This window comes from Pelmatolapia mariae, linkage group LG4 (assembly GCF_036321145.2).
Source record: "Pelmatolapia mariae isolate MD_Pm_ZW linkage group LG4, Pm_UMD_F_2, whole genome shotgun sequence".
NCBI lineage: Eukaryota > Metazoa > Chordata > Actinopteri > Cichliformes > Cichlidae > Pelmatolapia > Pelmatolapia mariae.
Genome location: NC_086230.1, coordinates 34,331,895 through 34,471,725, shown reverse-complemented (window position 1 = coordinate 34,471,725; position 139,831 = coordinate 34,331,895). Strand labels below are relative to the sequence as shown.

At 44.6% G+C, this 139,831-nt stretch overlaps 10 protein-coding genes and 1 pseudogene across 20 annotated transcripts in view; 5 read left to right on the top strand and 6 right to left on the bottom strand.

The window, feature by feature from the left end:
• Nucleotides 1-32,276: 32,276 nt before the first annotated feature.
• On the bottom strand, nt 32,277-34,156 carry nupr1b (nuclear protein 1b). The gene is made up of 3 exons (XM_063470894.1): nt 33,961-34,156; nt 33,747-33,882; nt 32,277-32,527 (listed from the first exon to the last, which is right to left on the bottom strand). Exons 1-2 carry the CDS (start codon nt 34,055-34,057, stop codon nt 33,755-33,757), a joined length of 225 nt encoding a protein of 74 aa, XP_063326964.1. The 5' UTR covers nt 34,058-34,156; the 3' UTR covers nt 32,277-32,527; nt 33,747-33,754.
• A 7,317-nt stretch (nt 34,157-41,473) lies between these two features.
• Nucleotides 41,474-46,916, top strand: sgf29 (SAGA complex associated factor 29). Its single transcript, XM_063472551.1, has 10 exons — nt 41,474-41,556; nt 41,989-42,062; nt 42,145-42,220; nt 42,296-42,368; nt 42,794-42,858; nt 42,946-43,075; nt 43,438-43,584; nt 43,670-43,705; nt 44,268-44,430; nt 44,954-46,916. Exons 2-10 carry the CDS (start codon nt 41,997-41,999, stop codon nt 45,068-45,070), a joined length of 873 nt encoding a protein of 290 aa, XP_063328621.1. The 5' UTR covers nt 41,474-41,556; nt 41,989-41,996; the 3' UTR covers nt 45,071-46,916.
• A 250-nt stretch (nt 46,917-47,166) lies between these two features.
• Nucleotides 47,167-52,724, top strand: nfatc2ip (nuclear factor of activated T cells 2 interacting protein). 2 transcript variants are annotated; one of them, XM_063470893.1, is made up of 9 exons: nt 47,167-47,365; nt 48,894-48,992; nt 50,227-50,287; nt 50,367-50,484; nt 50,574-50,654; nt 50,741-50,981; nt 51,197-51,341; nt 52,014-52,129; nt 52,211-52,724. In XM_063470893.1, the coding sequence occupies exons 1-9, from the start codon at nt 47,354-47,356 to the stop codon at nt 52,370-52,372; spliced, it is 1,035 nt and encodes a 344-aa protein (XP_063326963.1). In that variant the 5' UTR covers nt 47,167-47,353; the 3' UTR covers nt 52,373-52,724. The 2 variants fall into 2 exon arrangements, with proteins under 2 accessions (XP_063326963.1, XP_063326962.1); XM_063470892.1 differs by lacking the exon at nt 47,167-47,365 and adding an exon at nt 47,615-47,944.
• A 712-nt stretch (nt 52,725-53,436) lies between these two features.
• Nucleotides 53,437-62,212, top strand: spns1 (SPNS lysolipid transporter 1, lysophospholipid). Its single transcript, XM_063472550.1, has 13 exons — nt 53,437-53,662; nt 55,781-55,996; nt 56,196-56,261; nt 57,465-57,601; nt 57,684-57,835; nt 58,266-58,332; nt 58,421-58,563; nt 59,703-59,855; nt 60,100-60,289; nt 60,554-60,619; nt 60,874-60,972; nt 61,122-61,290; nt 61,396-62,212. The coding sequence occupies exons 2-13, from the start codon at nt 55,789-55,791 to the stop codon at nt 61,461-61,463; spliced, it is 1,518 nt and encodes a 505-aa protein (XP_063328620.1). The 5' UTR covers nt 53,437-53,662; nt 55,781-55,788; the 3' UTR covers nt 61,464-62,212.
• Nucleotides 62,213-65,857: 3,645 nt separating this feature from the next.
• On the top strand, nt 65,858-77,575 carry LOC134626593 (uncharacterized). Of its 4 annotated transcripts, XM_063472549.1 has the most exons (14): nt 65,858-66,305; nt 72,276-72,385; nt 72,609-72,642; nt 72,721-72,749; nt 72,939-72,992; nt 74,037-74,109; nt 74,286-74,329; nt 74,420-74,446; nt 75,314-75,353; nt 75,444-75,523; nt 75,611-75,634; nt 75,851-75,973; nt 76,121-76,191; nt 76,265-77,575. In XM_063472549.1, the coding sequence occupies exons 2-14, from the start codon at nt 72,283-72,285 to the stop codon at nt 76,283-76,285; spliced, it is 723 nt and encodes a 240-aa protein (XP_063328619.1). In that variant the 5' UTR covers nt 65,858-66,305; nt 72,276-72,282; the 3' UTR covers nt 76,286-77,575. The 4 variants fall into 4 exon arrangements, with proteins under 4 accessions (XP_063328619.1, XP_063328616.1, XP_063328617.1 ...); XM_063472546.1 differs by having other exon boundaries at nt 72,276-72,376; nt 74,286-74,446; XM_063472547.1 differs by having other exon boundaries at nt 74,286-74,446; nt 75,851-75,901.
• Nucleotides 77,576-77,692: 117 nt separating this feature from the next.
• atxn2l (ataxin 2-like) lies at nt 77,693-86,577 on the bottom strand. Of its 4 annotated transcripts, none has more exons than XM_063472543.1 (23): nt 86,437-86,577; nt 85,936-85,993; nt 85,213-85,269; nt 85,051-85,122; nt 84,562-84,727; nt 84,168-84,286; nt 83,651-83,742; nt 83,274-83,480; nt 82,795-83,102; nt 82,621-82,707; nt 82,332-82,475; nt 82,137-82,214; nt 82,003-82,064; nt 81,454-81,737; nt 81,298-81,367; nt 81,059-81,220; nt 80,908-80,971; nt 80,492-80,652; nt 80,141-80,267; nt 79,210-79,328; nt 78,876-79,058; nt 78,379-78,547; nt 77,693-78,048 (listed from the first exon to the last, which is right to left on the bottom strand). In XM_063472543.1, the coding sequence occupies exons 2-23, from the start codon at nt 85,978-85,980 to the stop codon at nt 77,990-77,992; spliced, it is 2,835 nt and encodes a 944-aa protein (XP_063328613.1). In that variant the 5' UTR covers nt 85,981-85,993; nt 86,437-86,577; the 3' UTR covers nt 77,693-77,989. The 4 variants fall into 4 exon arrangements, with proteins under 4 accessions (XP_063328613.1, XP_063328612.1, XP_063328611.1 ...); XM_063472542.1 differs by lacking the exon at nt 86,437-86,577 and adding an exon at nt 86,305-86,424; XM_063472541.1 differs by lacking the exon at nt 86,437-86,577 and adding an exon at nt 86,076-86,416.
• Nucleotides 86,578-88,186: 1,609 nt separating this feature from the next.
• sh2b1 (SH2B adaptor protein 1) lies at nt 88,187-101,182 on the bottom strand. Of its 4 annotated transcripts, none has more exons than XM_063472539.1 (10): nt 101,003-101,182; nt 96,347-98,400; nt 95,709-95,813; nt 95,104-95,195; nt 94,930-95,012; nt 94,653-94,808; nt 94,101-94,312; nt 93,788-93,962; nt 92,711-92,801; nt 91,556-91,680 (listed from the first exon to the last, which is right to left on the bottom strand). In XM_063472539.1, exons 2-10 carry the CDS (start codon nt 98,027-98,029, stop codon nt 91,659-91,661), a joined length of 2,619 nt encoding a protein of 872 aa, XP_063328609.1. In that variant the 5' UTR covers nt 98,030-98,400; nt 101,003-101,182; the 3' UTR covers nt 91,556-91,658. The 4 variants fall into 4 exon arrangements, with proteins under 4 accessions (XP_063328607.1, XP_063328608.1, XP_063328609.1 ...); XM_063472540.1 differs by having other exon boundaries at nt 95,712-95,813; XM_063472537.1 differs by lacking the exon at nt 92,711-92,801 and having other exon boundaries at nt 88,187-91,680.
• Nucleotides 101,183-102,546: 1,364 nt separating this feature from the next.
• LOC134626590 (heat shock 70 kDa protein 1-like) lies at nt 102,547-105,054 on the bottom strand (annotated as a pseudogene).
• A 1,116-nt stretch (nt 105,055-106,170) lies between these two features.
• On the top strand, nt 106,171-108,664 carry LOC134626588 (heat shock 70 kDa protein 1-like). Its single transcript, XM_063472536.1, has 2 exons — nt 106,171-106,302; nt 106,622-108,664. The coding sequence occupies exon 2, from the start codon at nt 106,645-106,647 to the stop codon at nt 108,565-108,567; it is 1,923 nt and encodes a 640-aa protein (XP_063328606.1). The 5' UTR covers nt 106,171-106,302; nt 106,622-106,644; the 3' UTR covers nt 108,568-108,664.
• Nucleotides 108,665-119,653: 10,989 nt separating this feature from the next.
• LOC134626812 (octapeptide-repeat protein T2-like) lies at nt 119,654-120,199 on the bottom strand. The gene has a single exon (XM_063472734.1). The coding sequence runs from the start codon at nt 120,197-120,199 to the stop codon at nt 119,654-119,656; it is 546 nt and encodes a 181-aa protein (XP_063328804.1).
• A 10,156-nt stretch (nt 120,200-130,355) lies between these two features.
• LOC134626587 (ceramide synthase-like) overlaps nt 130,356-139,831 on the bottom strand; it is an 11,826-nt gene continuing 2,350 nt past the window's right edge. Inside the window, exons 3-6 of the mRNA XM_063472534.1 lie at nt 139,016-139,241; nt 138,007-138,102; nt 134,946-135,055; nt 130,356-133,411 (exon numbers count right to left, since the gene is read on the bottom strand). Coding sequence (XP_063328604.1) covers nt 133,219-133,411; nt 134,946-135,055; nt 138,007-138,102; nt 139,016-139,241 — 625 coding nt within the window. The 3' untranslated portion in view covers nt 130,356-133,218. The remainder of the gene's footprint in view (nt 133,412-134,945; nt 135,056-138,006; nt 138,103-139,015; nt 139,242-139,831) is intronic.

Genomic DNA, 139,831 nt, shown 5'->3' with positions numbered 1-139,831 from the left:
AGCAGTCCTCTCTCTCTGTCAGCCACCTCATTCATTTCCTGTTTTACTTTGATGGCTGGTCGTCTCGTATCTTGTTTTTGAGTTTTACTTCCTCCTCGTTGTCTTGATTGTGTTCAGCTGTTTCTCGTTGCCCTCCTGTGTTCGGTCCCTGTGTATAAATAGTCTCTTTGCCTGCCTGTGCTGGTTCTGGTCACCGTGTTACTCCCTGTGCCCTCGTGTCTCTGCCCTCTTGGATCTTACAGCTGGGTCTTTGGCATTAAAAGTTTGATATTTGTTCCTGAGCTCTGCCTCCTTCGTTCTGCGGCTCGAATTTGGAAACTCTCTCTGTAGTTTTTGACAGATGTTGCTTCAGTCTGTCTGTAAACCTCCCACTGTCTTCCTCTCTGACTCTTGAAGCCTGACTCTGACTTCTGCATTTGTTGCACCAACATGGAGTCAGCACTCCACCCTTTTCTGACTGCAAGCTGTGGCCTCAGATGTGGATGCTGATTCTCATCCCGTCTGCAAACTGCATCAGAGTGTGAGGGTGGATAATCCCTGCAGGACACCCTGCAGTTATGAACACACATTACATTACAGCAGATCAAATAAAAATGTAATAGTTTTAATAATATTATAATAATAATATTGGCGGTTTCAGCCTTAGTTCGTACACTGATGACAGCAGTGAGGTAAACTGAATGTAGTGTGGCTCAGAGACGACCTGACTGAAACCCGATAACAGGTTTGGTAATCCTCTGAGAGCCGAGGCTGGAGAACAGAACACTGTTCAGTTTGTGTCAACATTTAATCGTGCTCCTTACTTTCTGTTTAACGAGCACGTGTTTTTCAGCTTAGCGGTGTTATGTTGAGATTCGTGTCCACAAACTGAAGACTTCTGCTGTTAAATGCACGCGGCGGCGAGGACGACACCGCTGTAAGGAGATACAAACTGCTCGTTTAGGTTTAGATGAAGTGTAGAAACCGTTTGGGGGTAAAATGACAGACATGCAGTTTTTTAAAGCTCAGTTTTCACCAGGCTGAGAAGAGGCCATGTTCACAAACACAGACGGTGTTGTAATGACTAGTTCACCTTCTGCTCTGACACCACCTCAGAGTGAAAGGAGACAGGGGCCTCGTCATTAGCCCAAAATGTTCAACAACTGGCTCCAGTTATCTAACATGCAGCCTGAGCTTGGACCTGCGGCTTGTTTCTTGTTAAGTGATCATAAAGAGAGATGACGACTCGGATGTCCGACAAGACATTTAAGCAGTGGGAGATTTCACAAGCTGTGTAATTGGAAGGAGATCATGCTTGTTTAAGCGTCTCCTCCTTAGAAACTCTGCAGGGCGTCCTTAACGAAGCCGGAGCAGAACCTCGAATCGAACATGCACGCGCCGATCAAAGTGAAGATTTAGGACAGGACGCGTCCTGCACATGATGTTATGGGTGCTTATTGTTCTTAAATATTCCACTTAAACCAGTGGAGCAGACAGGGTAAGAGATTAGGAGCTAACGACCTGCTGCTGGATGCAGTTTGGAGAATGTACCAGTTTTGTTTTTGTGTTGTACTCAGAGATCTGAGGAGAGATTCTGCTGTGTTGCTTGGTTCGGCCCTCAGAGAAGAGCTCCAAATAAAATTAACAGAATAAATTCTCACATCCTCATTTTGTGTGTTCGGCCTGCAGGAAGCTTGAAGCTTGTTTTCAGGCAGAAGTAGTGCAGTCCTATTAGCAACACACAAGACGTAAACAGCAGGGTCACAAAGCTATGCAAGTGTCTGTGATGCTCCTTCAGTTCCCAAAACAAAAAAACACACACAGAGCTCACGAATTTACATGTTAGCTACACCTAACAACCAGCAAAACACCTGTATATGAAAGATGGTCATAATCAACCCAATAGGGCTTTGGAGCGTGATGTCACGGGAGGGGGCGTGGCCAGGATTTTTGGTTGAGGCTCCATGTTTCTGGGCCAAACAAAGCGCTAGCGAAAGAGGAGCGAAAGCACACGGATAACACCAGCTATGGTTCGTACTTGATGTGCGGTCGGTTGTAATGTTCGATCGCACGACCGGCAAGAGAATAAGCTTGAAAATGGTTTATCTTTTCATTCTTTCCCCACCTGGAAGAAACACGAGGGAGCTCATGTAGCGGATGTTACCAAACGAAGGCGTCTAGTCTGGATAGCAGCTGTGAGACGAGCTGATATCCAGTTCTCTTCCATCTCCAAATATCTGTTGGTGTGCTCCTTCTAAATATGTTCACATCACTCTTTATAGCCTATTAGTTTTATTTTCGATGCACTCTGAGGTCATAGCAAATTAGAACAAACATCCTAATGAGTGATTTTGCAGAACTACCTTCTACTTATAGAGTTACTAATTATTTGGCATTATTGCAGCAAACCAGCGTATGAAATGGATGAAACACACCGTGACTGGGTTCCAACGCTACACAAGGGGCACTACAAAATCCCTGCTTCAAACTACATGCTACATACCACCATGCCAATCAGATTACTTCTTCCATGTGAGGGTGAAGAGGTGACCCTTCTGGATAAGATCATGAAGGTTTGCTGCGTTTTGGTGAACAGTGTGGTAGTAAAACCAGGGAAAAAGGAAACTTGCTCTTGTTAAATACTCGTAAAAGTCTTGTGCTGTATATATAGCGGTAATTTTTCAAAAGAAACAGTAAATTAAGTAGTGTTAGTAGTGAGTGATATCATGTAAACGCTGTCATGATTTTGTGTAAACATGGTTCCTTTTGTAAACTATAAACGACATGGATTCTACATTGTAACTGATGTGATTTTTCTATAAAGTGGTTTTAATAAAACAAATTTAAAAAAAGGCAAAAATTAGTTTGTTTCTTTATTCAACTTTTGAACAGTGGTACTCAGTCAGTACATATTCAGTAAATGCAAATTATTTACATGGCAGTGCACTACAGGCATAAATCTAGACCCCTAGATAAAAAAAAAATGATGGGTCATTCCCACGACCCACAGCTTTACTGTGTTCCAGCAGTGTATCCAGTAACGGTGACAACTCCTCCACAGTAGCAGGTGGAATTTTTCTTTTTTGAGGACGGCTCCTTTTACCTGTCACTAAGGATGGTCTGTTTACGTTTTGATCAAGAACCTTTTTCTGGGCAGCTGAAGAGGAGAAGTCCATCTTATGGCCAACCTCTGGCTGTATCTTGGTCATATTACCCAGCAAAACCCAGTATGCAGGTTCATCTGTAACAGTCCTTGTGCCATGGATCTGAACTGTTGCTTCTACATTAAACAGAAGAGCGACTCCGGCCATAAAGTGTGCAGTGGGCGGCTTCAACCTTCCCTGTGATGCTCACAGTGACCCATGGCTGCAATGCTGGTTCATTCAGTCTCTGAGAGTGCAGCACCTGAAACACACACAGACAAAGTTCATTTAAAGACAAGAACTTTAATGAGCCAAGGCCGACACAAACGTGTTTTACCTACTTTCAAAACCATTTATCACAAATGTAACAAAGAACAAAAAATTACATGTTAGCACAAACATGTAATTTCTCATTTTTTTAATGTATCCATCTATAGAACACTGCATGTTATATTCTAAATCTGCCTGTTCTCTTTCAGAAACCTGCCTGAAAAAATGAACCTAAAGTATGTAATGCAAGGATGTAATCACTTTCACGTTCGACTTTAAGTGACAATTATGGACACGTACTATGATAAGGAGATTCTGCAGGTCATTAATCAATGTATTAAACCAAAATAGAATGTATTTTTAGTGACACAAACACGGAAGCAAGATGTATAATTAGAATTATTTATAATAAATATAAATAAATCATTGCAATTTCTTTAACCATAGAGAATGACTAAATCCTTCAGGACAATGTCACATCAGTGCACTGAACTCACTATGTTATCCCTCTAACAGCCTCCACATGTTCTCACTGTAATTTCCCCTCATGAATGAATTTATGCTGCACTAATCTGAATGTTCGGGGGGGAATCAAACACATTTTACTCGCAGTACTCAAGCTGACTTACCTTTGTTTGAATGACAACGTGGAGGTTTAAAAATAGCCAAATCTTGTACCCAGTCCTTGGTGAATTGGATGTGCGCCTCCAGAGATTTATAATTGTGAAACTGGTTCACCTTGTACGCGCTGACTCCACAGACAAGGTACGAAAATATATCAGGCTACGTCAATAGCGGTTGGTCTTCAGGGTTTCTACTCCACTGCCGTATTTCACACGGGTCCACATTTCCAATGCACGCTATGTTTTGCAAGTACCGTCTCTTTGCATCCGGACGAATCTGTCTCTACTTTTTCTTTTAAACTGCTTTTAAGCATGTTTCTAGCAACCGTCCTTCCAACACAGTGTGTTTGATTCGTGGCCCAGATGTATGGCGCCGTGCTCCCACAATGCATTGCAGCGTTACGTCACCTCCAAAGCCTTAGGTTAGACTCCAACAGCACAAACACGGTCCAGAGGTGCAGTTCAGGTGAAGCTAGCAGACAGTTAGCAACTAGAGCCACCTGTGTCACCATCCACCTGTCAGTCACAGAGGCCACGCCCCTAATAATGCAAACTTTAATCCTTAATACAATTTAAAAAGGTGAGTTATAAAAACAGGTGTTATGAAGGGGACATGATCCACAGAGACCAAACAGTTTTTGTATCAGGCTGTAAACATGTTTATTTCTGCTGTAAGGATTTAACATGGGGGTCTATGGGGACTGACTCACAGCTGCCTCTGCTGGACATCAGAGGAACTGCAGGTGTTGGGGCTTCATTTTTCATCCTTAGATGCTAATGTCTGGGCTATAGCGCTTTATTAACGGGGAAAACTAAGGGGGGCATCGGGAAGGTATTTGATTCATGGAGGATCGTTTGGTTTTCTAGATAAAATCTAAATTCTAAATCAGCTATTTTATTCTATTTAATTTATTCTATTCTATTGTTTTTCTTAATTTTTGCTGCTCTTAACTTTGTACTGTCCACTTTCTGCCGTGACCAAGCAAATTTCCCACTTGTGAGACTAATAAAGGTTTATCTTATCTTATCTTCATTCACCTAATTTTCCAGGGAAGAACAGTGAGCTTTGAGATGCTGAGGCATTTCAGCATCAACATTTTAACTTTACTGAATTTAAATTAAGTCAAATTTATTAGGCCGTTCTTGAATGTGCGCTAATCACTTTGTCCCACTGAGGAGATCTCCAGGCATCGTGTAAAATTTCAAAATGTAATGAGGATGTAATTATAAATTAGAAGTCACACATCTGAGACGCCGTCTCCTGGGTTTAAATCTTCCTGTTTTGATTTTCCGGCCCTTCCCACTCTGTCGCGTGTGTTTGCTTCCCGAGTGTCTGTGGCGCTCGGGGCCGCCGGCGTCATGTTTAATTCAGGGGGAGGTGGCGTTTATCAGCCAAAACATTCTCCCACATGAAAGTGAAACCTGGTGCCCGTCCAGTGTTGGATATGCAGTCACAGCAGGATTACTGGTGAGACTTCGGCACAGGGGAGGATCTTAATGAAGACACACAAAACGCCTCTCCCTGCCGCCACTCACTCGTGCCGGTCTCGTTCCCACCCTGGAGTCTGCAGACGCTCTCCCCTCCCCACTTGTTTTTACTCGCCCTGTCACCGTTTCATGTTCTTCTCCGCATTAACAGTCTCAGCCTCGCTGTGCAGAGGCGAGTCGGTGGTCAGAGAGTCCTGTCACCTTATATACGCTCACCTGATGACTGAGTGACAGGTGTGAGGGGAGCTGCAGCTGCACACGTCGCTATGATTGGACCGATTCTGTCACTTTTCACTCCTGGCAGTTTCAAACCAAACTGCACGACAATAATTAAGTTCAGCGTTAATTCAATCATGCACTGGAGTTTTCTGTTAATGATGACGTCATAGATCAGTTGTTTTCACAATACACCCCTTCACCAAGGAGGCCACGTCCCTAATGGTGCAAAGAGTTTTTTGATAGCATCAGAATCTGTGGGGACTACCTGCTGTGAGCGCAGCCAATAACTAAAGAAGGTGGCTCAAAGGGGGTGGGGCTAAAACACAGCTTGTTTCAGACAGGATGAAGTGATGAGCTGCACAGAGACATGAGGATTACTTTGAACTGTGACTCATGCAAAGCTGCTCTGCGAGGTCAGTCTGTGAGACAGTGCTCAGTCACTGTAGGGACAAAAAATCTGAAATTTGGAATAAGCACAAACACACAGGAACCAGCCGCTGCTCCTCCATAACTTCATTAATTACTCATGATTATTTGATTATTATTGCAGGGTTTTCATTATTACTCTGTCTCTGTCTCACAGCTTCCTCTCTTCCTAAACTGAGCATCAGCTCGTGTGCTGCAGAGAGGAGAGACGAGGAAACCTAATATAATTCAGTTGTTCTGCCAAAACAAATCTCTGTTCCTCTCTGGGATTTGAAATCCTCCAGTCACAGAAAATACCACATTATAATTCATAACCAGCTGCATGCAAATCAATACCCAGACCTGATGTTACTGGCTGATGTGAGGAAGCTGCTTTGGCACAGAAAAAGGAGGAAGGAGGGGGAGCAACAACACGTGAGCATAGCATCCATCACAAAGCGACGCGCTGTGGCTCGGCAGAATTAGCTCAGTCTGAGTGCGGGTCCCTGAAGAGACCGCCAACCAATTTTCAGTCAGAAGCAGGAGGCAGCGTGATCCAAGCACACGGATTTGGACATTTGTTTTTTTCGGTTGTGGTTGTTTGGTTGGAGTCAGCGGAGAGGTTGTAATTATTTTAATGAGTTTAACGAACACACGAGAGCTCGCTCGCACACCTCAGAAACAAACACATCGTCATCACACTGAAGCTTGTGTGTCATCGGTCCTGTCTTCCTCACACGGCCCCTCCCAGAGCCTGGTTCTGACGGATGTTTCTTCCTGTTAAATGGAAGTTTTTCCTTCCCACTGTCACCAACTGCTTGGTCATAGAGGCTCATCCTATTGCTGGGGTCTCTCTGTGTTCACATTATAACTGCTGCTGTGATTTGTTGCTATATAAAAAAAAAACTGTACTGAACTTAATTAAAAGCTGAGCGAGGCCAGGCGGTCAGCGTGCATGTGTGCACGACCGTGAGTGTGCAGTCTCTGATCTCATTGTTCTTGGTGGAAATCCGAGCGTCATTTGTGCAACAGCGTTCCAGTAGGAAATTCGGAAAAGTGAGAAAAAGGCAGGGTTTATTTTGCTTTTTAGTGAGGTAGAACTTTCCATGCATCAATAGTGTTGCAGCACAATGCAGCACAATGCAGCGCCTGATCACAAACACGCAATGGCGGTGTTGCACATGACAAGAGTTACAATTTTACTGTGGTTTACATTCACTGCCGCCATCTTGGATTGTTAACTTAGGGTTGGTTGTCTTGCTCCAACTTTCCAAGTAGGAAATCAAACAGGAATGGAGAGCAATTCCTCAACAACAGATCCAGAGATCAGAGCCAATCACCTGTCTCCATGAACGGGAGGCCTTGTGTCACATCCAGAGGAGGCCACAGCACACATGAAACGTGTTGGATGTGCCCACATTACAGAGCTGGACTATAAAACCTCCCTAAAACACACACTTGGGGGGTTTTTGTGACTGCTATATTTTCAGGCTCAGTCGCTCATTTTGGATCAAACTGAATGAAACATTATTTGGGTCATTTAAACTTTGATAGAGGAGGATAATCCAGAGCTTCTCACTGATTGGTGATAAGTTGTCAAGCAGGTGCTCTTAAACGAGCAACTTTAACAGCTCAAATCTATCACTCACTTGCTTCATGTGTATTTAATGTGCAGCACAGTCACGTCATCTGTGTGACGCTGCAGAAGCTTCCAGTTTGTTTTCATCATGTTCGAGATCTGTGACATTAATAATTATCAGAGTTATCTTTGTCCTCTTAAAGTAATTAAGATGAAATTAGCTGGCTGGGCTGAGTATTAGATTTGGGACGTTGCTGGCTTGGTAGCATCCACCCATCTGTTGGAGGGTGGTGCAGCTTCCTTTGATGTTTTAACTGCTGATTTTAATTGGCCTGTTTTGTTTGGGACCAAATGGCGCCACAGCAGATCAGCAGCAGTCGCTCGTGAGGTGCTGCTCAGTCTTGTCTCTTTAAGAACCTCCTTCCCTAAAAGCCTACTTTCCTCTGATTGGCTAACATCCAGAAGCCTGCTGAGGGGCAGTTTGTGCAGCAGAACGACTGAATAAAGAAATCTGGCTGGAACGTACGACAGAAACACGGTGAAGCATGAAGGTCCCGTTTGACCTGCTGTTGGATATTCCCTGTAGAACAAAGCCAGTGGATGACCTTTACAGCACAGCTGTATACAGGAAGGTCCCGTGAATCATTAATGACTGCACGCGTCGCTCTATAGATCAGCCCCGACAAGGAGAACCATCCACGAGGTTCTTTATTCTAAATGCCATTAATGTGGTGAGCAAACTACAGCACACTCACCCAGTACACTATACTGCTGTTTTTATCTTTTAGGCATAAAATCTTATTTTGTGCTTATTTTATATCTTTTTGTGGCAGCATTAGTGTTTATTTGTAGGTACATTTTCCACAGGAACTCTAGTCCCAACTTATTAACTGCAGTTTGTTTAATGCACTGAACATCCATCGGGTCAGCAGAAAACTAAAGGTGGAAGGTTAAAGTTGCATTTTAGCCTCATGCTAAACACGTTCATATCAGATCTCTTTCTTGTTCTTTGGCTTCACTTCTGTTTAAGATTTCCGGCTTGGTGTCAAATGGATTAAAATAAATAAATGGGTGGATATGAACCTGAAGGTAAGGGTAAACCTGTTTGGAAGTTAAGAGGTTAAATCTACCAACGTGTTGCTTTCAGTGCTCCTCAATAACCTCGGAATAAAAAATAAACTTTTGACTAAGTTATAAGTGAACCATTGGAGTTCATGTCTGTGTCCAGGTCAGTGGAAGATTAATGTTGGGATTAATTGAGCCTGACTCAGATAGAAATGTTTAAAGGACACATCATTTAGTGACACATCAGTTTGGCTGAAAGAAAAACCAACCCTGCAGAGGTCGCATGGCTGATGTTACAGTCGATTTTTTCCCTTTTCTGAAACCTGAGGTCGAGGAGCAGGACCACCTCAACAACTCCTTTAACCACCTGCCCACCCAGAACTCACGTCATCAGGTCACGTTAACCACCTCTTACCCATCCCTCTTCTGTCCTTGCTCCAGAAATGGCACAACAGCCGTGACCTCACCAGAGCCAATCAGGATGTCTCCAACCTGTCAGTCCTCATTCCTTATTTATCCCCATCATCCAGAATTCGCTCTGCTCTTTAAGCCTGTAAACTCACATTATTTTGTCATGGTGCTCAATATTAAAATAATATAACATGTAATTTGAATAAAAAAAGTGACAGGGCCTCCGTCATACTTTCATCCATTCTTTGAATAGTGGGTGGTGCCAGTTCTCCACTTAATGTCATTTTAACCATCGCAGAATAACAACAGACGAGCTCCGCTCTGACTTCGAGACAGGAAGAGAAAGGAAATCTGATTCTCCTGGTTTCCTGTTCAGTTCAGGTTTGGTCTCATCGCGTTCGTCTCTTCACTGGATCAGAAGCTTGAAGCAGACCTTAGCAGACCAAAAGTCCAGCAGCTGAAAGTATCAGCATGGACAGGATTAAATATGAGTCCATCGTATTTATACCAAGGTCCTGATGCCACTTTTGTGCTGCATCTCCTTGTTGGTGCTTTTGCAGTACTGCTATCCAAGTCTCGTCAATGAACAGTGAGGTCAAAGGAATAAAGTTCTGCAGAGAGAACAGATGTTCTTCAGGCTAGGCAACCTGTGGAGACTTTCTTCTACTTGCAAACTGATTTCAGCTTAAAGTAGCTGAGGTACCATCACAGCTTCTGGGCTCTTTGTTCAATCGCGTCTAAACTAGACTGTGTCAGTCAGTGACGTCGAACATGAGCCAGATACAGTTTTAGTCCCACAGAATCATTTCCAGAGTCATCGTGTGTGCTTACTTCTGTTCTGTCTTTATTTCACAACGACGTTTCCACCACAGCCAAGTTATTGAGATAAATGTTTTAAATCCTCATAATTCACAGCATGCAACACATGCATGAAGTACTAAACTGCACAAAGAGACCATTTTCACCTTAAATCCAAACAACAGACAAAACTTAAATGGAACCACAGTGATGCCACAGTTTGGTCTCTGGGCTTTATTCAGATTAACATCCAAATAAAATCCCAGAATTTAATCAAACCTGGAACTCAACCTTGTTGCACGGTCTGTTGCTATAGTGACCTCACAGCAGCCATATTATTGGTCAGATGCTCCAAAAGGCTCCAACAGCACAAACACGGTCCAGAGGTCCAGCTCAGGTGAAGCTAGAAGACAGCTAGCAGCTACAGCCGCCTGTGTCACCATCCACCTGTCAGTCAAAGAGGCCACGCCCCTAATAATGCAAACTGTAAACCTTAATACAATTTAAACAGCTGATTCGTCTCGTATGGAGGTCCAAACCAGCTGAATAAGTAAAAAAAAATAAACAACTTATCACTAATCACTTGCTTTAGTATGTTTTCGCTTTTTGTTCATATTTTTGATCTCCCATTTAATATTTTATTTTATTTATAAATATATTAATTTAAATATTTATTTCCCAAATTGTTTCCCTCTTCACACCGTGTCCCGTACTCGTGTATCGAAAGAGAATGTCAATAATGTACGAGTCATTATTAACAAATAATGTAAATTATTACAGAAATAATTAAACAAATTCATACATACAGTTGTATACCAAGGGAACTGTATGAGAGGTCATTTTAACAGTAAATATTTCTGTGAGGAAGCCAAACTATGAATGATTTCACATTTTATTAACTGACTTGTGTGCGCATATATTTCAACATTATTTCCTTCTATCCTCTCTTTTATTTTTTTATGTCTCAATATTAATAATATTGTTACATGTTCAGTCCTCCATAGATCACACATCACCAAAATAACTTGATAACAACATTTAAATCTGATTTAAAATGTGAATTTTTAGCTACATAATCAATAAACAGACCATCTGTGGTTAGTGTTTTATTTTTTTCTCAAACTCAAAAATGAAACATGGCTACTAAATACCTCCAAACTGTAATTAAAGCATTAAAGTGCAATAAAACAGCACAGCGCGTCATGTAAACCTCGCTGCATCAGAGTAAATGTACTTTGCACCACTTGCAGAAACACAGAAATTTGTTGAGAGACGAGAGGATGGAGGGATGCTGTAGAGGAGGCAGAGACTGGAACGGGAATAAAAGCTTCTGAGAAGTGAATAATCCCCCCCCCCCCCCCCCCCCCCCCCAATAAAAGAAGAAGAAGACGCGCAGCAGCATGAAGGCAGAATAAAGAGAGTAAATGTTCGTACCTTTGATGGTGAGTGGAGGAGATTCCTGCACAAACAAGTGGATGTCAGTGCATGAGGGGTCCGCACTAACAGGTGGTGAGAGAGGAGCGAGCAGCCGAGCGGTCGAGAGAGGTAGGAGGGAGGAGAGAGAGAGAGAGAGATCTCCTTCTCATAGATTCGGACTTTTAACTCTTTCTGCCCCCCACCCCACCCCCTCCTCACTGCCTCTGTTTTCAGTGCGATATTTAAGTGTGTTTAATATCCTTTCGCCGGGCTTCACATCCATCTGAAATGTCACCGGCGATGAAGCTCTTCCTTTAATCACACTACACATGTATTAGATTAACTCCCCCTCCCTCCCCTCTTTCTCCCCTTCTTTTTCCTTCCCAGGGCTGCAGATTGCAGGGAGCAGAAAAATGTGCCAACAGCAGCATCTGTCTTTCTCTCTCTGTATAATTTGTGGTTAATGATGCCTAATGATACATTTGTGCATCCAGCACACATATACAATCACACATAGCATTTTTTTCCTCCTCCCTTGCAGGAAAGGGTGTAGAACATGTGGCCTCCTCCTCCCCCCAATCCTTCTCATCCCACCACCTCCTCGGCCCTTTGTTCCTCCTCTTCCTCGCTCCTGTGGTCACACAGATAGGTGTCCCTGGGGTAGAGGAGCCCCTTGTTAAAAAAGAGAGAGAGAGAGAGAATGTGCCACTCTCCATCCTTCCTCCTCCTCCTCTTCTTCTCTCTGCATCTCATCCACCCACACACTCAGTCTTTCTCTCTCCATCCACGCATGCCAAACTGGACAAGGAAACCCTGTGATTATTTCTCACGTTTCATGCACACCTCTCTCCTTCTCCACCTCTGGTCTCAAGTGCAACATAACAGGAAACCCTGCAGTCCACTTCAAGGGTAAAATGAGGACGGGTACCACAGCTGCTCCCGCTGCTGATGTTCTTGGTTCTTGTTTTTAAGAGCCCAGATGGAACAGTTTCCTTTTAAGAGGCGGTAATGAGTACACTGAGTGAAACGACTGAACTCTGTGGGTAGATGGAGATGATGCTCTGGAGACTGGAGGCTGGCAGAGGTTTGAGGAGGTGAGCAGGATGGAGGATTAGGTGGAGAGCGTTGGGGAGTCTGGGCAGGTAGGGCAGTAAAATTATTATTACAACTGCACAAAAGGTAGGGAAAGAACTTTAAATGTACTAACTAACTAATACTAACGACTTCCAAGTTTTATTTATATAGCAGCAAATCAGAACAGCAGTCGCTTCAAGGTGCTTTATACTGTCCTACAGTAATGACAATAATCCAGAAAACCCCGACACTCACATGACCCCCTATGAGGAAGCACTTTGGTGACAGTGGGAAGGAAAAACTCCCTTTTAACAGGAAGAAACCTCCAACAGAACCAGGCTCAGGGAGGGGCGGGGCCATCTGCTGGGGTGAGGTGGAGTCAGCAGTGCTGGTCAGCTTTGATCCAATGAGCAACAGCGTGCGTATGAAGAATTATAAAGTAGACAGGAAGCGCAGACTATGGCTGTGCCATGAAGTGAGTGGCCACGCCCACAAGAACAACATGAATCACACTCCCTTTTAGCCCCACCCCTTTTCTTGAAGCTGTCCTCAGAAAGCTGACACGCTTTTTGCTTAACTCCTGTGTTATGTGTTTATTCACATCTCTGCATTTAATCTTTAGTTATTATTCATCTCTTCCACAGCATGTCTTTGGCCGGCCTTCCTCCCCCCCACCCGCTCGCAGGTTTCTTCCTGTTAAAAGGGAGTTTTTTTCATCCCACTGTCGTCAAGTGCTTGCTCCTAGGGGGTCATATGATTGTTGGGTTTTCTCTGTTTACCTTACATCGTAAAGCACATTGAGGGGACAGTTGTGATTTTGTGTGATTTTATGTATTTTCCTTCAGAGCTACACAAATAATTTTGTGCTGCAAAAGCTGCAACAACAATATCTTTTCTAAAACGCATTCAGGGTTGAGAGCTGCAGGGGTTTTATGATGATGAAATTTAGAAATGTGTGCAGAAAGAAGCTGTTTGCTGAGACAGCAGAGGGTGAACATGTGGTAATTAAAGAGCTTTTGCTTCCTTGTTTACTTTCTCGTCTGTTTCCTGGACTTTGATCCAAAGAAAACTTTGAAAATCCAAAACCTGAAGTAAACGTCTTCTGCTTTTCCTCACTTCCTGTCACACATGTGCTGCTCCTCTTGTGGACGTGGATATTAAACATAAAGTTTTTAATAATGAGCTCCGTGTATGCACAAGACTCCTGCAGACTGGTCTGAACACTCAGTTTGTAACAGGCTTTTTAAGTTGTTTTAATTCTTCATACTGCAAAGTAACAACGGTACAATATGAACCCGAGCGGCCTCTGAAGGTCCCGCCGCAGCACTTTGGTGTTCAGAGTTCATGGTCAGCTCGGTGACCGCGAGGAGCCCAAACCATCGTCGCTCCACCGCCATGCTGCCAGCTGGTCTGAGGTTTCCTCTTCACTTTGTGTGTTACGGACAAACATGTCCACTTCAGCCTCGTCTGTTCCAGAAGTCGTTGTTTTGTTCAGATGCAGATTTGCAAAGTTAAACTTTGGCACCATGTTGAGGAGGTTTCCTCCTGCAGCTGTACTTCTTCAGGCTGTTTCTAACTGTGCTGCCATGAACTTTAACCTTTGACTGAGGCCTGTGGAGTCTCAGATGGAGCTCCTGGGTTTTTGCTTGGGCTGAAGTTGCTGCGACTTCCACTCCTGGGAAGACTGTGTCGCTCTTAACGCTCACACTGATGATGATCAGCCAATCAGGTGCGTTTGATTATTAACACCTGGCTGCTTCTCATCATCTTAATTCTGGTGGAAGGAATGAGAACCTGTAAAAAGCTCTGCGTCCATGTTTTATACATCTGCAGTCTCATGTATGTCGTGTAGTTTTTTAAAGTAGATTTAATGTTGGAAACCTCAGAAGAAAGAAGAGCAGGGCAGGATTAGTTTAGCTTCTTCCAGCAGGTCTGTCCTCTGAACGTCTGCCCTGCAGGACGAAGGATGTCCACTATAAGAGCTGTTAATATTTTATCATCGGGGCCACGTCCAGCCGCCCTCTGACAGACGTGCCTTTAATCAGAAACCTGGTCACACTGTATGATAAACTACCTCACCCTGTTCTACTTTTTCTCCTCTCTTCTTCAGTCATTCTCGTGGCCAACGATGCCGTTAATTATCAATGATAATGATTCAGGTAATTGAAAATGTTAACTGGCCCGCTCGTCTGTGCCGATCTCTGCCTTAGAGACATGTGGTGCTGCTGGATTGTTGTGTATTATGCAGATTGAGTGTTATTAACCCCGATGGCCCTGAAGACATGAGGCAATACCCAGAGTCTGAATTCACTCGGGTTGTGTGTTGTGAAACCGTTGTCATGTGGAGCCTTTATCCTGCTTTGTGTCTTTTCCTCGGCGCTACGGTTCATCTTCTCGCCTGAATCTCACTCAGTTTGTTGGAGATTCAGCTCACGTCTCAGTGACTGCTCAGCAGCATCGACTGTCTTTGAATGCTTCACCCCGTGGGTCCACACTTCAACCCCCCCAGCAGAAGATACTGGCTGAAACTTTGCTCCCTTAGCTCATATCCATCATCCACAGCCACCATGCCCCTGGTAAGCCCCTAAATTAAGGCTCTGTGTGACAGCATTTTTTATTCATGCCTTAATTAATTCGCACTAACGTCTTTGTTGATAATCACCCTGAAGACTTTTAGATTTGTTAAAAAAGCTGAAAGTAAAACTATAAACCTTTTGATTCGGTTTCACCTCTGGGTGAAAACTTCAGTTAGACGTTCCTTACGGTGCCGACAGCATCTGCAGTGATGACAGAAAACAAACGTCCACTGAGATCCTCATCACACCATCAGGGATGTTTGGCTTCTGAACGCGGGGCCACGAGAAAACCCGCAGCAGCTCATCCATGAGGGACGGATCGTCTCAGATGTTCTCGTTGCTGAAGTTCGGTCACTGTTCCTAATGTGTCTTTGTTAGCCTCATACAGCTCTGCAGCCGCCAGCAGGTATCACACCATCTCCAGACTTCACCCTCCAGCCTTTCAGATCAGAGTGAAATGGAGGCGACTGGTTGAACAGGTACTGGTGGTGTGTGTTAAAACAGGAACATTCTCGTAACACTGTTTGTGCTTCATTCAGTGGATTTAGTCAGCTCTGCAGCTGATTCTAAATCAAAACTCTGAACATCACCTGCTCCAGACCAGGTTATATATTCATCATCAGTTACCATGGTGATTTAGCCAGGTAAAAAGTGATCCACTTTCCTACACAGAGAAGAAGTTTGACACAGCTCGTTGTCCGATTAGTCCTCCGGGGGAGGGAGGGCTGCAGAGCCGCTTGCAGCTCAGTTTTTGTTTTTGTCTCTTCTGTGTCGCAGTTTTTGGGGACGGTGACGTTCAGCTTTAACGCCATCTTTAGTTGCCTACACCTCAGATGGGTGGAGGAAGTGCAGTCTCTGGTGTGTATTTCATGTGTTTTGTCCACCCATCGTCCACCCCAGCCTCCTCCCTATGTCGTTCTGAACTGTGAAGCTTCATTCATTCAGAACATTTCCTCTGATTTTTCTGCGTCTCTAACTGACGAAGCAGCTCGGTGGTGTAGGAACATCATTTCTTTGAGCCATTAGTGACAGACTGGTGAAAAACACTTGAATGTCACTGAGTCAGAGGTTCCTTACACTGCATTTCCATTTCAGACTCCATCTGTGTGCTCCTGTGTGCTGAGGAAAAATCATTTTAAAGGCAGTAACCAACACGTTGAACGCTCCCATCATCTGTGAGAGGGGAGATTAAAAGTGCCCAGAAGTGTCCTGTTATTGTTTCATAAAGCTCATAAAGCCTTTGCTGGCACCAGAGCTGATGTACGCTCTGAGAGGATTTTATGTGCCTGCTGCCAAATGTTGCTTTGATTGGGAAGTTTTGGTTGCAGTTTGGTGTCACATGGTGACAGAAAGTGATGCAGTCAGGTTTTATTTGGCACTGTGAGGGTGTGTTTTGACACTCGGTGTGTGTTTTTTTATAGAGCAGAGCTGCTCCAGAGAACAGCTAGTACAAAGGTCTGCTCGTACATCAGCCTTTATTTTAGCAGAAACAGAAACTCACTGATTGAGAATGAATTTCTCCGATGAGCACAGGCTCGGCTTCAGCCGGCTCCTCCGTAGAGTCGAGCTGTACTTCTTACTTTGTCGTTGTTTTTATTCTTTTATCTGATTTTTTTGTGGTCTTTTTGTGTCTTTTGGTTGTCGTCAGTTTAAAGAATAAAAAGCAGCACTGAGCCAGAAAATCATTCGGTGGATTTAAAATGTTTTGCTGCTAAACCACTAGATTTCCTGCAGCTTTGCATTTCATTGTTAATTTAATTAATTTTATGTTTTTTTATATATTTGTATCATCATCAGCTGATAATGTCTCTGATTGGAGTAGGTGACACTCATAGGGATCACTTTGTGTTGATGTAGAGTCACGTGTATCGTCTACTGTGGACTTTGGACCCTAGTGCAAGATTCAGAAAAAGGCCGAGTTAACTCGAAGTCCACGAGGACAAAGCACGAGTCAGGAAACAGTGTGAACAGACGCTGAGACAAGAAGGAAGACGGCGCTATTTAAACATATAATCAGAAACTGTGGACACAACTGGGTAACAAAACACAGGTGAAGATAAAGATGGTGACACAGGCGAGGAAGTCAAACTAAACCAAAACACATAAAAGAGGAAGTGAGATCAACTACACTGACACGAGATGAGGATGAGACGAAACACAGAGGGAAAATTTTTCTCCTGCTGTTTAATCTTTGCTCATTGAAAAGGTCCCGATGAGCTAATGAACCGTTAATTTACCCACTTCAGTGTGTGCTCGTGCTTCAGTTGGAGCTCGCGGCTGTACAGAGATGAGCAGGATCATTTTTAACGCTCCCGAGTGTTTACGTCCTCCGCCTGACCGCGTGCCGGGTCACGAGCCCACGAGCTTTAAACTCTTTGATGAGCGCCCGCTCCCTCCGAGCCTCATTACGTCGCTCGTGTTGAGCTGGATTTCCTGTCGCCGCTGCTTTGCTGCTCTTTGTAGACTCGCCGTGGCCCTCAGAGGGTCTCCGCTGCGGCTGCTGGACAGCATGAATTATCAGATTCCTTTTTTATTATTAGGAGGACTGCATTTCATTACGACGCCTAAAGCTTCTAACAGAGAAACAATGGAGGAAAAGCGCCCTCGTCGTGTTTTATTTATTATCTGCTCACGCAGGGTCGTATCTCCCCGATTCAGTCATGACCTCGTTGATGTCCACGTGCAGATTGATTTCTTTAATAGTCTGCAGAGACTAGGCAACCAATCCCAGTTAAACAGTCGTGTCCAACATCAGCAACCATGTGATTAGATTCAGATTTTCCAATCTTTCCTTCACGTCTCGACGCTTCATTCAGGGATGAATTTACGAGTTTTTAACACCATCGCATGTAAATGAGCTCCATGCCGCGCTCGCACGGGATTCGGTTAGTTGGAGATATAGTGCACGGAGTCGCAGCTGCTGCTTATCACCTTCACTTTGTCGTTTTTTAATATGTTCCCCTGATTCTCGCCCTGTGCTCCGCCTGGATTTAATCAGGTTTTCACAAAGTCGCCACCTCTCAGCTAATGTGGTGATTTAAGCTCGGAAATCATCATTATTAACGACGAGCGAGGCGGCTAACAGCAGTCCTCTCCGCTGCTCGCCTCCATGTGCTGATGTGTAAACACCGTCTGTAACAGCTGAGAGAGCAGCGTACATACTGTACACCTCAGAGTGTCAGTATGATGACAACATCAGCATCTGTTAATGACCTTGTAGTACCATATCACCCTATTAGAGCACTTTGCTCTCACACTGCAGGCTTACTTGTTGTTCCTAGAGTATTTAAAAGTAGAATGGGAGGCAGAGCCTTCAGTTTTCAGGCCCCTCTTCTGTGGAACCAGCTTCCAGTTTGGATTCAGGAGACAGACACTATCTCTACTTTTAAGATTAGGCTTCAAACTTTCCTTTTTGCTAAAGCATATAGTTAGGGCTGGACCAGGTGACCCTGAATCCTCCCTTAGTTATGCTGTAATAGTTGTAGACTGCTGGGGGATTCCCATGATGCATTGAGTGTTTCTTTTTAACTCACTATGTGTTAATAGACCTCTCTGCATTCAATCATTAGTTGTTATTAATCCCTGCTCTCTTCCACAAAATGTCTTTATCCTGTCTTCATCTGCTCAGCTCCAACCAGTCAGGCAGATGGCCCCGCCCCTCCCTGAGCCTGGTTCTGCCGGAGGTTTCTTCCTGTTGTTTTTCCTTCCCACTGTCACCAAGTGCTTGCATGTCAGACATCAGATGGTGCTGTTTGCACAACGCAGCAGGTATAAAATCGTCTTTAATCCTCAGTGAAGCCACATCGGGGTTCGTCTGAGTTCTTACGTGTTTGCATTGGGATGTTTAACACGTGTGCTGTTTAGTCTTTCCCGCTCGCTGCAGTTTATTTGTGCAGATGTGGCGTGTAACTGCCGCGCACTGGAGGCAACCACAGCTGTGAGGGGAGTGGTCTCAGTCCAGTTCCCAGTGACTGTTTATGGTGAAGGGGTGACCCGACCAAAGAACCTTCCTGAAGTCAGATATGCTTTGCATTCTGGGATGCAGGAGGATCCTCCATGTTGTCGACCAAACAAACAAACAAGGCACCTGCTTCCTCCGTCACACGGGTGTAGAGGCCGGCCAGCGACACCTGGAAACCTCTGGAAGAGTGTCTGATATTACAGTCCGATACCAAGCACTAATATTTTTAACTTATAAATGCTTCATGTACGCCATCAAATATCTCCATGTGAAGCCGCTCGCTGTCACTCGCTGCAGCCTAACTGCAGTCAGGGGGAGGAGCTTCTTTCTGATGAGCAACACAGTGAAACTAAAATATCGTTCCCATCGTGGTAGTATCGATTCAACACCAATACTTGTGCTAGTGTCAGTACTGTCAATGTTTGTGTCAACACTCCCCACCCCAAATCTCCCGACGCTTGTAAACTTGAAACAGTACTGCAGAGAAACACCAACAATCATATGAGCACACGCTTGGCGACAGCAGGAAGGAAAAACTCCCTTTTAACCCCATACGCTCAGTCTGTGTGACCTCAGCCCACTGAGTGTTTGCAGTGCTGCATCGTGGTTCACTCGCAGTTAGCTTTGAGCTTTCTTTGTGGACAAGAAACTAAACCACAGAAAAAAGCTGACAAACTCGTCAAAGGATTCAGACCAGAGTAAACGATCTGGAGCTGAGAACGCTTCTCTCTGAAGGCAGGACCAGAACAAACACACGCATGAACATCCTTTGAGTTTAAATTCATCTTCAAACAGTTAAAGTCTAATTTTCTAGCACTGATGACGCCGAGTGTTTGGCACACGAAAAAGAGTTTGTGCGTTTTTTGCGTTTTTATTTTTACAAACCTTCAAGCGGAGCTTTTTTCCTGTAGAGAACAAGCGAAGCATCCTCTCTTGCTCTAATCATCATCATCATCGTTATGCACAAGTCAGCGGGTGTCAGTGTGTGTTTGTGAGCGTTTGATGTTCGGGGATCGTCGTGTTCCACTAAGACCAAAGTCAGCTCATTGCTTTCGTGGGGAGTCGCTGCGCGGTGAACTTAACATTTCATAACATCTTATTATTAGCAGCCATAATGACTTCTGTAAAGACCTGCAGGCTACACTGTGGACGATATTAACTGCAGACTCACATCGACTGCTGCTCCAATCTCAGGGCGGGAACATTTTAGTCAGAATAACCTCTGTTTCCCCTTTATAATGCTTTTCCTTTTCTTTAACAAATATTTATATTACAGTGTCAGATATTCATAACCGAAGTTAAAAATGACGCGACCCAGACGCTCAGGCCTTTGCTGTGGTCATCTGTTACCACTGCAGGCCACGGCGAGATTGTTTAACACATTTTATACAGGAAGACATTTCAAAGCACTTTTTTAAAAAACAGCAAATCATTAAAATGCAAATGAGAAGAATCCGAGGAAAACAAATAGACGTATAAGATACAGAGAAGACGACAAGATTACTGGAAGTAGAAACAGGTTTAAACCTCATTATTTTGAAGCAGCAGTAGCGTGAAAATTAAAAGCTGTGAAGAGAAACTGATTTTACTTTTCAGCAGATGAAACTGAATTGTCATGATCCTGGGTCTTTTGACCCAGCGTTTTGTGTTTTCTATTATTATGATGTATTTTGGTTCTGGTTTTCTATTTCTTTGGTTGTTGGTTCTGTTCTTCCTCAGTTTAGTGTTTAGTCATTTCTGCCTGTGTCAAGTCCGCGTTTCTTAGTCTGTGCCTTTGCATGTGTGAGTTCCTGTTTTATTTTGTAGGTCTGTGTCTCCCGTCAGTGTTTCTAGTTTCACCTCCCCTTGTCTCGTTATGTCCAATTACTCCCAGCCGTGCCTCCCTCCTGTTTCCCTTTCCCTGATTGCCCTGTGTGTATTTAAGCCCTGTGTTTTCTCGTGTGTGTCGCTAGTTCGTCTGCGTATCTCCCTCCGTCGTCCTGTGTGGTTTCCCTATGTTTTCTACGGCTCCCTGCATCTCTGTTTCATGTCTCTAGATTTCAGGTTTGTTTTGCTTAGCTTTTCCCAGTTTAGGTTACTCTTTGGTTTTGCTTTTGTCCACCACGTTCCTGTTTTGTTCGCCCTTCATGTAATAAAGCTCGCTCACTTCTGAAGCAGTCTGCATTTTGGGTCCTTAATAACTCACACACGGCTTGCCCCAGCAACCTGCAGCGTCACCCCATAGCCGGACGTGGGGACTTCAGAATTGCTGGCTGTGGTGAGTGAGGAGGACAATTTTTCTGTTTTGGACGTTGAGACTGTTTATTCGGGGGCTGTGTTTTGTGTGGCAGATACTAATGTGAACAGCTTATCGCCTACTCAGCTGCCTTCAGCTTGTTTAGCTGCCCAGCCTCGCCACCTGTAGCTCAGGCCCCAGCGTCGCGTCGCCGCTACCCGTCGCTCAGGCCCCAGCGTCGCCGCTACCCGTCGCTCAGGCCCCAGCGTCACCGGCCTCACACATTCATTCGATGCAGGGAGAGAATCTCACGATAACCTTAGGTGTCTCTCATGAACTGGCTACTTTAGAGACAGTAACTTCCTTCAGGGCCTCCCCAGAGGCAGGGTATCAGCCCTTAGCTGATTCTGGATCCCTGAAGGCTAAGAAGCCCCCTGAGAACTGCACCGTGTTAGCGCTGCCAAGGCAGAACCAATGCCCTGAGCAGCTTCAATCACCTTCGTGTCTGCCAGAGGACTCCGTGCCTGCTGGCTTTGTGATAGCCTCCGCTGGAGGGTCCGAGGGACCGCTCCGGCCTTCGTCTCCTGTCGTCGCTGGAGGGTCCAAGGGATCCGTCCAGCCTGCAGCGCCACCGTCTCTGGCTTCCACGCCGTCGCCTACAGGGTCTTCATCCTCGTCTGGTCCAGCCTCCGCGTCTTCATCCACGCCTGGTCCAGCCTCCGCGTCTTCATCCACGCCTGGTCCAGCCTCCGCGTCTTCATCCACGCCTGGTCCAGCCTCCGCGTCTTCATCCACGCCTGGTCCAGCCTCCGCGTCTTCATCCACGCCTGGTCCAGCCTCCGCGTCTTCATCCACGCCTGGTCCAGCCTCCGCGTCTTCATCCACGCCTGCAGCGTCAGCTTCGTCTGGTGCCACAGCTGCCACGCTGTCGCCTGGTCCTGCCTCGCCTGGTCCAGCCTCAGCGTCTGCCTCGCCTGGTCCAGCCCCTGCGTCTTCATCCTCGCCTGGTCCAGCCTCTGCGTCTTCATCCTCGCCTGGTCCAGCCCCTGCAGCTCCATCCCCATCCACACCTGCAGCGTCAGCTTCAGCTCCATCTGGTCCTGCCTTGTCTGGTCCTGCCTCGTCTGGTCCTGCGGTTGACTCGCCACTTCTTCGTCCACACCTAGCACGGCCGGCCTTACCTAAACATCACCGGCCACTTTCCAGGCCACTGGTTGGGCGTCATCGCCGTCGTGGGCGGCCTCCTGACCAGCTCGGTCGTCGCTGCCGCCGCTGCCTTCTGCGCAGCCGGCCTCCAGACCAGCTCTGTCGTCTCCTTCGCCTGCATCGCCGCCGCTGCTTTCCGCACGGCCGGCCTCCAGACCAGCTCTGTCGTCTCCTTCGCCTGCATCGCCGCCGCTGCTTTCCGCACGGCCGGCCTCCAGACCAGCTCTGTCACCTGTGCCACCCACCTGGTCAGCCTCCCGATCTTTTGACTTATGAACTTTTGTGCCAGCGACCTCTGGGTCGGCCCCCTGAATTGACCTGCTTTGGACCCCAGTGCTGCCATCCTCCGGGTCGGCCTCCTGAATTATGCGTCGATCACCCCCTGAGCTCCTGTGATCTGTTGGACTTTCTGTTTTGGACCTTTTCACGAGCCCTGTGTGTGTATTATGGGTGTCTTGTTTTGAACTCTTAGTGCTCCTGTTTTATTTTGCTTGCCCAGGCAACCCGTGACATGAATATTAAACTATGTAAATAAATGATCGTAGCTGGGATTAAATGGTTCCAGCAGATATTTAGGAAGCTTTTTTCACAGATGAGGAGAACAGGAAAGCTTCTTCAGCCTGAAAAGTTACAGCCCTGAACAAAACGAGGGCCTTGGATGACCGGCGAGCTCGGATGTGTCCTCCGAAAGTCAATCTACTGTTAACAGCACAGACACTCAAAGTCCTCAGTGATCATCTGCAGAAATGCAGCTCTGCTAAGAACTGCTTGGTTTCCCTCTTATCTGTTCTTTTATTTGTGGTGTTCCCCAAGGATCAGTACTAGTTCTTCCTTAATTTCTGTTGTCACCACAAACAGAACATTCCCATGGGTTTGGGCTCAACCGCCATGCTAAATTGGCCAACCATATTTGGAGAGAGAGCTGTTTGTGTTTGTGCTTCTAACCACACCTCAGCCTGTCTAACCCTTCCAAATATCCTTGGGCAAGACACTAACCCCAAGTTGCTGATGCATCCATCAGAGTGTGACTGTTAGAAAGCACAGAGAAAGAGCAAAGAAAAAAGTTCTTGTGTGAATGAGTAGAAAAGCACTGGATGAGAACCAGTCTGTTTACGTCTGTTTCCCTTCATTCACTTACCTGTTGCGGTGGAGGAGATTCTGTTCCAGCCTGTGTGGTTTTATTCTTGCTTGATGATTTTATAAATGGTTATCTTCCCCCAACCACCACCACACTTCATCGCCTCCTGTAACGCTGCATCTTCGTGTAGCAGCTAGCGTATGCAGCACTGCACACCTCCAATCTAATCCCTGAAAGCAGCTACATCAGGTGTTATAGCAGCGTGTAGGTGGTGCAAACAAAAACAGGTCATAACAATGTTTTTATTTTTGAAATGAAACCTACATATTTGATGAGTGGTTGAGGAATTCATCCCTTCCTTTCTTCCTTCCTCTCCTCTCCTCCATCCCGCCTTTTCCTTTTCATTCCTCATATTCCTTCGTTTGGTGCTTTTTCTTTTTACCTTTTTTCTTCCTTCTTTTTTTTATTCATTTACCTTTCCTTTTCCTTTCTTAGGTTCCTTTACTTCCTCCTTTCTTTTCTTTTACTTTCTTCCCTCCTTTGTTAACCGGCGGCTGCCTCAGACCTTCGTGCTGAATGTGCCGCAGCTGTAACCAACAGGAGATAAACTCTGCAGACAGTTCACGTATGTTACGTGTTTCTTTGTAGCCAAACTGTAACATTAAAGTTCATTTGTGTTCACCTCCCTCTGCCCGCCTGCTCGCGTCCTCTCTCCCGAACACGGTTTCAGTCGTATAACAGGAAGCAGCTTAGTTGATATTTGTTGACCCGCAGGCCGCCGGGAACGAGAAACCAATGTCTGCAGGGCGACCTTTCCCTCGCGCCCGCTGTTCCTTGTAATAAAACCAGCAGCTCACACAGCAGATACCATCAGCAGCAGGAAGTTCGATCTGGGCTGATTTCATTCAACTCTCCGCATCCTCGTCACCGCCTGAGCCTCCATCACGTCTGAAAGCGTGGTTATCTCCGTCAGCCTCGATATGAGACTCGTTATGATGCGAAGACGGACTCCTCGGCGGTCGATGTGTTTTGTTTTCATTTCACTGTATGACAAAGGTTTATAGATTTTTGTGCTTTAGGCCGACCTCTCTGACCTTTAACCACTGTTAACCTGCTGTCCACAAACATGGAGGCCAGATTAGTAACCAGGACTAAAACTTTAGTACTCAGCCTCGACTTAAATGTTCCTGTGTGTCACTATGTGGCAGAAAAGAGGATGAAATTGTAACAAAGCTGGAAGTTTACTTAACAGGCTTTGTACACTCAAACAGATACATTTATATAAACATAATGTAAAAATAATCAGATTTCATCAAAGGAAATTTACTTTAATGGTTATGTTTCAGTTTATATCATGAATATTTTCTTTAATGGTTAAATATTTGATAAACGTTTGTCCCCAATACACAAAACGTGTCCCCACTTTACAGAAACCCCATGAAGTGTCTGATTTGCTTACATACATGCAGAACACGTCGTGCACCGAGTGATGGTCGAGGGCAGACGTGGACGGCGTCCCGACTCATCACAGCTGAGCCCTCAAACGCGCTCTGGTTCCAAAAAAACTTCAGTCGGTCCTCACAAACATGGACATGAAAGCTTACACCCCCACTTACACAATATCATATTACCCACTCATAACAGACGAATGATCTCTGTCTCTTTGGCAATCCTCAGAACCAGTTGCTAGGCAACCAGGGGAGTTTCTAAGAGCACTGGTATCTCCTCTGCAGAGGGGGAGGTGATGGGGGAGGCGTGTGTGTGAGATAGTGGTACAGAAACACTGATCTGGATGTTGAATGGTGAGACTGGTTATGTAAGCGTGTATAAATATTCCTGATCCCTGTTTCCACATCGGAGCCAAATCCTGCAGGTGTACGGGGGATCCGAGCCGTCCTGCTATCCGCTCATCCAGCAGCAGCAGATTTTTCCGGCAGCATCGCTTACAACGGTGGTGGAGCCAAACAGGAAGTCAGGATTAAACAGAAATAGACCGTTTAGTTGGCCCCGTTCGCACCGCACGAACTGATCCTGTCTCACTAAATGCTCGGGATCTGGTTTCCCGGCAGCAGGAGGCCCATGAAGGCTCCGGACTGAAGGTCAGGATCTGCAAACAGGTGAGACCGTTCAGGTGTGCTGCGCGTCAGCCCGTGGACTGAAAAACCCTCAAAATCCATCGGCTGATCAGAGCGGCAGGGTTCACGCTGTGACAGGCAGACGATGCCAAAGTCATGAATAATACAGGAATAAATAATCCATCAAATGCATCAAAAATATAAAACATAAATATACATGTTTGGTTTTGTGAAAATCATAAATAAGACAGCTATAAATAAAAAATTATTAAATTTTAAATTAAATATGAAGGTAAACTCCAAACATGCCAGTTTATGTAAATGAATGAATAAATAGATTTATCTGAATGTTTTTGGTCCCTTTGATGGCATCTTGATGATACGGAGCCATTTATTTGTTCCAGCCTCTTACTGAAGAAGGCCTCCATTAAAAATGAGCAAAGTCAGTTTTCCACGGATGGCGCTAAATACCTAGAAATATAAATCATTTACAGGTATCTTTCCAAGACAGATAAATATTTGGATGAGCATCCTTTAGCCTGCAGGTGTAGATTTGATGAAACGCGTTCTGTTTTCACACTGACACAAATCAGCCTCCAGTCTCTGAAGTTTCCACATCCTGCCCGGCGCCCGGCTAACTCCCGACTCCTTCAGTTGAGACGAGCGAAGCTGCCGCAGAGCTGGATGTTAAATTATAGATCTGACTTGTCGACTTCTTTAAACTTTGGGCCTTCAGTAGAGATCTTTATAAAAGATATATGTCGCCATGGTGACTTGATCCAGAGGTTTCTGAGTTCTGCATTTTGAAGTTTCAACAAGTTACTACTGATGCTAACTAGTTTTGCTAGCTGTTAACAGCCACCTGTAGGTTCCTCTGACATCCATTTTAATGACATCATCTGACCAACAACACAATTAACGTGAGGGTTCCCGATGGTTAGGGACAAATGCAATCGCATGGCAGGATGCTGTAAACGGACCAAACTTCAGTCAGGAGAACAACTGAGATAATCCATCCACAATACCAGGTTAGTCATTAATATACTGCTGCATGGGCTGAGCTGTAGTTACAGCGTAAGGGTTTAACATATACAAACATTAAAACATGTTAAAAACACAACAGCCTTATTAAACACAGAGTAGTTTGGACCCAGGGTTCATACGTCATCACTTAAAGACCAGATACAGTCTAACAAGCTAGCTAGAATTAGCTGATAACAGCACTCCACCTTCTTGGCTAAATATGGCAAAACACTAATGCTGAAGGGTGCCTACATGCTTCAACAGTTTGTGCAGTTTAAAAAACATCTAAAGAGTAATAAAGGGGAACCAATCAGGAAAAAGCAGCAAATTACTCTGTATTGAGTTTTGGGGTCTCTACTGAGTCCAGTTTCAGAGCTGTTAAAGAAGCAAAGGTCAAGCAGTGCACAGCTGGGTTTATGCCACACATGAGATTTGTTGTTGAGATGAGGGAAAGTACAGAGTACCGAACTCCTGTTTTTTCTGGAAAGACGTCAGATATGAAATAATAATGAAAAAGTGTCTCGGCTGTCAGCGAGGCATCTCCGCCGCTGAAGCCCTGACGGCACACATGAAAGTGCCTGTGTTCAATAAACGTCAATAAATAAGCGTCCCGTCTCACGCCGTATCTGCGCTCACACGGAGCGAGGCGGGCGATGAACCAATCACAGCGATAGTTCAGATTCAGCCGCTGTGAGCGGAGGAGAGCTGCTGCAGGTACCCGGCACTTCACTTTAATAAACACACGGCCAGAAACATCTGCACAGCTGCAAACACACAGTCAACCTGCAGGTCACATGACCACGCCCAGCTCATACCTGAAAAGCTTTTTTTAAACTGTCACCTAATCAAACTAATCAAACATTTCTTTATAAAAACAAGCAAACAACAACCCAGCAAACTGCTGCTTCCATCGCTGTCACAGACCTCATCTCGCCATCCAGCCAAGACTTCAGAACAAGACTGATTTGATCCTTTTATTAGTTACAAAAAAATATTAACCCGAAACATTTCCATGAGGAAGAATAAAACAGCTTCGAGAGGGAGACCCAAACAGGTCGAGGTGATGTGGACGGTTTGTATGGGCTCAAAATGTGGTCATAAATATTTTGTACTTGTAAATCAGTTTTGTACTTGTAAATCAGGATTTGTATGTGTAAAAAGAATTTGTGTGTGTGTAAAAAAGATTTGTATGTGTAAAAAAGATTTGTGTGTGGACTTAGCCAAAAAACCCCTGCAAGTTACACGTACGAATTTTGACCCTATTTTTCTTCCTTTCGTCTGATTGGTCAATGTCATGTCAATCACAAATGTAATAATCCAATCAGAGAACAGATGGGTTTGGCTGTCGGAGGGGCGCTTTTTTGAACTGCAGGTCCTTGAAGGGTAATACAGTTTGAAGCTGGAGGATCTCTATATAAATATCTGATAGCAGCTAGGTCCGCTAACTTTCAGCAGCTGTTGAAAGGATAAAGTTGTGGTATGTCAGTGGTTAGAAATACCATCATTACTTTAGGATTAGGATTTTTACATTATTGTATTTTGCACAACTCTGTTGCTTGTGAAGCTCGCACACAAGAATTTCACTCACATGTACTGTACCAGTGTACCTGCACATGTGATGTGACAATAAAAGTGATTTGATTTGATTAGTTTAACACAAAGTCAGGGCTGACCCGGGACCATTGCTGTGAGTCACAGTGCGCAGCATAAAAGTCCTTTCACATCGGACACAGCATGTGCTGCTAATGCTAACTGCTAACTAAAAGCAAAGGATCCAGAATTTGTTGTGCTGGCTGCTGGGCTCTGTGGGTTTTTGCAGCAGCTCTACCTGTACTAGATGCACCTGCTCCTTGTCGTTTCTGTCTCTGACTTTATGTCCTCTACAAGAATTTCGTTTTTTTTTTGCTAGTTCTTCAAATGTTCAATAAAAACATGTATGCTAATTCATAACGAAGAAAGCTTTGTAATGAAGACTGTCATTTCCAAAACACTGCCCGCCCCCCCGCTGTTGAAAAGGCTGTGGAAGTCCCTGTATTAAGCACGTAGACCTGTGACACAAAAATCACCAAACTCAGACGACCACAGACTGTTTTCCTTCGTGGTGATGAAGGAAAACGCTGGGTTGGCATGTAAAAGGGCATTTATTCCCTTCAAGGACCTGCAGTTCAAAAAAAGCGTCCCTCCGACAGCCAAACCCATCTGTCCTCTGATTGGATTATTACATTTGTGATTGACATGACATTGACCAATCAGACGAAAGGAAGAAAAATAGGGTTAAAATTCGTACGTGTAACTTGCAGGGTTTTTTTGGCTAAGTCCACACACAAATCTTTTTTACACACACACAAATTCTTTTTACACATACAAATCCTGATTTACAAGTACAAAACTGATTTACAAGTACAAAATATTTATGACCACATTTTGAGCCCATAGGTTTGTTCTGGACTCCTGTGTTAGCTGACTCAACAAAACTTAAACCCCAGTTGGTGATAACAGGGATCACAATGGCGAGCATAGATATGCCCACATCGCTCTCCTGCCCAGGTCCTCAGGCTATTTCTTCTGGAGTACTGAGGGGTTCCCAAGCCAGCTGAGACATACTCTCAGGTCTGCCCAGAACGTCCTGAATCACCTCCACGGGCTCCTTTCCATGTGGAGAAGCAGCGACTCCACACCGAGCTCCTCCTGAATGACTGGGCTCTTTACCCCCGTGTGCTTCTTTCTGAACAGTTTCATTAGTTAAAACAAAAACCCAAGAACACGATCAAATGTTAATGCAGGACATGGATGATGTCATATTTGCCTATGTCCATCATTTATATACAGTTTGTGTGCTATTAAGAATGAGAAGCTGAAGGTTGCTATGCTAATTCCTAATGAAGTGTAGAAACCTGTGGGATGATTTTTACTCCACATAAAAACCCAAAAGGTTGTTGGAGCATCTTTGATTGTGGGGACGTCTGAGTGTTGAGTGCGGTTTCATCACCTGCTGCTGCTCACAGCTCTGCAGCTTGTCCTGAACTTCAGTGTGAGCTCTGCAGAATCTGTGTTACGTAACGCCGCGCTGTTGCATAAGCTCGCATCTAAAACTGCAGCACAATAAACTTCAGTGTGATCAGACAACTTTTCTCTGAGTCCTGCTCAAAGTCTGTGCTCACAGAACAACAGGGCCAGAGTCCAAGTGAAGCCAGGCAACACATCACAGCAACTGGCAGCACGTCACTGTGGTCTGTAAAGTCCTCACACACTTCACACACTCATACCAGACTCTCAATGGCTGAGAGATGCTGCCCCCTGCTGGAGGATCCATGCTCTCCACACACACACACACACACACACACACACAGTCAGGTATTCATATCTTAGTGGGGACATCTAATTGACATAATGCTTTGCGTAGTGTTGGGATTAAATAATTTGCAGTGCCTCAATAATGCTATGCTTTTTATTAATAATAAGTGTTATAAAGTTATATAGTGTAGTATTAAGTGGACACAGAGACCACCCATCTCCCATGCTACAGTTAGCAAACTGCTTGCTAAGTTTCGTGAAACTGGTTCAGTGTTGGATTTGCCAAAATGTGGACGCAAGAAAACTGTCACTAATGAAGAAACATCAGTGGCTGTCCTAGCTTCATTCAGCAAGAGCCCACAGCGTAGCACTCGCCGCATGTCACTGGAGAGTGGCATTAGTCGAACATCCCTTCGGCGGATATTAGCTACTCACAAATGGCACCCTTCCAAACTCCAGCTACTGCAGCATCTCAACGAGGATGACCCAGATCGGCGCACAGAATTTGCAGAATGGGCAAAACAAAAATTGGAACAGGACCCTCAGTTCACGCAGAAGATTTTGTTCAGTGATGAGGCAAACTTTTATGTGAATGGTGAAGTTAACAAACAAAACCACCGCTATTGGTCTGACACTAACCCACATTGGATGGATCCCTCCAAGACTGTTGGAACAACAAAAGTGATGGTTTGGTGTGGTATATGGGGTACAATGATAGTGGGTCCATTCTTCATCAATGGAAACCTCAAGGCCACTGGATATTTGAAATTGCTACATGATGATGTGTTTCCCCCTTTATGCACTGAAGCTGGCACGTTCCCTGAGTTTTTCCAGCAAGATGGTGCACCACCACATTATGGGTGCCAGGTCCGAGCATTCCTAGATGAACAGATTCCTGGAAAGTGGATTGGTCGTCGTGGGCCAGTTGAATGGCCCCCAAGGTCTCCCGATCTGACCCCGTTAGACTTTTATCTTTGGGGTCTGAAGGCAATTGTCTGTGGTGTGAAGATACGAGATGTGCAGCACCTGAAACTACGGATACTGGATGCCTGTGCTGGCATTTCTCCTGCGGTGTTGCTATCAGTGTGTGAAGAGTGGGAGAAGAGGGTTGCATTGACAATCCAACACAATGGGCAGCACATTGAACACATTTTATAAGTGGTCAGAAACTTGTAAATAACTCATGAAAGAATAAAGTTATGTTGAAACCAAGCACACCATTGTTTTTCTTGTGACATTACCAATAAGTTTGATGTGTCACATGGCCCTCTTCCTATTGAAAAAACTAAAGTTGTATCCAAGATGGCCGACTTCTAAATGGCCACCATGGTCACCACCCATCTTGAGGAGTTTGCCCCCTCACATATACTAATGTGCCACAAACAGGACTTTAATATCACCAACCATTCCCATGTTATTACGGTGTATCCATATAAATGGCCCACCCTGTAGATAAGAGGGGACCATCTCTAGAGGAAAGTTACTGAGACACTGTTGTTTAGACTAGAATGAGAGAGCTTCTGTAATAAAACTGTTAAGCGCGCGTCACCATTTTGAGATCCGCGGCAGCGTGTCATGCAGGACGCATCTCCCTTCTAGAAGTAATGTGAAAGAGAAATAAGTGTTAAATGGTCTACTGAGCAGTGTTGTCTTCCATCGGATGCCTCTGAGGAATCAAAAGAACTCGGTGAAGTGTTGATATTTACAGTAGCCCCTTACTCTAACCATAACTAACTGTAACCCTGTGTGAGTGCTGCTGGTGAAGTTACATCGCTGCTGCACGTTCTCTGTGTTTCCATCTTCGTGGCGTCACAATCACTTTGTTTCATCACTTTGCAGATGAGATTGACCTTTAACCTGCACATTTTCACCTCTTCACCTGCATTCAAACAGCTCTGCCTGAGGAAGTGCAGCTGGTGTTAGCTGTACCAGACGCCATTCACAAAAACAGGAGTTTTACCTCATAAACTGAGCTGTCTGCTTCTGCTGTGATTGGTTAGCTTTAAAACCTTCATTGCTTCAAATGACGGCCCACCAACTCCAGCGGTTATATTTAGAACATTTTCACCTGTTTACCCGTCATAAGAGATATCCTCCCGATCCCTTAGCAGCACTCAGCAGCAGTGCATCACTCCTGTGATCTGAAAGCTTTAATTCCTGTTTTTGTCAGTGGAGTCTGGTGCTTTGTTTCAACAAGCTGTCAGAGTGTGCTTCACATTTAGAACATCCACAAAAGCTCAGACGTTGGTGTTTAAACACATTAGTGTGGCTCTGAACTTTCCAGGCTCTCTTTCCTGGCACCTCACTACATCCATCTTTTATATACAGGCTGTGTTTTTTCACTGAGGCCTAAAAGGAAGAAACAATGAACACTCTCATTTCAGTTTAAGAAGTCTTTAATCGTAAAAACAAGTTTTAAAAAACATCCTTAAGAATGAGCCATTTGCCGCCACCGCAGTCTCGGTGCGCGGTCGCGGTCCAAGCGGGGACCCAGGGGCACGCCGCCTCAGGTGAGAGCTCTCCAACACCTGCGGGCCCATCGGAGCTCAGACGCTCCTGCCATCTGCACGTGTCGTTCTGTCGCCAAGGACGCCATGGTCGGTTTCCGGGATGAGCCGTCCGAGATTCCCTGAAGTGGAAAAGAAAAATATAAAATAATTAATTAAAATAAATAAACACGAGGAGTTCAAGCATCTATTTACCAACAGCAGCACCACGTGTTAAAAATCTGTTTAAAAAAAGCTTAAAATCCAAAATTAAACTTTTCCATAATGTTTTTCTTCATCTACAGTTTCATTACGTGATCTGTCAGCTACATCTACGAGTTTATCCTGTACGATTAAATCATAATAAAGCTTAAAAATGATGTAAGAACTGTATCGTTTCTAACTGACTTGCAGTACCTGCACAGGCCACCAGGAGGACACGTAAGAAGAAAAGAGATGAGGAGGAGGACAAGGGAGAACATGAAGAAGACGAACAGGGATGTGGAAAAGAAGGAGAGGAAGAGAGAGGAGCAGGAGGAGGAGATAAGAAGGAGGAGGATTGTAAAAGTGTACAAACTTCTACTGGAAATCTGCCCATTCAAACTATGAACCTGGTGATGACGTGGAGGAGGCGAGGGGCAGGAGTTAATAAACAGTTTTGTTCTGAGGGAATTCGTATTCTACAGGAAATATATTACATATATTATACATATATTATAGCTAAAACAACAGCTATGCTGTCTTTTCACACATGACGTCACTGCTCCTCAACCTTAACTGTAACAAGAACAGCTGGCTTTAAATTCAGCTGTTAATTAACAGTCAATTATTGTTAATAACTGTGGAGCAAGCGCAGTTTAGGAAAAGGCCTGATGTGGTTCAGTATGCTGTGTTCCAAACATTCGTTTAAAAATCGACGGTTTCGGATTCAGACCGATCCTCGAGCAAAGAAACCGAGAACATGGATTCAAACTGGACCTCCTACACAGGAAACACGCTGTCAAAAAATCGGCGCAGGACTCGATATAAAAAAGAAACTTTGGACCCTTTTCTGAGGGCTGTAAAGTCAAAGTGTGGCTGCAAAAACTGCTGCGGTAGAGGCTTAAATTCAGAGAATCGTAAAGGAAGTTCTGCACGCGGCGCGTCTGGCGTCACATTTGCCCAGTTCCAGCGTTCCAAACAGCCACAGACCAGACAGCGTTCAGAAATCTGCCCGTTCTGAAGTGTTTATGGCCTCTGTCAGTGCAAACGGACTCGTGTGAGTCAGACGCCTTAGCTCTGACTGAAACAGCATTCCTGCTTTACTTCGGCTCACAGTTACTGACACACAAACACGGTTTTCCAGGGTTTTCCTGGGTTTACCTCAATATTCACTCCTTGGCTTTCTTCTCGCTGTTCTGGAGCTTCTCCACGATCTTGCGCTCATGTCCTGCGGGGTTGTGTCTGTTGGTGTTGTCGCTGGCCTCCTTCTTTGTCCTGCCCTTCCGAGCCGAACCTTCTGCAACAGAAAAACTAAAGCAGTGAGTTTCCCGGGCCCGGAACACGAACCGGACCGAACCAGGACAGGTTAGCTCACCTGCGTATTTATCCGTCAGGTTATAGTACTCGTACTCGTCGTAGTACTCGTCCTCAAACTTGGTGGGCTTCATGTTTTTCACGTCGACGTGACTCATGTTTGTTTTTCCACAAGTTTGTCAGCGATCTTTGCGTCTGCGCAGTAAGCCTCAGTGTTCGCAGGTTTGTCTGTTTTTCGTCTTTCTGTGTTTGTTTATATATGAGAAGCATGCACCTCCTCCTCCTTCTCCTCCTCCTGACTCCTCCTGCAGGGCTCCTCATCCTCTGCACTAATGTTGCATCAGCCACGGAGCTGCAGCCTCTGGATAACAAGATTAAGAACACACTCTTTGTGTCAAATACACAACTTTTTGTCTCATATTTCTACATTTTATTTATTTAAAGTCACATTCAATATTTCTTCTCATAGTTTTAAACCTTTGTTTACACAGTTATTAGCTCTCGTTGGTTTTTACAGCTAATTTTCACTTATTTGACTGTATACTCTTGTTTTGGTACTTTTTATATACCCACCAAGGTATCCTAACTTTCCTTAACCTGTCCTGTTTTTGACCATGAAGCTTGTGTTATCTTCCTCACATGCTGACACTCAGGTGTGCAGTGAATACCTGACACCTGTGTACGTGGTCTCTGGTCCTGTGACTCACTGTGAGACCCGACCTTGGTTCCCGCAGATGATCCCGGGTCTGTTTTCTTTGGTTATCAGCAGCTGCTGTGGTCACATGACCCTGACCTGGTTCATGGTGTTTATCTAAAGCTGCTCCACCTGCGCTGCAGGCTGTGACAGCAGATCAGAGTCGTCCTGCAGAAACGTTTCCATTAATGTGACCCAGACTCATCTCCAGAAGCTTCACTGTGACTTTTGGAGCCTGGCTCTTCGGTTTGTTTCCTCTCATCACTCAGAGGTCCTTTCAGACACGATCGTAACCGTTTCCACTTTTGTTTTTCATATCAGTTTAAATACTTACTTTATTGGAAAAACGTGCAGCTAAAACCGAAGACGCTGCTGAAGGATCCAAAGCAGCATGAAAGGACCGCTGCAGTTACTTATATTAGTTAGTTAGTTAGTTATATTAGCTTTGTTTCGGTGTTTCGGAGTTATCTGTGTGGAACAAACTTTGGACTGAGCGTCTCAGAGGAACAAACAGAAGAACGAGCGCTTTGTTCTCTGCTGCTCTCTGCTCGTGTTTGACATTCAGGACATTTTTACATTTGGGCTGTAAAACGCTTCAGCTCAGCACAGGTGTCGCTTTCTGTCAAAGAGAAGCCAAAGCTGTTTCAGGTGGTTTGTGCTGTAAACAGCAGCAGGAGGAGTCAAGAGGAGGCAGGAGGAGTCAGGAGGAGGCAGGAGGAGTCAAGAGGAGTCAAGAGGAGGCTTCTCAGACTCCTCGTGAGCGACGTGACTGAGCCGGCTGCAGAGGAGGATGTGAGACTGCAGGAATGTTTTCCTGAGTCATGGCATGTTGTAAACATGACCTCCTGTCACACATGCACACACACACAGACACACACAAACACACAGACACACACAGACAGACAGACACACACACAGACACACACAAACACACAGACACACACACAGACACACACACACAGACACACACAAACACACAGACACACACACACAGACAGACACACACACACAGACACACACAAACACACAGACACACACAGACAGACACACACAAACACACAGACACACACACAGACACACACAGACACACACACACAGACACACACAGACACACTTTTAAATTTTGAATTGACTTTTCTGCTTTTTAGATTTAAACTCATCACACGTGTGTTTGTTCGTCATTTGTAAGTTTTATTTTTTATGTTATAAATTTATTTAAATCTTTTCTGAAGTCGAATCTTTCCGATGATGATTTTGTGTTTTTAGCAGCAAACTGTGGACGATCACGTCTTCGTGCTGCAGACTCAGTGAAACATGACGTTTTGACGTTTGCTCGTCGGTGTGATGTCAGACGTCGAGCTGAAATCTCGTTATTCTGGTGAATCGGGGAAACTTCTGTTTCTGTACTTTCTCTCCTCACGTTTGACTGTTTATCTCACAGTTTGAAATATTTCATGAATAACTGACTTTTTTTATGAAATCAACCTTTTATCGTGTTTATGTCGCAGCTCTAAGTCACGGCTGCATGTTTGCACGTTTTAAACCGAGTGTGTAATCTGCAGGATCTGAGCTCAGGATGTTTTCTTTGCTGCAGACGTGTGCGCAGTCACATGTGCGAGGCGTGTCGCGCTGCCAGAGAACACACAGGTCACAGATATCAGCTGATATCAGCAGGTAAACATTAACCGCAGCTGGAACCTCGCTCAGGTGTTTTCATCTTCATGAATCCTTTTACTGCACGTTACACGCACTAACACAGCTGTAAACATTTCCTTTTAAATCTCCTGAAATTGTTTCATTTATCGATCAAAGTCCCTAAAAATCAGTAAGAAAAGCAGGAAATCTTCACCTGAGAGGCCGAGGTCACTGATGGTTGGACATGTTGAGGGGTGTTTGGGGTGTACGTGCGTCCTCTCGTGCACTGGAGTCATTTTGGTTTTTGTGAGTTTTAGTTTTTTTACAGCTGGCCTCCATCACGGTGCTGCTTCTTTGAACCAGTGTTTCCAGTTTTTATCCGTCTCAAACCAGCACAGCCACCTCTGATTTACTAAAGTCAGGGCCCAAAGTTTGTGCTGACGGGTTAAATATGAAAAAACACTGATGAAAAATGTACAGTGCAAAGGACGAACAGTGATGATTTCTAAATGCTTTATAATAGAATTCCATGTATGTAAAATAAAGCATGCAGAATCATTTTAACATGAAATGATTGAACAGTTTTAATTCACTCTCATACAGTTAATGTGAACATAAGCAGGACTGATGACATCAGTCACCGCCTCATTAATCTGAACAGTGTTGGTCAAATGACTTGAAAATAGTAATCAGTTACTTATTACTGATTACTTCTCCAAGAAAGTAATCCCATTACTTTACTGTTTACTTATTTTCAAAAGTAATTAGTTACTTTTAACAACATGATACACAACCTGAATTCGTAATAACGCAACAGACGTTTCAGCCCAATTCTACTTTTTCTGCATATTCCATCATATAAAATGTAACCAAATGAAAAAGTCTCTTTTTAAAACTTGTTTTATTTGTTTTAATTTTTACGCACAATGAATTAATCATACATTAAATTATACCTATCAGTCTTTGACTTTAACATTTAAACCTATTTTCTGCATATTCCAGCAGATAAAATAAAATCATGTTTTGTGTTTACACTCTTTCAAATAGATGCGAGTCAAACACAGCAGAAAATAAATAAAATCACGTCTGACAGGTGAGTCACAGGGTAACTCCTCTATGGGGTGAACTGCCATCACTGAACTTAATAAGAACTGTTTTTTGATTTGATTCATCTCGTCTAATTACCAAATATGTGTCTGTCAGGTTTAAACAGGTGTGGTTGCCAAACGTATTTTTCAGTAAAGCAAATTTACCTACAGGTGTAAATAAAGTAACCTTGTCCACAAAAATGAAGAAAAAACATTTTTATGCAACTTTCATGCCGGATTGAACAAATATGACAGGTTGTACCACAGAAACAAAAATCTTGTATTTTCCAAAGAGAAACAAAAACTGGAGTTTCCAGAAGAACGTCCAATTATAAATGAGCAGACGTGCTCTACATACCTGTCAATGTTAGACCTTCTGTCCTGGAGGAGTTTCATAATTCAGGTTAAATTAAACAAAGAGACAAAACATGAAGACATTTAACAAAGTCTCAGTTATCACTGTAAATATAAATATATAATGTGTTTGATGTATGAAGCTAAAATTTCACCGTGCACATTATAACCGCTCAGACTTTGGACCGTAACATTTTTGTTCAAACTGAAGACGGTCAAGAAGAAATGGAGCGACCCCGAATATTTTCACCTCGGTGCTTCCTGTCTCTTCCTCTTTTGTCACTTCCCACATGTGTAGTTATTGCTGCTCACTTCCTGTTTTATTTTGGTAATCTCTCCTGGCCTTGATTCTTATCGCCTGTGTCTCCCTGTGTGCAGGATTCAGGCGTTTCATTGTCCTGACTGGAAACTTGTTTTACAGACAGTTGAGAAATGATCCACAAAGAGCAGAAAGAACTCCACATCCAAAATACACCAAATATACAAAATCATGACACGTAATCCTGCAGTAAAAAATCACTACTGTGTGTAAAAACCACTAAAACGGTGCAGGGATGGCTCAGATGGCACATAAAAGGATTTAAAGAGGTTTTTGGTGCTGTTACTCATGCGGTAGATTCCACAGCAGCTCGGGCTTGTTGCTCTGCCTGCTGCTCGTAAACAGTATTTAGTTTGGTTCCAACATTTCCAGCGATGAAGGAAGATATTCTAACTGATTCAAAAAAAATTAAAAAAGTCATTTCTCTTCTATCAGAAAAAGCACAGGCGTCGTGGCTCCTCCTGACCTCTGCTTTCACATCAGTGTCCAGCTCTAAACCATCATCAGCGACGGCCCAAAGTGGTCCTGTTGTTCCCTCCAGTATCTGAGCGCGTGATGTTGGACTGCAGTCCAGGGTGAGACTCTCTGAAGTCAGAGGACTAATGATGGCCGAGTCCTCTGTGAGTTTAAGGATGTGCCTGTTCGCATGCTTGGACAGTTTGGACTTCTTATTTTACAGCTTAAATAAAGGTTTGCTTGTGGTTTCCATCAGCACACACAGCACAGCTCTGCCTGAGCCTGACTCTGGACTTGATATTTGCTGTTCATGGGCGTCACTTTGGTTATCTGTCAGGTGTGTGCTGACCTTCTGACTGCTTCAGGGATCAATAAATAAAACCAATAACATCTGGATTGCAGGTAGAGAGTCGCTGTGTTTATCTGCGGCGCTTTTCCTTTGAGTGTCTCCTGGACGTCGCTGCTCTGACCTCAGAGTGACGCGTCACCTCGCCACAGATGGTAATGATTAACTGTCAGGATGTTTACCTGCAGAGTCGTGTCAGTGTCTGACGACACCAGCAGCACACGCTCGAGAATAGGCTCCTCCTCCTCTCACCTGAGAGATAACCACCCATTTCTTCTAACAGAAAAACAACAGTCAGCAGGATTTTATTTTGAAAGGGCTGCTATCAGACAGCAGGTTTAGCGAAGACCTGACACGAGGAAATCAGGTTTCCTGTTTCAGTCTAGTGATGGGGTTTCCGGCTCTTTTTAGAGAACCAGCTCTTTCGGCTCCCAACCGGCTCTTCAGGTTGTTTTGTTGCTTTAATTAATTTATTATTAATAACGATATAAAATTATGCACAAAAGGAATTACTAATGTAAAAAAAAAACGTGGTTTTATTTATATATGTTTATATATAAGTATATGCGGTGGCCCCTAGAGACAAAGCACGTACAAACTCCAAAACACATTTCTAGCGTTAACTGAACTTCCAAAACAGAGCTACCTAGATCACTTAAATTACACAATTGAAAGCATATGTGTATTGTTTGTGTATTTATACACAAGCACTCATATATATTCAAATATTTTTTTTAAAAAAATGTTCATTTACCTGTTACTACCACACACCAAATCCGGTCGTTGGTACTTGCTGGCTTGCGTAGCCACTAGGTAAGGAAAGCTCAACACTGCCCCCTAGCATCCTGGAGCACTTCTGTTGTGTTCGTACGTGCTTTGTCTCTAGGGGCCACCGTAAATATACTTTTATTTATTCACTCCACATAAAATGTAATAAATAAATCATATAATACAAAAACCAACTATTTACATTTCAACTTTTAACTATTTAAATTTTCAGCTTTTTCCTTTTAAACAAATTTAAAGTGAAACAACACAAAACACTGCAAACCACAACACAATTAAAGATAAATTAAAATATGAAAACAAAAAGAAGATGCATAATCTCTGTCATATGGGCCTGCATGAATAAACTTTCTGAATCCTTTATCATCTGCAACTGAAAATAGTTGTGGATGATTACTATACCTTTCTAATGTGACGTTGTCCCTGGCTCTCTTTCTCTCTCTCTCCCTCCCGCTCTGTTCCTGTGCTACTGCGAGTGTAACTACCGCCCCTCCCCCCTCTGCCCAGCGCAAAGCACAAGGCTCGCGTGCGGAAAAAAGTGCGAGAGAGAGGGTGAGAGAAAGAAAGAAAAAACTCAGCTCCCAATAAGGAGCCGGCTCGCGTCGTTCACTTCAAAGAGTCGGCTCTAAGAGCCGTTTCGTTCGCGACCGACACATCACTATTCAGAAGTGGTGAAGACTCTGTCCTCAGCCTGGAACAAGTTTATTCCTCTTTCATGCAGCTGATATCAAAGAACCAATCAGAGGCCTTCATCTGCTCGCACACTGAAATCTTAATGAACTGTATTTATGATCGATCAGTGATCGATGTGAGGACCTCACATGCTCCTGTGAAACATTCACTGCTGCAATCAGAGTTTAATGAAGCTTCAGACCCAGAAACACCGATCAGCGATCAATCACTGCATCTGTCCATCACTGTAATCGATCGCAGTGATAGAGACAAACCCGAGGAAACTAAGAGCGTTGATGCTTTTAATGGAGGCTGCAGAACGTGAATGTGTGCATTTATCAAACACGTGGATCACATGGATCACACGTCCACCAGAAAACTGAATCTGATCTTTATCTTCAGTTTATGGCTGAATCTTTAAAGCCCTGGACTCCATCTTTATCATGAGACTGGAAACGATGACTGACAGGTCCGAATGACTTTTCCCCTGTTTGTCGTCCACAGTGACTCACATTCCTCAGTCCAGGGGTTAAAATCGAGGCTCTGCTCTTCATTTACTCGTAGCCATGGTGAATCCTGGTATCGGGCTGGTCTGTTTTTAAAAAAATGCAGGTTTTTTTAACATGAAGGTGATCTGTGGAAGGTTTATCCCTCCTCTCGCCCTGTGACGGCAGGGACAGACTCCAGATTCAGATTACTCAGTAAAAAAACATAAATCAAAATACAGGGTCAAGCTAGGAGAGAAGAAACTGGAATTTGTGACATTATAGTTGCAAGTTCACAAAAACACACACACACATTTTCTGTTTAATATTTCTTAAATATTTCTTTCTTGTAAATTTCCATTTTTAAACTCGCTCTGTCTCCTTCTTCTTACCCCAGCCTATATCTTGACAAAGGATCACAAATTTCCTCCAAGGAAACACTAGATTACCACAGAGGCAACTGTAAACAGCACAGGTAACAGGAAAGAGACAAAATGTTTGTACACAAAAAAATAACAGCAAAGAGCTGGAAAAATCTTTAAAAACCACAAAATAACTGCACACAAATAAATTACAGATAAATAATGAATGGCTACAAAGGGGTATAATAAAGTCACAAATGTACAACAAAAAGAAATACAATTTTTAAAGTAAAATGTTTACGTTTTTTAAGCGCCCCGTGTCTGCAGTACCACACTCCGCCCAGTTGGTGGCAGTGTGTTCACCGAAACTGCTGCACACGATTAGCACCAAAGAAGAAGAACAGAAGGCCAGTACCTGCGGTTCGTGAGTTGAGCGCAAATAATAGAAGAAAGCAGCTCGGTAAGGAGGTTTGGGAGCTGGTTTTGAGGGAAATGTGACGCTTATTCCGATCATTGATCTATCTGAGTTGAATATATATCGCTAATGTTTTTCTTTAATCCGATTTTTGGCGTTACGAACCATTTCCGAGCCGTTTTTGACTGTAGCGAACTTTACACCAAACTCCGTTCAGAAATCTTTTATTTAAGATATGCCGTGTTTTCCAGGCAACACCCAACACACATAGAGCATGACTTCAGTTATGTTACATACGAGTATTGATTCGGAACTTTATATCCAGTATGTTATGACCGCGGTGATCGAAATGTTCAGACTATTTGTGCTTTGTGAAGTGTTCACCGTCATTAAAACCGCCTTAAAGTAGAGGTTTTTTAAATGAGGTTTTATATGTTGTAACTAAGCGCTGCTGTTTGATGCTCCACATCCTCACAGGTTAAATCATGTCCGCTGACCCCAAGATTGCGGAGCTGCTCACTGAGCTCCACCAGCTCATCAAACAGACACAGGTCAGTATTGATCCGCTTCCTTTGTGATTGATCAGGTCAAGCTTTGATCACATCCTAATTACCTGCACTCGGCCTGCTTCAGGAGGAGAGGTCACGCAGTGAACACAACCTGCTCAACATCCAGAAAACACATGAGAGGATGCAGACTGAGAACAAGAGTGAGTGTCAGCAGCTTTGAGCACATGTGCTGAATTTGTCGTGTGGTCCTAAACGTGGACGTGTGTCTCCTGCAGCTTCTCCGTACTACCGCACCAAGCTGAGGGGGCTCTACACCACGGCCAAGGCAGACGCTGAGGCGGAGTGCAGGTGAGAGGCCACTGAGTATGACCTTTAACCCTTAAAGATCATGGTGATGTCACTTATATGTTATACAGGAGACTTCCAGTCTCAAGCTTGATACTGTTTTGTTTAAATAAAGGTTATAAAAATGAAAAAATAAAGGGGGACAGATGCATGAACACCATGACTGAAGCACAATAAGCAGTAATTTCCTCTGAGTACAGACTGAGACTCTGTGTCTGTGCTGTTGGAGCCTTTTTAATGACATCATGTGACCAGTAATATGGCTGCTGTGAGGTCACTGCACGAACAGGCGGTCCAACAACCTGAGCTCCGGTTTCCGTTCATGTTGCGTTTCTAGCCTGTTCATTTTTACTAAGAGTGTGAGGATCATCAGAGGGTGAAAATCATCTTTTTCTTCTTCTTTTGTGTCTTTTCCTTCCGCCTCTCAGCATTCTGCGTCACGCCCTCGATAAGATCGCAGAAATCAAGTCTTTGCTGGAGGAGCGGCGGATAGGTGCGTGTCCGGTATTCGGCCTCTCGCATCTGCAGCTGGACTTCCTGTTTCATGTGACACAAAACTCACCTGTCTGTCTGTCTGCAGCTGCAAAGATGGCGGGCGTTTACAGCGACAGTGACCCTCCCAGGAAGACGATGAGGCGTGGCGTCCTCATGACGCTCCTCCAGCAGTCGGCCATGACACTTCCTCTGTGGATCGGGAAGCCGGGGGAGAGGTAGGTGGTACTGCCCCAACGCCGGTGGCCAATATTAGGCTCTAGTGACGTCCCCACAACGCCATGGAAACACCTCAGATGGTGTTAAAGAGCAGCTTTGCGTCCCCGCCCAGGCTTCCTGTGAGGTCACGTCTTTATTTCAGGCTTTTTATGCGTTTCTTTCACCATCACGTTAAACGGTGGTGGTGAGGCATCTTATCTTTAAAAACGAGGATGTCACATTTATGTGCCGAGTGTCTCTTCTGTTCCCGCCATGAGCAGCGAGCTGCACCGGCTATTGTCGGTAGCTTGTACCCGATGCTCAGGTGTGCTCCGGTTGACTTTCTGATGTAGCATCCTCTCTGTGACTCCTCCCTCTCCAGCCCTCCTCCTCTGTGCGGGGCGACCCCTGCGAGCAGCGACTACGTGGCCAAACAGGGAGACAAGGTGGCGGCGAGGGTGAAGAGCGTGGAGGGCGATGAGCAGTGGATCCTGGCTGAGGTGGTCAGCTACAACCATTCCACCAACAAGTAAGAACATGTGACCGTTTGTGGCGACGCCTGCGTGGTGTAATGCGATCATCAGTCTCTGACGCCTCCTCTGCTCCCCCTGCAGGTACGAAGTGGACGACATCGACGAGGAGGGCAAAGAGTGAGTTCTCCTTCGTTATGTTCTCTGACAGGAACAACATGAGCGAGGCCGGAGTACGACTCCCAGCTTTAGCGAGAAGCAAGCGTTTGTAGGATTTTAAATCTGCTCTGGTTCTTCGTCTCTTCTCAGTGTTTTCCTTCTCCTGCTTTTCTTTATTTGTTCTTTTTCTTCTCAAATGTTTTTCTCCACCTTTTCCTCTTCGTCTTTCTTCTTAGAGTCGTTCTCGTGCTGCAGATTTTCGTCCCTTCGCCTGTTTTTCGTGGAAATTTCCTCCATTTTCAGTTTCCATCGTTATTCAGATCAGTGTACAGACGTTAAAATCAGAGGCTGGTTTATATGGGACGGTTTAAACCTGATTGCCACGCCTCTGACTCATTAATGAATGCAGTGATTGTGGGCGGGGCTCGTATGTTTCAGCGCGCGAAACGTGTGTTGATCTTGTCACAGAGGAGTAAACTGTGCCGGGCTCTGTGGGAGAATCTCAGCAGCTTGTTCTCTAAAAGTGACAAATCTGCCCCTCCTCCTTCTTCTTGTTCTTCTTCTGTGTTTTCTGTGCGAGCAGGCGGCACATGCTGAGCAGACGGCGGATCATCCCTCTGCCGCAGTGGAAAGCCAACCCGGAGACGGACCCCGAGGCGCTGTTCAGTAAGGACCAGCTGGTGCTGGCCCTTTACCCTCAGACCACCTGCTTCTACCGAGCGCTGATCCACACGCCGCCGCACAGGGTGAGGCTCGCCGCTTACGGTTTTATTTTGACAGGCGCGTCTGTGACGGGTCAGCCTCGGCTCAGGGAACACCGATTAATAAGTCTTTTCATGTTTTATCCTCTATGAGTTTATTCTGTGTAACTTTTATTCCAGATTCATTATAGCTTCTGCATAGACTGTAGATAAAAGATGCACGTGGCCACTGTCACGTCATCCTCTGGTTTCGAAACATTCGTGTTTTTGTTACTGTGACGTTGGTTTTTGGCGTCGGAAGTGACAGCGCGCCGACTTAGAGCCAAAGCTGATCAGCAGCTTGCCGCGCTCTCACCCTGGAGGAGGGTGGGGGCCAAAAACCACTGGGTGATGTCACAGACACTCCTTCCATCTTCTCTGTACAGTCTGTGGGGATTGACTCATTATAGGAGCCTCTAGTGGACATCAGAGGAACTGCAGCTGCTTCAGCCGCAGAGGCTGAGAGCTGTTAATAAAGTGTGTGTGTGTGTGTGTGTGTGTGTGTGTGTGTGTGTGTGTGTGCGCGCAGCCTCAGGACGATTACTCGGTGCTGTTTGAGGACACGTCGTACCCTGACGGTTACTCACCGCCGCTCAACGTGGCCCAGCGCTACGTGGTCGCCTGCAAAGAGAACAAGAAGAAGTGAGCGGCGGCGGGACTAAACGTCCATGTTTATAAGAACACGTGTTCCTCAGTCTGATGCTGGTATCCCTGGGACTGATGTTGTTTCCTGTCAGCTCTCATCAGAGTGGGATTTGTATTGATCAGCTGATCAGATGGACAGATGTTGAACAGCAGGAAGCAGAAAAAAAATTTTTTTTTAATTTATTTTCAGGAAGAAAAAAAAACTATCATTCATGTTTTATTCAAACTGTTTTTTTTACGTGTTCGTGTTTGTTGTTGTTTAAAAAAAACTGTGCACAGGTTTGTGTCCACGTCTCTTCTCTTTGTGTGAAACTGAACATGACTCCAAAGTACAGACGCACAGGAAGTCAGTGACCGAAACACACGACTCTCGTTTGAAACTAAAAGCTGTGACATGTGGAAACGTCTAAAATGGCTTTTATTCATTTATTTAGTGCAGGAAGAATGAAAAACCTCTGAGATATACTTAATGAACAGTGATCTGCACGAGGCGCAGAGGCAGGGTACAGGTCCTGGGGTCATGCTTGGACTTCCAGCTGTGTTTACTTGAAGGTTAAAAGAAAACCAGGTGCTTCAGTCAGATTAATACACGACAATCAATAGAATCAGAATATTCGTCCCCAAGTAAAGTGGGTTACAGTTGCTCCAGGACAGTAACAGACTGAACTAGTTAAACCATACAATATGTTAAGAGTTTACAAATTTAACAGACAGATGAAATAAAGCTTTATTAGTCCCACACGTGAGAAATTTTTTTGGTCACTGCCAAAAATATTGTGGCCAAGTCCAAGTTTAAGAGCAGCAAAAGTTCAGAAAAACATAATAGAATAAGATCAAATAGAATAACGTACTATACAACAAGAATAAAATGCTTTGTCATAGTAGGAAAAATTGCACATCAGGGAGACAGTTACAGTTGTGTGTGTCTGCACATGTGTGGTCATCTGCAGAGACCGTGTTGAGTCTGACAGCAGCTGGAAGGAAAGACATGTGAAATCTCCGTCCCACATCGTGGGTGCAGCAGCTGAAGGAGCTGCTCAGGGTGTAACTATTGCAGTGTGTACTGTGCATTAATTGTACAGGGAGATGGCCACAGGCAGGAATGACTTCCTGTGTCATTCAGTGGTGCATTATGGGTAATCTCAGTCTCTCACTGAACGTGCTCCTGTGGCTAACCAGCACGTCATGGAGTGGGTGGGAGGTAATATCCAGCATTGTCTTTGTCTTAGACAGCACCAGCCTCTCCGACACCACCCTAAGGAAGTCCAGCTCCGTCCCCACAGCATTACTGGCCTTGAGGATCAGTTTATTCAGTCTGTTGGGGTCTGCGACCCCTAACCTGCTGCCCCAGCATGCAGCAGCATAGAGGATAGCACTGACCATAACATAAAAAATCCTGAGAATTGTCAGATGTTAAATGACCTCAGCCGCTTCAGAAAATAGAGCCAACTCTGGCCCTTCCTGTAAAGTGCAGTGGTGTTTTTAACCCAGTCCAGTGTAGTGTGTATATGTACTCGGAGGTATTTATAGTCCTCCACATGAAGAAAGTTCTTTTAATGTGCTCCTGGCAGCATGAAGAGCCCACGCATGTGCTCCTCTCTTTATTTATTTTAATGAAGCATCTCAAACATCATCACACACAAACTGTCAGTGTGCAGTTTGGAGCAGGCAGACGACAATCTCCAGCTTTGTTTTCATTCACACTGATCTCAAGAAAGTAGTGTTTCCATTTCTATATTACCAGATATTAATGAGATTTTGTTGTATTTGTTATTTTTGTAATATTAAAATATTATATGAATTTCTCTTAAATTTACAGCTTGTTTTATAAGTTTGTCCATTTTTAAATGAAGTGTTTTTAATTCTTGTAAATTCACCTGTTTGTTTTTTCCACATAAATTCCATGCTCTAAAAAGTACTTTAACTTGATCTTGTTCTTATAATTTTGGGAATTTTTCTTATAATTCTTCAATTTTCACCATTTTTTCCTCAAAAATATATTTTTGCTAGTTTTTTTTCCTTGTAAACTGGACACTTGTTTTTCTCTGCAAAATGCAGATTTTTCTTTAAGTTTTTTCTCCGATATTCCAAATAACCTTGAAAATACTGAAACTGGTCCCTTAGTTTTTCCTTCAGTGTGTCTGATATCAGTTGTTGTTAGTTTGCATCTACAAGTTTTTACAGTTACGGATCCACTAGAGTCCTTGAAGGCAGCACTGCCGCTACTGAGGCAGAATATCCCACAGTCCGTGAATGTGGCGGCGCCCCGCGGAAAGAAATAAACATGGCGGAAGCGGTGAGTGTGTGACAGAAATGCTGGTCCTTTTTTATTTATTAAACGTTACTGAAATCATGAATGTTGTGTTTAATTAGAGGGTTAGGGGCCTCCTGATTAGACCTACAGGAAGACGGAGGTGAGCAGCTTTGGCGGAAAGTCAGTTTATATCGACTAACTGTGCGTTAGCGGGACGTTAGCTAACGTTAATCAGAGCGCTTCAAAATAAAAGCCCGGTGTACTTTCGCTTTCTTGTTTCTGTCGATGGCGTTAAGACAACAGAAAAACTGCGCCGAGGATCGCTGAAAGCTTTTCACGAGGTTAAACTACAACCCAGCTCTGCTTTTAAACAAATTTAATCACTTTTAAACTTCTTGTTGATGTTTGGTTTGATTTGGGGTCAGTTACGCAAAACAACAGACGGTGCACGAAACAGGGGGAAGTACCAGTACAGGCAGGTGGAGAGCAGCGAGAGGGAGAAGAAGCTTTAAACGTGGTTTGAAGACGGAGGAGGCCGAGCTGAAGATGCTGGACAGCAGGGACAGGATCAGAAACGAGTCCATCAGAGGGACAGCTCAAAGCAGTGTTGCCAACTCCTCAGTAAGGAAAATCGCTATTGGCTGTCCTAAAAGTCGCTAGAAGTCGCTAAATGACGTCATCGCCTAATTTGCATAATTGGTCATGCTAGTGTAATTGTAACCTATGTTGTTGGAGAGAGAAATAACATCGTGGAAGAGACATAAAGTGAGTAAAAAACGTCCTAAATGCATTTAGAGTTTATTTAGAACTACAAATTAAATTTATTTTAGCAATTATTGTTTTTTAATGTCACAATTCCAACCCTGCTCCTTTACCCGGGCTTGGACCGGCAAAAGTGACCCGAAATAGGCACTCTGGTGGAGTTACTGTGTGTGTGTTTATAAGTAGTTTTAAACCTTGTGATCCACAAAACAGCATAAGAGTAAAAGAAGAACTGACTGCGTTACAGTCAGTGCGGGAGCAGCGGCTTCGCTCGTGCGCGATTCATTTGCAGTTTGGACGCATAGGTGTGAACGTCTCCTGCCCTGATAGCAGCTGGGGGAGGACTATCCTCCGCCCGTGAGCGCTTTGGAACGGGTGAGGTGCCCACGGCAGCACCGCTGCTTGTTGAGAGTAAGAGCGATACGCGCTTTCACGTCAAAAAGTCGTCATAAATAAGTCTCCAATAACACCAGAAAAAGTCGCCAGATTTGTCACTGAGCACTGAAGTTAAACTTTAAATAAAGCTCTTTTTACTAACGGTGTTTTGGGGTTTTTTAGCTTTAGTTAACTGTAGTAACGTTGGTTCAAGTGGTTCTAGCCATCCATCTTCTTCGTCTTATCCGGGGCCGGGTCGCGGGGGCAGCAGCCTAAGCAGAGAAGCCTGGACTTCCCTCTCCCCAGCCACCTTCTCCAGTCCTGTGCTGCCTTACGATATAAAAGTGTTCCTAATATTTGCCCCCTGGTGTCTGTTGAAGGCGTCTCGTGCTGGACGTTTCTCTTACAGAGCAACTTCTGTCTCTGTTCTCAGGTTCACAGCAGCGACGCTCAGCTCCCAAAGCCACCGCCAAAACGCCGACGCATCCTCGACCCGTCAGCCATTGTCCCCGTGCCCATCTACTCCAACAAGGTAAGGAGCCAATAAGAGCCATGGAAGCTTGTTTGGATTAAAGTGAGCCGGACAACATGGACCAAGAATCATATCACTGTTTTGTTAATTTTCTCGAGTATCTCTCAGCTTCAGCCGTCAGACTTCAGAGGAGCTGGATTCTGTCAGGAGAAACTCAGTAAAATACATTGTGTGGGGTGATATGGTACTACAAGGTCATTAAGATAAGATGGGGCCTGATTATTTAAGACCTTGTATGTGAGGAGCAGGATTTTGAATTCTGGATTTAACAGGAAGCCAATGAAGGGAAGCCAATACAGGAGAAATCTGCTCTCTCTTTCTAGTCCCTGTCAGGACTCTTGCTGCAGCATTTTGGATTAACTGAAGGCTTTTCAGGGAGTTTTTAGGACTTCCTGATAATAATGAATTACAGTCGTCCAGCCTGGAAGTAATAAATGCATGAACTAGTTTTTCAGCGTCACTCTGAGACAGGATATTTCTAACTTTAGAGATGTTGCACAAATGGAAGAAAGCAGTCTTACATATTTGTTTAATATGTGCGTTGAAGGACATGTCCTGGTCAAAAATGACTCCAGCGTTCCTCACAGTGTTACTGGAGGCCAAGGTAATGCCATCCAGAGTAAGAATCTGGTTAGATACCATATTTCTAAGATTTTCAGGGCCGAGTACAATAACCTCAGTTTGATCTGAATTAAGGAGCAGAAAGTTAGCGGCCATCCAGGTCTTTATGTCTTTAAGACATTCCTGCAGTTTAACTCATTGGTGTGTGTTACCTGGCTTCATGGACAGATAGAGCTGCGTATCATCAGCATAGCAGTGTAAATGTATGCTATGTCTTCTAATGATACTGCCTAAGGGAAGCATGTATAATGTAAACAGAATTGGTCCTAGCACTGAACCCTGTGGAACTCCATAATTAACCTCAGTGTGTGAAGAGGACTCTCCATTTACATGCACATATTAGAGTCTATTAGATAGATACTTTAACCTATCAGCTGTTCTTGTGATTTTCCTCTGTAAGTCAAATTGAATTGAAAAACATGTAAAAAAAAAACAAAAAGAAATTGTATATATATAAATGACATGTCATGCATTCCTCACACGTTAAGCTGTGATTCACTGTAGAGCAGTGCTGTCTCCCTTCAGTGGGAGGGGCTTAAATACATCTCCATGCAACATCAACCTGTATCATATGAACTAGATTGTCCTGATCCGGTGTGTTTTGTGTCTGCAGGTGAAGAGCAGTCTGCAGCTGAAGCCGACGGCGGCGCTGCTCACCGAAAAGACTGACACAGGTAACAGCTGACGCGGTTTTATCCACACTCAGAGCAGCGGGTGATTTTCTGGCTTTAACCACTTCCTGTCTCTGAGCAGATGACGACGCAGACGACAGTTTGTTGTTGGAGTTTTCATCTCGAAGCGAGCCGGCGCAATTCGTCACCCTCAGCGACTCCGAAGATGAACACGTGCAGAAGAAGGCGGAGCAGCGGCCGTGAGTCAGAACCCGGATCGTGCCCGAGCTTCCGAACTTTAAACCGAGTTTAGTTTGAATTCGTTGCTGTGCCTCTTGCTTTATTTCAGAGACGCCGTGCGCTGTCCGTCCCCTCCTCCTCCAGAGAGTCCCGTACAGAAACAGTCCAGGGCGATGAAACAGAAGCTCAGGTGAGTCCGCGTGTGTGCTTCCTGTTTCGTTCTCCAGACACATCCGCTAAAAATCAAAGCTGGCTTTGTTTTTGTTCCCGCCTCAGTGAGATCGACCAGAAGCTCCGGGCGGTGAGCTCCCTCCTCTCTCCAGAGCCTCAGGGTGGCCGGTCGAGACGGCGCCGAGGTCCTCCCATGTCACATTCTGAGTACGTGCGAGTGGACGACGATGACGACGATGACGTCATCATCATGAGCCCGGAGCCGGAGTCAGAGAGCTCCTCAGCGCGAGAGATCCCGCTTAAGATCCGCTGCAGGACTGAGATCCACAAGATCCCGGTGCTGTCGGTACGTACAGGTAACAGCAGCGCAGGTTAATAAAAGGCCACTGTGCAGCGTTTCAGCAGGTGTGTTAAGCTCCGCCTCCACAGCAGTCAGAGTCACATTGATTGAAAAGTACTGACCAGACACCCAACCCAGAGGATTATGGGCCCCCTTTAACTTAATGTATGTTTAAGCATCCTGTCAGTTATTGATTGATTGATTGATTGATTGATTTTTAGTCGACGCCTTTAAGCGATGTGGTGACGCAGCTGTCTGTCATCCTAAACGTCCCGCCTCCTCGCCTCCTGCTGCTGAGGGAGGAAGAGGAGCTGCCGACGAGCGCCACCATCAGCGAGCTCGGCCTCGGCATCGCCGACATTATAGGTGAGTCCCAAACACAAAGAGGCCTCGTTTTCAGTTTCTCCTCCGTATGGCGTCACCGTGAATTTTAAACAAACGCTCAACAACATCCGAGGTCGATTCCACGGGTTCAACTGGTAGTTGTTGTATTTGCTGTTCACTGAAACTCTGAACGTGAGGTCCAGAGAGATGCTGGTGAAGGTGAGGGAGGTCATCATCAGGCTGAAGGACCAAAACAAACCAGTCAAACTTTACGAGAGACCAAATCACCAATCAGACCCGTTCTGAAACAGAGCGAATGCACCGAGCAGCTCAGCAACAGTAAAAGACCAGAAAACATTTAAAGTGCACAATGACAAAAAAACTGCTTCAGAAGTCTAACCGCCTCCATGTTTCATCAGTGAGACAATAACAGCTCCCACTGTCCTGAAGCTTCATAATCGTGGCTGCTTTTTGGGTTATGATTGGCTTTATGGTATGCAGCTCTGTGTTAATAAAGATTAACTGGCTCACTGTGTTGAGCAGGGGACTCTTATGTTGAAAGGGTTCTGCCCAGCACCGTTTCCTGTGTGTGTCCAGAGGGTGAACTCAGGGGGCTGATATCAGACAAAGAAGGATTATTTTGAACTGTGATTCATGTAAAGCTGCTCTGATGGAGTCCCAGAGTGCAAAATGTTTTCTTCTTTGTGTGTTCAGAGTGTGTGGTCATGGCGGCGGAGGATAGAAGCCAGTCAGACGGCGATGGCAGCATCATCACTGTGAGGCTGCAGAGCAAAGACAGAGACTCTTCTCAGGAGTTCTCTCTGCACAGAGTTCGTACCTCCTCCTTCCTTGTTTCTCACAGCAGGGCGTTAACGCCGATGATGTAATGACGCCGTCTTTTTGTTCCTCAGGAGGCGCCGCTGAGGTCCATCTTCTTCCAGTACGTGTCCAAGATGTCTAACAAGGATCAGAAGAAAGTGCGCTTCCATTTCGACGGCTCCAAAGTGATGGGCAGCCAGACGCCGGCGCAGCTCGACATGGAGGACGGTGACATCATCGAAGTCTGGGTCTGAGTCGTCCACTTCAGCTCTTATTTAAGCGTCACTGCGATCATTTCAGAGGTCACTTTATTCTCAGGTGCTGATGATGGGACACGGACAAAATGACAGCAAAATCCAAGTGCACGAATCAGGTCTTTAACCTTTCTGTGTCCACACTGAAGCCGCTTCCTGTTTTTGTTTTTGAGTATTATTTTTATGAAAATCAAATAAAAGCAAAACAAGCTGACCTCACATCATTTCCATGAGTGAGGTCATGATGAAAAACCTCCACCTGTAAAGGGCAAGAACATGGCCGCCCTGGAGGCTCAATGTGAATGTGGAAGAGTACTGTAAATAAAAGATGGACACAGATGGTCCTGAAAGATGAAGTTTACAGTGTTTGATGAAATGTGAACACTTGGCTTTTTTGGACATGTGATGATGTCGGTGACCGTGTAGGAACAAACGATTCCGGTCACAGACTCACTGGCCTACAGTCACTGGCACCGTGGCAACCACCGGTCACTAAGGAAAAAAGTGTATCCCCCAACTGGTCGGCAAAAACCTCGTGATTGCTTCAGTTGCTAGCATGTTGCTGCGGTTCACCCTTTAAAGTAAAAGTTGTGTCAGAAAATGGCCAATTTATGAGAATTTCTTTATTTTCTTTCACAAAAGAGAACGAAAAGCCAAGTTTAGCAAAAGCTTTTTTATGTTAATGTTATTTAAATCACCATTTTATTATTAAAAGTGTAATTTCTTTTAAAGGGACATTTTGGGCAGAAAAAAGCTCAATTTTATTATTATTATTTAAATTCACTATTTAAGAAATGTTTGGTTTTTTTAGAAATAAAGTTACCAAAAACAAATCCTAATTTAAAACATAAAAGCGGACGTAAGCAGCCGCCACCCAGTTTTACTGTTAAAAAAATAGTGTTTCTATCAGCGGGTGGAGGAGGACCCACTCTGCGTCACTTCACGGTTGGAGATAAATCCACGGAACGTTACTGAAGCACTATCAGCTTCACCCACTCACATCACGGCTGATCGCTGATTCTGTCACGTGACTTTCGGTAAGCGGGTCATGGCGTCATGTGAGCGGAAGTGGCCGTCAGAGGTGTCATGGCGCCGGGAAAGAAGCGTCTGTCCTGGAGCGTCGGGCTTTAAACGCTTCGTTGGCGTTAACGTCTCTAACCCGGCGCACGGCTCGTGTTTCTGTTTGACGGCGTCAGGATGGAGTCTGTCACGAGCTCTTAGCTTTGTGAGAGGAAGTGAAGATTTGGAGCAGAGAAGAAGAAGAAGCGCCAGCCTGACTCATCCTCACAGGTAAACAACAACAGCGGGCCCACAGACCTGCTCTGCAGAGGTCCATTTAAAAAACAGTGAATTTAGGGTGGCTTTGATTTTCCTTATCGGAGATAATTAGATTTTACTGCTCCTGACTCGTTTATCAGCGCTGACCGCTCGGTGATTTGCTTAAAGATGTCTTCAAGAACTTATCATTTAATCTCCGCTAAAACAAAACGCGTTTAAAAATGTAATCAAATGTTAACCGAATTTATCAGCAGAAGTTTAAAATGTGCTCTGAAAAATCCCCGCTGATAAAAAAGTAACATAAAAGTTTGCTCTAAAGAAAAATCCAAAAAACTAATTTTTTTGCATGTGCTTTGGTGTTCGGGCTTTGCTGCGCTGCTTGGCTGTACCTACATTTCCTAACTCTGTAATAAAAGAGCCGAATTTACCGCAGCACGCATTAAAAGGTATTAAACCACATTTCAGGTCAATATAATTAACTGTTATTATCTTTGATGGCAGAACAAACACAGCTGTGATGATTACGAATCGAGTTTAAAGACCTTTAATCTTCTTTCAGCCTTTTAAAAGTAAAGTTCCTAATTGGGAACATGTTAAATGGAGATCGGAGCACAATTTTAACACAGTTTAAACATTAATATTGAATTTATGTCAAGATTCCTGAGAACGTGTTAAAGCTGAATGACGTTTATTAGCAAAATAGAAAAAGTGTGAGACATTTGAATGGAGTTTGGTGCTGTGCTCTCTCTCCTTTAACCTCGTCAGCTGCTGCCTTGTTTAAACAGCCTTTTGTTTACTTGTGCACGAGTGCAGAGCAACAGCAGCGCCCTGGTATTGACAAGGATCCAATCATCCACTGATCAATAAGATGAGATTGCAAAGGGGCAAAGGGTCACCTGGACGTGTCTTATCTTTATTGGAGTCACTTAACAGGAGCATTTCCTTCTGTATGAAAGCAAAACATCAGCCTGAATCAAATATGAGCTCATTTAAGAGCAGTAAGGATGGACGAATGGTGCTGAACAGAGTCCAGGGTGGTGGTTGGTGCTCAGTAGCTGGACTGTTTCAGTTTATTTGCATGTAATCATAGTCATAAAGCCAGCATTCAATGATGTCTAAGTGCCTTTATTTGAGCAGAGGGAGAGATGAACCACCTCAGTCGCACTTTTAATTCAATAAAGTCAAAACAAAAAGAAAGAAAAGAGCGGCAGAGCGTTTGATGTTCACTGCGTCAGCAGATTGTCCTCGTGTAGAGCGTCACATGGCCGTGGTTTCACTCGGTCAGCTTCTCCTTTCTCCGCTTCTTCCTCTTCTCCTGCCTTTATCCTCAGAGCTCCTGCAGAGCTTTCTGCTGCCAGAGGAGGTTTGCAAGTACCGCGTCATGTGTTCACCCGGAAGTTTCAAGAGTCCCACCAGTAGATAAACTGGATTTTCCAGCCACTTTTCAACGTTCACCTCCTCTTGCGTGTGGAAACATGAACACCACCATTTACACAAACGTCATATGGAACTGAAAAACAACAACGTCTCAAAAAGAAACCGCTGAAATCAGTCAGCCAGCTGTTTCACCTCTGCTTCTTTGAAGACGCGTTTGCACTTTTAGGCTTCATACACATATTAACTGTATTCATGTAGTTCTTCTCTGTAAGCAGTATAACTGCCAAAGAAGGAAGAACATCGCGTTCGACGAGCTGTTCATGGAAAGCAAACATTTCACACTCGCTGTTGCGTGACTCTGTGTTGTCACTTCCTGCTGTCTGCTGCAGGTGAGCGATGTTTCGATATCAGTTTGGATCCGTTTGCAAACTTGTCAAACTTGTCAGTTTTCTTACATTACGTCTCCCCAAACTGCTAAAGAATCCTCCCAACAAATTCCCAAATGCATATCCGTAACCGCTGATAGGTCAGGTTAAGCCACGCCTCATGTAATTCTGTTCAGACCTTTTTGAGTCATACTGCTAACAGACAGGATATTAAGTCGGCAATCCTGCTAACAAACGGACTGAACCGCTCATAGAAGGAGGATTTAGTGAACCGTCCGTCTGGCAGAGGACCCAGAACGGGGCCCTGTGGTCCCCCGCGGGTCAGTGCGACGGATCAGTGAGTAATAACTATCTGATCTCTCTCCAGCGGCGGCCATGTCTCGAGGCGAGCCGACGTCGGACTCTGCTCCGTTCTTCTCCTCTGACAGCGAGGCGGAAGGTCCGGAGGATCAGGGCACCGCGACGGCCAATCAGCAGCCAGATGAGTCGCCCAGCGGGGTGTCCAGAGGCCGGGCGTTGGTGATCGTCTTCGTCCTCTGCTACATCAACCTGCTCAACTACATGGACAGGTTCACCGTGGCAGGTACGCTGCTGCCGGGGAAGTTTGTTCACATTCACGTGTTTGACACAAACGGGCGACAATAACGAAGCGATGCATGCAAAGATTCACGTGTTGGTCCAACGCAGGCATGGAAGTTATTTCTGTAACACCTGCTTCTGATGCCAGAGGTGCAGGTGAGTGAAATATGAGTGAAGTAAATGACGTTTGTTTTGTCCACCAGGTGTTCTCCCTGACATAGAGCACTACTTTGGGATCAACGACACAGAGTCTGGCTTACTTCAAACAGGTAAGAAGGAGAACTCCACTACCTCATCATGTAGCAGGGCTTTTGTTTCATGAAAAGAAAGTTTTCTTTCCATTTTCAGCACAAATGTTGCTGCAGACAAACACGATGAGCTGCTAATAGTTATGGTCACGTGCTACTTCACTGACCGTCAGACTAAAGAATTTGTGCACGTTGTAGTGATGGGGTTTCCGGCTCTTTTTAGAGAACCGGCTCTTTTGGCTCCCAACCGGCTCTTCAGGTTGTTTTGTTGCTTTAATTAATTTATTATCAACAACAATATAAAATTATGCACAAAAGCAATTACTAATGTAAAAAAAACGTGGTTTTATTTATATATGTTTATATATACTTCCTGGCTTGTGTAGCCACTAGGTAACAACAGCTCAACACTGCCCCCTAGCATCCTGGAGCACTGCTGTTGTGTTCGTACGTGTTTTGTCTCTACGGGCCACCGTAAATATACTTTTATTTATTCACTCCACATAAAATGTAATAAATAAATCATATAATACAAAAACCAGCTATTTACATTTCAACTTTTCACTATTTAAATTTTCAGCTTTTAAATTTTCAGCTTTTAAAGTGAAACAACACAAAGCACTGCAAACCACAACACAATTAAATATAAATTAAAATATGAAAACAAAAAGAAGATGCATATTCTCTGTCATGTGGGCCTGCATGAATAAACTTTCTGAATCCTTTATCATCTGTGACGTTCTAATGTCACGTTGTTGTCCCTGGCTCTCTCTCTCTCTCTCTCCCTCCTGCTCTGTTCCTGTGCTACTGCGAGTGTAACTACCGCCCCTCCCCCCTCTGCTCAGCACAAGCACAAGGCTCGCGTGCGGAGTGAAGCGGAAAAAAGTGCGAGAGAGAGGGTGAGAGAAGGAAAAAGAAAAAAAAAAAACCACGGTTCCCAATAAGGAGCCGGCTCGCGTCGTTCGCTCTAAGAGCCGATTCGTTCGCGACCGACACATGACTAGCACGTTGGTAGAAGTGGTCTTCATGTTGGAACCATAAACTAACCTAAATACAAACCTTCTCGAGTGTACCTGTGCTGTAGGACAGGGTTTTTTCTGTCTCACAGTTACTGGTAAATACTGACTGCAGTCACATGACCACAGGTGTTCTTTGGTCACATTTTCAGGTGTTTCACTTCCTGACTCCAGCTCTCAGAATGCTCACTTTTGCGCTTCCTTCCAGTTTTTATCTGCAGCTACATGTTCCTGGCTCCTGTGTTTGGTTACCTGGGCGACAGGTACAACAGGAAGTACATCATGAGCGGCGGCATAACGTTCTGGTCGCTGGTGACGCTCGCCAGCTCCTACACGCCCAAAGAGGTGAGAGAAATGTTTGAACTCAGGAGGAAAACTTTTGTGAAGGTTTAAATGTCCCACAAACACGCATGTTCTCCTGCCGCAGCACTTCTGGGCGCTGCTGCTGACTCGAGGCCTGGTCGGAGTCGGCGAGGCCAGCTACTCCACCATCGCCCCGACCATCATCGCCGACCTCTACGTGAAGGGCAAGAGGACCAACATGCTCTCCATCTTTTATTTTGCCATCCCTGTCGGCAGGTAGCTGCAGACGTGTGAACTTTAACTTTCACTCGACATTTTAGCGATCATCCAGAAAGTAAAAACTCAAAATTATAACTAAATTATCTAAATTAAATATTTATATTATTGGTGTTTATTAAATCACACCTGAAAAATCCATGAATCATTCCATATCATTAAACTTCCCTCGCAGTCTTTCTTAGTACATTTATTATTATTAATCATTATTATTGATATTATTAAATATTCAGTTTTCAGTGTTCTGTTTGTATCGTTCAACAATTTTTGCTTTAAAAATGACTAAAAATAAAAAATATTCCGTTATGTGGTTAGCATGAATGAACATTGTGTCTTTATAATTTTGTCTCCCTGCTGAGGAGCTGGGACTTTTCATTGTCACACAGGAAGTGTGAATAGCTGACCTCTCTTTGTCTCCTCCTCCCGTCAGCGGTCTCGGATACATCGTCGGCTCGCAGGTCAGCAGCAGGGCGAAGGACTGGCACTGGGCGCTGCGGGTGAGCCAGACAAACATCTGCTGCAGCTGTGTGGTCTCCAGCTGTTTCCTCCAGCTGATGAGCGTTTGCGTTGTCCTTCCTCCTTCAGGTGACTCCGGGTTTGGGGCTGATCGCCGTGCTGCTGCTGCTGTTTGCGGTGAAGGAGCCGAAACGAGGAGCCGTCGAGGCCCGACCCGAGAATCACCTGCACCAGACCAGCTGGCTCGCCGACCTGCGTGACCTCAGCAAGAAGTAGGTCACCGCTATTCTCAGAAGACGCTCTGGCCTCAGTTATTACAGCTTATTTCTAGGCTCAGAATATAAAGTTGCGTTTGACAGAATCTCCATCAGTGATCACATCATCTCCATCCATCAGTCAGAAACATGCATACATACTGCAGTGAGCTGCTCTCTAACGCATACACACAAACTGCAGGCTCTGAATATCCCGACAACGACTCGGCGCGAAGCTGCGGTCTCGTCCTGATGGGAGGGGAAGGTTCTGGTCTGCTGTTCATGGGCTAAACAAGGACACAGCCAGCTCATTTCAGTAACGACCGACTCAAACTACCAAACGCAAATGACCGGGTCAAAATTAGCAAATGCGATGAGGGCGTGAGTAATTGTGTAATTGCAGGTTTTAAATATGCGGTTCCCTCTGAACACAGCATGGCAGCTCAGGCCAAGGGAAGACAGCTGAGTCGTGTTTCTGATAGGAGGGTGAAGTCTTCGGTTAGAGGGTGGAGGAGCTGCTCTCTGGTTAATCTGACGGGTCGGCTTATAAACCTGAAGTCTGAGCAGCTTTTAGGTTCCCATCAGATCTCGACCCTGTGAACAGACACCTGTGGGCAACATCCACGATTACTTCCAGTGACGCCTGAACAACATGATCCTACATTTCTTCATGGCGTGTAACGGACTGAATACTGAGATTCTAAAACAAAACAGTGATATCTGATGTTGTGTGTGCGCGCTGCTGAGGAAAAGCACACAGATGCTGTTGTGCTCTCTGCAGTCTGTTTTATGGACCGATCTGTGCAAACTCACTGGGTTTAATAATGGGACTCTGCTCCCTCTGATGGGCCGCGTCCAGCTTGGTTCTGGTTTCGTCACAGTACTGTAATACTGGGATATGTGGGACTCTAAACTCTGAGGATGAGGACTCAGTGAAGGGTTAGAGGGCAGAGGAAGAGCTTTGCTGTCACGTTCACAGTTCTCAGACATCCACACGCCACAAAGGTCAGAAAACCATGTTTGTATGATTCATTTAAATACTCTCCCCAGCTGAGCCCACGCCGTTCTGTCACGGCGTCTCTTTGGTAAAGCCATACCATAGTTTTTAATCTTTAATGCTTTGACGTTCAGCTGGTTTCCATCTCTCTCCTCCGCAGCTGCAGCTTCATGTTGTCCACGTTAGGCTTCACGGCCGTGGCGTTTGTGACGGGCTCTCTGGCTCTCTGGGCGCCAACGTTCCTCTTCAGGGCGGCCGTCTTCAACGGGGAGAGGGCTCCCTGCATGGAGGCTCATTGCGAGTCCTCAGACAGGTAAACATGACTCTACACCTGAGGTGCAGGGCGGGCGGTTACTCGTTAAATTCGACCTCGATGGAGGAATGCAGCATCCTGATGGTTTGGGTTTTGCGGTGGCTGTAGCTCAGGTGGCAGAGCAGGTCAGCCACTAATCAGAAGGTCGGTGGTTCGAATGTAGTGTAAAGCGCTTTGGGGTCCTTAGGGACTGAGTAAAGCGCTATACAAATGCAGGCCATTACCATTTTTTTTTCTCCCCAAGTCTGATTTTTGGGGCCATCACCTGTGTCACCGGCGTGCTGGGTGTGGCCAGCGGCGTGCAGGTGAGCCGGCAGCTGAGGAAGAAGACGGCCCGAGCCGACCCGCTGGTCTGTGCCGCCGGTCTGCTCCTCTGTGCACCGTTCCTCTACCTCGCCATCATGTTCGCCCAGGCGAGCACCGTCGCAACATATGTGAGTCCTGCATAGAATCGCAGCCAGCCATCCATGCACCCGTCCATGCATCCATCCACGCAACAATCCATGCATCCATCCATGCACCTGTCACCACTTAACGCCCAGCCTCCATACATGCATCCATCTGGGCAGTCAGAGGGTCGTGGAAGGTGTCAGTGTTTGAGTTTCAGCATTAATCATGACACAAAGATGGCTGACACACCTTTAGAATAACTCCACCTGCTGGTTGTTCGTTGATATCTTTTCTGTTCGTCCCTCCAGGTCTTCATTTTCTTCGGGGAGACGTTCCTGTCCATGAACTGGGCCATCGTGGCTGACATTCTTCTGGTGAGAGTCACAGATGTCTCCTGTTGGACTCGAACACGAGCTTCCTGATTACTTACAGAATACTTACAGATGGGTACATGACGCCTCGTGTGTTGAGATTGGATTTGGAAAAAAATAAAAAATAATTGAAAGCAACCAAATGAATTTGATTACAGCTAAATGTGATTGGCTGATACAGAATATCAAATGCAGAATTTACAAAAATATAGAAAGTGAAGGTTTAGACGACGAGTGAATCTCCGTCTCTGTTTCAGTACGTAGTCGTCCCCACTCGACGCTCCACAGCCGAGGCTCTGCAGATCGTTGTGTCTCACCTGCTGGGAGACGCAGGAAGTCCCTACCTGATAGGAGTGGTACGTCCAGACACACACACACACACACACACACACACACACACACACACACACACACACACACACACACACACACACACAGGCTGTTGTTGCTGACTGATGATCGACGTCCATCTTGAACATTGGCCCCTCCTCTTCCTATGTGTCAGATCTCTGACTCTCTGAGGAAGAACGACTCCTTCCTGTGGCAGTTTCGGTCTCTGCAGTACTCCATGCTGCTCTGCGCCTTTGTGGCTGTGGTGGGCGGAGCTTTCTTCCTCGCCACCGCAGTCTACATCGAAAGAGACCGCGAGCGAGCCGAGAACTACGCCCCCACAGGTGAGACGCTCCCGTGTGTTTTACTTGCAGCTGATTGGAGGTGAAATTGTGACATCATTTCTGCCGTGACTCCTCAAACTCGTCGTGTTTGTTTGTTTTTAACAGATGAGCCGATCCTGGTGCCGAAAAGCGGGCGCTCCACCCGGGTTCCGGTGTCCAGCGTCCTGATCTGAGGAACCTGGTGGAGGTTCTTCTCCACCTGCGGCTGGTTGTGTCTCACCTGTCGGTGTCGCAGACTCTCTGCCGTGCAGAAACGCTTCAGGACACTTTTTATTTTTGCAGATTTTATTACTTTTTATAACCTTTTCTGCCAGGAAGGCTTGAGGAGAGCGTGTTCTTTAGCTCGCCTCTCGGCTCGGCGGCCATGTTTCAGAGCGCGTACGGCGTCGAGACTCGACCGAAGCTGCTCTGTGGACTTTACTGACCCCACTGTCATCAGTCAGCAGCTGATCTGTGATCAGCCCGGAGGCAGAAAGACGGATGACGTCGTGCTCTCGCGTCTTTCCAGCAGAAGCTTCGTTAATCACTTTGATAAGCGCGTTTGAGCTGTTTTAGTTAGAACACTAACTCTCTCCTGTTTCCTTCAGCGCCTCGACCGTTTCACCTCTCATGGTTTTAAAGAGCCTCTATCTGAATCCTACGTCAGCCCCCGACCCCAGGCCTGACCCCTGACCTTTGACCCCTGACCTCTGACCCCATCAGTGGACCCTGTAAACATGTCATTTTCAGTTTTATGAAATGTTTTTATTACATTTTCCTTCCAACACGACTGACACATGAAAACCGTCCGTGTTGACTCTGACTCCATGGTTACGGTTGTCCCCCCCACCCCACCCTCCAGGAGGAAACGGCTTTTCACTGAATGTTAACCTCAAATAATTTTAACTTTTTATTCTGAATTATTAAATGAAAATGAACCTGCTGTTTGTGTCTGTTTACAATGGAAATGTTTATGATCACAGCTGTGTGTCGATGTTCTGATAATTCATTTAACAATCAATAATCTAGCAAAGCATATCCTAACTATCTATCTCTCTATCTCTCTATCTATCTATCTATCTATCTATATATTATTGTTATATAAATGAATAAGTGAATATATAATTTAATTTACAATAAAAATTATAAATATTTGTGTCACATAATTTAAAATCCACGATAATAAAAAAATTTAGATAAATAAAAATATTATTTGTATATTACACTTAAATTATTGTTAAAATAATTTTATATTAATAAACTACTACAGTCATTATTAAATGCTTTTAGTGTTAAATATAGCAGCTTTAATTACATTATTGTTGAATTAAATATTAAAACTGATCAATATGTTAGAATGACTTTTAAAAAGTATCAAATTAGCTAAATGTAGTTTTATTTTATATAATGTCAAAAGTGGAAAAAATGTTTTGTTTTCAGAATCAGAATCAGAATCGTGTTTGACCAAAACAATAAAGAAAGTTTTTATATTTTTTGTAACATTTAAAAAACATCTTTATCAAAGTTGAAGTAAATTTCTGTGATGTCACAAAATGACCAGAAATATGTTTTAAATTTGATTTTTGACTCTTGACTTTGTATTACAAAGTTTTGTCATTCAAAATATTATTGATTTAATTTTGCTTCAGTTCAAATATATGAAAATCTGCCTTAAGCTGTTTGTGTGTTTGACGTATGGTGAGTTATATTACTAATTATATAAATATTATTGTCAAATTATTAGTCTAAATGTCCAGTCAGCACCTGTTACCTGTTCAGTCACCTGACCAGCACCAGGTCTCCATGGTAACACAGCAGGGAGTTTAAAACCATATCCACCACGACGACGTGGAGGATGCAGGCGGAGTCCCGGGCCTGCTCCACCTGCTGCCACAGGAAACAGTCGATGGTGCCGTTACCGTACAGACGGGCTCACGCAGGTAACCCAGCCCGCCGTGGACACGCCCACCGCCGCCTGATGTTGGTGCAGGACGGTTTCTGGCTGGACGCAGTGACTTTGCTTCTTTCTTTAACTTTTAACTCCCCAACACAGTTTTACCAGCTTCTCTGTTTAAACGCTTCACGTGGACAGATCCACAGAGGACCGTGATGTGACTGAGGATTTCACTTCTGATCACAAGGTTCATAAAAATGTTTATTAACTGTTTAGACTTTTGTTCCCATTTTCAAAGGTTCGAGAGCGCTTTCACGCCCAGGTGAGGCTGTTCCTTCGTTATTTAACGATAAATAAAACGAGTAAAGGATCGGGAGCTGAGTGTTGAACGTGTGTTTGGTGGACGTTCACTGAAACTCTCGTCGTGCTGGTGAAGGTGATGGAGGTCCTCATCAGACCCAAAAAGCGAGCGGGTCAGAGATGGAGCAGAAACTTCAGTGACCACATCATCCAGATGTTCCCCAAAGCTGAGGGTCGGCCCTTCAGTCACATCTGACTCGTTCACAGCTCCTGTGTTGGCTGCAGATGTGTCAAAACGTATTTACCTCCCTCCTGCTGACAGCGTGTGCTGCCCAGGCTGCAGGCAGTTCTCTGCTAGTTCTGTAGATCCACCGATGTGTCTGAAACGCAGCCAGCTTGTGAAGCTTTAGAAGTCTTTGTTGTGCAGGGACGGAAAGAAACGAGAGCTGGAGGCTGATTTCCGTCTGTGGACAGATGAGGCAGAGGTCCAATCAGCTGTGACAAACACGACAAATCCCCCAAAAACTCTTCGATCACAGTCCACACAGAAACCCAGAGCCCAGCCACACATCTCAGTATCTGATGTTTCTGCTGAAAGCTTCCAGCTGCGTGACTCAAACACCTCCTCGTCTGTGTTTAAGGCCCTGCAGAAGAACAGGGATAGAACAGGAAGTGCTGCTGTAGTAAAAACAAGAACTGTTCTGTCATTTAATAAAAGAGCTTTATACTGTAAGACCCTACAATAATACAAAGACAACAGAAATGAGCAAGCACTTTGGCGACAGTGGGAAGGAAAAACTCCCTTTTAACAGGAAGGAACCTCCAGGCTCAGGGAGGGGCGGGGCCATCTGTGACTGGTGTTGTGCCAAAAACTGATTTCCCATGTTTCTGTGTATTTTTTATGTGTAATATCTTTACGTATGTTCGTAAATACACTTCGGTGAACAGCGTTTACAAATGGGTTATATATAGAATTTAAAAATTATCTGTTTTTCAAGTATCTTTACAAGTCTGTGTTATTGTACTTACAATATAACCAATCCGGTCCTTTATACCCACTTAAAATATTTTTACTGAACTATTGTAATGTTTGCTGCCATGTCTGCTGTCCTCTTGGCCAGCTTACTCTTAAAAAAGACATTTTTTAATGTTAATGAGATTTTTTTAACTGCATAAATAAAGGTTATATAAAAGTCACTGCCAAAAACTGATTGCGGCTTCTACCTTGTTACACGAATGTTGTTTGTGGCTCAAGATGACTTTATGTCATCCATGAGGGAAGCATTTGACATATGTTTCACATATTATAGCCCAACAAGTTACTTATAGCAGTTTAAATACAAGCAATCACTTTTTGGCAAATACCGGCTGGGGGGTGAGGGGAGGATCAATAACCAGAACCAAATATTTAAAATAAAGTGACCTCTGCACCCCCCCGACTGCAACAGTAAGTACAGTCATGCCCACTTTATTAGGTACACCTGTGTGCCCGCATGCTAACATGCTACACATGCTAGCTCAGTGCTGAAGTTCAAACTGAACCTCAGGACGATGGCGAGCGGTGGTTTCAGTGACACGATCGCATCGGGGTCGACGTGGACGAAAGTTTCCCGCAGCTCGTTAAATCGAACGCCGGCTTTTCGTTTTTGTGTCGCTCGGCCTGCGTCTACAGTCGTCTTCTTGCTGCTCGTTTCAGTTTCGATGATTTTGATGAAACACTTGAATAAACGAGTTTCGTCACGTTTTCTGAAACTTTAATCTGTCGAGTTTGCAGCTCAGTCGACGTGTTTTTCCCAGAAATGTCGTTTAGTTTCCCGACATGCTGCTGTTTCAGTTCTGTTATGCCTATGTGTGTGTGTGTTTATGTTTATGTGTGTGTGTGTGTGTGTGTGTGTGTGTGTGTGTGTGTCTGATGGGCCACCTTGACAGTAAGAATGTGAAGCAGGGTCAAAGGTCGGGTGTGGTTGTGTTACTGGTGTGTTCTGAGCTGGTTGGTGGCTCTGATGGAGGCGGGATCGCTCCCAGCCTCGCTGTCACACACTGGACCCACACAGAGAAATGAAAAAGCCCCCGGCGCCCTCGCCGAGTGATGCCGGGGTTTCTCGTTCTCCCCTCTGTGCTCTGCGAGCGCTGAGCAGAAGGAGAGCAGAGGCTGCGTGAGGGGAGTGAGGAGGAGAGGCTGTGGTTTCCTGTTTGTAGGTGGGAGGATGTTGAGACGGTTGCAGCAGCGTTCACGCAGCGCTGCAGCTTTTAACACCCGGAGATGCGCCGAGGTGTCGCAGTCGCACCTCCTGATTGGTTGGAGGTGTTTGCGTGAAAGACTTTGTTCTGCTCTCTCTGAGCTGCAGGCCTCCGGTTTCCACTTTCCACCAGCAGCTGAGGAGCGCGGAGAGAGAGGGCAGTTAGTCCGGCCCACGCACGCCGCTCACCGCAGCAGAGCTGACTCACTAGACTCTGCACAACTTTCATACTTCTGATCTCTGCTCGGAGCTCAGCCGCTCCCCATCGCTCCTCTCTGCCTGACGCTAAAGTCTCCCCTCGCAAAGACCCGAGGTCCGTCTTCTTCTCAGAGGAGGACACCTGAAGATCGGCCCTCAGGAGGTGATTGGGTACGGCGATGACGGAGGAGTGACGGAGGAACTCAGACACCGGATCAGCTCATCAAAGAGGAGAGACGGGCGTGAAAGAGACGGAGAAAAGTCCTCAGACATGACGGATGTTTGCTTACAGTAGTCGCCTCATGAGGAGCAGAGAGCAGCTGCAGGCCCCAAAACGTCTCCGATCCTCTGCCCAGCATCCCACCGTCGCTCCCTCCGCCGCCGCCGCGTGTTCTCAGGTGTAGGTGAGTTTCCCGTCACTTTGTGGCTCCATTAACTGTCTTTGTTAGTCAGCGAGGCCCGGGGCAGGAGACAGGCCTGCGCTCTTATAGACGTGCTCGTTTCATTGCACTCGCTCAGCGGAGCGTGGCTCTAATCTCAGGAATCACTCCTGAAGTTCCTCCCCAGCCGGGATTCTGCCTTTTGGTTGGATAGTACCATCCATCAGGTAGATGGTGACCTGTTCAACCCGAGTCCAGCTCCGCTGTGAGAGGTCGGTCTTTGTTTGCCACAGAAAAGCGAAACTTTCAGAAACATTTTAATGAGTCTTTAGACGTTTTAACATTTCGGGTTGTTTCTGTCGGCGTTCCAAACAGACACGAATTCGATAAGAAGCGTCTGGATGCCGAACGAACACCGGTGACCTGACGCTTCAGATTCTTCCTTTTCTTTTACAGAGTTTCAGGTTGTATCGGGCGGGGCGGGATCCTGCTGTACGCCACACATCTGAATAAAAGGCTCGCACATTTCATTAACAGTCTGGTTTTAAAACAGCGACAAGTCTAAACTTTTAAAATTTCACCAAAAGCTGCGTCGTTACAAAGAAATGCTGCTAACGACATCTGATGATGATTTCAGAGTGCGCTCTGCTGATCTGAACACTGAGGCTGGCCGGACTCAGCGGCGGGCTCGTTGTGGCCTTATATGGTTCACCCGTGCTGAAGGTGAAGGTTTTACAGCCCAGAGAACCAAGAGGTCATTTCCATCATCTGTGTGTGAGACCCAATCAGAGCTCTGCTGTTAGAAAAGCAGGATTTTGTGCAGCTCAAAGAAGAGAAATCACAAAAGTTCCTCCATCATCAGGACCTTTGACCTTTTGCTTGGTTACCAGCGGTGAAGTTCACTCGTGCTCCTTTACATGAAATTCAGATATTTATCTGAGAATTAAAAAAAAGAAGATGAGGATAAGAAGGGTCCATATATAAGCTAGCCCGAGGTCCAGTCAGGTTAGCTGATGGGCGGCGTGGGCTCAGGTGAGCCTGACTGGTTAAAATAACCCGCTACCTGCACAGGAAACAGAGCGCTGCGCGTATCAGCGCTGACTCCAGGATCTCTGAAATGTGAAACAATAGAAGAAAAAGCTGAATTTTCAGATTTTTGTGCGTCGCGGTCGGGGAGCAGCGAGTCTTCTCGGGGCCACATTTACAGCCTCGCTCGGCTGTGTTTGGCGTCTCATTGCAGGGCCAGATGTCAGGTGACCTGGTTTGCTGTGAGTTCAGGCCGAACAGGCCGCTGGTGCCGGCAGGTTCTTCATGCATGAGCAGATCTGCAGCTTCACTTCAGAGAAACAGCCTTCTTTACGTGGTGAAACCCCAAAACGCCTCCTACCATATTTTCAGTTGTCACATAATGTAGAACACAGCAAAAAAAATAGTTCCCCTGTGGTTGTGCGCATGGAGGCAGGTTTTCTTTGTGTTTATGGCTGTCTTCACTCACAGCAAACAATAAAAACAAATCTCATGTTTTAATCTCATAATTTTAGAACTGTAGCTGTGAAGACTCTTTGAGTTCTGAGTGAGCAACGCTTATTTATGATGCGCCTTCATGACGCGGTGCTGGAGCGCTGTGAATGAGAGTAAAATAAGCAACACGTTAGAGTGATGGAGTTAAACTGAGCAGCAGGCTGGTGTGTAAGCCTCCAGCTGCAGCTCAGAGCCTGTTTGCATCCTGTTTGAGCTGCACATTGAAGTGCGCTGACAGTTTGACGGAGCTGATTATCAGGACTTTATCTGAAGACTGGAACATGTGACTTCCTGAAGTTCAGTCGTCACCCTGATGATGCCAAGAAAACCTGCAGCACAGTGTTTCTACTTGACTTTAGTTTTTCTACTTTCTGTTGAGAAACGCAGGATCCCCCTGACTCAGTCAGACTCAGCGTCTTCAGTCCACAGATCAGAGCTGTGGTCTGGACTCGGGCCTGGTCTGGCTTTAGTCTGGAGCTTTTGGACTTTCTGACAAATTAAAAATATCTATATCACTTTGAAAATATGAGTGCTAATTCTCATTTTCATTTTTGCTGCACTCGACATTTTTGTGTATTTTATTGCTCACAGTTTGATAATCGTGAACAAACAGAAACGTGACGAGGTTAAAAAATCCTGCTGATCACGTGAAGGTCTCAGAAACTCAAGAATCATTAGGATTCATGAGTTAGTGCTAAAGACTTAGACTGCTTATAAACCGTTACAGATACTTATAATCATTATACACTGGTTAAAATGGGTTATAGACTGGTTACAGATTGGTTAGAACTGGTTACAGACTGTTGAGGACTAGTTATAGACTGGGTATAACTGGTTATAGATGATATATATTATTATAGGGTCTACCTTACAGTATAAAGCGCCTTGAGGTGACTCTTGTTGTGATTTGACGCTATATAAATAAAACTGAACTGAATTGAATAACTGTTTATAACTGGTTATAGATGGTTGAGGACTAGTTTTCAGCCATTTTTTGTTTGATTTCCAAACGTCTTGGACGGGGGTTTTTTGACTGATTTTGAGCTGACCTAGTTTCGTGTCTTCGGACCATCTCAGTGTCTACTGGGTTTAGACTCAGTATTAAAGGTGGTTTGAGACCCAGTTTCAGACTGGTCTTTACACTGACTGGTTTCTGACTGAAGTTATTTTGGACTTGAATAAAAATAAACTTCAAACAAATTTGTTTTGGCAGAATCTTGAAAGATGCAGCAGAGCTTTTGTGAATTCGGGAGGTCTCTTTTGTCTGTCTGTGTGACTTTAGACTTTCAGATGTGGCTTTGGGCTTGGTTTTACACTGGTTTCAGCCTAATTCACTGACCTAATTTTATCTTTGGTTTGATCTGATGCGGTTTCAGGGATTAGGTTTAGATCCACCTTTGGACGGATTTCTAACCTGCTTTTGAAGATTTCAAAACATATTTGATCAATTTCATGGATTATTGGCAGTTGAAGAAACTGATTTAAAGCATCGTTAGGAAGATAATGTAATAATATGAAAGGATGTAATCGTTCATGAGCTGAGTTTGATGTTGAGCTTTGAGGTGTGGTGCATGATTTTCACTGCTGATATTTGATTTTTAGCTCAGAAACATGTGCAGCTCAGATAAAACCGATTATTATCAGTCAGTTCGTTTCCCTTCCACAGCTGTGACCTTATTAGACGAGCTTCTGTTTGCTGACAGAGTTTAATAAAACCTTTCGGGGGTTTTTGTGGCGGGCTCTACATTTGCAAGATGGCGGCCTTCCTTACTGCAGTGCGGAGCTGATGTTTGTGAGATGCAGTAAAAGCTGTGAAGCCGAGGCCGGAGATGTTCGTCTGAGTCGGGTTTCCATCATCGTGTTTCCTCTGAAGTGTGTTTCCAGCGTTCGGAGCCGGCTGGCCTTGTTTACTGGAGACTTTTGGGTTTGCAGGGGAAAGAAAGCGAGCAGTACCAGTCAGTCGCACCACGTGGTGGATGGTTTTCCTTCCTGTGTGACGCACCCCTGAGAGCAGATTAGCATCACACTGTTCTTTGTGATAACTCAGGAAGGTAAAAACCACCAGTTATTTAAGAAAATAGGACAGCCGGTTTCATTTGAACAACTCGGCTTCCTCGTGTTCACGGCCTCGTGTGATGAAGACGAGCACACGAGCGTTTGTCAAACTCAAACTTACTTGTTGTGACAAAATGAGTCCGATTATAGTGTGAGATGAGCTTTCCTGGTCGTTCCTGACAAGTTTGTGAAAATCTGTATTTTGTATTATGTGCTGGTGCAAAAGAGACCTGCTGTCAATGACCTGCAGACACCTTAGAAAATCAAACTCTACCAAACCAAACTTCAGTAACGTAAACTGCTCTCTGTTCAGTTTCAGTGACTTGTTGTGGCGCGACAGAGGCCGCCCGCTAATGTTAGCTAATGTTAGCTAATGTTAGCCAGATTCCTGTGGCCGTCTGTACTTCATGTAAATGATGACGGTACATCATTTACATGAACTACACATGGAGACCTGAGTATGTCAAAATGTGACTTTAGTTTGGTCGTCTGATCCCACAGAGTCCGGGCTCACCGACGCACCGTCTGTATTTGTGCTGGATGAAGATGCTTCTTCACGTCTGTGGGTGGATGTTTGGGTCCAGGGTGTTGCTCCAGCAGGAATTTGGTGTTTGTGATGTGATGTAACATGTATATGGCCCATCATAAGCATCGGTATCACTTCTCAGATTCATGTCTTCTGCAGGTTTTCCTTTCTTCTTTCTGACCTTACTGCAGGTAACAGTCAGAGTTGAGCGGGTGCAGCAGCCCTCAGCTCTGCACACATGCACTTTTCCTCCAGTGATGTAGAAATGTAGCATGAAACCGTTTGTCAGCCAGACCACAAAGGTTTCTGGTTTTTATGTCTCATCCAGCGCAGTTCGGGTCGGCGTTATGAACCCGAGGAGGACGGCTTTGATCACACGACTTCTGAACATTTAACTTCAAAATCTGAATTAAACTGAAGCTTTTGTTTTGTGTTTGAAGCCAGTGGAAATTTGACTTGTTTGTGCAGCTTCATTGGTGGAAGTTTCCAGTTGTTGTGTTGAAAAGCCGAGAAAAACCACAGAATGAAAAACACCAAACTTCCAGAGAAGAGACGGCTCGCGGTAACAATCCTCCATGCTCACGTTTAAAGACTTGTTGTTGTGAGGAGCAGGTTTTTCACGGCTGAGACTCTCTGTTTTTTATTCTAACCAGAATGTGTGTGTGCACATTTGTGGGACACTTCCTGCTTCCTTTTTTAGCATTAAATGGTGAAACACAATCATCGGCAGAGAACAAGAGCTCATGCGCTCTGCAGGCCACGGGTCACCGGACGCCCGCTTCAGATTAACAGGTTCAAACTAGAAGACGCTACCTTTAAAACAAAGTCTCCAATATTTTGTCCTCCTTCTGTAAAAACTGAAGAAAAAAACCACTCGTCTGTTGAAATGAGTGGATTAGTCCAAACCCTAACCATAACCCCAGGTGGGTCAGCACTGACCTGACGCAGGTTTACGAGTTACTCTTAATCCAAACAGAATAAAAGCACTCGGCCAGCGAATCCTTCACCCGAGGGAATTTTCTTTCTTTCAGGTTTAAAGAAAGTCCGGATCAAAACGTGCTGCTTCGTCTTCACCCAGTTTCCTGAGATTCAGCTTGTAGCCTTTTGAGTAACAAACAGCAGTGAAAACATGATCTGAAAAGGTTTTTCACTCAGAGTGGATTTATATTTTTCCCACTGCACTAACTAAACCATCAGCCTGACAAACGCCCCCACGCCATGACGCTGCTGCCGCCATGCTATATAGCTCATGAACAGCTCATGACTCTGTGTGTGTATTTATATGTATTTATATATATCATGATGAAGATTAAAGTTTTTATTGACTAAAGCAAAAACCAATTCCCAGCCGATCGTTGTCACCACGAGCCTTGACCAATCAGATTGCTTTCATCCGATCCAGCCTTTGCTAATTATGTCTAATTAACTCAGTCTGGCACGGCCTGGACTGCTCAACGCACCAGATGATGTGAATGCTTCTGTGAACAGGATATCCTTTTATTTGTTGACTGATTAGATCGATAGCAGATGTTCACTGGGAGTGAGGGGGACGGCTCAGAGTCAGAGAGGCTGAGACAGTCTGAGCATGTGCAGAGGAGGGAGGGGGGATGATGACGATGGAGCTGCAGGCAGGAGGAAGACCTCAGAGGAGGTTCAACAATAAGCTGTTTGGTTTCCTGCTGTGCAGATTGATGACTGATAACAAAGTGAAAGTAAACTTCAGAATCTGAACATCACTTTAGGCTCAAACACACCTGATAAAGTTCAGGATTGTTTGTTCCAGGTTTGATCAAACTCTGCTTTAAATAACTGAAGTTACTCGACCTCAGTCGTCCTTATCTGCAGTGACGGAGGTTAAGTTCTGACCTGCGATCTTCTCCTTTCCCTCTCAGATAAACCATGGACTTCTCCTGGTTCCTTCTCCTTGTGTCGGCCGCCGTCTTCGTCTCCATCGTCCTCCTGGCCGTCATCTGTTTGGACTGCAGGAACAAAGGTCCACTGCGTGGGTGAAAGTTGCAGTTGACACTGTATCAACCTGCGGCTAACCGCTGTTAACCACAGGCTGACCTGACTCGAGCACAAACCACCCTGTGGTTTTCAGAAACGCCTTTTATCTCTGACTCAGACCAGATCTTTCACACCCATCGTGTCCAGCACAGCGTCTTCTGAGATTTCTGCTTTGAGCTACTGACACATTATAATCTCTTTCTTTTGTCGCCCATCAGGGTCCATCCAACAAACAGCTTCAGAAGAGTACACGTAAGTGTTTTCATCTGCATCACAGAGAAACTTTTCATCGATGAGTCAAAGCTTAAAAACGATGATGTTTTTTTTCAGATCACCTGAATTCAGAGTCATCCATCCAGGTAAGTTTGAAACAGTCCAACCATCAGCTCAAACCAAACCAACGGTCCACGAACACGTGGTTGATTCTGCTCTGTTATACTAAATGATGTCGGCCACTCATCACCTTTACTGCACATTTCCACCTCTGTGTTTTTACTCTGTGCAGCTTTGCGTGACTCACACTTCTCATTATTGCTCGTCTCTTTAAGCTCCTCTCTCCATGCCAACTTCCAGAAGCCTTGCAAGCGGCAGCATCAGCGTTGGTAAGCTTTGAAATCAGCCTGAGCTTTGGTCTGACGTGCATGGTTTCCTGTGTGTGTACCTTCAAACTGTGGTCACATTTAACATCAACACTATAACTGTGTGTGTGTGTGTGTGTGTGTGTGTGTGTGTGTGTGTGTGTGTGTGTGTGTGTGTGTGTGTGTGTGTGTGTGTGTGTGTGAGAGAAAGAAATTATTTCAAATGAAATAACTAATACAATACAATACAACTTTATTTGTATAACACATTTAAAAACCAGCGGTACACCAAAGTGCTTCACAGTAATACAATAAATTAGAGATAGGAACAATAACAGGGTGTAAATACACCAACAGGTGGAGAGCACTAATTAGCCACAGCGCAGTGTAAAATACAAACACAACTCGACTAAGAGATTATTCAGCAATAAAATAAAATGATTAAAACTACGTAAGGGAACATTTGCAGGATGCAGGAACTAACTAGGGAAGGCTAGATTGAATAAATGGGTTTTCAATCATGATTTAAAAGATAGAACTGATTCAGATGCACGAATAGCAGTAGGAAGATTATTCCAGAGTTTGGGTGCAGCTATGGCAAAAGCACGATCACCTCTGGTCTTCAGCCGTGACCTAGGTTGCACTAAGAGCAATTGGCCCGTTGATCTCAGTGCTCTCCTAGGAGTGTACAAGCTGAGAAGTTCAGTAAGATAGCTAGGAGCAATGTTATTTATCATTTTAAAGGTAAGCAATAGTATTTTAAAATCAATGCCGTATTTATGGGAAGCCAATGCAGGTCAGTGAGGAGAGGGAAAACAAATGTAACTAGCTGATGTAATCTGCTGGTTTGGTTTTACGGAGGTAAACTAAATAATAAAAACTGAAACTGTGACTTTGAGCTTTTAGGAGAAACAGTCACTAAAGTTGTCCCCTCCCCGAGGATGGACGACTGCTCTTAAAAAAGGATACGAGTGCTTTATGTCACGGAGCTCAGAAACCTCTCTATGCTGATGATGATGTCGTCTTTAACTCTGAAGATGATGAAGCTAACACTGATCTGTGTTTCAGCCCAGCCGACCCTACCCCCGAACCCCATCATCATTACAACCCCTCCACCTGACCCCCACCTGCGGCCTCCTTTGTAAGTCCCTCTGTGTTATGAGCACACCTGGTTCAGGTGATGAGGGTTGGCGAGCAGGAGACGCTCTCCTGGGAGCGTGCAGAGCTTTAGAAATGGTTGTGTGATGTGCACAGATCTTCATGAAGGCAGATCTGCACTTTTTCCTTAAATACCGTTCTCTTTCTTGTGTTTCACAGTTCAACCAAACCTGAGCACAGACCTTACACCCCAACAGAAACTGGTGAGCCTGGAAAGGACAAAGCATTATTTAAGTTGTATTTTTCTGTTTTACCTTCTTACCCAAACCTGTTGCTCCATTTCTCACCTACAGAGAGCAATCCGAGTTATGAGAATCCAGGTACGGGTACACCCTCCTCTCTTTGCAATCAGACCCGTTTGCATTTGCACAGTGAGCCCAGCATCATTCAGATGAAGCTCAGATTATCAGATGCACAGACAGAGCTGCGGTCCAGAGGATCAGTCCCATCTGAGCCGTTTTGGATTAAAAAAGTCTCATTTTTGATGAGCCACATGATTAGACTTTATGCCAGGAGTACACCGGCTTGTTGCTTGTTCAGAGGGACAGCTCAGAGTTCGGAAAGAGGAGTTTCGTGAAGATGTTTCACCTCTCAGGCTGCCGCAGTTCAGAATTGACATCTGATCTGATAAGTTTAGACTGGTTGGTGCAGAGTTGGTTGGAGGAGGTGGAGGTAGATGATCCGCTGCGGTAACCTCTAAAGGAAGCAGCTGGGAGATGAAGATCTACTTTTAATCTCAATATTGTGACATTTCTGTGTGAAAAACAAAAACTAGTGACTGACTTTCATGACTTTGTCCTGTTGGTGTTGACTTCCAAGACCTGAAGCTTCTCGGCCTCCAAAAGCGAGTTATCAGTGAGACTTGTGGAAACTGTTAGACTGGATTTAATAGGTTTAACTCCGAGATCTTAGGATTTATTTAACTTTGAGATTAGTTAAACTGGACCTGGGATTTAATATTGGACCTCTTTAACCTGGTTATGGTTGTAGTGGACTGGTTAAGCTCTTTGGACTGGGCGAGTTGGTCTGGACCGGGATTGGACTGCAGACTCGGATTAGAATCTGGGATTTGTTAGATTTAACTCTTGGGCTTGTTGGGATGAACTCAGGAAGAAAACTCTGACCTTTGACCCTGTGATGTCAGTGTGCGGGAACGTGATGTTTAGCTGACTTTTGTTTTTCCACAGAACCTGAGAAGGACGTTGAGGATCCAGCTGATAATTACATGTAGGTTTCCACGTGCAGCTTCCAGCCGGTGTTTGTACCTCAGTGATGACGCTCTAAACTGATCTTCCTCTTCTTCTGTGGTTTCCCCAGAGAGGTGTTACCCGACAATCTGGAGGAGAGCAAAGGAGTGCCCGCGGACATCGAGAGCCGAGCCTCGACGCCCAGTTCAGGTACAGTTTGGATCTTTCATCATAAAACACGGATGTTGGGGAGTCACACACAATGTGGACTAATCAGCTGTTTGTGCTCTTTCACAGATCATAATTACGTGAACCTCGATGGTAAGGCAACATAGTTGTTCTTTTCCACGTTGAATCTCAGCTTCAACGCGTTTCAGATCAAAGGTTTCTTTTTATTTAAAACGAAAACAAAACAGGAAAGTATGACAAGTTTAAAAATGTCTGAACGTCCTCACGCCAAAACAAGCAGCTGTTCAAACACAGAAGTCAGAATTCATTTTTAATCACGCTGCATCGCCTCCTCTGTTCTCTGCTCAGAAGAAGAAGACGACGACGACAAACTCGACTATCAGAACGTGGCACCAATAGGTATATTGCACTGTGCACCTGATGCTATGCTCCACCTTTCCGGTACCTTCCCCCGTCGTGCGACATATCAAAGTAAAGTTGTCTTCTTTTGATTGACAAGTCATCAGCCAATTAGCTTCCTCGATAATCCTCCTCTGTGACAGAATAAATCACTGAATGTTTTGGGTTTTTTTAAAACACACGTGGTTATAAAAGGTCGGCTGTTTGTCTTTTCTTCAGGGTCCACTCCAGGTTCATCCGCTCAGAGCAGCGAAGACGAGTACGAGGAGTCCAACTACGTCAACCAACCTGTAAGTTGAAGCGACTCGCCAACATTCAGCTTCTCGTTGGAGACGTCGGCTCAGTCTGTCTTCTTCTTTTCAGATGGGACTAGTCAACCACTGACGGCCCGACCACAGCGAGCGTTCACCTTCCTCCACAACGACGTCCGACCACAGAGTTTTTTTTTGGGTTTTTTTGTTTTTAAAGCTGAACGACTGAGAAAAGAAACTGAGATGAAGACCTGAAACACCTTCCTCCCCACTTCCTGCAGGCTCAGCAGTGTCAGTGTGATCAGACTTTAAAGACGGAGGCGTAAAACTGCACATTTGAAACTGACTTCCACTTTGGCCATCAGATACCTGGAAACCAGGTAAATGCCAGCTGTGCTCTGGAGGAATCCATCCTGTTCCAGCGGCGTCCTCGGTCCGAACAGGAAGTCAAGTTTTGCTTCTTTGGTTTTGTGTAAATATCTGCTGGAGTGTTTTTGGACCTTTATGCTGCAGTTACACTCGGGAACCTGGAGCGGCGCTACTCTGGTGCATCAACACGCCGACGAAAAGACCGGAAATGACATGTAATCTGTTTACAGTGAGGATTTCTGTTTGTGTGGCGTATCCAGCCCAAACGTCACTGCTCTGAAACAAAAACTGCAAAATTACACACTCGGCAACTTTGTAGAGCAATAAAACCAGAACACAACCAGCCGAGCGTCCCTACGGCAGATGAGTCCGATCATCACGGCAGACCGTCAGAGCGACCGCAGACGGCCTCACACCAGCCGATCTCTGCAGTCACCTTATTTAGTCGTTGCCACAACTAAATAAATTAAAGTAATAACCGGGCAGTCAGATTTTGTTTCCTCCTTAGTTGGTAGACTGCCGTCCATTTTCAAACCTGCTCCCCCTACAGGCTGGAACCAGAACAGGAAGTCCTCAGTCAGTGTTTGGCTGTGTGGCGGCTGGTCGCTGTGCAGGTTTCCCCGAGCGTCCTGCAACAGTCACCACAGAGTATTTATAAGTCATGAAGGTGGGAACACTAAATTAGGATCCTGTTATTCGCTTTTGTAGCAGCGACAAATCCAACAGCGCGAGGAGGCGTCAGATCAGTTTCTCTCCAGTGACTCAATCAGTCAGAGGTTGTTCATTCATGTTTTTAAATATTTGTCTTAAATACGTTAGGTTTTATTTCATTGGTTAACTCTTTCTTTCACACGCCTCGCGTCATGAGGGGCGACATGTTTGAGCTTTACTTTGATGTTACTGACACCTCCTGAGAATGTTCTCATCCATCCAGTGTTTTTCATGTATTTATGTGCAGTTGCTGTGTTTGCTGTCGTCTCTGGGCTGTAAAAACCTGAGTGTGAGAACAACAAATGTTTTTTAAAGAACTACAAATTAAATGTTTTAAAGAAAACCTGAATCTGTACCCGACTCTATCTGCTCCCAGCTGGAGGTTACAGTGCAGCTCCCGAAACCCGAACTCAAGAATCAAACTCTTTTGGATTAAAACCAACATTCACGCAGACAGAACTGAAGCGTTTTCAGTGCTTTTATTAATAATGAACTGGTTTCGTCTGTAAAAAGGACAGAGGAAGAACGGGGCACACAAAGTTTCCACCAGTTTGAATGTCTTCAGTCCAGTTTCATGTCCGTGTGTACAGACGGTCTCTGCGTACATATTAAAAATCAAGAAACTTTGCCTCACGCGAGGCGTTTCCGTCTGATCTGCTTTTTAAAAAACATCCAGGTGAGGACATCGACTCGTGTCAGGGCGTGCGGGGAATGTTACGAGGTGGAGGCGACGCCGCTATCGTGAATCCAGCCGGCTTCAGTTGGCAGACGGATGGAAGGACAGCTGCTGGGCGGGGTGAGCCTGAACCTGGACAGCTGGAAGACACGAAACACAAAAGCTCGGGATTAAATCCTCCTCACAGCCCGGATCGCTGGAATTCAGGCCAGAGCGCCGACTGGAGTCAACAGTCTCCCGCTCGATGGCTCCGATGCACTCCCACATCTTAGATTAGGCTAATTATCATTGATTTGATTCATTTACTAATAATTCAGTGGCCAGTAACCCTGCAGACGACCCGACCTTCAGCTCTCGACTTCGTTTGCTTAGCACCAAAGTTTCTGCTGTGAGTTTAATGCAAACCTGTGTTTGACTCACAGCAGCAGGAGCTGAGATTTAAGTCTGTGGAAGGTTTTTTTTCCCCTCACCTTGACCGGGTCCGATGTAGAAGTGCTGCGGCGCCCCCTGCTGGGGCGGCGGGCCGTGCTGGGGGTTGGAGCCGCCACCCTGCTGAGGGGGGGCGTAGTGCAGCATGACAGGCGGGGGGCCATGGCCGGCAGCGTGGTGAGCTCCCGACATGCCGCCCGTTACGTGAGCCTGCAGAGGACAAACAGGAGAAAAGGGGGAGGTTTCAATCTGACAGCAGGGGGCGCCAACCCTCGAAGCTCAAAGGATGAAAGTTTAAACCTCACTGTTATTAATCAGCTGATTAATATTTTGGTGATTAAATGTTTTTATTTTGGCTGATAAACCATCCAGAACTCCATGTTTCACGTTTACCTCTGCAAACAACACACGGTGAGAACAGCTGATTCCTGAACCCGACTTATTCTCAGACTGCTCACACATGAATCTAAAGAACGGTTAAAGCGGCAGAAACACCTCCATGTTCGGTTTATCTCAGGCAGGAGCTCTTCCTGTTCACCTGTGTAAGCTGGCTGATTGACGGGAAGCCGTGGGTCAGCTGCTGGGGCGTGGGCAGGCCGTATCCCTGCATGGCGTAGGCGGCCTGCGGCGAGCCGTGGCCCGGCGGCAGGTTAGGGGGCGTGGGAGCCGACAGACCTCCGGAGTGAAACAAGGACTGAGGTTGAGAGGCGCCCTGACTCACCTGAGGAGTGTGAATCAATAAATACATTTAAAACATTTAGCAGAGAAAAACAAACCGGACATCGGCGTTATCAATCCACATTTTCTCCTGACTTCGAACAAAAGCTTCAGATTCGATGGATTAGTCATCGTTGGCGTCAGAATGCACCCACCTGAGCATGTCCTGGGCTGGGGGTCGTGTGCTGGGGTGGGGGGTGACTCCCAGTGGGCGTGCTGGAGGGCTGAGGAGGATGGAGGGAGCCCGAGTGGTGAGTATGGATGGACTGAGGAGCTGAGAGAGGAGGAAGGATGAACTCTAATCAGCATTCCCACCTCACACAGGTTAAACCAGGAACACCTTTAACGATTTTAAGCTTTTTATTGTAAATCACTGTTTAAAAATAGTTTTCACAGAGGAAATGTCCACAATGACTTTATCATCTAAGAAGTCGAACAGACCGGAGCTGGAACTGTGTGTAAAAACAATTTGAAGCACAAGATGGCGCAGTGACCTTTAACCTTTACCTAAGCAGACAAATAACAAGCACCTTCTTTACAACAGCAGCCCGAGGAAACGGGGATCGAACAAAGAGCACACATCTACGATCCACGGTTCTCACAATAACCTGCTCTCTGACACCACCAAGACCAAGGAGGCATCCATCTGTCACCCCGACACTCGTCCCCACCCACTCCACCCTGCCTACACTCTTCTGCATGTATTTGAGCTCATCTCTAATCTGATATTATTCCTGATGTGTTGATGTCAGCTTCATCACATCAGGTCAAACAGCCAGAGCTCTCAAACCTGTCTGAACCACAAAGACGTCGAATCTTCTGTTGTTCTGAAAACAATTTGAGATTTTGTGCCTGTAAAGATTCTCAGAGTCTCTAAACGTCCTGTTTTAGCTGAAGACACGCTCAGACTGATAACTGAATCTACTTCTTTACAATAAATATTTACTCGTGTGGGTTATTCAGCTGAGGTTTTAGGTTCCAACCAACTCTGAGCTGCATGTTCATCGTGAAACAAAAGGAGATAAATTTGTGTTTGTTTACAAGAAAATCTGAAGCTCAAATTTTAACATGCGGCTCCTTTCTTACCGTACATGGCCTGTTGGGGGCCCGGCGGGCCGTCAGCCTGCCCGGGGAACTGGGGGCCCGGAGGCCCGATCGGCTGAGCGGCCCCGGAGGTCAGCATCCTCGCTCCCTGCAGCATCGAGTAAATCGGCTATGATTAAAGAGAGAGGACAAAGTCAGCACGACGTTTTAAAAAGCACAAAAGACGAAACGTGAACTCATCTTCCTGTAAATGTTTCCGTAACCGCCACGGAGACATCAACAGTAAGCGAGCGGCCCGTTACTGAGGTCGCGTGCTGGTTTTGTAATGACTGCACGATAACACATCTCACAGAAACCTGGTTAAGTGACAGGTGAAGAGCACGCTGCAGTTACCTGTCCGTGGAAGTGTGGGGGCAAGGCCTGGATCACCTGACTGTACTGCAGGTAGGACTGGGGGTAAGGAGAAGCCACCAGCTGGGGCCCTGCTGCCGAGGCCGAGATCATGGAGGAGGCCGGGGAGCCGTGGTGCTCCGGACGTGGACCCCCAACCAACCCTGGAGCAGAAGAACCCACGAGTTCACTGCAGAGCTAACTTACACCTGGATCACCTCCTCAATAAATTTGGACATTTTAACGTCCAGTAATCAAACTGCAGGACTAACAGACACACACAGTGTTTCTGTGTTTTTCAGTTTCCTGATCTGAACTGGAGGAAGCGGCACAGGAAAAAGAAAAGCGATGATCGGTGAAGCGCTCGTTTCTTCCTCACAGTGACACCAAACATGAAGGCGTGTGAGTGCGGCGTGTACCTTTGGGTCTGGGGTATTTCCCCTGACTGATGGTCGACACGGTGTACTGATACAGCTGAGGAGCCTGAGGAGGAGACGAGGACGCCATTACATCACATCAGTGTCGTCACCAACCCCGCCCCCTGAGACGGACATTTAAATAAAAACACACCTGGATGGAGTGTCCCTGCAGGGGGATGTGGGAGATGTAGGACAGGTAGTGTGCAGGTGGGCTGCTGTAGATGGCCCCTCCTCCTGGCTGTCCCGGGCCTGGGAGGACCACCGCGGGGCTGGGCGGGGTCGGCCGAGGCAGGACGGGGTTCGAGGCGGGTTTCTGCAAGTCACAATGAGCGGCATGTTTGAGAAGTCTCCACGAAGCACACGATTCGGGCGCGACCTCTGAGGACTTACCGCAACCGCGTTTCCTTTAACGGGAAGAAACTCCTTGGCGTTTGGATTCAGCGTCGAGTTTTTCACCTGCCTGAAAACATCAGAACCACAGAGACGCGTGAACACGTGTTACAGCGCCATCACAACATCTTTACATTTGCTACTCGCGTCACTCACGCTGCAGTCGGCGTCGCCGTCTCCGCTCGCTCGCTGCACAGCTCCCCTCCGATCGGGGTCACAGTCGGCCCCTCCGTCCCTGAGGAGCGGGGGCCGGGTGGAGCTGCAGGCAGCAGGGCAGCAGGTGCTGAGATGGGTGGAGCTACCTCCGTAGCCGCGACAGGCCTCGGTGGGCTGGGGGACGACAAGGAGGAGGAGGAGGAACACTCCGTGGAGGGGGTGGGGCTGTCCTGAAGGGTGTCTACAGAGGCGGGGCTCGCCAAAGGGGAGGAGCTCGCCTGCAGCTGAGTGACAAAGAGGAAGACCTCGAGGTGAGACCAACGACTGCAGACGGCTCCATTTCTTTCTTTTTCTTTTTTTAACTGACATCACAGCAGGTGACATCATGTGACCACCGTGATACCACCTGCTGTGAGATCCCACCATGAAGCCTCAAACTGGCGTACGAGTTTATTTGTTTATTTTTTTTAAAAAACAGGATTTTACAGTTTGAAGCCGGATCAGGCAAACTGAAGAACACCCAAAGCGCAGGACCCCTGAGAGCTTTACCCTGAACTCTTTGCCAAACTTGCGGAGCTCCTCCAGCTGAGACCTCTGCTGCACAGACGGAGCTGCGAACAGGAAGAGAGGCGGCGTGAGGAGGGCTGACGAAGGCAGAGGCAGGCGGGTGGAGGTTTTTGTACCTTTGCTGTTCTTGCCGTCCTGTGGAGTGGGCTGACCTTCAGGCGGCTCTTTGGCGGCGTTGCCCAGGACTTCACTCACTGCAGAGGAACACGTTAGCACGCAGGTTTCACACAGCGGTCTGTGAGCGGCTTCAAACACACCAACATGCACGCAGCGCTGCACACGCGACACAAATAAATCAAACATCAGCTCACCGTCCACGGGGAAGAGGGGGGTGGGGCCAGTGGGTTTGGTGGTGGTGGTTGTCGCCGCCATGGTGACAGTGGAAAGAGAGGAGGAACCGGGGTCGACTGACGGAGGATCCTGGGGAGGGGCGTCTGGTTTTAGAGCACGAGACGCTGAAGGACAGACGGAGACGAGGAAGAGGAGAAACAGGTGAGCGTCCCGGAGGAAGGAAGGAGGAAGCTCTGCTCAGCTTTTATTCTCTTTTGTGTGTGTGTGTGTGTGTGTGTGTGTGTGTGTGTGTGTGTGTGTGTGTGGTACCTGCAGGCGTGGACTGGGAGTTCGGGGTCCGCAGCGTTCTGTTGCTCTGGAATCTCTGAAGGGATTTCGGAGACATTCTGGATGAAACTGAAGGAGACGATCAAACATAGATGTTAGTGCATGATGTGACCACAAGAGGGAGCTGCTTCACACCCACACACAGAAGCTTCGTACCACCGTTTACGGACGAGCGCGTGGTGTCGGTTAGCGCCTGCGGGTGCGAGCGCGAGTGTGGAAGAACGTGGTTGGTGTGGGGCGGGCTGCTGGCGACAGGTGGGCTGCTCCGTGATTGGCTGGGAGAGCAGGCGGTCCTGACAGACATAGGGCTGCTCCTATCAGAGGATGGTTTGGGGGAGGAGCAGCTGGGCGGGAGGTGTCTGGAGGGAGGCGGTGCTGCTCGGCCGGAGGCCCCGGGTCTGATGCTGCTGGCAGACGGGCCCATCTCTCGAGCCCTCTGAGGGAGGGGGACGTACTTCGCCTCCCTGGGAAACGAGGGAGGGAAACAGGAAGTGAGTGCAGCTTCAGGTCGGGAAAACATCTTGGGAATTTCTGAGGTAAATTCAGGCAGGATAGTTTGTATTTTGGGAATTTTTGGTCATTTTTAAAATGTTTTATTATTTTCTGCCTCACCAGGTGCGCCGTGTTCCCGTTACCTGCTCGTGGAGGTGAACCCGGGGCTCGTCCTCTCCTCCCGCTCTCGGACCACCGAGCTGTATTTGTCCTCCTCGCTCCTTCCCTCATCGTTCTCCAAGGAGACGCGGCGGCGGTACTGCAGGCTGCTCTCGATCTCACTGGCTAGCTGCGCCGCCCTAGCCTCCCGCTGCCGGTACACCTCCGAGTTCCCCCTCTCCAAAGGCATGCTGGGAAAAGCATGACAGAAGGAAGGAGAGACCCTCATTTAAAATCATGAAAACTGTGGCAGCCAACGGGGTGCCGGCGCTTCACAACATATGTGAACATTTTTATATTTCACGTCTGGCAGACGGAGACAGCTGGTGAACCTGAGCCTTGAAAATGTTCGTTTACTTACGTGTACATGGAGAGGCTCGAGTCGTAGGTCGACTTCACGCCGTAGGCTTCCTCGTTAAACTTGAACATCTCGTTGGCGTCCCAGCCATTTGACTGACACAAAGGGAAAAAAACGAATGAATCGGAGATGTCTCATTTCAGCGAGATACTCCACGTGAACCCAACAGGAAAATATCTTCAAAATCAGCAAGGCAGTGCTGCCAAGCCAAAAGCATCGGTTTGTCCTAAATAATAAAACCTTTCTTTGGAAATAATTCTGCTTCATTTGTTAATAGAACTGTACGTTTGAGATTTACAGGTAAGAGTCCATCTGATTTGTGTCGTTGGTTTTCAAACATTTCAGTAAGAAATTATTATTGTGAAATCGTCTGCTCGCTTCAGCTGTGAGAGAACGGCCTGAAACAGAAGCTGCAGTTCCTCTAACGTCCACCAGGGGCAGCAGTAGAGGTCAGTAAGAGCAGAGGGGGTGCTGCGGGTCAGCGTAAAACTTTCCCTTCGTAAATTAAAAGCTTCCTCACCGTGTCCGAGTCCAGGTCGAAGCCATCTCCGTTTCCATCCCCGTCCCACCGCTGCAGCACCTTCTCCCGGTGCTCCCCGTTCAGCCGCGACGAGCCGATGGCCGAGTCCGTGAACGAGTCTGCAGACACAACAATCAGGCTTCGGTCCGACCACTTCAGCACCCTTCATCTCTGCAGCATCCTACGCTCAAACCATTTAACGCGCCGCTGATCATCACGTTATCCAGTTTTGAATATTTATTACTCGCAGAGATTTCATCTAGACTAGCAGATAATATTCCCCATTAACCCTCCGACTCTCCCCTGAGACCTGGAGCTCACACGCAAACCTGATTTTTGTTTTTTAAAGAAAATAAATGCAGCTCTAATCTAAACGTGGGCGGAGCCCGGTTACCTCTGACGGCAAAGGTCAAGTCGACGTCCCGGCACGTCATAGTGACGAGGTCAGCGGGGCTGAAGATCATGGTGTCAGTAACATCCTCAATCCTGGGAGCAGAGGGCTGGCTCCCTCCTCCTCCTCCGTCACTCACTTTGTGAACAGCATCCACAGCCAGCTCACACTGACACATGCAGACAGATTACAGCCATTTAACCAGTGAAGCTTCTGCAGGAGTGACCTCACAGACGGCAGTTTGATGCATCAGAACTGCCTCAAATTGCAAAGTAAAGACTCAGTGATGGTAAAGACAAACCCCCACTATGGGCAGGACTTGGTGACAGTGGGGAAGAAGAACTCCCTTTTAACAGGAAGAAACCTCCAATGGGAGCAGACTCAGACACGAGCAAAGAGACAAAACAGACAGCAGGAGAGAGCCGTGTGTCTGAACCCCTGGGGAGCAAAAACACTGAAGGTCAAAATATCAGCTGTTTTAAAAAAAGTCACCTGCGAGCTCAGCGTCTTGAAGATTCCCTCGTACACGGCACCATTTTTCACTCTCACGTCGCAGGTGGAGCCCTGGAAGCAGCAGAGAGGACGGCTTCAGTGCATCTGCAGCATTCAGCCAAAAAACACCAACCAGAAACAAAAAGGCAGAAACGGACTCACCACCACCGCTGTGAGGAAGTGAAGCATACGCGCGTTGTTGTAGACGCCTTCAAATACCTGCAGATACAGGTGAGGCGTGAGAGCAGGTCATACTTAAGGTGCAGGTAAAGTCAGCTGATTGTGAGGGGACAGGTGGGAAAACACGAGTACACGTGGACCATCGTGAGGAGCACAGAAATAAATCTCAGCTTCAGGAAACTGCCCTGAAATAAACGAGCCCTCAAACATTTAACCTTTCATTAAATACAGCGCAGAGCCGCCTCAGCACTGAAGTCTCAGCCGACAGCTCGAGTCCACCAATGAAAACACGTTTCAAACATCCACAAGTCAATATTTTAGTTGTTTTATTGTTTGAGAGAAGAAAACTTTAAAGGTTGAGCCGCTAACCCAATCTGTCCCAGTCTGAGTTCTCCACAGTCCAGAGATTTAAGGTTAACGAGCCCTGACAGACTGGCTACCTGTCCAGGTGTACCCCACCTCCCGGCCCATGAGAGCAGGGATAACCTGCAGCTCACACCCAATCCTGAATTGGATAAATGGAAGAAAATGGATGGAAAAAAGACGTTTCAGTGGCAGAAACAAGCTTCCACATCTGAGCCTGTGATGACTTATTTTGATGGAGTTTCATAATAAAGTCTTTTATTCAGGCTGTGTTTCCAAACAGCAGGAGCGTGTCAGCTGACCAGACACACCTGTCTGAGACCAGCAGTCACCTGTACTTACAGAGCTGCGCACAGGAGGAGACTGCGTCAGTGGAGGTGGCTTCATGGTGCTCCTGCTCCTGAAAAAGGAGGGGAAAGCGTCAGGTAGACAAATTACAGGTAAAACGTCCTCTGTGCGAACAATGACATCAAAGAGGCCACCTCTGCAGAAAGCCGCCAAACCAGCTGAAGCCTAGCATGCAATGATCTGGCCCTGCCCGCACACACGGCGCCGTCCCGCAAAGGTGGCGCAGTTTTACCGCAGAATCGTAAAGTAAGCTAGCGCAGCAGGCTAACGGCGCTAGCTCAGGGACACGGCGACTTTTAAACAAACGAACCGCCACAAATGGCCAGAGTGACACGTGCACGAGGCTTAGCGTGTAAATAATACTTTTTAGTCACGTGCATCCCCGTTACTCCGGTGTTGCCGTCCCGGTACGAAGTCACGCGGTTTGACAGGCCGAACACGGCGCACCTGGAAAACAACAACAAAACAGCGCCAGGTGCGCTCGATTTACCGCACCCGGGTCCCGCCGCCCACGTGATGCGGCCCCACTGTGGCGGGCGGCCCGATCCACGGATTCCAGTTCAAATTCAAACGAACGCGTTCATGAGCGGAGCAGCTTGGACTGCGTGTAAATGCACCATCCCTGTGACGTAAGCACTCAGCTGCCCTGATGCGGCAACTTCCACGCTACGTCCACTCATCAGGCCCACCCCGGTAATTAAAACGAGCGCACTAAACGCAAACCCCGCCCACTTATCTACATTAGGCAATCGATTGGTTCGTTTTTGTCGCCGTCGTTTTGGATTAGTTTCCTCATTGATTAGAGTTCCTGTCAATCATACGTTACCCTGTTTAAGTAATGTTACATCGACGCTCGCGTGCGTTTTGTTTTTGTTTAGTTTTTAACTTCGCGACAGTAAAAATGAAAAAAAAAAAAAAAAAAAAAAAAAACCAAGCAAAAAAGTACAAACCTGAGAGCCGCTTCAGTCATCCTTCACTGGATTTCATCCAGAATCAATTAGCAAACCAATAATTTACTGACTTTAAAGTAATGCATGCACATTTCAGTAAAGTTCAGATTTATTGAAGCACTTTGCATTTTAAATATGCGCCCATGTCTAAAAATGAGCTGTAATATTATCCAGTACCACCTCAGGTTGTTCGCATCACACCGCTGCATCATCATGGACTCCAGATTGTTCCTAACATTTTATAATTGTGAGATCACGACTGTCCAAATACACCCATGTCCATCTTGAAGACAAAGCAGCTCTTCTTTTGAGCTGAAAAAGCTCAGAAATCTGCAGTTCCTGCAACATCCACCAGAGGCAAACCGAGAGGTGAAAGGCAGCTGTAGCTTCACCTGAACTGGACCTCTGGACCATGTTTGTGTTGTTGGAGCCCTCTGACCAATAATATGGCTGCTGTGAGGTCACTGTACTAACAGACTGTCCAACAGGTGTGAGCTCCAGTTCTGTGAAACTGCTGGATTTGATTGGATGTTATTTAACCGTTTCACACAGTGGTCACTACAGTGGACAGCTATTCAAAGGCTGTTTGCTTGTATGTGTGTCAGTGTTGATGGTATACTTGCACATAAACCACTACATTGGACACTGATGTCACTCCATACCTGCCACCCACTCCAAAGGTGATGTTGTCCACCTAAGTGGACATGTAAAAGTCTTTGAAAAGTACATGTTTTTTAAAAAAAAAAAAAAAAAAAAAAAAAAAAAAAAGAAATGAAAAATGAAGTTTAGAAATCTTTTATGCCTAAATATGAATAAAAATACTTAAAACCAATCCAGATTGTCATAATGCATGCATGAAAGTGTTAATTAGCAGGTATCTTAGCCTGTGTGATGCTAAAACCAGTACATCCACATTTTTTTAATGGTTTTTAGCCAAAACAGTGCAAAATAAGTGTAGCTCCCCCTGGTGTCAGCCACTGCAACTACATTCTAAAATTAAATGTAATAAAGAAATAACGTAAAACAAGTGAGATTAAATCAGTAAAACACTGATTTACATGATTAAATATACTGCTGGGATTTTGATCATCTGGTCTTAAATCTGCTGTGGAGCAACTTAAGAAAATTTCAGACCAATTATTTTTGTCAGCTTTTTAAAGGTGGATGAACCCGACTCCAATATTTGATCAACGTCTAATAAAACCACAATAACACCCCAGGAAAGGTTTTTTTAAAAAAAAAAAAAAAAAAAAAAAAAAAAAAAAAAAAAAGGACCAGACACAGAGCAGTACGTTTCACTATATTTATATTATATCATTATCATTAAATTCAATGTAGTACCTGAAACTAACCACACAGGCCAGACAGACGCTGCCGTCCGGCTTCAACACACGGTCCCAGCAAAGAGAGAAAGAGACAGAGAAAGGCACAAAGAGTTCTGAAACTGAGAAAAGGACACAGAACATGATGATGATGATGATGGTGATGATGATGATCAGACGAGTACATGAGCAAAGGAAAGCAGAGCGAGACTGGGTGGGCTATGACATGAGTAAATGAACTGAGCGACAGATGCAGGCAGAGGTGATGAGACGACACAGAAAGGCACAAGGAGAAAAAGTATTTCATCGACATTTGCTGCTATAATTTTAATGATGCAGGACGAGGCAGAGGAGGAGGGGGGGACAGATTGAAAAGGGTGAGGGAGCCCGCCACCTGCACAACGAGTCCTAGATCGTCATCATTCCTTCTTTTTATCCCCAAACGTAAAAAGGCACAAACATCTGAACTGAATCACAAGATGAGTCGGAACAAGTGTAACATGGAGCGTACGAAACAAAGACAAATGTAATACTATTACTCTGACCCTCATCAGTATTATTATTTCCATCTTACTGGTGCTGAACCCATCAGCTCTGAGATCAGATTCTTTTTGAGCGTCAGAGAGAAAAAGAGAGAGACATTTACACCGAGTGATGCTGCTGAGTGACTGAGGTAAATGTTTCCTGCCTGATCCAGACCCGACCCGCTGCCTCCTCTCAGGCGGCGCCAAACCAAACTATTTAAAAGAAAAATAAACTTTACTGCTCAGGACGTACGTCTCAAAGGTACGACTGATCGCGCAGCACGATTGGGGGGGGGGGGGGGGGGGGGGGGGTGCACATGATGTCACTGCACGTCGTTATTTACGAAAGTTAAAACATGCTAGGAGGAGGCCTGAATGGTCACTAGGGAGAAAAAAAACCCCAAAAAACCCCCAAATACCACGCTAAATCAGGGGTGTCAAACATAAGGCCCAGGGGCCAGGACTGGCCCAGCAGAGAGTCATATCTGGCCCACTGGATGCTTTTGGAGAAGGTGGAGGAGGGTGTAGATTTTAGTTTTACAGCTTTTCCTGCTGATAATGACCGCGGCCAATCACATCGCACCAAACTACGTGAAACTGAAATGAGAACAGCTCCGTTTCTTCAGTAACTGCTACAGAAATGACGACATCAGCGTCGACACGTGCACGCCAATTTCTCTCATTACTACAACATCAGTGTAACATGTAGAAAAACAGACATGCTGCTGAATGTGCGCTTTTTCCTTACATTAACATGTCAGGGATTTTTAAACATGGTTACACTTTCTTACACTGAAAGGAGAGTCTCACTGACCCCGCCCACTTAAAGTCACAGTGGGCTCCACGTGGCCCACGGTGGACGAGGAGTTTGAGCCCTCTGCTCTAAAGGAATCCTGCTGTGATTTAAGTAAAAAAAAATAATAATTAAAGTTAAAATGAGAGTTTCCATAGCTGTCAGTGCGCTGGCTACACAGGCCCGTAGCTTACAGACATGGGACACATTTAAAACAGTCGTGACGGACGCTGCAGGGAAAACGTTACGATTTTTATTTGTCACCTCATGAATGCATCACAATACAAAGTGCGGTGAGGCGACTGTTGTGATTTGGTGCTATATAAATAAAATGTAATTAAATCATTTTGTAAACGTGCCAATTTATGGTTCTATTAAAATTTTATTAAAATTCTCAAAAACTGCATTTAAATTTGAAAAACAAAAATCTTCATGACACTTTAATGCCGAGGAGCCAAACCAAACGCCACTGATGACATCTGATGTTTTAATGCTGACGAACTCAGACTCCACTTAAAAATGTCACTGTTTAAAACAAAAACCCGTTCCTCGGTCTTAAAGATGTACGAGTCAAGAAAGTCTGACTTTAAGCTAAATTAAAAGAAAACCATTTTAATGCTCACGAGTCCATTAAGAATGATGCCGACACCACAGGCCAAACTAAACTTAGACGTGATATTTTAAAGGTTGAAGCCAAACTGAAGTGACGAGCAGCTCACCGAACATTGCCCCCGCCCCCCGTGATGAAGGTGATGATTGGTGGACTCAGTCCAACAGCAGCGAGTATCGTTACAGTCTCACACTGGCAATAATGAAGTTTAATATAATAAACAAAAGTTAACGCACCAATTTGTGTCAAAGTCCAAAAGTGAAAATAAAATAAACCCCAAAATATGCTCATACACTTCAAGAACTAATGAAAGTAAATCTCTCATGAAGGCGTCAGCCTGCGGCGCCTCACATTCAGTCATTGTGTTTTTCCTTGGATCCGATTATCACCGACCAACAAACATCCCGGTGCAGACGTCACCATCGTGTTGTTTTAAAGGCGTTTCTAGAATAAATAATAGCAGCAGCTGAACAGAACGTACCGTCAGCTCAGTGAGAGCGCCACAGTGAAACGACAACGTGCACCTCGGCGACCTGACGACGCTAAAAACAGACTGTATTTGGGACGAACGTTAGGATAAACGTGATTCCACCATTTAAACTAAGACCTATGAAAGTGAAGCAGTGAACGTAAATAGTGGCTTTAGTGTTAACATCATCTGTAGTATTAATACAAGCAGTCACATGTTGTGTGGGCGGAGTTTAAATGTTAGTGTGGGGGTTTATAAACTGGTTTCTTAGTGCTACCTGGCCGAGCTCGGCTTCAGAAACTTTTTTATTCAACTCCAAGTTTCTTTCCAACATTTCCGTCGCTTTTGGTTTGCTGCGGCGCCGCGATATTTCGGGTCTGGCTGCCAAAGTAGAAATGTCTGTAGTATGTTTGGCCTCTGGCTAGCGTGTGCCGTCCTGACAGGACCGCTGTGAGGTATCGTCGGGTCTGCTGGCGTCACAGGGCTCGAGCCTGAGCCTGCTGCGAGGCGTACCGGCAAAATAAAACAAAGCTTATCTGGCTATGAAGAAATGTACCGCTCTCGTTAGTGTTGTAAAGCTGCGCTCACCCGCCTCTCCGTCTCTCTCTCACATAGTGTTAGTACTTTTACTCCTCCCCCTCCTCCTCGCTAACAAAATAAAATACTGGTTATGAATGGCTATGATGTACGCCGCCTCATCCAATCCCACTGTCACGCACACTCAAACACACATACGCCTCCTCCTCCATCAGAAGAAGGAGTACTGGTTATCGATGGCTCGGGGCACCCTCGCTCCCTCCCTCTCTTCTCCGTCTGCAGCTTCTAGTTGGCGGAGAGGCGTGTCCCTGTCCCTCTCCTCCCAGTCCTCCACGCCACCTCCGCTACCACCTCCACTTCCTCCGCTTCCTCCTCCTCCTGTGATTGTGACTGTCACTGCCGACGCCGCTGCTGCTGCTCCTGCTCCTCCAACCTCCATTTCATTTCCTCTCTCCTGGGGCGGAGTCGGGGGCGGGGGGCGGCCCGGCGGCAGGGGAGGAGGCTGAGGAGGGCTACGGGGTCTGCTGGTCAAGTCTGCAAGGACAGAGGAGAGGAGGAGAAAAGGAAGAAAAGGGGAAGGGGGTAAGAGAGGGAGAAGAGTGTAAATAAAGGCAGAAGAGGAGGAGGATGAGGAGGAGGGGGGAGGAAGAGGAGGAAATAAGGCCGAAAGTGAAACAGTCGGAGGAGAGGAAGATGAGAGGTGGGAGACAAAGAGAGACGACAGTGAGTGGCTGGTTAGGTGGGAGGAGTCAGTGGTCGTCAAGTCCATGGGAGTCATGGAGGCAGTCCAATTCAAGGTAACACACACACACACACACACACACGTCTGGTTTGCTATCCTCGTGGGGACATCCCATTGACATAATGCTTTCCCTAGCCCCTTACCCTAACCCTAACCATTAAAAATGAATGCCTAACCCTAACCCTTACCCTAAACCTAACCATAACCTAATTGTAACCCTGACAGTAAAACTGCATTTTGAGTGTGAAAATTGCTTTCAACCCCGAGGGGACCTGGATTTTGGTCCCCACGGTGCAGAAAGTCCCCACCAGGATAGTAAAAGTCAGATTTTGGTCCCCACCAGGATAGTACGAACCCGTACACACACACACACACACACACACACACACACACTCGATCAAAGGTTTGAATCTCAACTTCATCTGGGTCTGAAACTAAAGTTTAACATAACCAGGATAACCTTATCTGGCTTCAGCCACGCTAACATCATTACTCCTGCTAACAGGTCACATGACTGCTCATCCACTCAGTCAGGCCGCGGTTTATAAATGTTGTTGTTCGCTCTTAAACTTACCTGTTTTCTTCTAAACTGAATATCTTGTGGGAAAAATCTAAGTTTTGGGCAGTTATCCTAAAAATCCCCCCCTCCCCTCCCCCAGTATAGCTGCCATTTATTCGGGCCACCTTTAAAGTAAACAGGAAATTAAATAAACTCTCCTGATTGGCTGTGGAGTGTCACATGACCAGAGCCAAACTAAAACCCAAACACATCATTCGTTCATTCACTTCCTCGCTCTCTCAGCCGAGTCCGGTCTCACTTACACACAGTCAGAGATGGGGGTTGATGGAGAGTCAGGATGGCGCGTGGTGATGACATCACAGGCTGTAGGCCGACTGCCTGCCCTGTCCCGGCCTGCAAGGGGTGAGCCAACGGATACAAGACAACAACAGAGAGGTCAGAACAGCGATGGGTGCAGTAACACAGGACAGATGGAGCAGGGGTGGAGGTGGGCGGAGTTTCTCCTCACAGGTGTGACGGCACTCCCGTTTGATCAAACCACCCACACAACGTTTTCAGGCTCTGATTCTGGATCGGTTTGTGTTTCCCCGTCACACTCGTGCTGTCGTTAAAGCATTTTTAGCTGAGAATAAAACTCCAGGATCTTATTTTCAGCAGGTGAGAGTTCATGCTGCCAGGCTGAGGTCACAGCCATCAGGATGTTTTAAATTTAGCATTTTCATTTAAATTAAACAGCAACTTTTAAAATATTTAATCTGGAGACTTTACTGGCAGGACATCAACACTGGTATAATAAATATCCCAGCAGAGATGAAGATAAATGATAATTACACATGAACAGAACAGGAAGTAGTCTGCAGGAAGGAGGGAACACATGACGTGTTGGTGGCATTACTAACGTGACACGGGCAGATGGCAGGTCATGCGGGGTTTGTGTAAAATCCACAGACGAACAGTTAAACAGGTTTGCTTCCAGCTGGGTTACACCTTACAGGTGACCGCCGGGCTCTGCAGGTGTCTGCACACCTGACTGAGCAGTTTCAACTCAATGCAACTGAACACTGCTGCTACGCGACGGCACCGCTGACCACAGGAGACACAGCGTCTACTTTTCCAGCAGCTGCACATCTGCAAGCTGCTTTGCAACCCCTTGCCTCCTCCTCAGAGCTCTTTTAAATTTACTTTTCATCTAGTTTAATTTTAAATGGAAATTCCAAGAACACCTGTATTCCAACAAACAACGATTTAATTTCTGAAAATGGTGAGACCAGTATCAGTGATGTCATAACAGTTATTAGATCAAAGATTCAAACTCATTTCTTTAAGTCTCATCTGATTTGTCATTAGTCGCTGGGAACACCTGGTGTTCTCACTCGTACCTGGCTGCCGAATGGCGGTAGCTCCCACGAAGCTGATGAGCGTGACGTCAGAGGCGCCGCCGGACTCCAGGGGGATCGGGTGCACGCGGAAGTGCTCGAGCATGTCGAAGATGGACTGGAACCACAGGTGCTGCACTCGACACTGACCGTCCTCATTCAGCGAGAGGCGGAGGTGCTGCGGGGAAGAAGGCAACGACACGTTTAAAGCGTACGCATCATCACGTCACCCGAACTTGAACCAGTTCGTCAAACAGGACGGAAAAGAGATCCTCTTTGTGATCCAGACTAATATCTGCCAGGATGCTCGTCTCACCTTGGCTTTGCCCTGGAAGTTGAAGGTGAGGACGTATTCTCCGCGCCGCGTCTCGCTTTGACGGACCAGAAAGACGCCGTGGCTCGCCGGGCCTCCAGCCAGCACTAGCTGAGCGGCTTTAAGGCGGGACAGCGTGCCGTGGAACCACTGACACTCGCTGAGCGGGTGCTCCACCGCCTCAACGGGCGTCACGTCAGAGAAGAGGAAAGACCCTGGGCGGAGGAAGGGTTCGTGTAAACCTTTAAAGCTAGTAAGGTCATCACGCTGTGACATCACAGCATCGATATACCGCCATCACCCAACAAATCTCTCTTAGCAAAGCTGATTCAACTGTTTGTGCAGATATTCTGATGTATGCATGTATGACATCATTACATGTTGTACACGTGACCACATTATACACTACAGCACGCCACCTGAAACAGCAGAGGCTAAAGCTGGTACGCAGGTTAGATAGTGGATCATACATGTTCAGATGCATCAGAATTCTTCAGGCGTCACAGAAATATTTTTGAAAAAATAAAATAAAACAAATCTCTGAGTCAGGCTCACCTGTGGCGTCTGGTGTCTCAGCAAACGGTGTGCCGAGACTAGCCCCGCCCCCTCCGTGAATCCGGCCATCTGGTTCGTCGAGAGGTGCTCGAGGTGGCAGCTCGGGCGGGAGAGGATCCGTTAGAGGAGAGGAGCCTCCGATCCCACCATAACACACTGATGTGAAGAAACGAGCGGAGATGGTCAAACGCTTTTATGTAATGTGTGTGTTAGACGTACATGAACAGAAGCTCCGCCCACATCGGGGGGGGGGGGGGTCTAGGGTTCTAGGATTCACCTTGTGAAAGGCGGTCACCGATCTCAGGCGTCCCGCTGATGTCCAACGGCCCCCCGCACACACCCTCGGCATCTTCCTGTTCACTGTGGGAGGGAGAAGGTGGTTATAGCCACTCCCACACCCACATATGGAGCTGGTCAGGCAGTATACCACTGCTGCTTTGGGTTTGCTCACCTGAGACAGATGCCGTTCCTGATGTCACTGAGCCACGCCCTCATCTGAACGGCGTCTCGCGTCTCGATCACGTACTGCGTCGCCCCGTCCAGCTGAGAGGAGCAGAAAGAGGAGAACGCGCGTCGTGTTTCAGTGAAACCTTCATGTATGAAAACGCCACCGCTTAGACATTTTCTGTGAGAACAGGAAGCGTTTCAATTCCTAATATCAGTTTAGGCCCCTCCCCCTCATTCCCAACAGATTAGTTGCACAGTGGAAAGCCCCCCACTGTGCACTGATGGTGCTTTGAGTCCATCGATGCTCAGCTTCATCACATTTATGTTCCACAAAAATAAAAACCCTGCACAGGATCCAGATTCTTCTTCTGACCTGCTTTCACTTGCACTTCTCTGGATTGTCACATTCTTCCTGCTGGTTTAGTTCCTGCGGCTAAAACAATGAAGTGGCCTGTGTTCATGTGGTACACCTTGTACTGGGTTCAGCCACCTTTAGCTTTCAGAGACTACATTCTGCACATTGCATACATGCATCTAATTGCACTGAGCGGCCGGCACGTGATTGGTTGTTTAGACATAAGAATCAAATACGATGGTTGACGGTGCGACTACCTGCAGCAGGAAGGTGTTCTCCTTGTCGGGGACCTCGAGCGCCGTGGTGCTCCTCACATCCACAATGGAGCAGCAGGGGACAGTCAGCCGAGGCTTCGATGACTGAAGACAAAAGGTTTGCCGTTTAGTTATACAGACACACAATTTGGCAGCAGGTCAAAGGTCGTGTGTTCAGGCAGCTGGAGAAGTGTGGGTGATGGTGACACTGGCAGTCCTATCACTCCTGACCAGTAACAACCAGGACCGGCTGAGCTATAAGTTATTCTGCTGACAGCTCGAACACAACCACCTTTATATGCCTGACTAATGAACTAATTGACTGACGGCTCAATACATTTACTTGGTTGATAGTAGGAAGTGAAGCTTTGTCACCTTTGTGGACTTTTTAAAGGCTCCTGTGACCCTCAAAGCTTCAGAAGATCCCAAATAACAGTATTTAGACATTTACACCACTTTTCATACTGATGTTTGAGCTTGTGTGATTTTTAGGCTACTTTTCTGCAATATCGTTTTTTTAATGATTCTGCTGCTGCAGATGTTCATTGATTCAATCATCAGGAAATTCGAGTCGTTTCTCTTTGACCCGATTTGAGCACCAACACTGACACAAGTTAAAAGGTTTACTCAGAACTCACTTTGGGTGGGATGAAGAACTCCAGGTAGTACTCCTCTCCACGCTCGCCACCTTCTCTGTCCCGTTCTCGGAGGACCAGGCGACATTTGTGCCAGCGTCCTCCCCTCCAGGGCACGTTCCCCCCGCTGGCGAGAGACTGCACTGGTGGCGGCTGTGCTCCAGGAGACTGCGCTGAGGCAGGATTGTTGTCCGTACTGTGATGCAGCAGACCGAAGGAGAAGCCGGAAAAGGCGTGGCTGCCGCTCCACTCATCGCTGGATGAGCTGATGCTCACCCCGCCCTCCCGTACCAGCCGGCCCACCTTCCTTGGAGGACCCATGGCAGCGGCGCTGCTCGGAGGCAGCGTTGCAGAGTGCGAGCCGGAGGTGGTCGAGGTGAGGATGGGAGGAGGGGATCGTGACAATCTGAGCTTCTCCAGGCGATGGCTCCACTTCTCCTTCTCGCCTCCTTCGCCGTTGCTCCGCCGCCGATCCCGAGCAGCTTCTGATAACGACAGGGAGGTGGCGCTGCTCGACGACGAAGGGGGCAGTGAGGAGGAGGAGGAATGAGGAAGCGAGAGGGGCATGGACAGAGAAACAGGCATGGAGGAGGTGGGTGTAGGAGGCTGCGTGCCAGAGGTCCTCTTAGAGGTGTCCTGCACGCCCATGGTGTAACTGTAGCTGGAAGGCAGCTGCGCCTGCGTGGCATCGCTGGAGGAGCTGCGCCAGTGCAGGATGCCTCGCACGCTGCCCCGCACGCTGCGCCCCACGTTCCGCAGCGAAAAACGCTTCTTCAGCTTGTTTTTGGAGGAACCAGGCGTGCCGCTCGCCTTTGAGCCAGGCGGAGGAGTGACTGAGGAGGGTGGATTCTGAGGAGTGTGGGAGGAGTCTGCGTTGTCCACCTCTGACGAGTCCGCTTCCCGTTCTTCTAGCTCTTCGCCGACGGACGCCACCCCGAGCCAGCTGTCCTCCTCTTCCTCCACAGGCGCGTCGCCGTTCCCCGGAGCCATCACGCTCCGACTCTCCTCACGCCTTCCGTTGTTCCCTCCTACTGAAGAGCAGCACGATGACGAAGATGATGGAGGCAGGACTTGGCTGTGGGCATAAGAATCCTGAAACCTGTCCCCGCCACGGTTCTCCAACACAAGACGTGCCGGCGCTGGCTTCGAGCCCCGCGTCGTGTTAGTTGGAGGACACAGGGGGACCGCTCCTCCAGTCGTGGACAGCGGCGAGACCGCCTCCTCTTCCAGAGACGTAGCGTCTGACTGGGGAGCCCAGCTCACCATTTCATCCCGTGCAGAGGAACAGCTTGGCGGGAGAGCCCCCTCCAGCTCGCTCTGGAAATGGCGAACGAAGCGGTCGGTGAAGCGGCGGCAGAAGGCAGCGGCAGAGTCTGCAGAGTAGTGCGGGTTTTCTAAGAGAAACGCCCGGAAGTGACGTGCAAAGTCGCCGGCTGCGACGCGGGCGTGGAGCTCACAGAATTCGGTCCAGCTCAAGCAAGGGGAGGGCGATGGCGTGGGCGTGTCTGACAGCGAGGACGGATGGGCCTGGGATGGCGGGCTCATCAGCGGAGGGAGAGGGGGAGGGCGCGAGGACAAGGGCAGCAAGGAAGGAGAGGGTGGGGAAGGAGAGGGGGAGGGAGATGGAGGTAAAGGGGAGGAGTTTGCCGCCCGTGGGCTCGGTGGGGTTAAAAGGGAGCCGTTCATCCTCCTGAAAGGCGTGAGGTGCCGAGGGGCTCAATGATCAGTCAGATTACTTCAGTGTGGGGGGGGCACCTGCACCACATCAGTGTACCAATTTACAAACGAGGGTGAAGCTCTGCCCCATCGAGGGAGAAGGAAGAAAAAAAAAAAAAAAAAAAAAAAAAAAAAGGAAACCCACAATAACGACGGCGTTTAAAGGCGGTCAAACTTCTGCTACATTATTTATGAGACTAAAGACTTCAGCCAAAAAAAAAAAAACCAAAGCAAAGAAAGGCTCCCACACAGGAAACGTGCAGTCTGAGGAGGTTAGACGATTCACAAGGTCCGCCTCTTCTTCAATGTCTGTCTGTATGACAGAGGAGCGCCGCCACATCCTAGAGAAGGAAAAAAAACCCGTTAGTGACACGAGCAGAAACAGTGTCTGCACACTTTAACTGTTAAAACATAACGAACATGCCACAGATCGACGACGGCCTTTAATGTCCAGAAATCTTTTTGTGATTCAAGTATTTTTTAATAGGAAACAGACCCACACATGAAGCGCTGATCAGGTGAACAGAGGCGTCGTTGGGATCAGAACACGTAGAAACGACACACGACAATCTGTTTGAGGCTTCGCTGAATCATGAGCTCAGCTTTCACTTTTTGTAATACCTGCTCTGATTTTCCCAACATCCACACCAGAATAATAAAAATATAAAACTGATCTGATGATTCTGAAAGAGCAATTTCTTTCTTAGTTAATTTTTTAAAATAACTGTCAGATGCAAATTTAACATTAGGGCAACGTTGAGACAGGAAGTGATTCAGTCATGCTTCGTTTTTGCTAACAAACGTCGCAGGATTCAGCTGCCAGATTTACCACAGCGTCATGCCAATCAATGCTATTCTGCACTCTCATTGGTAATCAAGTGGAAGCTGAGGCAGGATCAACTCAGGACCCGCCCATGTTGCCAGCGGTTATTTCACTCATCGTGGCTTCATGTTGGACTGGACGCCTCTCGAGATCATGTCTACCTTCTAACATCGAGTTTTTAATTTTTCTTCTTCAGACTCGTCATTTAAAACTTTGAGTTATCGTTGAATCAGTGTTGTGGCTCCTTCATATTGCTCAAAGAATTTCAGGGGTTTCGAGTTTGGTTCTTAGTTTAGATTTTCACTCTTAAATATGATAGTGTAAATTAAAGGAGCTCAGTTATATGTGAACCTTTTCTATTTCATTGAACTCCTTTTCATTTCATGTTACATGTTTTATTTAACCTCTATTTGAAGTGATTTTATTATAGGCTGTGTTTAATGTTTTGGCTGCTGTAACAGGAAGTCTTTTGGATAACTGAGATGCCTCATCTCATCGTAAGCACGGGTCATATTTTGAACTAAAAATCTTGACTTCAGTTTCTGAAGTTTATTAGTGAGGGCATTTAAGCATTCAGTGTCAACAGGTACAGGTATAAAGTTTTAAGCCACTCATTTCTTTAAATTTTGCTTACTGGGAACCTCCAGATTTCTGAAGGTCTTTCAAAGTTTTTATTTGGACATTGGCTGCTTTTTCACTCATTTCCTGTCCAGTCCTTGTACCTGAGATTTTGTTAAGACTCTGAACTTTGACCTATGAATCACTCAAAGATAAAAAGGCTCCTGACTCAAGGGATGAACCAGTGTTGTGCCCACACATAACAGAAAAAAAAGTTTGATCTTTAGGCTCTTTGCCACCAGCTGCCTGTCACAAAAATACATTTGTTCTTATTTCATTGGCTGAATCTAAAGTACAGAAGATATCACGATTTGAAAGACAAGATGGCGTTTTTGCATCTGGACCTTCAGCTGACCGTCTAACGTTCACTGCAGCCTCATCAAAAACAGTCTCAGTAGAGGGCTGGCTGTCCAGAATCAGTTCTTAAGGGAAAGCGGGGAGTTAAGGCTGAGCTATGCCACATTACATATAAAACACTGTCTTTAAAAGCACCATCAGAGTTTGATCAACCGTGCAAAACCATTGGGAAAAATGATTTTCAGCCTGACAAAGATGCCAAACACTGCCTGAATAGAGCAATAGTAGAGCATTATCAGTCATGGATCAACATTACTGAAGCAGTCTGGGATCATCCTGACACAGAACAGAACAAAGAGGCAGAACCATCCAAAAGAGCTTTGAATATCCTTCAAGAAGCCTGAAGAACGATTCCTGAAGATCCTCACAGAAACTGCCGAAAGCTTCCTCAGGGAGTTCTGGCTACGCTGAAGAATAAAGACGCTCACACCAAACACTCACTTTCAATCTCACTAGAATTTTACACTCCCATTTTTGGCTTATTAACTACATTTCCATGTATGCTTGGCACATGTTTTAATGCATCATACATTCATTTCCTATTTTCCTACAATACATAAAGACATAAGATGATTTAAGACTTGCACACTCCTGTCCAAAGACCAAACGTTCCAGTTTTTGTATATTAAAGATTGTTTGCTCACAGGGTTCTCGAAAATTGATTTATTGATCATTTTATTCCTAAAAACACCATTAAAACCGTTATTTTTCAGTATCATTTTATTTTGACCGCTGTTACCTTTCACCTTAATGACAAAAGACACGAACACTTCCCCCAGCACCTGATTGTTGATTACAGATTATTGATAACAGAGCGTCTCACAGCAGCGTTAGGTGGCTCGTTAGCATGCTAACATGAACTAGCAGTGTGCTCATTCAGCTTCTTTAAAGACGTGCAACGTTAGCTGACTAACGTTAGCCCCACAGATTCGACGTGCCCACGCACCTGCCCCTCAGTCGCACCTGTGTTCAGTCAGCTGTTACTGGTTTAAGTGGTCAGAGAGGGGATGACCACACACTGAATCATCCCACAGCAGTTGTAGCCAAACATTCCGCGAGCTAAGCTAACCGTTAGCCAGCTAGCTAGCTATTAATAAACCTAGCTATCAGTGTTTTCTGAGCACAGCGCGCGGCGTCTCGTGTACCTGCAGATCACAGTCCCGTGTCTCCATCCGTGTCTTTGGCTGAAGCTGGCACCATGCGTTTCATCTCTCCTCCTGCCTACATAACGGGACAAACAGCTCCAAAGCTGCTTGTTATTATTGTTGCGGCTGCTCCTGCTGCTGCTAAATATGAATATTGCTATGCCTTGCCTGGACCCGTTCTTCTCGCAGTGGCCTAAATCTCGCGATCGTTGGTAGGTCGGCGAGTGCAGCCTTTATATGACAGCGAAACAGCTGGACTCAATAATGGGGATTATTTTCAACAACAACAACAACAATAACAATAAACTTTAATCGTTCGAAATCGGAATTAGAAAACATTAAAAAGCGATATTAAAACATTAGAAAATACACGAAATACAAACTAAATAATTTAAGACATCGATAAAACGTTATGGAAAAAAGCCAGTCTATTGAATTTATTTTGTTTATTTATTTTAATAAAGAACTGCTCTACTAGTAAGAGGAAGATTTGCCGTTTACTGTTACTGTAGAAGCGATATTACTATAAGAGTAATATCTATATCTATATTTTTCCCATATTTCTGAAAGACATGAATCAATTGCACTGTCATTACTGACATATTGCCTCTGAGATTATCCCACAATATGCTTTTGATTTTCTGAATATTTCCAAATTTAACATGAGAAAAACTGTACCTTTAACTCACCACACAGCCACTAGATTTTCATCAACCAGCTGATAAAAAAAACGTATAAATAAACGTAAAAAAAAATAAATCAACGTCTTGATGCATGCTCAATCATTCAGGTAAGGAAATCCCAAAAGGTTGATTCTGTTTATCTGCACGTAGCGTCACTGAAAACGATACGTGCAGATAGACAGAATCAAGCTTTGGGGAAATAAATATACATTTACAGGATGTTAAAGGAAAGAAGAGCACCTCCTCTACCTAATCTGTGTGGAATCCACAATATAAAGGAGGGAAATCTTTTTCCTGCTGTTTTTAATCAAGTCAAGTCACGGTCTTATGAACACTAAGTGATAACTAGTCAATAATTTACAGGAAAGCAGCAAATCTTCACGTCTAAGACCTGAAAATAATTTATTTCAGGCATCTTTTAAAGGGAAACAACTAAAGTAGAGATAATCAAACGAAAGAAGAGCAGAAAATATGTCTTTATTGCTTCAAGTGACAAGTTGAGTTAATTTTGTTAATATACTCGGCTTTATGGCCGTAAAGTCTAATATTTAAAATGAAATGATAATCAAACCAAAATGACAATTATATTATATTTCACTCTCACTTTATTGTTTTGGCAGAGATGAACAACATATTGACAAATCAACACATGTGATTTTTTTTTCCAGTGCAAAGAACAAGTAAAAAAACATGAACATCACATTTAAATCAGTATTTTTATTTTTTATTCTTTTTTATTTTATTTTTTACATGGAAGACTTGTAAACATTTGTGGCTTTAGCAGCTTATATCATGAAAAATATACAAACTGAGGATCATCAGACATTCAAAAACACAGCAGTGGTATAAAAACATTTTTAAATCACAGTAAAGTTCATGACGCAGAGACATCGTGGAAAACAGGCAAATATTCTTTTTTGTATTGACTATAAAAATATGACTTAAGTCAAAGAGTCCGATGTGAGTGTGCAACAGTCCCAGTGAGCTCAGAGTCCATCTTCAGGGCCTCTTTAGTCCACCTCCTCAATAGTGGGCCCCTGGGAGCCGGCTCGTGCCTGCTCTCCACAGGTAGCACCAGTAGGCATCCCTCCCTGATACAGCTTGCTGATGATGGGGTTGCACACTTTCTCCAGCTCTTTCTGCTTGTGTTGGTACTCCTCTTTATCAGCCAGCTGGTTGTTCTCCAGCCAGGCGATGGCCTCGTCACATTTCTCCACCACCTTCTTCTTGTCCTCCTCGCTGATTTTGCCCTTCAGGTTGTCGTCCTGCACGCTGCTCTTCATGTTGAAGGCGTAGGACTCCAGGGAGTTCTTGGCACCGATTTTGTCCCTCTGAAGGTCGTCCTCGGCTTTGTATTTCTCTGCGTCCTGCACCATCCTCTCGATCTCTTCTTTGCTCAGTCGGCCCTTATCGTTGGTGATGGTGATCTTGTTCTCTTTGCCGGTGCTCTTGTCCACCGCAGACACGTTCAAAATGCCGTTGGCGTCGACGTCGAAGGTGACCTCGATCTGCGGGACGCCTCGTGGGGCGGGCGGGATCCCCGTCAGCTCAAACTTGCCCAGCAGGTTGTTGTCCTTGGTCATGGCTCTCTCTCCTTCGTAGACCTGGATCAGGACGCCGGGCTGGTTGTCGGAGTAGGTGGTGAAGGTCTGGGTCTGCTTGGTGGGGATGGTGGTGTTGCGTTTGATCAGGGCCGTCATGACCCCTCCGGCCGTCTCGATACCCAGGGACAGAGGCGCCACGTCCAGCAGCAGCAGGTCCTGAACGTTGCCCGAGGTGTCGCCCGAGAGGATGGCGGCCTGGACGGCGGCGCCGTAAGCCACGGCCTCGTCCGGGTTGATGCTCTTGTTCAGCTCCCGGCCGTTGAAGAAGTCCTGCAGCAGCTTCTGGATTTTGGGGATTCGGGTGGAGCCTCCCACCAGGACGACGTCGTGGATCTGTCCCTTGTCCAGTTTGGCGTCCCTCAGGGACTTCTCCACCGGCTCCAAGGTTCCCCTGAACAGGTCGGAGCACAGCTCCTCAAAGCGAGCCCTGGTGATGGAGGTGTAGAAGTCGACGCCCTCAAACAGAGAGTCGATCTCGATGCTGGCCTGGGAGCTGGAGGACAGGGTCCTCTTGGCCCTCTCACAAGCTGTGCGCAGCCTCCTCAAGGCTCTCTTGTTCTGGCTGATGTCCTTCTTGTGCTTCCTCTTGAACTCCTCCACAAAGTGGTTCACCATGCGGTTGTCAAAGTCCTCTCCGCCCAGGTGGGTGTCTCCGGCCGTGGACTTCACCTCAAAGATGCCGTCTTCGATGGTCAGGATGGACACGTCGAAGGTGCCCCCACCCAGGTCAAAGATCAGGACGTTCCTCTCTCTGGACTTGCCTTTGTCCAGACCGTAGGCGATGGCGGCCGCCGTGGGCTCGTTGATGATCCTCAGGACGTTGAGGCCCGCGATGACGCCCGCGTCTTTAGTGGCCTGTCGCTGGGAGTCGTTGAAGTACACCGGGACCGTGATGACAGCGTTGGACACCTTTTGGCCCAGGTAGGCCTCTGCGATCTCCTTCATCTTCACCAGCACCATGGAGGAGATCTCCTCGGGGTAGAAGGCCTTGTCCTCCCCTGATTTTGGGCTTCCCTCCGTCTGAAATCACCTTGAAGGGCCAGTGCTTCATGTCCGCCTGCACCACAGGTTCATCAAACTTTCTTCCAATCAGCCTCTTGGCATCAAACACAGTGTTGCTGGGGTTCAGAGCCACCTGGTTCTTGGCTGCGTCCCCGATGAGCCTCTAGGTGTCTGTGAAGGCCACATAGCTGGGGGTGGTCCTGTTGCCCTGGTCGTTGGCGATGATTTCTACTTTCCCGTGCTGGAAAACCCCCACACAGGAGTAGGTGGTGCCCAGGTCGATGCCGATCGCTACGCCTTTAGCAGCAGACATCTTGATTGCTTCGACTTAGTCTCCTAAAGAGGAGGAGAAAACATCAGAGAGGAACATAATAGTAATAATAATAATAACAATAATAATAATAATAATAATGTGTAATTATGGAGCCTGATAAACTGCAGTTAGAGTTTAAACATCAGCACTTTGTTCTTTCATTCATGTTGAACATCATTCATTTTATTCACTGTTTTTAAGTTTAACTTGAATTTTTCTTCTCATGTGCATGAAAACTGTTTTTAAATGCTCTTCCAAACATGTTCCTTCAAAATAAAATTGATGTGCTTTGGTGTTGCACATTTCAGAGTAAAGCGCCTCAGAATTGGAGGTTGTACCTACAGTCGTGTGTCGCTGCTCTGTGCTGTGAAGAGGAGTGATTTTCTTCTTCTACTTCTTCTTCTTCTTTTTCTCTGGATCTTCTGCTGCGTTCTGATTTCTTTGTGTTGCTCTCTCTGCTCTCACACCGGCGGCTTTATATCTGTGGAGCTCGCTGTCTGGTTGCTTCCAGACGTTTCACCCGCAACCACATCAGGTGTGCGTTAACGGGCCGGTACAGCTTCCTATCTGGAGCCTCAAAATAAAACACAGTTAAGTCACATGAAACTTTGTTTTGTTTTACTTTGAAAGCTACTTCCGGTGTTTTTAATATTAGTTTAGCTCACTTGACAGATGTTTCTGGAAACGTCGACCAATGAGATACGCGAGCGCCGCTTTTTCAAAATAAAATAAATTTTCTGTTGGAGAATTTTCTGGAGAACTGAATCAACACTGAACAGAAACGTCTAGATTTTGATTGTGAGACACATTCATTTTGTTTTTATTAGTAATTATCGACTCCAGCATTCAGCTGACATAAAAATAAAGATTAAAGAAACAGACCTTTATTTAGAAATCTTTGCTTTCAGACACTGAACCTTTATGTCCTGGTTTTATTTTCCCCTTTTCACATAAGAGTGACATTTGCTCAGTACTCAGCTTTAAAAATGTGATCAATAATTTGAGTAATTTGCTATAGATGCACGAGACCCTGAAATAACAGTAGATAACAGAAAAACGTCCCATATTATAATAATAAGTATTTAATGGATATCCCCCTGTTCAGTCACCGCAAAGGCAGAGAAGTCTCGTGGCAGAGTGTGCAGGGAAAGAGTAACGGTGTCAGAAACCTGAAAGACATTAAAAGCTTGGTAAAGTCCTGCACTGACAGGTGAAGAATGACTGAATCCAGTGTGTGCAGATGTCTCATTTAATAGTGATAGTAATAGTGAGAATAATAACAATAGTGATTTATTAATCACAAAGAGTAATGGCATAGAAGTCAAAGTTTGTATCCGAGTCGTTCTTTCGGCTTCACGGTGATTCTGATTAAGCTGCTTCAAGTGGTCCGACTTGAGTTTCACAATAAGACGAGTGGCTGTTCAAACGCAGTTACTGAAGCTCATTTTGAGCAGGATGTGTTTTATTTTGAAGCTCCAGATAGGAAGCTGTACCGGCCCGTTAACGCACACCTGACGTGGTTGCGGGTGAAACGTCTGGAAGCAACCAGACAGCGAGCTCCACAGATATAAAGCCGCCGGTGTGAGAGCAGAGAGAGCCACACAAAGAGATCAGAGCGCAGCAGAAGATCCAGAGAAGAAGAAGAAGAAGAAGAAGAAAATCACTCCTCTTCACAGCACAGAGCAGCGACACACGACTGTAGGTACAACCTCCAATTCTGAGGCGCTTTACTCTGAAATGTGCAACACCCAAGCACATCAATTTTATTTTAAAGGAACATGTTTGGAAGAGCATTTAAAAACAGTTTTCATGCACATGAGAAGAAAAATTCAAGTTAAACTTAAAAACAGTGAATAAAATGAATGATGTTCAACATGAATGAAAGAACAAAGTGCTGATGTTTAAACTCTAACTGCAGTTTATCAGGCTCCATAATTACACATTATTATTATTATTATTATTGTTATTATTATTATTACTATTATGTTCCTCTCTGATGTTTTCTCCTCCTCTTTAGGAGACTAAGTCAAAGCAATCAAGATGTCTGCTGCTAAAGGCGTAGCGATCGGCATCGACCTGGGCACCACCTACTCCTGTGTGGGGGTTTTCCAGCACGGGAAAGTAGAAATCATCGCCAACGACCAGGGCAACAGGACCACCCCCAGCTATGTGGCCTTCACAGACACCGAGAGGCTCATCGGGGACGCAGCCAAGAACCAGGTGGCTCTGAACCCCAGCAACACTGTGTTTGATGCCAAGAGGCTGATTGGAAGAAAGTTTGATGAACCTGTGGTGCAGGCGGACATGAAGCACTGGCCCTTCAAGGTGATTTCAGACGGAGGGAAGCCCAAAATCAGAGTGGAGTACAAAGGGGAGGACAAAGCCTTCTACCCCGAGGAGATCTCCTCCATGGTGCTGGTGAAGATGAAGGAGATCGCAGAGGCCTACCTGGGCCAAAAGGTGTCCAACGCTGTCATCACGGTCCCGGCGTACTTCAACGACTCCCAGCGACAGGCCACTAAAGACGCGGGCGTCATCGCGGGCCTCAACGTCCTGAGGATCATCAACGAGCCTACGGCAGCCGCCATCGCCTACGGTCTGGACAAAGGCAAGTCCAGAGAGAGGAACGTCCTGATCTTTGACCTGGGTGGGGGCACCTTCGACGTGTCCATCCTGACCATCGAAGACGGCATCTTTGAGGTGAAGTCCACGGCCGGAGACACCCACCTGGGCGGAGAGGACTTTGACAACCGCATGGTGAACCACTTTGTGGAGGAGTTCAAGAGGAAGCACAAGAAGGACATCAGCCAGAACAAGAGAGCCTTGAGGAGGCTGCGCACAGCTTGTGAGAGGGCCAAGAGGACCCTGTCCTCCAGCTCCCAGGCCAGCATCGAGATCGACTCTCTGTTTGAGGGCGTCGACTTCTACACCTCCATCACCAGGGCTCGCTTTGAGGAGCTGTGCTCCGACCTGTTCAGGGGAACCTTGGAGCCGGTGGAGAAGTCCCTGAGGGACGCCAAACTGGACAAGGGACAGATCCACGACGTCGTCCTGGTGGGAGGCTCCACCCGAATCCCCAAAATCCAGAAGCTGCTGCAGGACTTCTTCAACGGCCGGGAGCTGAACAAGAGCATCAACCCGGACGAGGCCGTGGCTTACGGCGCCGCCGTCCAGGCCGCCATCCTCTCGGGCGACACCTCGGGCAACGTTCAGGACCTGCTGCTGCTGGACGTGGCGCCTCTGTCCCTGGGTATCGAGACGGCCGGAGGGGTCATGACGGCCCTGATCAAACGCAACACCACCATCCCCACCAAGCAGACCCAGACCTTCACCACCTACTCCGACAACCAGCCCGGCGTCCTGATCCAGGTCTACGAAGGAGTGAGAGCCATGACCAAGGACAACAACCTGCTGGGCAAGTTTGAGCTGACGGGGATCCCGCCCGCCCCACGAGGCGTCCCGCAGATCGAGGTCACCTTCGACGTCGACGCCAACGGCATTTTGAACGTGTCTGCGGTGGACAAGAGCACCGGCAAAGAGAACAAGATCACCATCACCAACGACAAGGGCCGACTGAGCAAAGAAGAGATCGAGAGGATGGTGCAGGACGCAGAGAAATACAAAGCCGAGGACGACCTTCAGAGGGACAAAATCGGTGCCAAGAACTCCCTGGAGTCCTACGCCTTCAACATGAAGAGCAGCGTGCAGGACGACAACCTGAAGGGCAAAATCAGCGAGGAGGACAAGAAGAAGGTGGTGGAGAAATGTGACGAGGCCATCGCCTGGCTGGAGAACAACCAGCTGGCTGATAAAGAGGAGTACCAACACAAGCAGAAAGAGCTGGAGAAAGTGTGCAACCCCATCATCAGCAAGCTGTATCAGGGAGGGATGCCTACTGGTGCTACCTGTGGAGAGCAGGCACGAGCCGGCTCCCAGGGGCCCACTATTGAGGAGGTGGACTAAAGAGGCCCTGAAGATGGACTCTGAGCTCACTGGGACTGTTGCACACTCACATCGGACTCTTTGACTGTTTGAAAAGTAACTGTTCATGTTCACATATTTTCCATGTAAATATATTCCTGATGTTTGCACAACGATCACTACTGATTTTTTTTTACATTTTCTGAGATAATTTCTATAAATGTAAATATTTATTTAAATATATTTCTTCACTGAGTTTCTAATAAAAAGTAAACTAAAAATATTAAGCTGTTTTTACGCTTTCAACAAACCTGAAACTTTTCTACCCTACTTGAGCACTCACAGGGCTTTACAAGTATCTTAACATAGGCATATATTCAGGAGAAGACAATAAGGAAATACATTCTCTTTGAACTTGGCTCTTATACTATTACATACGAAAGTAAAAATTCATAATTAACAGTTAAATGTTTAAACTAAATATATTAAATGATCCCAAATTTTCTTTCAGTGTTATTCATGTGTAATGTTGCAGCTGTTATGACCACTAGGGGGCTGTGAGCATCTACAGGAGTCTGCAGAGACGCCATCATCTCACACTGAAACAGCCCCGTGAACATTTTTACAAGATAACCACAAAAAGCTTTAGGTCAGATGTCACTCATGGAGACTTTCTGGAACATTGATCAAACAATATAATACATCTGTTCAAGCATCAGCACTACTCATACTGATTACCAGTAATAAACTTCATGCAACATAAATCCAGTCAGAAGATGACGGGTTGTTGAGTTTTTCCCTCTAAGATCATAAATGGATATTTTGTACAGAACCTTGACCAACTCTTTGTATGACATTTGATAAAATAATCAGAAACAGACACAAACGGACAAAGAGAGACTTTTTATTAGTATTTTATTTTTTTCAAGATGACACAAAGTAAAGATCAAAACAGTCACTGAAAGGAGAATAAAAGACCTAAGGCAGCAGACTCATCTAGCTCAGATGCAGCACTGCAGCGAATATCCTGCAGGCTGGATTCCAAACATCACAACACACCTGACTCTGTAAGGTGGACCGGCGGGGGAGCTGAGCATGAAGATTCATCCTGAGTCAGCGCTGTCAGACAACACCAAATATGGCCCAAAGATAACCTGCAGCAGGTGCACAGCGACCACAAAGTTCTGTACAGAAGAACTAACTGGCTAAAAGGAGGCCCAACATGAAGCTATTCAAATCCAGAACCTTCTCACTGTGATGCTGTAATAACACCCTGCCACCCTAACACCATCATAAAAAGACAAAGAAATAAGAGAAAGACGATCCAAAAGGACCGTGAAGGAGTGTAAAATGACACAAACAGATACTAGAGGGCTAAAAAAGAGAAAACAGACTAGAAAATAGATAAAAACAAATGCAAAAGACACAAAATAAGTAAAACATGATGAAAATTTACCGTGAAGAGAAGTGATATGGGCACAAGAAACTGAAAAACATAAAAAGACTGAAGGAGCACAATATAATGTGAAAGGCCCACAGAGCGACACCAAATGGCTCCGAAGAGCTTCATGGCTTCAGTTAGACACACAATGACACTAAATGGGCACAAAGGGATGAAAACACAGTGAAAAGGTAGTGAATGACTGAAGTAATGCACAAGGATCACAAAGAGATGTGAACAGAGCTGAAACTAGAGGAAACAGGACTGTGGAGAGGCACAAACCGACAGAGAAAGCTATGAAGATGATTTAGAAAAGCTTCAAACACGTCCAAAAGAAACACAACGGGACTGAGATCAGTTACAGGCTCTTTAAAACCATCATGGATGGGGCTGCGGGGCCTTAAACATGCCTGTTTAATCTGAGGTCAGTCACACAGCTCAGGTGAGCTCAGGTGAGTTCCTGCTGCAGGAAACACTTCCAAGTTTTTCTTTCTGCTCACAAACTCTCAAACTTCTGCTTGCTTTTGATTTCTGGAGCTTCTGGAACTTTCTGTTGCAGGGGCATTCAGCTCCTGCTCTGATTGGCCGATTCAGCTGACGTAAACACGTCAAGTTGTCACTGATATTTAGGACAAAGCCGGAAGTTGTGCAGCTCAGCTTTCAAAATAAGACACTGAGCTGTCTTTTGTTTCACTTTGGTTTGTCAGTTGTTTTTGTAGAGTATAGTTTCAGCGCAGACGTCATCACGTGGACGCGGCGCTGAGATGGCGGCAGAGCGTTAACCTCAGGGAACGAGGTCTTTTCTAAGCAAGAGCAGCAGCTGTAAAGCTGTCAGAGTTCACTGCTGATTTTCATACATCTCCATGATCACTGAAATAAAATCTAATTAGGTAATATTTCAAAATAAATGCCCAAATAACTGCCCCGAGGCATTTTAAAGCTGTCTTTACTGACCCATCCTTGGGATAGCTGTAGTAATCCGACTACTCTCACACAGATGGCACAATATTTACTTTATATATAAGGTTCGTTTTTATTCCATTAATTTTGGAAACTAAAGCCCTTTTTGAGCTTCTGGTTTCGTTTCAGTTACCTCTAAAAACCTCTTGGCAGCATTTTATTTTGAAATGCTTCACCGGATGTTCCAGCTGCTCCTGACTCCACCTTTTCTGCCGAGTTTTCAAAGAAACGTCTGGAAGCTGGTTTGAGGAGGGCGCTCAGCTTATAAAGCGGGGAGGAAGCGCAGTGCTCCGGGCTGCTCGAAGAGGAGGAGGATGGAGGAGCTCCTCTTTATCGCGGGGTCGGCGCAGAACTGTGAGTACCGAGCTGGCTGGTGTGGGTGGAGCAGTGCGGGTGGAGGTTGGGTTGGTGTCTGAGGCTGTTTCATGTTTGCTGAAACTTGTTCTATTCATTGCAGAAATGTTGAACCGCGAAGCAAAGAGACCAAAAAAAGCCAAGTTAGATGTGATGGCGCGGACTGGACTCACTGTGGAGGTCTCTGAGGTTACAGACAGGAAGTGAGTGTACAGATGTTTCAGAGCAGGACGGAAAATCAGCCCAAAGTTGTTTATTCTGGCTTTAATTCACCAAAATCACAGAGAAACACCTGCTGTGGCTGTAAACAGCTGGATGAACAGCAGGCTGAGCTTCTAGAACAATCAGTAAACAGAGGAGGAGCCCCTCCCCTCCCTGTTACAGCGCTGCCTCATGATCTGGAAGCTTCCTCGTGATTTTAAACACAGGAATAAAATCTGAGCTCGTGGAATAATCCTGAAATCAGGATTTATGTCAACAAGGAAAATACTCTACAAAAGAAGGAAACTTTAATCAGAGAAACTACATTTATATTAAGCTGGACTAACCAGCATAGAAACAAACAAATGCTCAAATGTGATTGGATAACATCTGCAGTTGCCTTCCAGAACATTCTGCCTTAATATTTACAGTAAATATCAGTTTTAAATGTTTTTATTTTATGAATAAAACAGTCAGGCTGCCACAAATGAAAGATTTAGCTGCAGGAGAAAGCTTAAAATCAGCATTTTACTCAGATGTTTGTGTTTAGATAAAACTATCTGTAGCTGCCTTCCAGAATGTTCTGCACAATATTCACATCATCATAGAGAAAACTCTAATAACTGGGCCTGAACTCTGAAACCATCCATTAGATTTAATGAGTAAAAATGAAAAATCAAACCTTTTTTGGCTGTAAACAGCTGGATGAACAGCAGGCTGAGCTTCTAGAACAATCCCTGAGTAAAGAGAGGAGGAGCCCCTCCCCTCCCTGTTGCTGCCTCATGATCTGGCAGCTTCCTCACTGAGGACCAAAATCTTGTGATTTTTAAAAACAGGAGTAAAATCTGTGGTTGTGGAATAATCCTGAAATCAGGATTTATGAGAACAAGAAAATATTGTTAGAATTACAAAAAGGTGGAGCTCTCTGGAGACTCAGGGGACTTCTCCACCCCTCAGAACAAAATCATTTAGAAGGATATGATTTTTTTTTTTTTAAAAAAATTCAGAGATATTTAAACTGGATTAAGTGACACAGAAACACTTCAGCTCCTGCTACTCAGAGATGTTGTTTAATTATAATGTCTGTAGTTACCTTCCAGAATAATCTGAGTAATATTTATATTTCCTCACATTTATAGTGACGATCAAAGAGAAACTTGTTGTCAAAGGTAAAAATATTCAGACGGGCTCTGCGGCTTTAAAGCAGCTCAATGTGTTTCTAGAACAATCCTCACACTCACTGTTATTACTCTGCTGGAAGCAAGTCTCTGATTTATTTTTAATTTCTTTAAGCTGAACAACCAACCTGAGAAACCAAGTCAGGATTTAAGAACAAAGTGACGTTACTGGATTTTAAAAAAAGGTTCACCTAGAAAAAAACCTCCAGAACCACAGAGAAGAAAATAATTATTAAAAAAACAAATTTTATTCAGAGCATTCTGTCTGAACCTGGACGGACTGGGATAGACGTCAACACCTGCCATCTTCCAAAAATATTCTGCACATTATTTAGATTTGATTATTCTTCTGCAGTAAGTTTAAACCAGGAGTCAACAAATCTGTCCCCGAATATGAAATGAGGATGATGTTTAGAGGGCGGGGTTATACAGGATGACCTGAGCCAATAAAGACTGATTCAAACTACAAAGTCAATGGTGGAATTTAAGAAAATAAAAAATACTTACCTGCTGGGAAAAGGTTTAGTAGTTATGAGCATGTCAGTGTCCACAGATCAAAGTCTTTAAAATTCATTCAAATCCTCATATTTAATCATGTTTACAGTAAATATAAAGGATTTGTTAGGTTCAGCTTCAGGACTGTGTGAAAACCGCAGTACAACAACTGGCCAGCAGGTGTCAGCAAAGCCTCAGGTCTGCTTACAAATGTTAATAATAAACCTGAGCGAGTACATTACTGATGCTCTGTGCTTCGACAGACCCTCATTATCATGTCTGTAGGCACCTTCCAGAATAATCTGAAGAGTTTCATCTAAAGAGAGAAGTTTAATGAAGAGCTACGTGGACTTATTTGGTTTAATGATGTTTCTGCAGTAAACGAGTAAGAGCAGGGATGGGGACAGTTTATTAGGCATGCTACAGACTCGTCCTCCATGAACTGCCATGAATTACAGCATGAATAACAAGCAGGATATAGACCTGCAAAGCCCAGAGGGATGTGAGCACACTTACAGACGTCAGTGTTTTGTAGGTTTGCTGTTGAAGTGATGGTTCTCGGGCCTGTGGGTTTAGTCTTCCTGCATAAAATCACTTTTCCTGAAAGGTTTTTACGCTCCTCGCTGCAGAGGTATGTTAGCTGTGTGACTGTGGTGAGCGTGCTCAGCCTGAAAGCTCTCATGCAGCTCTCATGCAACAAGGTAAAACATCTCTGACTGCAGGAATGGTGAAACTGAGGTGTAAATATTTAACTGAGTGCAGCTTTCCCAACTCTGTAAAGGCGGTGAGCGTGACGAGGCTGACGTCGCTGATGTTTGAGTTCATTTTCTGTCCTAGTCACTGAAACGTGTTCCAGCTGCTGTGTCTGTGTAGGCTGTGTTTTATTTACAAATGCTTTTCCACATCTCTGCTCTGACTGATGCTGCTACACTGACCCGCTGACAGCCTTTCCTCCTCCAGAGTCCAAACTGGGTTAAACTGGTCCTGATGAAGGACACCAGGTCACCCTGCTCGTGTAAATGTTGACGTGGGGGGAACTTTTTTTTTTTTTTTTTTTTTTTTTTTTTTTTTTTTTTTAAGGTTGTGACTTTAAAGACTTAAAAGACCAGAGAGGATTTTTTTTCTGCAGTCTGAGGTTCGAAGGTAAAAGGACAACAAACATGGTCACATGACTGAACTGGGAGAATTGGATTTGTGCACAAAGAGCTGAATTGATGTAAATTCTATGAATGCTGTGGTTTCTTTCTGTTGCAGAGCAGTTATGGAAAAACAAAATTAAACTACAACAAACAACAATTTTGTATTTTTTGTATTCATTTAACAGGATGGATGATGTGTGAGGGGGCGGGGCTGAAATGTTTAATGAGAAACTGCTGAAGGGCTGAAAAATACTCCATTACAATTATTTGTTTCTCTGTGTTTAAAGATCTTTGAGACTGAATAATTAAATCTGATTTACATTCATTTTAAAATGTTCAGCAGTCTTGCTGCAGAGGTTCATCAACAGAAGGCTGAAACTGACCTTTACTCACATTATGAAGATGCTTTTATTCCTTTATGATAAAAAGTCTTAACAGTGTTTGTATTCATTTATTTGGGACAAATAATAATTAGAGCATCGGTTTAAAGAGCAGGGAGGATACAGGACTCAGTCACAGCTGAGTTGCAGACCTCATCCCTAATTGGACCTTTAAGAAACAAACTGTTAAATGACCCCGAGTGAGACGATGAACCTGTGGTTAAAAAAATAAATATTCAATTACTGATGATTTTAAAGTCCTGTCAGAAAAACTGATCCCCTTTGAAACGTTGAGTTATTAATGGGGAAAAAACAGCTGCTGGTTATAAGAAGAGAAATCCTAAATTTCTATGTTTAGGTTAAAATAATTACACTGGTAAATGAAACCTGTGGACAGTTATTAATGTTATTACTTTAAAATAATCTGCAGATTAAATCCAGCAAATGCCCTCTGCTAACCTGAAGTAAGACTCTGACCACCGGGGGGCAGCGGTTTCCTGATCAGGGGATCTGAAATAAGAACGAGTCTTTAAGGACACCTGCTGACACTGCTCCATCGTGTGGTTAATGTTGGTATTACATGACTAACCCGGCCCAAGTTCAGGTTCAGTCCACCTTAAATACAGATGTTTGGGGCATGAGGTCAGCCTGAGTTTATTTTCAAGATTTTAAACAGTAGTTTACAAAAAGGCGTTTTATTCAGAAACATAAATGATCAGTCAGTTCTCACAAGTTTAAACCGTTCAATAAATAAAATGTAAAAGTACAACAAATATGAAGTACTGGCTGAAATACAGAGCTGCAGAGAAACAGGATTATCAGTTAAAATGTGACGTTTGTAACTTTAAATGTGAGCTGTGCTGCTGACCAGACTCTCAGCTGCTGAGTTGTGTTTATCCACAGAACGATTTCATCTGATTTCTGAGTACATTTGACTTTAAATCCGTCATGTTTATCTGACAGCACTGATTCAAAGAGGATCAACTGAAAATCGATAAATTGTCACAGTGATCAGTCATCTCAGGTATTTCAGCCCAATCTTAATTTACATCATTTTATCCTATTTTCTTTTTCTTTCCAGTGATCATTTAAAACCGATGAATCAAAAGAGGTCAAGGTTAAAAAGCTCAGCTTCATATGTTGCTGAGTGATGTGGTTTACAGAGTAAAGCTGCCAGTCTAATGCAGCTGGAAACATCTTTTTGATAAAATAACCTGAGTAAAGGTGTTAGAGATCCCAAGTTATTTCTACTGAAAGCAGGAGCAGGGCTTCTGATGCTGAGGGTGTCGGCACTTTTAGGAAGACCTTTGGATGTTTCCCATGAGGAGCTGAGACGTGTCCTGCTGGTGTTTTTACTGAAACCATAAAAAACAATCATCACAGATCGACAGGTGTTCAAATTCAGGATGTTCAGACTTGAAGGTAACCCTCTTTATTGAACTGTTTATGTGCAGGGTGTTCAGACTGATTTGCTGGTTATTAATGATGAAACTGTGAAATCAGTCTGCACACACGTGTAACTCCTGTTTGTATGTTTACCTGAAGCTTCAGAGGTCAGTGTGAGTGGGCCGTGTCTGTCAGTGTGTCTCCTACTTTATTGTGCGTTGATGCTGTGATTGTTGTCGTCATCAACAACCTCCCGCATGCTGATGTCTGATGGTTTCTGAGGTCGTTCACGCGATGAGATTTACTGACCAGCGTGCTGGCTGTTAAATTTGGGCGGACAGCAAATGCAGAGAGGCTGATGGTGTCACGTGAAGCTGCTGAACACTGCCACCTGCTGTCTGTAAATGTCATTGCACCCACCTGCCCCACTGTGATGTGTCTTTGTCCTGTGAGCTCATGTCTCCTCGGACCATGGAGCGACTGATGCTCTTGTGAGTCTGATCATGTGACATGTTGTATTTCGTCACTTCCTGCTCCTTCGATCGAACCTGCATCCTCACATCAGTCTGACTAAAGCTAAAGTTTCCACATCACGCATGAACCGAGCCCCCAGATTAGCGAAGCCGTTAGTCCCGATAATCTCAGAGCAGTGGAGTGTAACTGAGTACATTTACTCGAGTTTAATGGACTTTATTGAAGTACTTCTATGTTATGCTCTAATTCTACTCATCTGTATTTCTGCATTTAAATATTTGACTTGTACTCCACACCACTTTATTTCTTATGAAGCCTTTATTCATTTTCAGATTTTTCAATAGGCCAATAAATCGAATGTATGATTCTCCGAGTGGTGCACGACTCATTCAGATCATTAGAGTGAAATCCACTGATTAATCAGTAAATATGATCCAATAATAACCCACTCTGCCTAATGAGTAATTTTACTTTAATGGTATTTGAAGCTCAAACTGCAGTACTTTTACTGAGTCTGAGTACTTCTTGGAGCTCCTGAGCAGCCACGTTTACTGTAAAACATCTGCATGAAGGTACAGGACCAAACATGAGCCTGAAATCCAACGCAGTGTTTCAGCTTTCCACCAGGCTGGCCTCCCAGAGATGCTGTTTTATAAAATATGTGCTTACATAAAGTAAGATTTCCATATTTTTTATAAAAACGTAGCCACAGCTGCTCTTAAATCATCAAACATCTTTAAATTTCATGTATTTTATTCCGAGGCAGAAAAACAAAGTTATGAAGGCGTAACCATCTTATCATATTCCACAAATTTAGGAGTTGAGTAGATTTGAGCTGGGTTAAATGTATCCTGCGATTACGTTCCACCACAGCTGGAGCAAAGAGTGAATCCTCTGAACATCTGGGGGCCTCACAGCATTAGAGTCTGCCTCTAATGAAGCTTCCTGCCACATCAGTCTGGTTTCTCTTCATCTGTTTCCTTCCAGCTGTTGTGCAGAACAAACACAAAGCTGCAGGTTTCTGCCCAAAAACAGGTTGTAGCTAATTCTGTTTTATGGGTGTTTTAGGCTCCAGAGCAACAGGAAGAAGACTAGAACTTCTACACTCCTTTCCTTCCCCTCTTCTTTACCTCCTTCCCTTTTGTCTCCCTCCTTTCCTAACCTCTTCTCGTTCCTTCCTTCCTTTCCTCACATCGTTAGCTTCTTTTCTTGCTTTCTAATTGGTCTCCTGCCTCATTAGGTTCAGCTTAAAGCTGCACAGTACTTATTAAATTTACATGCAGTTAATGAAAAGTTAGAGTGGTGGAAACAGAAAATGCTGCTGAGATCCAAACCTGAATCTTTAACTCGGATCATTGGGATCAGTTGGATTTTAGCATGTTTGTGTTTGATGCCTGAAACAAACAAAATCAGTTTAGATCATTTTTGAGGCTTTTAAAGAAAATACCAGAATCATTTATTAGCTGGTCTGTACACGACCAATAATCAGGCAGATGACATTTCAGTAAAGATTTGGTGATTTATTTATTTTCTATGAAATTTCCAGATTCCCAAATCAGAAACTTCAGACTACATTAAAAGCAGAAGATCAGAGATGAGTTTGGGTTGAACATGTTGGAATTTCGTTTTATGACTAAAATATTTAATGAACTACAAAAAAAATCTTTGCTTATATGAAAATATACAAAGTGTAACAGCTGGATCTGAGCTGGAGAGATCATTTTAAATTTCCTCTCTCCTTCTGTCACTCTTCCTTGTTTCTCCTCCTTTCTTTCCTACCCCCCTTTTGTCTCTATATTTCCAATCAACCTACCGTTCATGAGGAGTTGAGCTCTGGATCTAAATATCAAACCTCACTCTGGTTTAAACTCAGGTGATGAGTTTGGCTTAAAGTTTAAGTTTTTTGATGGCTCCACATCTGTCTGGGTTAAAAGTGCAGCTGCCTACAGCCTACATCAGGAGGGTTCAGCAGTTTTTAGGATCATCTTGTTGGACTTCTTGTCAGGGCTGTTCATGCTTGATGTGTTATTAACGGTAAATTAACGGCTTCTTTTCTCAAAGCGCTTTATCCACCACGCCTCATTCACCCAGTCGTACAAACACCTGTATCTGCATCTAAGTGTTTTCTAACTAACATCCAGGACCAAGCTGAGGTTCAGTATCTTGCCCGAGGAGCAAACAGGGATCAATCTTTCAGTTTGTAACTCCTGAGCCGCAGCCATCCCTTGATGATGATGATGATGGTGATGATGATGTTCTCTCTAAGACTTGTTTCCAGATCTAACACCTTACAGGATCTTGTCAAAACATTAAAAGCTAAAGAAAAACGAGCAGCAGTGTATCTCACATGTGACTTCATCTCTTCCTGTAAAACCTCCTGCTGAGTGCGCTTTACATGTGGGGAAAACAAAACAGCATTAGAAATGTTACCAAACTGAAATTAGAAGCTTAAAATGTTGCAGTTATTGTTGTTTAACCTTCCTGTGTTTGAATGTATGAACATGTGCTGATGATGTGGTTCTATTGTAGGTTTTATTTGATGATAACATGCCTTCAGGTTTGACACCTAAGAGTATAAACTAATATTTAAGAGTAACCAGCATCTGTTGTTTAACTTCTTCCCTGCTGCACAGATGTTTCTACTGTGGAATCATTTCCTCATAAAAGCTGCAAACCTTAACTAAAAGTGCTGCAAGTGTTTTTGGTTTTGTGCACCAGTCTGCTTAGAGCTGACCTGAAGTCTGGTCCATTTACTGACACGTGCTTTAGACGGGTCTGTATGTGTGTTTGACAAACAGACGTAACGTGGGTGCGTTTAATCAGTGTTCTGTGTTTTCATGGAGGTGAATAAAAGAAGCAGATGTTTCTTATAAAGCATTCAAGTGTCTTCTTCAGTTTAAGGTGGAAACGGTGGTTCTGTGACATCCATGAAAAAAAACCCATTCAAATAATTCAACATTAGATGAAGAACAGGTGGAGGAAACTGCTCCACCTGCTGTAGTCAGAAAAGAGTCGGAGTGTAAAACAGAAATCAGGAAATTTGTTCAAAAAGCTTGTCAAACATTTGCTGGAGTCTCAGTGTAAAGATGGAGCCCCGCTGTAGGTTAATGGGTTCCTCCCTCACTTCCTCCCCATTCTCCCTCCTTCGCCTCCTTCCCCGTTCTCTCCCTCCTTTGCCTCCTTCCCTGTTCTCTCCCTCCTTCCCTGTTCTCTCCCTCCTTCGCCTCCTTCCCCGTTCTCTCCCTCCTTTGCCTCCTTCCCTGTTCTCTTCCTCCTTCGCCTCCTTCCCCGTTCTCTCCCTCCTTCGCCTCCTTCCCCGTTCTCTCCCTCCTTCGCCTCCTTCCCCGTTCTTTCCCTCCTTTGCCTCCTTCCCCGTTCTCTCCCTCCTTCGCCTCCTTCCCCGTTCTCTCCCTCCTTCGCCTCCTTCCCCGTTCTCTCCCTCCTTTGCCTCCTTCCCTGTTCTCTCCCTCCTTCCCTGTTCTCTCCCTCCTTCGCCTCCTTCCCCGTTCTCTCCCTCCTTCGCCTCCTTCCCCATTCTCTCCCTCCTTCGCCTCCTTCCCCGTTCTCTCCCTCCTTCGCCTCCTTCCCTGTTCTCTCCCTCCTTCGCCTCCTTCCCTGTTCTCTCCCTCCTTCCCCGTTCTCTCCCTCCTTCGCCTCCTTCCCCATTCTCTCCCTCCTTTGCCTCCTTCCCTGTTCTCTCCCTCCTTCCCTGTTCTCTCCCTCCTTCGCCTCCTTCCCTGTTCTCTCCCTCCTTCCCCGTTCTCTCCCTCCTTCGCCTCCTTCCCCGTTCTTTCCCTCCTTTGCCTCCTTCCCTGTTCTCTTCCTCCTTCGCCTCCTTCCCCGTTCTCTCCCTCCTTCGCCTCCTTACCCGTTCTCTCCCTCCTTCGCCTCCTTACCCGTTCTCTCCCTCCTTCGCCTCCTTCCCCGTTCTCTCCCTCCTTCGCCTCCTTCCCCCTTCTCTCCCTCCTTCGCCTCCTTCCCCGTTCTCTCCCTCTTTTGCCTCCTTCTCCGTTCTCTCCCTCCTTCTTCTTCTTTCCTTCTTTTCTTCTCACTTTGCTTTCCAAAGGCTCTTCTGCCTTTTTACGTGTGTTAAAGTTACTCAGTCTATTACTTATTACATTTACATGCTATTAAAGAACAAAGTTAAACTGGTTAAAGCAGAAAATGCTGCTAAATTCAGAGTCTTGCAATCCAACCCATAAACTCAGATTATCGTTGGTCAGGTTGGGTTGAATATGCACGAGTTTGACGTCTGAGACATCACTGAAACATTTTTAACAGTTTTATATCCTCAGACAGTCCTCCTTCCTTTCCTCTGTTTCCTCCTTGTCTGCTTCTCTCGTCCCTCTCTCCCCCGTCTGTAACTTCCTAACAGTCTGCTGTGTTATCAGGTTTAATTATACAGTAAATGTTACATTAAATGTTCGATTCATCTGTGTTATAATTGTATTATCACAGAGTTAAAATGTGCTGAATTCAGATTCTGGTCTGAAATTGAAGTTTGGCTTTTTAAGCAGCTGTTGTTGTGATTTGGCACGATATAAATACAATATTTATTGACTTTAAAAAGTGTTAAAATACCAGAAAAATCAGCTAAAGAGCTTAAATTGATCAATAATCAGGCAATAAGATTTCATTACAGATTTTCTAAACTCTGTTTATTCTATTTTCTATGAAAGGACCAGCTCCTCGTCCTCCTACCCTCTCTCCTCATCTTTAATCTCCTGTTGTTCTCCCTCTTTTCTTTCCTGCTCCTCACGTCCTGTCCTATCAGGTGATATTACACAAACAAAGTAAATATTGAATAAATATCGGACAGTAATTACAGTTTGTAATCACAGCTGAGTCTAAAGTGTAAAATATCAAAGCAGCATGTTAGAATTTAGTTTTATGACTAAAATATTTATTAAAATATATTTGTTGTTTTTTTTATTAAAGCATGAGTATATGTCACAGCTGTAATATGATTAAATATGCTGTAAATATTTCATTTTTTAAATCCTTCCTTTCCTCCCTCCTTCTGTCACTCCTCCTCCCTGTCTTTATTAGCTTTAATCATCTGCGTGTGGTGTTGACTCATTTGTCCCGTGTCAGTCAGATCTCTGTTACGTGTCTTTGTCAGCTCACTCTTAAATGAATGAACGAGTTTCATAGTTGTTGAATCTTATTGATCAAAAGCATAACTGAACAATTGGCTTCAAATTCCCGACAATTTCTTGACCAATAATAATCTCAGGTAGAAGTGACGGAGGTCAGACGGGGGAGGTTACCAGCAGTGTTGGGGAGTAACGGAGTACATGTACCGCCGTTACGTATTTAGAATACAAAATATGAGTAACTGTATTCCGTTACAGTTACCGTTTAAAAAGGTGGTATTCAGAATACAGTTACTTTGTTGAAATAAATGGATTACACGGCGGTACTTTCCTGTTTCATATTATCCGAGTCAGGATTGTTTGGGTTTGTTTGACAGCTACGCTCTGTTGTTCCAGGCGGCAGCGTTACGGTTGCCATGGTTACAGGGTGACGCTCTCTCTCTGTGTGTTTCCTGGGTGAGAGAGCGCTTTTTATGTGTGCCTATGCCAAGAGGCACACATATTACTATTCGTCGGATTTATTATTATTATTATTATTATTATTATTATGTGTGCCTATGCCAAGAGGCACACATATTACTATTCGTCGGATTTATTATTATTATTATTATTATTCTTCAGTTTCCGCCTGAAATTTTGCAGCGAATCTCGCCTCGCAGTTTTGAGACAAGCTTCATATATGTTACCTCATTTTGTGCGGCTGGATCAGGAATGGTATGCTATGACTTTTGGTGTTTATGACTATTATAGTTTTTTAAATATTAATATTTTAGTGAAAATTTTCCCGCGCTTCTCTGCCAAACAGTTTTGACAATAGGGTTACATATGTTAGATCATTTTGTGCGGCTGGAGCTGGACTAGTATGGTATACACTTTTGGTGTTTATGACTTTTATAGTTTTTTAAATATTAATATTTTAGTGCAAATTTAGAAAGATTCTTCTTTTGGCGCCATAGAAACAGACTTCATTTGTGGTGTGTTGGCTCCATCTTTTGGTCCCACTGATACAAATTTCAAACTTCATTTGTGGTGTGTTGGCTCTCTCTAGTGGTATGCCGGGAGTAGTACGGCCTGTCTACCCTTATTTGGATTACCGTAATGATGACAATATCAACGGTGCGCACAGCGTCGCTGCTTTCAGGAGCCATTGGAATTTTTAAGGTTGCGCAAATCATTCAAAAGTTACGGTAATGCTTGGTGGAAAACTCAATATCCCACAATTCATAGCACGCCTCTGCCGAGTCAAACAATGGCGGCCATCACTTAGTTTTTATTTTCCTCTTAATACTGTTTCTAGGTCACAAAATAAACTTTTAAGATATTTTCAGGCGAGAATATAGGTGTGTAAACTTCAAATATCTGCTCATTTTGTCAAAACATCCCATATTAGCGACAATGTTCTGACGATGTCGTTTCTGCTTGAGGCTAGCTGGCTAGTGTGGCTAGCGCGGCTTTGCTAACAAGCTACAGCCGGCCTGGATGACAGTGAGAGCGGCTTACTCTGGTTTCACACCCGGTCCTTCGTAAAGTCTCGTGGTCACAGCTGGACTTATTTTAAATAAATAAATGATTTATTTATTTATTCATTTTAGTAACGGTATAAACAGTGAAAGGTGGTGGATTGGCCAGATGTAAACTTCAAATATGTGCTCGTGTTACCAAGACATCCCATATTAGCTCTGATGGTTTCGGTGCCTGCAAAGAGCTAGACAGCTAGCTAGCTAACTGGCTGTCTTTTTGACTCAGGGTCATAGCTGGACTTATTTTTCGTTTTTATGAGCCGATGAGGGGTTTTTTTTAGTAACGGTACAAACAGTGAAAGGCGGTGGATTGTCCAGATGCTGGTCGATGTGGAAAAAATAACTGAGTTGTTTGGTGGTCGCTGACGCGGAGCTACAACCGAGGGCAGCTATCCACCGGTGTGTGTCAGACAGAGCATGCAGGGAACGAGGCGGCGAGGCGACCGCCGATCAACCGGTGGTAGATCGTGGATCAGGGAAACCGAAGGCAGGAGAAGCAGACGGCTGCCGGTCAGAGCGTGAGGTGAACTGAATTTCAGGTAAGAAGTTATGAACTGCACTCTATTTGGGTCAGATATAAACCAAGTTTAGGTGTAGTTTGGTGGAAACCAGGAGATGACCTTACCGAATCATTAGAGCTGAACTGGTGATGGAGAAACAGGTTTACCTTTTTTTTAGGTGACATGAATGAGTTGAAGGGAAGTTATGAACTGTTTCTGAGAGAAATAAACACCAAGCTCCTTTTTTATTTAGCTGACAGCTGGTAACTGTGCAGGGGCGGATCTAGCAAAGCTTTTGCCAGGGGGCCAGGTAGGGCATCTTACAACCAAAGTTTGTATAATAATACACAAGATTGGCTGTAGACCATTGTTAATCATTCAGAACACTGTGTAAAAATAACAAAAAACAAAAAGTGAATGCAAAAGTGCATAAATATTTATTTTACGTGATTGATGTGTGTGGCGGGGCGTGGTCTGCAGTGCCGCTGCAGGGGAGGTGGACCCACCTGAGCGGCATCTGCAATCACGCCTCTCTGGCGTAGTCTGTGCTCTCTCGGCTGTTTTTTGGGTGTGTGTCAGGCTGTGAGTTGAAAAGCTACAGCCGGCTGTGTGGGTACACCAACCATGTGTGAAAAGTGGTCCATAACGTAATGCTTCAAAGCGTGTTCATGCAAACATTGTCGGGTCTGCCGTGGTACAATGGGACTTCTGCTCATGAAACTATGTGCACAGCGTCTGCAAATCGGGGCTGTACAAAGTCACTTCATCTTTACCCAAAGTTGTAAGCTGTCATCTGTGAGGTGCGAGCGGTGTTTGTTTTTACCATAGTTCATGGTGGAGAATGGCTGCTCTGCTGAGTTTTGCTCTCTGTAGCTGTATGAATGGCAAACTACACTGTTTACCAGCGGCATAGGCACACTTAAAATTTCTTCTGAAATTTTCGCTTTCTAGTTTGTTGTTGTTGTTGTGCTAAGCTAAAAGGCAGAATGCTACAGGCATGGCCCTAAAGAATGTAGCCTCATGGACAGTGTAGTCCGTGCTGCAGCGAGAATGGACTACCATACACGTTATGTGTCTGTGAGCGAGGGAGGGAGAGAAAGGAAAAGTCCGAGCTGTCACGGAGCAAAAACGGGAGCTGGAAGCATGTAAATATAATAATAACCACTGCAGCCAAGAAGAGTGCCTGACGAGCCCAGTTGTAAGTAAGCTATTAAGACTCAACTGTACACTGTGTTCGTGTTTTCCTCTGAAACAATAAGTTCCGTTGGAGCAGCCTTTCAACGCCTCTCTCTGTCTCTGCTAGCAAAGTTGACCCAGACAACAAAGTAAAGCTAGTTTTCAGCTACGAGCCCGACACGAACCCGACGTATTAGCCAGAGGTCCCTTTACTACGGTTCGGAGCCGCGGACCTTCAGTAACAGTAATAATCACAGCAATAGTACATTCACGTAGTTATAAACAGCATGATAATATATTAAGTAATCCAAAGTATTCAGAATACGTTACCCTAACGGAATACATTACAGAATACATTTTGGGGCATGTATTCGGTATTCTGTAATGGAATACATTTTAAAAGTAACCTTCCCAACACTGGTTACCAGTCATGTGATTTCTAAAGCCAGTGTTGTGTGTTTATATTGTTGTTGTGTGTGAGAGTTTTTTCTTCTTTGGTTTGTTTTTTTTTTCTGCGTTTTGTCCTGTTGACTTGATTTTTGTGTTGTTTGGTTTGTACGATGTGAGAACGTACTGGATTAATCGCAGAGCTGATGATGATGGTCAGAGCAGCAAACACGAGGTGTTTTTTACATAAATCAGATAGTTTGAGACACATTTCATCTAAAAGGCTGGACTGTAACATGACAGGACGTAAACTGGAGCTTTGCTGTTCATTCTAAGGTGAAACCAGCAGCATGTAAATATGTTTGAATGTTCACTGGGAGTCAAAAACAAACTAAAGCTGCTTAAATGTCAAAGGACTGATCTGGGACAAGCAGGAACTTTGAACTTTAACCTTTTGATAACAAACATATTTTACTGTGGAAGCTCTAAGGTGGCGATTTTTGATGGTTTTGAACAGATTTGATTTCACTGAATCCCTGTTAGACACGATCAGGTTGGTGTGGGGGAATCAGAGGTGCATCAAACAGACTCACAACTGTGTGAACAAAGATGAATTTAATCAGGTTTATGAATTTATGGTGCATCATAATAGCTGGGTTGATTCCACTGGGTTTAATGAAATGAGAATTTTGGGGTTTGTCATATTTTTGTCATATTTTCAGGAGTTTCCAAACTATCTGTAAATGTTTTTAACCCAAATGTTCTGTCTCTGTTTGGGTGCACATGAACTGGTTCTATGTTCACTGTGATCGTGTGTAATGTGTTCTTATGGTTCTGCAGTTTCAGCTGAATGACCTCATCCAACCAGCTGTGCTGCAGTTACAACAAACACGATGCAAACTTGTGTTTTACTCATGAAACGTCTGAACTTCAAAGGTGCTGACTGACAGCTGTGTGTGTTTCATTGACGTCTATAAAAACATGGTGCACTTTGTTTCTTTATGAAGTGAAACTTCATAAAGAAACAAAGTGAAACTTCTGAGTTTGAACATTGTGACTGAAATCAGTGAAGTACGGTGCTGCGACTGAAGCTGGTGTAGTTTGAGGTTCTTATAAATCTGAGAGAACATTTCTGAAAAGCTTTTATTCAAAGTTGAAGTTGAGAGAAATGTTTGCTCTTATACTTTTGGGCTTCATAAATTTGGTTCATTTATTTTACTAACAACCATAAACTGTAGTGAAATGCGCTCTATGAAGTACAACATTCAATACTTCCTCAGTTAAATGCAACAAGCCCTGTCATCACAAACTGTGTGTTTATTATTAACAATGAAATGTTGACGTGAGGAGTCCCACAGGGCCCTGTCCTTGGCCCTCTTTGCTTCAGTTTAAATCTGAATCACATCAATGTGTTTTCTTCACTGTTGGTTAAAGTTTCTTTCTTTGCAACAGAGTATTGACTCAAGGGTAACACTTACCATGAAGAAATATTGTGTGATCAGTCCTCCTTCAGTTTAATGTAACAAAAACATGGCTGGAACAGCTGCACCACCGAGCTGAGAGTCACAAAGATTACTTTATAAGATGAGATGCATTTTCAATGATGAATGTTTATGAGGCCTAAGAAGTGTTCAAACTCAGGTAAAGATCTCTCTGGATGTTCTCAGTATAGCGATGGAGACTGAGGCCCCGACCACACGATCCTACTCGTCCCTGCCTGTTCTCTAAATTGAACAACAAACATGTTAGTGATGATTCAGTTTGTCTGTAGTGTTTAGAGGTTGTCTCTAAAGCTTCCAGTCCTTTTAAACCAGTTAAAGAGGATTTTTAAAGACTAGTTTATCTCCCAGCAGCAGCTCTGCTTCCATTTCACAACTTATATTTTTAATGGAAAAAATAGAAATAATGTTTACGCCAGTGTTTGTTGTCGTGACCTGATTCTAATGAGGAGCATTTTGAAAAAAGAAAACAAAGCCAGTGGGGACATTTAGTTTAAGGTTCATTGGACCAAATGTGTATGAATGAAGGTTATGTTTGTCGTATTAATCAGTGTTTGGATACAGTTAATGTGAAGGTGAATAATGTTGTTAATCTTTCAGTGACTCACCTGGAAAACTTAAAGTTACTGTTGCAGAACAGTTTGTGTATTTTAAGGGGACGCACACGTTAATCTATAAACTGGAGATACAACAACAAATACAGAACTAAAGTTGACCTTTATTGTTTAGATCTGGCTCATCTCAGTCACTTTACTCTCATTACTATCCTAAAATGTGCAGCAGTCTTATGCTACCGTAGAAAAGAGAAGTCGATTTCTGGAAATGTGTAAATGCCAGCGGTGTGGAGTTGGTCCCTGCCTTTGTCCATCCAGAGAGAGTAAGATGTGGTGACATGGTCTCTTTTATGTAGAAATACTGTGCTAGAAGTGAAATGGTTTCTTCATGTGTTACAGTTCTGATATATGTGATTAGATACTTTACAGGAAAAACTGAAATCAGTTGTTTGTTTTGATTAGAGATGGAGGGTCGTCGTTTACAGCAGGTTCAGTGCTGCTTCTGCTGCAGAGTCCATGAAAATGAAACTAACATGAAATCCTGCAGTTTGCTTTCAGAATGTGTTGATGCTTCTTCATCAAGGGTAAAATATTAATCTATAATATAATCTACATCTGTAATCTCCTCTGAGTAATTCTAATGAAGGTTTCAGCACTATCTGCTCTCTGTCCTGCTCCACGGGATCACCAGAAAAAAGTGAGCGAGGAAACTGAAGTGAATGGTGGAGACGACGATGTCATCAGCATATGTACAGTTTATGTACAGAGAGAACAGCAGCAGGGCTAATGTGGATCCTGTGACACCTTTATCAGAACTCTTAATCAGATTAGATTATATTTTTATTTTATTAGATTATATTGTTATGAGTAAAATATGTAATCAACCCCAGAGGTTCTGTTTTCTGTCACAAATGTCTGTAGTTACTAAATTTAATAATATTTGCACCGTCTACAGGATAGTCAGTTTTATCTGTAAAATGTAAATAAATATTCCAGTAAATGACCACAAAAGTTTAAACCTATAAATGAAATGGTGACGTGTGGAGGTGATTGAAAGCAGGCTGGGTCGAGGTGAAGTGGGTAACAAACCAAACGCTCGCATCAGCACAAAAGCTGAAGAATAAATTCATTTTTACAGAGTAAACAGCCGGGGGCGTACTCTAGCCAAATGTTGACAAACGTATTATATTTGGATATGTTTAATGTGTGTCACATGATTTATTTTTTATCAGTTATTACAAGGTTTGATCACAAGGGTTTGAACTATAAAGTACAAATTCTGGTCAACATGGTAAATAAAGTCTGAGGTTTACTGAAAGAAAACATGTAAGTAAATGCATGATAGAGAAACCACTAATGCACAGAGGAAACAGCTGGAGTCTAATGTTGATCCCTGTGTGACGCTTTTATCAAAGATTTTTCTAAACTTGATAGAAAGTCATATTAGGCAATACTCTAGTTTTTATAATCAGATTTTTTAATTTGATTCATCATCACCAAAACTTTGAAACAATCCTAATTTCTGTTACTCTTAAACAAACTTATAATGACATTAAATCTAATACTTATCATGTCTTTCATGTATCATGATGTTCTCCCCTATGTGACTTCTTATTGTGAAAAATATTTACTCCACAGGTTGGTTTTATCTCATATATCCATCTTTTCCACTGGATTAGCACAAAGGTTTAACCTATAAACTGTAAATTGTAGTCAAAACAGTAAAATCTGCAGGTCACTGAAAGCAGGCTGAGGTGGAGCAGGTGGCAAAGAAAATGGTGTCATCAGCATAAAAACTGACTGTAAAGAAAATTGAATACAGAGTAAATATCAGAGGGTCTCATACTGCCCCCTGTGGGACACTCCTGTGAAGTGTTTACAAACTTTATATGTTTGGATTTTTATTTTGTATTTTTTTAATGTACGTTGGCTGATTTTCAGTCGATTAGAGCTTGTCTGTAAGGGTTTAAGGTATAAAGTAGTAAATCTGGTCAAAGTCTGAGCAGGTGGCAAACAGTCTGGTAACATTGGCATCATATTATAAGTGAAGGACAAATTCAAATTCACAGAGGACCTAATGTTAATCCATGTGTGAGGCCTTTATTCACATTCTATGAAGTTGATTGAGCTCTGGATACTTTGGGGGGATAATACTGCTCCCTGTGGGACACTCCTGTGGAAACCTTTACAAATGTGTTGTATTTGGGTTTTTAAACGTATCCTTATTGGATGATTTTCAGTGCATTATCACAAGGTTTGACCACAAAGGTTTAAACTATAAAATGTAAAGTCTGAGGTTGGGTTGAGGTGGAGCAGGTGGAGCAAACCAAACTGAATCATCAGCATAAAAACTGATGTCATAGAAAAGAGTAAAAGAATAAATGATGTTGAGGTGATGTAATTATATTTATGTTGCTTCAGTATTTGAGTCTGGCCTTGGTGCCCTCGGGGAGTTTAACTGAACATTCAGACTAACTGTGGAGTTTTCTCCTGTTTGGTAACACTGTGGGTGAAATGATGCTCGGAGTATATCTGGGTAACACATCAAAGTGTTTGATGATCTTTGTGCTTGTATAACATGTTTTTAAGTCGTGATGTGGAAGAATTTCATGTCTGAAGGAAGAGCTTCTTGGTGATGGTTATTCACTGGTACTTCCAAAAGTCTCCACAGAGCATCCATTTATTGTCAGGTTGTGGGTGTCTCAGTGACTGTGGAACGTATCATTGGGGGTCAAAATGTAGGCAAAACAAAAAGGTGTGTTTTCTTCAGCCTTGAATTTCCTGCCAGTCGCCCCTCAGTTCAGTTTTCTTTCATGTGGATTTATCAGAGAAATCTGAAAAGACTGGAAAGTTGAGATAACGCTAGAGTTCTGATGCCTGAGTGACCAAAATCACTCAGGCAGATCATTTAAAATTGTCTATTAAAATTAAGAATTTAATATTTGGGGATTTTAAGTAGGTATAAAATCACCCTGAAAATATATAACTACTAATGTAATTATGATGATTATAATTATCAGTACCTAGCACTTAAGAATTGTCAAAAATGCTCAATTTTTATTTAAATGATATTTAAATAGCTTGTTTCAGTCATATGTAGATGATGGTGTTTATATCTGTGCTGCTCAGAGATGCAGACGCTGTTATAGAACAAATACTAAACTTTCAGTTGTGCATGTTTTAAAGTTGGTGAAATGTTTACATTTGTAACACAAAGGAGACTGCGTTACAATGATTACTGTGTGTGAGCGCTCACCAAGGCTGAATCCAGTAAAGCCTTTACACACAGGTTTGTGTCCACGTCAAGTAAACGGGGCACCATGAACAGGACTGCTGCTCTTAAGTTAAAAAGAAAACGAGGTACAGTTAGTTTGTGCAAGAACATATTTTTACTTCATCTGCCAAGATTTGAGAGAAGCAGCAGAAAGCGAATGCCCCCAACCTAAAGTAACAACACTAAGAACCAATGAAAAAATACAAAAGCAGGAAAAGATGACGAGAGAATCAAAAAGATCACAAGGAGAAAAATCTGCCACAAAGAAAACTTCAGAGGATGTGAAACAATTAAAGTGACAAACCAAACAACTAAAACAAAGCTCCAAATGAACGAGTGGGGAAAAAACAGGCTGAAGGCCTGAAAAAAATAAAAGACACAAACGACAAGAAATGGATACAAACTTACATCAGAGACGAGATAAAGCTGCAAAAATGATCATAAAAAGATGAAAAAATAACAGCAAATAGCTGCAAAGAAAGACAAAACAACTGAAAAGGCACAAACAGATCCTAGTGAAAAGCAAACAACTAAGACTCAAGATGACAAGAGACAAACTGAGAAGATGTGAACTGTCCAAAGGACGACAAAGAAGTCCAGACCTGCCAGAAAAAGACCAGAATAACCACAGAGTGACGCAAACTGGTGATGATGACATAACCTACAACGAGACTTTTATCAGGATGTATTAAAAGAATTTTGGAACAAAACTGACTCAGAAATAAAGACGAGTAATTCCAATTTCATTTTATATATTATTATTATATTATTTATTTAGTTCTAAGTTTGGTGATTAAAACAAAGCTGAGATGTGCTTTGCTATTATGATTAGCATGTATAATGCTATAGTGAATATTTCATCTTGTTTAATGACATTAAAATTAAAATTGAAAAAGAAAACTATAATTCCCAAACTTCCTTAAGTCTGAAGAAAACAGTAATCCTTGCACAAAACTGACACCTGTACAGGTAACTTCAACCTGTGACCTTTGCAAAAGTTTATTTACAGAAATGAACTTTTTTAAATAAATGAGTCTGATTAAGGCATGGACATTCAGATGGTCCTAATGAGATTAGTCTATAAACAATAAATAAATAAATACATTTTAAAAAGCAGTTGTCATCCCCAGTAAGCTGGGGGTGGGGTGGTGGAGTGGCCTTAAGGTCCGGGACCAAAAAACAAAAAAGTTAACTGTTACCCCTGAGAAATACCTGGAAACTAAATAATAATAAAACATGGGTAAAAGTCATTCTTGATGCTTCATAAAGAGATGATCAGTGCAGAAAATTCATGTAAAATATTCAGTTTTAAGTCAAATTTATTAATTCAGGAAGATCTTTGATCAACATGTATTTTGTAGAAAGACATGAGAACAAATTATATGCTGCAAAAAAATCAGACACAAGATTCAAACGAGCCAACGTGAAACATGAGTGTGGATCAGAAAACAAACCTCTTTACATACAGGCCTGTGGTTTTTGTTGTTTATTAAAAGGCCTCGGCACTAAGGAAGAGCTATCATCAGCTTCAAAACTGACTTTGCAGAATGAAGCTGGACAATATTTACTGTTGGAAACAGTGGAAAAACTAAGGGACCTATTATAGAACCACTACAAACTTTAATGAACTTGACTTAACGCTGACAAATATATAGAGGGCCAGTGTAGCTCACAGTGTGACCACAGGCTGAATGTCTACTCCTCTGTACCTACAAATATGCTATTTAATAGTCCCCCAAAATAATGTTCAATAACCTGTTTAATAAATATGTAATACTTTGATTCCTTAATATATTCTTAATCAGTGCTTAGAAAATTTGGTGAAGCAGATTGGATCCTGACATGATCAATACAGTTGGAGAATAAACTGAGTTCATGTGGAGAGTGAATAACAGTGGGCCTAATGTTGATCCCTGTGGGACACCTTTATCAGAGATGATATAATCACACAATCATAACTGTTTTCAATGTTTAAGAAAATTTGCTTCTCAATAGCATCTAGTTTTTTTTGTTACACGTGTGGACAATATAAAAGCTCTTGAACTGTAGATAACTGGTTATTAGAGATTTAAAATGAGAACAACCAAATAGAAGAGAAATGTTACAGAACAAAATTGTGACTATTGCAGAACGTTGGAGACTAACTGCAGTTTGTGCAGAGTGAATAACAGTGGGCCTAATGTTGATCCTTGTGGGACTCCTTAAAATAAAGTTAATGTTAGAGGATGATTTCTCTGTTCCCTTTAAACCAATTATTATCATCTTCACACAAACCATTTCTACCTTTTTATATATAGTTTTATCTTGTTTTGTCCTTACAGGTTGGGGTACAGGTTTGCTCCTCGTATGATCTCGTCAAACGTCAGTGTGATCGGTAAATCCTGATTCTTCTTGTGTGGTTTTACTACAAACAGCCGTCGTCTCCCTTTTGATTAAACTTGTTGACACTTCTAATGTTCATTTCCTCCCTTTTCCATTTAATAATGGATCTGCGCTTGTAAGCTTTTCTGTCACTACATTCACTCCTTTTAACTTTTACCATAAATGAGAAGAAACTCATCTGTTTGTAACAGTCACCGCCCCCCTGGTAATCTGATTGGCTCTGAAGGCAGACGTCACTCGATCGGATTAAATTACTCTCCTCTTCCTCCACCAGCTGTCTGATTGGTTGTGCAGCCGTTAGCTAGGGGCCCCGTTGCCGTCGGCTTTAAGAATTGCAGGTAGTGAATTTGAGCGTTTGGTGAACAGGCGCAGAGCTCCTCTGCAGATCAGCGTGAACCAGTAAAGCTGAAGAGGCCAGAGCAGGGCAGTCCCCAGGTTACACTGCCATGGGGCCACCAGGGGCACCTGGTACATCGGCATTGATGCATACCTGAAACACAAGGCAGGGGGCGCTGTGATCAAAGTTACACTGACATTTTAATACTTTTTTTTTTATCAAACATTCCCTCATGTTGAAGACGAATACTTAAAATTGTAAAACATCAAGAACTATTTTGAATGTTTCTGGTTGTGTCAGGTCATCATGGAGTTTTACAGCAGCGGCCTTTTATCTCTGAGGCCCCTCTGCTGGCTTCCAAAAGTTAGTCTGAACTCTGAATCATGCAAAGCTGCGATGAAATGTGGCTCAGACATTCATGAACAACTCGAAGTCAGTTCAAACCCAAAAGAGCACATTTTAATACAAGAATAATTACACGACAGCGGTTAGTAAATCAAAAGTAGAGTTCAGTTTCTCTGCAGTGTGAACACGTGACAATGAATCCTCTTAAAACATGTTTAAGTTTTCTACATAAAGTCAGAGTCGAACACAAGTGGAAAAAAGTTTTACATAAAATATAATCTGTAAATTTCAAAGTTATTTGGAAGATTTGATCATTTATAAGATTTATAACTGGCTGGAAAACAGATATTATTGGGGGTTTTTTGGGGTGAGCCAAACTGAAATATAAATTAGACATTTAAAGAAAAATAAAATAAGTACTCTGATATTTTTAACCTTCAGAGAAAAAAGCAGCTAAAAAGTGTAAATCATCTTAACTTCTCACTACGTTACAGAAGAATTCATTATCAGTTTGTCTGATTCACAGTACTCACACAGCATTCTGGATGTTTTTGAGCTGAAACTTGAGGAGTCAGAAGATTCTCGTTCACAAAGATGAAAGATCAGAATCACGTCACGGTGCGAATGTTGTGGCTACAAGTTTTTACGTACTTGCACTGAACTACGTGTTCTTTGGGCCCGATATCGAACACTGTAACTGTACTTACTGTGTAACCAGCTGTGTCTGTGAGATCAGTGTAACGTGTGTTCGTGACTCCCAGTTTTCCTGCTCAGTTGTTCCCGTGTCTGTGCGTGTACGGGTCACGCGCCCTCAACTCAGAGTAAACGGCTTCATTTTTTAAATTTGATTATGTTGAATTTTACAAATATCTTAAAATTAAGTCGAACTCATTTACTTTGATTTGCTACATAGTTTGGTTTTCTAACACAATTTAAAATAAAAGATAAAGTTACGCTCAGCTCAGCCTCTTAAATGAAGCAAACGTGGATCGTGTTAGTGTTTAACGTCAGTTTTTATGTGAGACCTGTTTTTCACTGAACACTTGAGACACACACAAACCACGTCCACCTTTAAATTAACTGAAAATCCAACTAAATTAGATATAAATACTTATAGATCTGTAATGCTGGATCATCTTTTCCACAATAAATCAATAAATGACCAAGAAATATTTTTGTCTTGTTTGTCTTTTAAAACAACACAAACACAAATAAACAAAGAGGAAAATGATTAAACAAATATTGATTCATTTTGGGGGGTTTTGTGTTTGCAGATAATCAGTGTTGTTTTTGATCAATGCCATTATTTTATAGGAAAAAAGCAGAGGTGGGCGTGGCTTACCTGCCGTAGGCGTAGTACAGGTAGGGAAAGAGTAAGACCCGACAACCGAAGAAGGTGAGCAGCATGACGACGCCGTTCACTTTGTGCAGCAGCGTGTGCTGCTTCTTATACTGAAGACATCATCATCATCATGAAGAGAAACGAGACAGAAAACAAATCATTCATTTTAATAAATAATGACAGGAGACGTCAAACGTGACGGAGAGCTGGTTCTGATTAAAGGTGGAAATGTTTAAGGGAGACAGTCAGAGTTATGGCTGCAGAAAGAAAACCAGAAACATCTTTAAGTAATTATGTAACTGCTGATCTAATACTTAACATTCTGTATGTGCTTGAAATTATTTTAGAAGTCTTTTAGAGCTTTTAGAGCTTTTATTAAACCAGTGTACTTTATTAAATGTGAGCATTTTAAAGTCTATATGCACATATGATAGAACACAAACAATTAGAAATCTGTAAAATAGAATTAAAGTTAAGAGTTCTGTGTGAATAACTTCAGTGTGTTTTGTGTATTTTCACGGTGAAAAAACTGATCAGTGGGTCACGCTGGGACGTGATGTGTTGTCCAGCACATTATTAAAATATGTTGGTTTGCCAACAGCAGCGAGCTGGAAATGACAGTATTTGCATTTTATATTGAAAATGAAAATGGTTTCAGTTTAAAGCTGCAGTTATTTAACCTCCTAAGACCCGAACTCTTTCATGGCATGCTTTTGTAATTTCTCTTTGATATTTGGGCTGTTTGGGACCTGATGAATGTAAAAACAAAGAATTACCAGATTTTTTTTTTTTTTACCTGATTTTTGTTTCTGAGAAAACTGAGATGCATATATGAGGAGATTTGTTTTAAATTTCGATAGAACGGTGGCAGTATAATGTCCTCATAAGTGGACATCAGGTCCTTGTAGAGCAAAATTCTGTATTCTGGTCTAGACAACTCGAAATGTGATGTCCCCATATGTGGACACCAGGTCCTAGGAGGTTAAAGTGTAGACGACAGAATAAAAATGCTTTACTTTAAAAAAAAAAAAAAAGACTATTTTATCCCAAATCAATTTTAAATTATCTGCTCCACAAGTGTGGAAAGAGTCCCAATGAGCATGTGCAGAGAAAGCACAGTGCTCAGCTTTTCCTGATATTAGAAATTATGGAGATTATAGATTATAGTTCCCCCTCAGGTTTCCCCAGAATCAATCTAAACATCAGCAGACTCATGCTGCTGAGAGAGACGGTGGATGGAGGATGGTGGCATATGCATTTAAAAAAGCAGTGGACCACATAACAAACAGGGAGAAATGATCAATTTAGTGTTTAGATTATTACACATTTGGCGCCAGGACAGAGATGATATAATCCAGAATAAACTCAAATCTGTTTCTGTCAGTGAGACGATACACTATACATGCTCATGATTTTAATAGCCGTGCTGTAGAACAGAAAGAAATATAAAACATCCTCATCCTTGTACTTCTATACTTAGAAAACAAATACTTTGCTCAGCACTCCAAATGTGAAGGAACCAAACGGGGTTTATGGTCAGACTGTTTGAATCAGGGTTAGGACGAGGAGTCATCACAGCAACGCCCCCAGTTCTAAACCGACACACTGACTGATTGATGATTTGTAAATGTCTGTCATTTAACTAAAACGTAGATTAATGAATCAATGAGTTAATTATTTAATGAATAAAAAATCAGCCTGGTGCTGCCAGAGATTTCTTCCTGTTAAAAGAGAGTGTTTCCTTCCCAAAGTGCTTGTTCATAGGGGGTTTTCTCTATATTATTGTTGGGTCTTTACCCTAAAGCACCCTGAGACGACTGCTGTTGTGATTTGGTACTATATAAATTAAATTAAATTGAAATGAATAGTCCAGGGTGTACCCTGCCTCTCGGCCTAAAACAGCTGGGATAGGCTCAGCCCCCCCGCGGCCCTGAGAATGACAAGCGGACGAGAATGGATGGATGGATAGTCCAGTGTGGAGGTAGAGAGACGAAAGAAAAAAGGAGAATGGAAGGACACCGAAAAGTGCTGAGAACAAATGATATACAAGTGACTAAACTAAAGAAATGCTCAAACAGCCACTGCAGTAGAGCACGATGATGGCAAACATCTGCTGACCACTCAAATCTGAGCCACCATTCGCCAATTTTTCACTCCTTCACATCTTCTAAAGGCAAAAAGGAGCCGGTTCATTTTCCACATCTGTGATTCTTTCCTGCCCATTTCCTTTGGGAAACTTCTCCATGATGAACTCTGAATGTCCTTCTGGTTTCCAAGTCCTCTCTATGGGCTCACATTTGTTTTCGCTTGAGTTTGTATCAGAGGTGACCCGTCCCTCAGCTCGTCCCTGTAGGAGCTAACTTTCCCTTCAGTGTCTTTTGAATCTTGCTCCGTGTTTTGCGTGGACACCCTGATCTCTGACTCACCCTCCTGGGTCCTCATGTGCTCTGCTAATGAAAGCATCTGTGCTCGTGCTAGCGTTAGCTGCTTGTGGTTTTAGTGTCTCTTTAGAGCGAGGAGTTTTCTGATTTTCTCGACTGAGCATCGAGGTTTCACATCCAAACAGCAGCCTGCCATCAGTCTTAATGTTAACGTATAAAGTTGGTTTCTATTGGAACGTTTGACGTCATGCGTTTTTTTAAATCAATCAGTAAATCTGTTTGATCTTTTTTTTTGTAGTCCAGATCAATACTGAACACTGAATGAATTTAGGTATCTGACACACACACACACACACACACACACACACACACACACACGTTTCATTCATTTACTTAATTTCCTGGAGGAACCCACCCGAGGGATTAATAAAGTTCTATCTAATCTCATATCTTAGTGAGGACATTTCATTGACCTAGCCGTTTACTCTAACCATCAAAGATGAAAGCCTAACCATAACTAACTGTAACCCTGACACTAAAACCACATTTTGAGCATCAAAAATGTCTTCAAACTCGTGGGGACTGGTATTGGTCCCCATAAGTATAGTAGACAACTCACAAAGATGTCTAAACATGCACACACAGACACACAAGTAAAAGGTTGGAGGGAGGTGGATTACCTGGATCAGGACTTTCCCCAGAGAGACGGACGGGGTGCTGAGCTCAGCCAGAAACAAGACGCCCTGGAAGTAATCACCTTTACCCTGCCTCCACAGCTGACACACACACACAGGAAGGAGAAATTTTAATTTAATGTACACATACTTTACTATAATAACAGACTGTACAAAGACGATGGATGTAGCCACCATGATGTCACCCTCAACACTGGAAACCCCACAGTGTTAGCATTTTGGAGGTGATCACATTTGGACCACAGGGTCTCAAGAGTGCTAAGTTAGCAGCTAATTCTAGCTAGCTTGGTTATCATAAACTGTATGGGAGCGTCACACAGATATTTGCCAATAACAGTCAAGTTACATCCGAATAAAATCTTAGAATTCCACCTAAACTGGAGCTCAGCCTCGTTCGACGGTCTGTTAGTACAGCAGCCTCACAGCAGACGTATTCTCAGTCAGATAATTAAAAATGCTCCCAAAGGCTCCAACAGCTTAAACATGGTCTAGAGGTCCAGTTCAGGGACTTCAGTTAGCTGCAGATACAGCCAAAGAGGCCACGCCCCTAAACTTTAAGCCTTAATACGTTTTAAACAGTTTTTATAAAGGAGCAAATGATCTGTTGAGACTAAAGTTTTTTGTAGCACTCATTGCCACTCGCTTGGACCTCCAGTGGATGTTAGAGGAACTGCAGCTTTTGGCACTTCAGAGGTTGTTTGAACCTCAACAAGCTAGCCCCACCCTGAGTCCTTCCCTACTTCCTGGGACTTTCACCTCCAAAATGACTCCATGTTTTATTCAGTAAGACCTGAAACCAGCGACTGCCACCATCAGTTCATCAGGAAAGTGTTCGCTAAGCTCAGAGATCAGATGAGCTGAAGGTTAATTTTCTCATAGACTTCTATTCATGCAAGAGTCGCCCAGAGAACAAATGCAAAGGTGTCCATCTTTGTGTACAGTCTATGATCAGGGTGGATGTGTCACTGTCAATGTTTGCTGTTGTCATAGTTACCAGAGAGGCGGGGAAGCAGAAGGTCACCATGAAGATGTGGTGCAGCACCATGAGGAACTCCCTGCGCAGGTAACCAATCACAGTGGCTCCCATCAACCCAACGCTTTGGCCCGCCTCCTCGTGACCTTTGACCTGCAGCTTGTGCCGGTAACACAGAAACATGGCGTAGATGTCGTAGGCAAAGTAAGGCGTGGCAAATAAGATGTAGGCATCAGTCAGCCAATGTCTGAGCAGAGAGAGGAGATGGAGAGAGGGAGGAGAGAGAGGCTGAAGCAGCATCATTACTTTGATCTCAGATTTAAGACATCGGGTTCATATAGGCCAGAAACATCCAAGACACCGCCCTGTGCTTCAGTTTAACGTTATCTGACCCATACATCCACCCGGGCCTCCTCCCTGCACTCACTTCATGGCCCCAACACTTTGTCACCCGACTTCCATTACGGCAGTAAGCATGGGCATCCACTAGTGGGCGCTGTCACACTGAAATGCAAGTAGAAGAAGCTGCAGTTCAGACATAAAATGTCTGAGCCTCTTTGGGCACCTTTTCCTCCGTCTTCTAAGCAGGTGTCCACAGATGAATAATTAAAACAATCATTTAGATCTGATTAGACTCCCAGAGTCTAAAACAAACTGCACCTGTGTGTTCAGCTGTCCTTCTCTTCTTATTTCCAACTCTAGATTTTCTTTCTTGGAGTCTTCTAAAGCAGCTTTGCATGAATCACACTTAAAAGTAATCCTTCTTTGTCTCACACTGGAGCCTCTCAGGTCATCCTCTGTCTGAAACTAGTTTTTCCTCCCTGTGAGAGACCTGTC

Coding starts and splice junctions, on each gene's coding strand:
- nupr1b (XM_063470894.1), bottom strand. CDS start 34,057: ATGAGTCACGTCGACGTGAAAAACATGAAGCCCACCAAGTTTGAGGAC. Junction 33,883..33,960: donor CCTGACGGATAAATACGCAG/GTGAGCTAACCT, acceptor TTTCTGTTGCAG/AAGGTTCGGCTCGGAAGGGC.
- sgf29 (XM_063472551.1), top strand. CDS start 41,997: ATGTCCGCTGACCCCAAGATTGCGGAGCTGCTCACTGAGCTCCACCAG. Junction 42,063..42,144: donor AGCTCATCAAACAGACACAG/GTCAGTATTGAT, acceptor GGCCTGCTTCAG/GAGGAGAGGTCACGCAGTGA. Junction 42,221..42,295: donor GATGCAGACTGAGAACAAGA/GTGAGTGTCAGC, acceptor TGTCTCCTGCAG/CTTCTCCGTACTACCGCACC.
- nfatc2ip (XM_063470892.1), top strand. CDS start 47,870: ATGCTGGACAGCAGGGACAGGATCAGAAACGAGTCCATCAGAGGGACA. Junction 50,655..50,740: donor GCGATGAAACAGAAGCTCAG/GTGAGTCCGCGT, acceptor TTCCCGCCTCAG/TGAGATCGACCAGAAGCTCC. Junction 52,130..52,210: donor AGGAGTTCTCTCTGCACAGA/GTTCGTACCTCC, acceptor TTTGTTCCTCAG/GAGGCGCCGCTGAGGTCCAT.
- spns1 (XM_063472550.1), top strand. CDS start 55,789: ATGTCTCGAGGCGAGCCGACGTCGGACTCTGCTCCGTTCTTCTCCTCT. Junction 55,997..56,195: donor GGACAGGTTCACCGTGGCAG/GTACGCTGCTGC, acceptor TTTGTCCACCAG/GTGTTCTCCCTGACATAGAG. Junction 60,973..61,121: donor GTCCCTACCTGATAGGAGTG/GTACGTCCAGAC, acceptor CCTATGTGTCAG/ATCTCTGACTCTCTGAGGAA.
- LOC134626593 (XM_063472545.1), top strand. CDS start 72,283: ATGGACTTCTCCTGGTTCCTTCTCCTTGTGTCGGCCGCCGTCTTCGTC. Junction 74,447..75,313: donor TCCGAGTTATGAGAATCCAG/GTACGGGTACAC, acceptor GTTTTTCCACAG/AACCTGAGAAGGACGTTGAG. Junction 75,974..76,120: donor CCGTCGTGCGACATATCAAA/GTAAAGTTGTCT, acceptor TCTTTTCTTCAG/GGTCCACTCCAGGTTCATCC.
- atxn2l (XM_063472541.1), bottom strand. CDS start 86,113: ATGCTAGGCTTCAGCTGGTTTGGCGGCTTTCTGCAGAG. Junction 80,268..80,491: donor CCCCACACTTCCACGGACAG/GTAACTGCAGCG, acceptor CTTTAATCATAG/CCGATTTACTCGATGCTGCA. Junction 79,329..80,140: donor CCCCCAACAGGCCATGTACG/GTAAGAAAGGAG, acceptor CTCCTCTCTCAG/CTCCTCAGTCCATCCATACT.
- sh2b1 (XM_063472537.1), bottom strand. CDS start 98,029: ATGAACGGCTCCCTTTTAACCCCACCGAGCCCACGGGCGGCAAACTCC. Junction 95,196..95,708: donor ACACCTTCCTGCTGCAGGTA/GTCGCACCGTCA, acceptor TGCTCCTCTCAG/CTGGACGGGGCGACGCAGTA. Junction 93,963..94,100: donor ACTTCCAGGGCAAAGCCAAG/GTGAGACGAGCA, acceptor TCTTCCCCGCAG/CACCTCCGCCTCTCGCTGAA.
- LOC134626588 (XM_063472536.1), top strand. CDS start 106,645: ATGTCTGCTGCTAAAGGCGTAGCGATCGGCATCGACCTGGGCACCACC.
- LOC134626812 (XM_063472734.1), bottom strand. CDS start 120,199: ATGGGGAAGGAGGCGAAGGAGGGAGAGAACGGGGAAGGAGGGAGAGAA.